The following is a 142,112-nucleotide window of genomic DNA, read 5'->3' on the forward strand; positions in this document are numbered from 1 at the left end:
TGAGGCTATGACTCCATGACAGGCAGAACAAGAAGAGCATTTGCTGTGGGTACTGTAGGGTGATGGCTACAGGGGAGGTGGGGCCCAATGAAGACCAGCAAATGAGGCAGGATGATACTATGGAGCCCCAAAGATGATCTCTATCTCTGAACGATTGTAGATGTCATGACAGAGGACTTCCCCAAGATCCAACCTGAATCGAAAGCCTCAGAGTACTCCAGTGGAAGATGATTCCTCTTTGAGCGCTTCCCCGTCCAGCTGAGTGGATTCTGTGGAGGAGCAAAGCTGCTAAAGAAGGAAATACAAGAGCGGAAGCGAGGGCAAGAAAAACTGCAGCCTCAGCTGGACAAGCCAAAACTGACCACAGGTCCAGGGCAAGTGAGAGAGAGAAAAAGAAAGGGGGGAGAGGGAGGGAAGGAGGGAGGGACGGAGGGACGGAGGGACGGAGGGACGGAGGGAGGGAGGAAGAAGGAGAGGTTGGAAATCAGAGACATTTCATCTCAGTCACCAGAAGACCAGGTGTGGGCTCAGGAGTCGCTGCTTTTCTCAAGGGAACCATCTCTTTGTTATCTTTGATTCCTGCTCCTGTCTGCCTTTTCCTGCTGCCTTTGCCCCTGGAGGTCAGGGCATTTCAGCTGATGGGCTGGGGTAGTGAATAGGGGTGTATAAATAGGGAGATCTGAGTTGCAGTCCTTCAACCTTGATTTGGGTGTTTTCAGGTTTCTACTGAAAAAGGCCCCCAGCTCTTAGAAAGCCACCATACCTCAGCACAACTGATTCCATGATGGGAGCACCATTCAGGCTGTAAAACTCAGCACGTAGACAGAACCACAAAACGGAAACAAAGACTTAACCCATCAAAGTCCATGCTTCTGAGAAAGCCCCTAAGTGTACTAACCTTGCTTTTTACTTCTGTTCTGCTCCTGGCTAACTGTTCTTGTTAACTGAAGCGTGTCAGCCTAGGATAAGGATTTTGTGCTTAAAAACTCCCCCTGAGAAAGGCTCAGCGCTATACTGGGATTCTGAACACCCTTGTAGTCACTGGCCAGCTAATAAAGACTTTATTGGCTTAAACCTGTGTCTGAGTTATCTTCTCTGGTGAGTACCCTACCACATACAAGTTTCCTTTACTGGAATCCCAAGCTGGTGCTCGGGTCTATCATGTGACCTACAGTGTGTGGCTTCCTGTTATGAGGGTGGATTCTTGACTTCCTTTGAGAGTAGAGAACAATAGGAAAAACAGCTGAAAGGCTTGGTTTCACTGGCAACACGGCAGCTTGACCTGTGTGCTTTGACGTGCACCCCTGTGGGCATCAGCTCCAGAGATGGCATGTTTTTCTGTTGGAGGAAGTCAGGGTACCTGCAGGCAAAAGACACCTCGGTCTCTCATGTGAGCCCTAAGTTTAGTGTGCTATGCAGTGGGCATAGCAAACACTTATCCAGTGGAGTATCTTCTAGAGGGATACCCATGAGGAATGTGGTTGTGGACAATGAAAGACAGTTTGTCCTCTTTGTCTCTTTGCCTTCAGACATTTGCACCCAAGAGAAAGTGGTTCCGACCCACTCTCCTACTTTGTGCCCCTGTTAGAGTAAAACGGGTTGACTTAGGCTCCTGAATACATGTAACATTTGTACAAAGCTATCTTCTGTGAAAACGATTTTTCAGTCTGTAGATATTACTAAGGAGATGCCTTGAGGTGTAAAATCCTGTCCTTTGGTTGAGAGATTTTTGGCTTTCTCCAAATAAATTTAATCTTTAAAGATAAAAAATACAGATCACAATTGGGACGTGCTGACACTTTCTGCAAGTCACCTTCTCTTGTGCTGTTGGTTGTTTATAGTATAGTTTTCCCCATCTATCAGCAATAGTTATTCTTCCATAGTTTATAGATATCATGTGGGCAGAGCCAGTGGACCTAAAACATCATCTTGCCTACCTCCCTTTCCTCAGTCAAGAGGGGCCGAGGCTCACAGACTGAGTCTCCTGATCACAAACTAGCCGATATATCCACCCCACAACTTGTTTGATCTCTTACTCAGACATGGCTTCCCCTCTCTCTCCAAATCACCTACTGACCCAGCTTGACACATGGAGATTGGTTTTAATTTCACCGGTCCTTCCTGCCACCCTGTCCCCTTTATGGGCTGGCCCCTCGTCAAGAGTTCTATTCCCTGTGCTGTCACCGCCACCATCCTCAGCACCTCTGTCATCATATGGAAGGTGCCCGATGGACAGAGGGGGAGTTGGTACAGCTGATGCTGGACAGAAAGGGCTGTGGTTCACAACACATTGTCCTGTGGGAGGGAGGCTTGGAGCCTCCTACTCCCAGCTCTTCCGTTTCCCTGACCTTCCCATTACTTGCCCCTGCACACCCCTCTCTGTTCATACCCACAAACCACTATGTGTCGTTAGACCCATTCCCACAATCTCTTGTCCTCTCTGGTCCCTCAGTTCAGGATGCTGTCACATCTTTCCTTGACCCTCTAGCCGTCCGTATTAACCATACAGTGAGCCACAGAAACACAAACTCCTCAACACTCAGTTCTATAGACTCACTCCCACACTCTCTGCCTTCCCAACTTTCATTGCTCATGCTGTGATGAGCACCTGACAGAAAAGCAACTGAGAGGAGAAAGCTTTATTTCGATCTACAGTTCCAGGCTATAGTCCATCACTGAGGAAGTCAAGGCTAGAAGTCAAAGCAGCTAGTCACAATGTGTCCACAGTCCAGTGCAGTGCGAAATGAATTCATGCATGCATGCTTACCGGTGCACGGCCTTCTTTTCCTTATACAGTTCAGAACCCATACCCAGAGAACAGTGCCCCCACAGTGAAGGAATTTACCCACCTCAATTAGAGTCATGAAGAAAAATCTCTCCCAAGTATGCTTACAGGACAACTTGAGGTAGACAGTCCCTCACAAAGACTCTCTTCTCACAAGATGCTAGGTTGTGTCGAGATGACAGTTAACGCTAGCTACCTCATTCCTCCTCCAACAAAATGCCTCAGTGCCCCTAATCTGTCCAGGTCTTCTCCTCTGACTGACCTCTGTGTTGTTGGGGGAGGCTGTCACTAAGGAACCTAGAAAGTCTTGTAGAACTTATCAAACTCTTTCAACTTCTCCTCTAGCTCCTGAGCGAGCGCCCGCAATTCTTTGGCTGACTCTGACTTTGCTCCGTCATATAAATGCATAGATTCTCTTACAAGGTAATACACATCTACTGCGAGGAAGACACCTGCAATGGCTGCCCCTCTGATTCGGGCCTTTTTGGTCATTGCCAGAGCAGTGCCTTCAAAGACATTCTTCACCTGACTAGCTTGTTGGGCAGAGATTCTTCCAGAAGTCATGAGGAGCTTGGCATCTGCCACTAAGTGAGGGTTGGCTCTGGCTACCCTAATGGCACGGATGTTTTGTCCCAAGGTTTTCAAATTACTGAAGAGACCATAGGACTTTACAGAAAGTTTACACACGATCTTTCCCAGGTCAAGAAGTTTCTTCATAGTGTCCATGGTGTCTGACAACAGGCGCTTGGCTTCGGCTTCATCTGACCACCTGCTTGTTTCTTCCACAACTACAGTGGCAGCACCAGTCACAGTAGCCACTGTCCCCAGCCCCACCCCAGTGGCTGAGAGCAGCAAACTGCCCCCTGCTGTCACAGGTGCCAGAGCTAGACCCAGGATGCCCAGGACTCCAGAGGCAGCGCTAGTGGTGTTGGTCACCACGTTGGAGATGGTGCAGCCCTTGTGCACCTGGTCGAGATGGTCAGCCAGAGCTCGGAGCTTCCTGATGATTTTCTCCAGCTTCCTTTTCAACTGAGGAAAATGTTCCGCAAACCTCTTCCTGTCCTGCAGTTCTTTTTGAAGCCGTTCTTTGTCCTCCACGACCGGGAGCTCTAGGAGCTGCCTCAGAGCCTTACGCAGTGCAGCTTCCTCATCTCTGTAACAGAAGAGGTCAGAGCATCAGAAAGACGGCTTGTTCGCTGTAAGATGGGTTCCCCAAGATCTATCTCATTCAAATCACAGAATTACGTTGTAGAACCAATGGGAAAGAGTTTGACTATGTGCAGGACTCTGCATTCTACAGGGTGACCACAGACACTCAATGGTTCTTAGTCTGTAGGTGTCAGTGTGTGAAGTCATGTTAAGACACACATTAGTGACGGGCACATGATAAAGACGGCTCAACTCCAGGTCTGTGCCATGACTACCAAATATTTGCTCATGGGGAACTCTGTGGGTGAGCACTGGGGTGTGGGATCAGAGTAAAATGGGGGACATTCTGAGGGATCCTGTGGAGATGACCTGGACAATTCAGCCTCTGCCACCAACACCTTCCAGGCTTCTTCTTTGGCCAACAGGAACTGCAGATCTCTTCTGCTTGCTGAGTCCTGCAGACACTCAGTGACTTCCTGGATGAAGGGTTTCCTCAATACTTGGGAAGAAAAAGAATGAGGTTAGAGGTCAGCATGGAAGAGCCTAACTGGCAAAGAGAGTATGGTACTTGATAGCCAGAGTATTCAGCATCTGCCATTGGGGCATGAATGGAGTCAGCAATGCTAGGGAATGTGTTGTGCCTTCAATTCACATATAAAAAGCCTTCTGGATGCAAACAGTTTTAGAGGTGGGCCTTTAAGAAAGAGAAGAAATGAGGATTAGATGATGTCATAAATATATGTCCCTAATCCATGGGAGTGTGGCACTGATAACAAAAAAAATAGACATCATGTGTATAATGTCATGCATGTGTGTGTGTGTCTGTGTGTGTGTGTGTGTGTGTATCCATCTATCTATCTGTCTTAGTGATTCTGAATCTCTCTAATGCTGCAAGCCTTTACTACATGTTCTCACGCTGTGGTGACCCCTAATCATAAAATTACCTTTGTTGCTAATTCATAACTGTAAGTTTGCTACTGTTGTGAACCATAATGTAAATATCTGTGTTTTCTGATGGTCTTAGATGACCTCTGTGAAAGGGTCTTTCATCACCCAAAGTGGCTTAAAGCCACAGGTTGAGAACCGCTGACCTATCTTCTTACCTATCATCTTTGATCCCTGTGTCTATGTGTCCCTTCCTCTACTTGGTCCCTTCCGGCCTCTCTGTCACCATGCACAGAGGGAAGACTATGTGCAGACTCTCAGGTAGCAAGCTCCTACTACATACCAGGAAGAGTGCCCTCACCCACACCAACCCGCTGTTTCTTTGTTGTGGACTTTGATGTTCAGACCTGAGAGAAACAGGGGTCTTTGGTCCCCCTCAGCCTGTGGGATCAAGTGATATCCCGTGTGCTGGAGAGTTTGGGGTTTCCTCAGACTTTGGGAGTTGTCCCTAAACCACGTGATTTCCTCCACTTCACCAGGCTTTCCTAACCCCCGTTAAGAGGCACAGGAGAGAGGAGGGGATCCCTGAGCATGCTCCCTAAGACAGAGTCAAAAAGGAGAACGCTTTATACCCAGGTAGCTGATACTCTGTTAGTTCATTTTGGGGACTCTCTTTCTATCCTCAACTCTACAAGTTCTCGATGCCCACACTCAGATCACACTCAGGAAAGAGCCAGAGAAGAGGAATCTATACCTTTGGAGGCCATGAGGGCTGCAGGGTCCTTGGTGCCAGGAGTGGGGTCTCTCACAGGTTTTCCTCACAACTATCTGGGAGTCTGGGCTAAAAGGAAGAGAAAAAAATTATAGGATGGAGTGGGGACAGCTTCATTGGAGGCTGGTGTCTCTGGGTTAGCAGGGCAACTAAGGTCGAATAGCACCTGGCCCTGGTCCCACCCCTGAAGGACTCAGTCCTAGGCCTCCTCTCACTCTTCCAATACCCAAGCCAGAGCAGAGGCCTCCTGTCCTGTTAGGGCCACGGAACATGGACGATCAGCTGGGTGGCCATGGGAAGGGACCTAGCCTCTTCAGAGAGATGAGGAGAAACATTCTGGTACTCGGGGTGGGAACTGTGTGCAGCAATGGTGACAATCCGTATTACATGAAGGGGTGTGATGCGTGGGTCTGGGCTGCCACGCTAAGGCTCATGGCGCTATGAAGAGAGGAAGAAACCCTGAATCTGCCCACTTGGACTGTCCTGCTGCATGCTGGCACCTAATGGTGCATCAAGAAGGTCCTGCCAGAAGCAAAGCCTTCTGATGCCTTCCCAATCTGCCAATGGGTGCTATATAAATATCAATATCTATCTTGGTAAGTCATGTCTGCACAGTTAGCTTCTTATAGTCCCAAATGTTCTGAGGTCCCTCTTGCTGGAGAGGAAGAATGAGTGTTAGTCTTTGCCAAGTAGGGCTTTACCTCCTGTTCTTCGTCCACAGACAAGGTTTCCACGGATACTCTGGACACAACTGGCCCTCACTTCCTGCAGCACACATCTAGACTCTCCTTCAAGCTTCCCCTGCCAAGCCCTGGTCCTGACAGGTTCTCTCTGCCAGCCTGGTGCAGCCGTGGATCTCCATGGTGAGCTTTAGTCATCACCGAGAATAACCACCACAGGCAGGCTCACTGGATGACGGGAGTGTCCTTAGCCTTCGGGCAGAAGACACTGACTACTCAGACACCTGCTGCTTCTGCCATGTGGGGAGGGAGGAAGGAGGCCAGGCTGTAACAAGGCCTCCCTGCCAGGACACCCACAGCTTCCTTTTGCTCCCTTACCCACAGCTGCCCTGGCCATTCCCAGGATAGTCCATATGTAACTGCGGGTCTTCATTTACCTCAGTAGCCAGACATAAGGAGGCTGATGGCAGAGGTTCTCGCTAGAGGCACCCGTATGACAGGAGAGCTCAGGTCCCTACCTCATGTGCCCTGTTTTACAGGCTACAGGACCCCAGAGGCTGTCAGGAAGAAAGACTGGCATTTGGGGTGATCTTATACTCGGGTGAAATGTCTGCCCTCTGAGTTTCCTGTCTCTGGTCACTCTGTGCTGGTGGCCTAGCCCAGTGGTCAAGCCCTTGTCCAGTGCATAGGTCCTGGGACTGGCACCTAGTGCCACAAAAGAAATGAAAGGAAAAGAGAAAGGAAAGGCCAGCTGTCCTTCATGCTTCCTTTAAGCCCCTCTTCCCACTTAATCAGCTACACACAGAGCCTCTTAGCACTGGCATCCTGTGGATGTGAGTCAGGAGGGAGGATAAGTGACCCCCAGACCTTCCATTCTGATGGCCAGCTGAAGCCCAGGCTGGGAGTGTCCTCTCCCTAGTTGTACAGAAGCTCTTCAGTGGGGCAGATAGAGGCTTTCAGTAAGTCTCGATTCCCAGTGTGTGTGGAGAATCTTCCTAGGGCAAGGAGACAGGGCTCAGGACAGCACGAACCTTGGGGATCGTTAATTAGCTCCTGGGTTCACATTCAAGCTGATTTACCCTGGACAGAGGGTCTCCTGCCTACTATAGCCCCGTCCTCTTTCCATCCCTTCTGCTATTTCCTCTTTTCTCCCCCACTGCACCCACAAGCAACTTACAGGGATCCAGGACTCTGATAAGTCTCTTCCCTCACAAGAAATGTCTCCAGTCCCATGAGGTGCCAGGACCAAGCAGGACCGTCTCATTCCATGTGCCCAGCGTGCCACTGTCTGGAGACATTCTTTGGCTATTGAGGCACTAACTTCTGAGGACATAGCCCCATTTGAGGAAAAAGTGTGGATTAAAATTTTAATAATAAAATCATTGTCGTCATCATCATCTTAAAGCTCTGGTTTTACAGGCACAGAGATAATCTCCTCTACCCCTACCTGTGGTCCGGCCTTTGACCTTGTGATAACAGGACTCAAAGAGCTAAATATGGGGTTGTACAACTTGTCCCTCCATGCCCCACACTGTGCCCTGCCCACCCAAACACACAGGACAGTCTGTCTTCCTTCTCCACCCTTCACAGGCTGGGCAGAGGCTGGGGAGGCCCAGGGGAGGCGGGCCTGTCTCCCACCTGCTCAGCCTGCTTCACTGAATCCTCAACAAGGCACCTCCATTCCCACAGGGCCTTGGCACGGACACATGGTCAGAGACACAGTGTGCGGCACAACTCCTGGGCACCTTGAAGCCCCCAAGTGGAATCTGGTCTTGGCAGCAGTAACTACCCAGGGCCAACCACAGTACACATGAACCAGTGAGCTCTGGATTGTCTGCCTGCCTTTCTCGACACCCTTCATTTCCTCCATTTCCAAAGGAGTGAGGAAGCCCCACAACAGCCACCTGCCCTGGGAGCCTGCTGGCCAGGTCTCAGGCAGACTGGCACTTCAGCAGAGCCTTGAGGACCTTGGTGATCTCCCCTGATCATCTATCTCTGCAAGAGCAGCTGGGAGTTGGAGCAGGTAGGTGGGGTTAAGAGGCCTCCAGCTTACCGAAAAATCTTCCCGTGGCTGAACTGGAATCTTCCCTGTGCATCAGCTCAGTAGCTGTACTTTAGCGTCCCAGTAAGCAGCAGCTTCCTGCTGGTTAATACCCGAAAATTGAAAGTGAAAGCCCTAACTTGCTGAGCAAAGTACAGCCCACACAATAGAATGCCCACGTCTAGGGTAACACCCAAAGTCCCACCCTCCTGACTGACCTACAGAAAGGAAAAACCTAGCTCCACATCCCAACCCCCCTCAATGCATGACACCTTGGTTGTGAATTCTCTGTGGAATTCAGGAAGGAAGACCCGACTTGACAGATTGTGGGACCTTCCATAGATCACCCTCTAAATGACCCTGCCCTGTCCACTTACTCTCTCCAGCAGAACATTTCCTCCTCCTCTTCCTCCATGTCTGCACAGCCCTCATCCTGGAGTCTGTATATGCAGACAGCCGTGCTGCTGCATTCACCAAGTCTGGCATCTGGGTATCTACCTGCATGGGTTTCTTATGCCTCCAGCTCCTGTGATGCAACCTAGAACCATCATTATTGCTTTCTCTCAGAAGCACCCGCATTCTCCACAGCAGACTCCCCTGTTCTCTTCTTGGCTCCCACAGTACTTGGGGTCAAAGTCCACTGCCTGGACAAATCTCTTGTCTCTAAGCCCAATGACTGTCGAATAGTTCTCCTTTTCTTCTAACAGAAAGAACAGCAAGCAAGGCTGGACTCCAGGGACCAACAGAGATGGAATCCTACATGTATATCCTTGGGACGTGGCCACCCCAGTCCAGCTTCTCAGAGAAAGATAGCAGGTGACACCAGCTCTTCATATGACTGCTGGGAACTCAAAATTTACTATATATTTGGAGTTTTAAAATCATCTCTAAAAAACTAAACATCTCAGTGTCTTATCAATGAACACATCATCGTTGTCGGTAATGGGGGCAGGTGTGATATTTTTACTGGTGGGAACGGGTATGTTCAGAGGTAATGGCTTCCGTACCACAGTTCAGGAACCAATCAGGACTCAAGTCAAGATCCACATTCAGAGAGTTGACACTTGGGAGCACACTTTCCTTTTTAAAGTTATTTTTTTTTCTGTAGCCTTTCTTGTTCTCATTCTTCCCTCTTTCATCTGTATGACTTTACTCAACAGCCAGAGGACACCACAGTGAGATGCAGAACCATGAAAATGTCCACGAAAGCTGTGGGCCTGCCATGATGGAGACCCACTGATCAGGGCCCAGAGAGAACTGGAGCATTAATACACAACTGAACAGAGTCAGGGTGGGGCCACAGAACCCGGCTGCAGGTTCAGCTGAAAGAGACAAAAAGGGTTTCAACCCCCAGCTATATAAGCATAGCCCATCCTGAAGATTAACTAAAGAACAATTCAATTGACCAGTAATATGGCAAGAAATGTCACCCAGGGTAGCTGCCACATCAGGGATTGGGATGTTGAAAAGATCTTTGGTTCAGAGGCAATTGCAGCTAATGGAGATGTGACTATTATTATTATTCCTTTCTTTTTTCATAGATGTAAACTGTCCACTGTTGTGTGATGTTTTACTTTTGGCTTTTTGGGGGTGCACACCACCCACCTCCCAAATAAATCACGCACAGATGTTTATTCTTAGTTATGACCGTGCGGCCTTAGCTTGACTTATTTCTTGCCCACTTTTCTTAACTTAATTTACCCCATCTGCTTTTGCCTCTGGGCTTTTTATCTTTCTCTATATCTGATACCTTTCTTTCCTTCTTACTCTGTAGCTGGTTGGGTGGCTGGGCGCCAGGGTGGCTGGGCCCTGGTGTCCTCCTCTCCTTGTTCTCTCTTCATCCTTGGTCCCTCTTGGTTCTGCTTTTACACATTCTGCCTGCCAGCCCCGCCTATCCTTGCTCCTGCCTCGCTATTGGCCTTTCATCTCTCTATGGATAATCAAGTGTTTTCGATAGGCACAGTAACACAGCTTCACTGAGTTAAACAAATGCAACGTAAACAAAAGTCACACACCTGAAAATAATCTTCTCCAACAGGCATCCATCTCCATCCATACCCCACTGTCTAGTAGTCACTTAGACTACTAGAATTACTGCACCCGTTTCTTGTACCTTTCTGAGCCTTAATGCCTAGTTATTTCATTCTATTTCTCTTTCACTGCCTGAATTCTGTGGCCATAGCACCAGTATCCTATTATCTTGCAGGAATTATACTTATTTTTTTCATATATGCTATTGTGTAGCTTCGTCCTCTTATGGGACTCCTAACAGCTGGAATAGGAGCTGTCTCCAACCCCTTTACTGGATTTTGGGACCCCATTTCTAATACTGGGTCACCTTGTTTTATTGATACTCATAGAAGACCCACCGTTTCCTGGTTATTGATGGAAGAACAGGGGAAAGGAGAGTGGAAGGGGAATATGGGAGAGAGGGACTGGGAGGGGAGGGTGAAGGGGAGGCTGTGGTCAGAATGTAAAATAAGTAGATGAATAATAACTTTAAAAGGGGTTATGTGACTTAACGCAATGGGAAGTAACCCTGCAATGACTTTGGGAGGCAAAAGGTAAACACCAGCACCACCTAGTGGAGCTCAGAGGGGTCACCAGCCAACGTACAGGACCATTGTGGTCACCACTGCACAGCTCACATTCTGAAAATGACAGACCTCAGACAAGGTGGATATTGCACTGGCTGGCTCAAAACAGAGCCCACCTCTGTGCTGACCTCACTTTCTCTAGGGACCATGGAGGGGACAAGGATTTCCCAACTGAGCATGTGTCATGGAACTTCTGGAGTCACACACAGGCATCGACACAGACAAACCTGCCAGGACCGCAAAGCACAGAGAAGGAAACTGGACCCCACGCTGACGTCCCTGGGTGACTGCCTGGGAGGGGAAGGGTCCCGCCACTCAGCCTGGCTTCCACACTCATCCTCAGGACAACAGTGTCTTTGCTCTGAACAATGTGGGAACTGCACAACAAATTTGAGCCAAGTGTAAGACAACAGAATTGAACCCATGACCGTAGTGTTTCCATGTTGGAGTGAAGATAGCTCTGCCCTCCGTGTGATGTACACCGTGCTCACAATGGTCAGGAGCAACAGACACATTGCTGAGTGGACTCAGCAGCCTTGTGATTCCCGTTTAAACAGGGTTAGAAACTTACTCAGAGGTTGGTGTTTAATTGAAGACTCTACCGATTACTGAGGCAGTTGCCAGTGGGCTTTAGACAGAGAGGATGAGACCTCAAGTTCAGGAGATTCCCACATAGATGGAGAAGAAGGGCTGGTGTTCAGGGAGGAGCCTGGGGAGCCACAACAGGCATCTCTGCAGCAAGGGCCAAGGGCACCACAGTCCTCAGCCACCAGGAAGGGGTAGCTGATGTCACTGACATGCCACAGAACGGCCTTAAAACCCTTGGCACTTGACTCTGGTAACCAAGGAGAGGACAAAGTACAGAGTTGCCATGTAGTCCAGTCTCCCATTTCTGAGCAAACCGGAAAAGAGCAGTCAGACATTTGACACCCACACCGTATGTGATTCAGATGGACCAACTTGCGTGTCCACTTTTGCAGGAACGGGCATGAAAATACAACAGTACACATATGAATGTTCTTCCCCATTACAGAAGCAGAAGAGTCTGACGTACGCTAGAGCATGGATGAGGCCCCAGGACATCAGAGTAAGTGAAAGGCACATCTCATGTGAGGACCTTCAGCAGCGAGGTCCTGCCGAGGACCTGTGGCCAACAAGCATGTCATTTCTGAGGACACACATGACACGTAGTCCTCTGTGTCTCTTTATGTGTGGGGTCTTTGACTGCACTTAAAGGACCTGGCAGGACCTGACTTCTAATCCTCATTGGAGGGGGTTAGCTGTAGGCAGGGATCCTTTGGAGGACCCGATACCTAGAGGGGTAGGAAGAATGTTGGCTGTAGGGGAGGATTTACCTAGAAAGATCTGAAACCTTGCCCTGTGTCCTTGGCATTCGCTAAAGAAGAGGGTGTTTCTGGCAAGACCTGATGCCTACCTAGCCATGTATGTGTGCGTGTCTTTGGCTATAACAGAGGGATACCTTGCTGAAGTCCTGTATGCACTGATATAATTCTGATCCTTCCGTGTCCTCCATCTAAATCCTTATGTATGTCTGTAGTACGGGTGACCGCGTCTGCACAGGAGGGGCACCAGGACCCGATACCTAGAAGCTTGTATACGGTGGTGACATGGTTTCTATCAGGGCATGAAATATCGCCGTGTTTGTTGGCCAGCAGTGTATAAGCAGTGTGTGATGAGGTGGTCTGACACCTAGCGTATCGTACGGGAGGGCAGGCTGGTGTTCAGGTGGACGTGATCCACACCACTCTCTATGCCGTTACAGTGGGGACAGCATGGCACAGTAACTAGTAGTAGGGCCTCATGCACAGCACTGTGTGGTTGGGGAAGAGTCCGGCAGAACTCAGTGCCTAGCTCCGTGGGTGTGACAGGCTCAGAGGAAGGGTGTCCAGCAAGGCAAATACTTGGCAGGCAATTTCGAGTGACAGGGGGAGAAGCTTCCAGCACAATCTGATAGCTTGTGGTTTATGTGGGGTAGGAGGTCAAACGAGACCACCTGGTACCTAGAAGTAGATGTGTGGTCACAGGAGTGTAGGGGTGAATACCAGTGGGGAGCAGTAGGAGGGGGTGTCCATCAGGGCCTCACACCTGATAAATACGTGTTAGCTGATGGGGTGAATTAGTGCCTGCGCAGGCCTGTTCAGAGGAGAGCAGGATGGCGGTGTTGGTCTGATATCCAGGGGCACCTGACACTTCAGAGTGTGTGGGAAGCATTAGGGAGTGTCACCAGAGCCTGATACCTAGCAATGGATTTGAGACTGCTGTAGGGTGAGATGTGTGTGTGTGTTTAAAGGGTCTTAAGCTGACATAATAGGAGTTATCATGGTTAGAGTGTTTGGATATCAAGAAGGTGTGATACCCTTAGATTATATATGAGTTCAGGTCATGAGGTGTGCCTCAGGGCCTGAGAATTAACACTGGAGAACGCGGCTTGTGTGGTGGGATGCAGAAGAGGGTCTGATACCTTCCACTGTATATGGACCTCCTGCAGTGTGATGGGATCCTGTGGAGCCCAAATAAAAGCAGCGTGTTTAGGGAAGAGCGGCAATGATCCAGCAGGACCAGATAACAGGCATTTAGTGGGGTTAAGGGAGTCTCATTCAGGGCCCAATGCCTGGGTATTCATATAAGGTGTGGGGATTGGTTTGCTCAGCAGGGCCTGGTACCTAGAGCGAATATGTGGTCAGGTGGGGGCTCTTTCATGGCCCAATATTTAGGAATGTATTTGAGGTTTTATGTGTTGTGTGAGGGGATTTGTTCAGCAGGGTCTGACAGCAGGCAGAGCAGGTGAGGTGGGACGGGTGTGGTGTCCAGCAGTGAATTATACCTAGTCAGGGGAGGAGTCATATGTGTCACGACAGGAGGCATCCACACAGGCCCGAACCTAGCAGTAGGTATGTGTCGTGGACAGGAGGTAAAGTGTCCAACAACGCCAGATACCTGCCATCAGATCTCAGTTGTCACTGCAGTCGGAGGGATTTCTTAGCAGGGCCTGTTACTTAGCATTGTGTTTTGACAGCAGAAGGGGGTGAAAATCTAGGCCTGATCCCTAGAAAAGTATGTGGTGAGTGTGGGTGAGGGGTGTCCTTCATGTCCTTAAACTGACGATGTATGTAAGGTGTTGACAGGGAGGAGCATGCCTAGCACATGTAAGGATCTAAGTATCGGGCTCAGCTGCTTCCCCACCTGACTGTGCTCTTATCAGATCCACTGGACAGCCTGTCCCCATCGCACACAATGGGAGAGGTTCAGCCCTCATCACACCACACAGCACACAACACATGTCCACCTCCTCATAACCACACGATGAGCCGGGAGATGGTGGCGCACGCCTCTAATCCCAGCACTCGGGAGGCAGAGGCAGGTGGATCTCTGTGAGGTTCCAGGACAGGCTCCAAAGCCACAGAGAAACCCTGTCTCAAAAAACCAAAAACAAAAAAACCCACGATGTACACTGACAGGGGTCTATGGTCTCCTGGGGTGTGTCAGGGGCCAGGCTCCCTCTAGATGACCTAGGGAAGTGTCTGCTCCAGCCATGCTCCAGCTCTGTTTCTTGGCTGGAGGCCTCAGGGCTTCCATGTCCACAGTTCCGTCTTCTCCATTTTATTTCTGCTCTTTCTCCTGTAGGGCAGGAACATACAAATGCCTCTTTGATTACGTTTATGTGAACATTATAGTGTTTTATTTGGGGTCAGCTGAAATGGTGACTGTGTTTAGTTTTCCAGTGGATTCCCTATTCTTTGTTTTTCACACTTCTGCAGGCTTTCGTGTACAGACCGTTTTCTCTTCCTTGACTTTCATGGGTGACCAAGACAAAATCAGATGACGAGATGTAGCTGGGTCCTTTGCTGAGCTTTCTGTACCATGTGTCCAGTCTTCATACTTCCCTGTAGCCCTTTCTGGATCTCTGGGGCTTTCTGGGATGTACTAGAACCACAGTGCAGGTTCTGGAGGAATCTCTTCTGCCCTCTTCCATCTCTTCTAGGTTTAGGTACAGTTGGTTGTTCCGTTTGGTGTTTGAGCATCAGACTGGATTTTGCTGAGTCTGTAGATGAAGGGCAAAGGTCTGTCACCTTGGAAAGAGCAACTGGTAGACCCTGAGAGCTATCAATTTGGATTTCTGTGAATTGCGTGTTCTGAGGCCAAGTACTTCAAGAATTGTTTGTCTGTAAAATGTCTCTATCTAATATCAGTGAGTCTGGCCTAACTCTATGACCTCAAGTCTCCCTATTCATGTTATTGGTACCTTGGGACAGGGGGTCCATGGACACTTCTCGGATGATCCTTCTCAGATGATCCAGTCAGAAAGAGAAGCACATTCATTTCCCAAGGCTCTTTTCCGATAATTTCTTAGCCTGCTCACACAGGGTTTCTGGGTTATCTGTGAGCACAAAGAGGCACAGGTCATGTTCTGCACTGTCAAAATGCAGAGGGGTCTAAGTTGGGCAGGGATATAACAACATCTACCCACTGGGAGACTTTCCCAAGGGGGCCCCGTGGATCCCACAGATCTTGCTGGTAATTTGGGTGGTTGTCTGTAGTTGGAAGGTGGAAGAGCAACCACTTCATTGTCCTCCACAGAGTGTCCTCATGACGCCCTGTGGAGCCTCAGAGCTACTCAAGAGCTCAGGCAATGGCATGCTAGTTGTCCATGAGAAGTGACAGTGAGGGCCGACTCCTCCCTCAAGGTCACTAATGCTCAGTGTGCACAGCCTCAGATCCTCAGGTCAGGAATTTCGGGGTCCATGATTCAGTTTGTGGCCCGGCAGCTACAAGAGAAGCCTTATTTTAGATTAATAACAAGGCTGGCAGAGAGATTCACTCACCAGTCCTTCTGCTGTGGTCTTACACAAAACAGCAGGGTTCTTTCTGGTGGGATCCGAGACCTAATGAGGACAGGTCAGTGTCCACTTTCTTGTGTGACCTTTCTGAGGGAGCACTCAGCGTGGTCTCCTCAGGAAGCTATGATTGCAGGGATTGGTTTGTCCTGACTTCCCTGCTCCTGTCCTGTGAAAGGGCTCTAGGGTCAGGGAGGAAAAGCAGGTTCCCAGCAACATGTCTATATCTGGGCACTGTGCTTCCTGTACCCCATCTCATTCAACACTTGCCTAGACGACACAGGATGCACATACGGTGACAATGAGCTTTGTCCCAGAGCATGTCCAACAGATCCTAGAGATCTGAGGAGAGAAGGGCGGTCAATGAGAGGTCTGGGGTTGACCTCTGAGGCTGCAAGGGACCCAGGCTGCTACCACAATGGTCATCGTATCTGGGGCCAAGGAATTAAAACAGGGATCCAACCAGTCACACACTGTCCAAAGAGCAAGCCAATGAGCATCTCTGGAACTCAGTTATCTCCACTGGGAGGTGCATAGTACTGAGCAACATTGGGGTAGTGTGTGCAGAGATAAGGGTACAAATAGCTGGTGTTGACTGCACCTCCTCCTGTTGCCTCCATCAGGGAGACAGTGAGGAAGGAGGCTGTTAAGTGTGTGAGCCTGATCATAAGCTGACTGATCTCAGGTAACAGTCTAAAGACCACAACGGGCTCCCTCTAGTGGCCAGCGATATAAAAAATATACATTGCACTCATCAGGCCTCTTGGGCATCATGTCTGCATTCTGAGATTCATGTGCTTAGAGATAATCAGATGGGCTTGGAGCCCAGGTTCGACTTGTGCTGTCTCTTCTGAGATTTCATGACCTGGCCACAGTCCCCAAGTCTCCCTTGCCCAGGCTCTGGTGACAGTAAATTATATCAGGACTGACTTGCCCTAGTGGTCACTCACTGATCAACAGATCAGACAACTGCCAAAGAGCAAGCAGCCAATTTCTCTGGGCCCATTTCCTGCTGGGATGTGTGAACCTTCATGCTCCTGGCTGTGGAACCCAACGAAGACTAAGTCACTGGGGAATAGCAGAGTGAATGCCATCTGTATCGTGTGCTGTGGTTATTATAATCCCCTGTGTGAGAAGATGTTCACCTTGTTTGTTTCAAACTGTTCCTCCCCAGTGGTTAGAGGATCAGAGGGCAGAGATGTGCTACCTACACCAAGTTTTCTCAACATCCCTCTGAAGCCATGACTTGAGTGTTGTTTCTCATTCTCTTTCTCGTCCTCTGTAGCACAAGCTCAATGACCACTTTCCCTTGGGATTGAGGGAAGCCTGCCTGGCCAGCCTCATGCTTCCTAAACTATAAGCAGAGCCAAGTTTAGAGCAGAAAACAAACACATCTCAACCACCACAGGCTGGTATGTAGTGGTCTCAGTGATGTCTTCAGCCATGTGCTGCCCACAGATGAGCCCTGGCATTCAATCCCATCAGAGTGGCCTTCCTTCACTGCATGGAGCAGCGAGCTGCCTGTCAGGTGCACCTGACAAACTTTAGACAATTAGCCCAGCAGGACAACCAAGCAGACAGCTGAGCTGAAAGTCCTAGCTCTACGATCAACAAGACTGCCTAGGCCTGACCCCTGTGACCAGTGGGACCTGGGTATTAAGTAGGTGTGAGAGTGCTGGCCTCTGTGTCCTAGTCTAGGTAAGCCCAACTCACTTCCAAAATGGAGCAAAGTCCCGGCATTCCAAAGTGATGCCCATTTTCCTCCAGCCGATAGTCACTTTTCTGTCAGGAGAAAAGTACAGTTCTGATAAAACTCCCCTTCAGGAACACAGTAACCAGAGCTGCACAGTGTGACTGTGTCTTTTCTGATGGGCAGAATCCGGGATAAATGAAGGTGGCAAACCACAGGGAGCAGAGGTAACATTCACAAGGACCAGAAACCTGAAGGAATGGACAGATTAATGAGGCATTTCCCTGCAGACTGGTGCACAGGGTATTCATGGGCAGCTTGGACATGGTATTGGCTCAAGACCACCTCTGACGAGGACACTGTGAAAGGCCAGCCCTGGACATTTTCCCTTGAAAACTATTGTTTCCTGGGGGAGAAACCTGTGGTAGAAGGCTTACCTCCTCTTCTGCTGGACAGAGACCCTTTATGCTGGGCACGTGGGCACCCGGCCATCTGGAATTCCTCCAATGCTCCTACTTCTGAGTCTCAGGCCACACCTGCAATCTCCACCCGTGTCTCTTGATGTCCAGAGCTCATCACTTTAAACAGGAAGGACCCGTGAGAGGGGCTCTAAGGGAACTGAAACATGCAGCTCAGTCTCCACTCTCCTTACCCACTGAGCTTCCCTCTCCCCATGGCTCCTCCGCTCTGTCTCTTCCATCCCATCCACATTCCTCCCTCTGCAAACTCTTTCCTGCTGCCTCTGCAGCCTCTGTCTCTCACCCTCTGGTTCCATCTCCAGCTCAACTATGTCACTTTACTTAGAAGCAGGGAGAACTGTGAGACTGGAGATTCTGATGTCAGATTTGTAAATTTACACCCATACAGGGAAACAAGTTAATGGGACAATTGCAAAAGACAGATGACAGTTTCAAGTACGAAAAATTGATGAAATAAAAAATTGATGAAATAACTATCTGAAGATATGGGGAAAGAGCACACGCTCCGCATCAAGAGTGTAATTTTCCAGAATACATGTGCGTCTTAAGATGCTGTGTTATGTGTGGCAAGCAAGTCCCAAAAGCCAAACAGGTTTCTCTTCTCTCATATGGAAAATCTGGAGGTCTGTAGGAGCTGGAACATGAATGACAGAACACTGAGGACATGGGTAGGACAGTGGTCCCCCAGGGATCGCACACAATGGGGAGGGGAATGATCACCTCTGCCCTCACAGAGTCCAGTGTGTGCTGCAGAGTCCGAGTTGTTCAGTATCAGGATTCCTGTAGCTCTGGGATCCCCACTAGATAGCAAGGATGAAGAAGGTTCAATGACCAATCCAAACCAAGTAAAGAAATCACTGGGGTATCCATGAGTAAGTCTAGCCATGGAAGCCAGCAGCCAAGTGGATTCTATGTGTGTTGGATGAGGAGGACTGGAAGCTTCTATCTAGGATTTGTGGCTTCATGTGCTGTCTCTAGACCTGGTGTCCTTAGAGTGAAAGCTCTGACTTCAAAATCCCAAGACAGGAGCCCAGTGTCTCAGTGACAAACCTTGAGTCCTCAGCCTTGTTCTCATGGCCCAAATGGAAAGAACTCAATCAATCACACCAGGAAACCAATCTGGACTCTGCTGATTGGTCAGTTTGAAGTCATATGACCAGAATCTTCAGGTGGAGATTCTGTGAAAACATGGTTAGTGCATAGACTTAATACTCTGTGCCTTGTTCCCAAGGATGTATCAGCAATGGCACGTGTCCCCAGCCTACTGCCTTGTGTCCACAGAAGAACTCCTGATGGCACTTCTTACCTCCAGTGTCTGTTCATGCTGGACATAGACTTCTATTCCGAAGGTTATGTTAGATCTATGCCCCCTGTTCCTAGTCCATCGTGGATGAAAGAACCTTCAGTCCAGTCCTGACCCTGTCAAGACGAAAAAGCACAGAACTGGTACAATTCTGCATCACCTGTTTGGAGGAACTTACCATTGACGCCATACAGCTGTTTGGAGGAACTTACCATTGACACCATACAGCTGTTTGGAGGAACTTACCATTGATGCCATACAGCTGTTTGGAGGAACTTACCATAGACGCCATACAGCTGTTTGGAGGAACTTACCATTGACACCATACAGCTGTTTGGAGGAACTTACCATTGACACCATACAGCTGTTTGGAGGAACTTACCATTGACGCCATACAGCTGTTTGGAGGAACTTACCATTGACACCATACAGCTGTTTGGAGGAACTTACCATAGACGCCATACAGCTGTTTGGAGGAACTTACCATAGACGCCATACAGCTGTTTGGAGGAACTTACCATAGACGCCATACAGCTGTTTGGAGGAACTTACCATTGATGCCATACAAATGTTTGGAGGAACTTACCATTGACACCATACAGCTGTTTGGAGGAACTTACCATTGATGCCATACAGCTGTTTGGAGGAACTTACCATAGACGCCATACAGCTGTTTGGAGGAACTTACCATTGACACCATACAGCTGTTGAAGCCAGGCATGGCAGTGTGCATCTGTAGTGCAGCCCTCAGGAGGCAGGGGTACATGGTCGATCTCTATGAGTTTGAGATCTGCGTGCTCTACATAGAGAGTCTCAGGACATCCAGGACTATATTGTGAGATCCAGTCTCAAAACATAAAATATAAAATGTGGATTCAGGAAATTTCCCTATCTCATTTCCAGAATTCAACAGAACCCTCAACCATTTCACAGCCCTGGCTTCACTAATATGCAAAAGAAACAAGACCTGACCCCAGCTGGTGCCCATAAATTAAAGTTGCTCTCACCCCCTAAGCCTCTGCTTCTTGTTCCGTGTACGTGGGACTCACCAGATGGTCAGGGTTCTAGAACGTACGTGACATCACAAGCTGGCTGCTGTCCTGCTGGGCTAAAGATCAGGCCAAGTCTTCACTATGCACCAGTGTTAGCTAAAAGGTCAGATGGTCAGGATGGAAGCCGGATGCCAAGGACAACAGAGAGGTGGTTCCTCCCTTGCCACACCTCCACAGTCTCTCCGCCTCCCATTGCTCTTCAGTCAAGCGAGTCAATGGTAAGTTTCCCTCTGTGTTAGGGGTGCTGGCAGAGGCCACCTCATGGGATCCTTTTCTTCACGACATCAGGACCAGGCTTCAGAAACTCATCTTCTACCACAAACAGATACTTACTGTACTCAATCTTACCTTCAGGGGATGATGTGCATAGATATGGCCCTGGATTACCCGTTGAGTTCAGTTCCCCTTGGCAGCTCAGCGAGCTGCTCCCTACCTGGAAGTTGTCCTGGAAAACAGTTGAGACCCCACACTCACCAGTGTTCACACTGCACCACCGGCTGTCATCAGGGGCTCCATGATGACTAAGGTCTCCTTGTGCACATGACCCTATGGCGGGCATTAGTCATAGAGACGTCCCCTGGGTGCTGGCCTTGTGAAGACAGAACTCACGTCAGACCTGGCATGACGTACTTACGTTCCCACGATGGAGCTGAACAATGGTAATGTGAGGTCTAATGTAGGTTATAAATCCCCCATGAGAAGGGAAAATGATGCCAGATTCCTGGATCAGGCAATGGGAGGCAACATGGAAAGCCTGGATGAAGGAGCCTGTGAGAACAAAGACACAGATGTCACCAGACCTGCCATAGGCCATGTCAGACAGGACCAGGGGAGGACTCCAATTATGATGGAGCACCGTTCTGTCCTGAGAAACCCTTCAGTAGCCCCGGTCAAGAAGGCCTTTCCAAGACTGCCTCACACTTTTCTACCATTACACATGCTATAAACCTTCAGAGCAGGGACTTTCCTCCTCATGGCTGGCAAGAAACCAGAGTTCCACTGGGTGGTGGTGGCACACGCCTTTAATCCCAGCACTCGGGAGACAGAGGCAGGCAGATCTCTGTGAGTTTGAGGCAAGCCTGGTCTACAAAAGCTAGTTCCAGGACAGGCTCCAAAGCCACAGAGAAACCATGTCTCAGGACAGACTTCCTCTCTCTGCAGGTCCTCTCATTCCTCTTGATCCTCTCCACCTCCCGTCCCCCTGGTCCGCCCCCATTATTTCTCTTCTCTCACCTCCCTCTGCTTTTACACTTCCTGCAGTTCTTCCTAAAGACAGTCAGAAAGCAGTTTGGAGGTGATGGAGAGATCACAGAGGACTGAGCCTGAATCCTGTGTGCAAGCCTGTCCTATCGACAGAGGCCGGCTATTAGATGCTGGAGAAGCCTGGTCCGACAGGATCCATGAGACAAGGGAGGGAGGCCTTCAGTGTTGATGCTGCATGTGACTACGCAGAGATGCCCAACAACAGTGCAGGGCAGCAGGGATGCCCACCAACAATGCAGGGCAGCAGGGATGCTCACCAACAGTGCAGGGCAGCAGGGATGCCCAACAACAGTGCAGGGCAGCAGGGATGCCCACAAACAGTGCAGGGCAGCAGGGATGCTCACCAACAGTGCAGGGCAGCAGGGATGCCCAACAACAGTGCAGGGCAGCAGGGATGCCCACCAACAGTGCAGGGCAGCAGGGATGCCCACCAACAGTGCAGGGCAGCAGGGATGCCCACCAACAGTGCAGGGCAGCAGGGATGCCCACCAACAATGCAGGGCAGCAGGGATGCCCACCAACAATGCAGGGCAGCAGGAAGGTGGAACTGAGACTCTATAGCGGGAAGATGGACACCAGAACCTGTAGCCCTGACATATCATCACAGGACACAGCATCTGACCTGATCCTTCAGTTACACACCAAGACAGTGTTTCAAACAGGTCGTCGCACTCTCCCTCAGTAAAAACCAAGGGAACGTCCCTCTCTAGTGACTTTGACAGACAGGAGATTCTCAGCACTGAGGAAGATGGGAATCCACTGACCAATAGGCCTCCCTTTTCTCCTGTCACACTCTAGCTCAGTAGGAAAGATCAGGATGAAATTTCCAAGGCAGCATCCTACTTGTGTGCCTTGACAATGCTGGAAGCATCAGAGGAGGCCTCTCATGCTCATTGCTGGCTGTTCCTAGGTCCTCCCTATATGCTCTTCAGGGGAGGTTTCTTCCTGCTCTAGCTTGTCCAGGGCCCCTGTCACAGGTCAGCACACCCATCTCTTTCATGTCATTTGTTGATAGAAGTTCCTCAGGACAGACTGTATTCCTTACTCTACACCACCTCTCATTTCCCCTTTTCCTGTCTCCCTCCTGTTTCCCAGTTCGTCCCCTTTATCTCCTTTCACCCATCTCCCTCCTCCAGAGACTCACACAGGTCTCGCTGTCCTTTCCAGAACACAGTCACAGAGTAAGGTGGAGAGGTTAGAGTTATCGAGATGAGAGCAGCCCAGATTGGTATAAAGGCATGCCTGGTTATAGAGTCAGCTGTTTTACATGCAATGTGAGTGGCCTCACAAGCACAACCAAAGCTAGGGAGGTAGAGGGTCATCGGGAAGCTGTGCCTATGACCAGCTCTTTGTACAGCAGCAGTGCTGGAGCTGGAAGAAGCTGAAGGAGAAGCAAACTCGCAGCTGATTCCCAGTAGCTGGAGGATGGATGCAGGAGTCTGTGGCCCTGGGTTGGAGGGACTGGCACTCTGGAGATCTGTCCTGACTTCCTTCATTAGCAGTCACTCCTCACCAGGGCTGGAATTCTATTAGACCATTTCAATTTCCACACTGCAAAGCAGAAAGAGACAAGAAAGCACCCCTGTTAGTAACTGTGACAGAGAAATGTTGGGTGCCATAGTTCCCCTTCCAATTCCTCCATTCTGAAGCTTTGTCCTCTTTACCCAAAACCCCCTCCCTTCCTTCCTACCCTGTGGTCCACATGCTATGCTATCTGCTTCAGGCTCAGCATTGCAGGTATTTACATGAACAGGAAGACATCTTAAATTCTGTGCCTTCTATGTGGGTTCAACTTGTCATTTATAAATGATATTGAAACAACACTGTGAAAATACAAGGGAGGAATCCTTCTGGGTGACCAAACAACCTGCACTCCACGTAGGTCTCCACTGTCCTCTCTTTTCTGTGAAGCCCCTGACACAAAGATCCAGGACTCACCGTGGTGTGGTCAGGCAGCAGCAGCAGCAGCAGCAGCAGCACAGTGCTCTCAGTGCCTGGGAAATTCGCTTCCTCACCAGTTTCCAGCCCCGGAATGGCCTGGATCCAGATGTTGTGGGTGCCACCTGGAACTGGTCACTGGGAATGCCTTGCCCCGTGGATGGTTCCTCTGTGAAGCCCATGTTCACAAACCCAGTGAATGTTCCATCCAGAGTTGATTCTGGGTAGCAGAGATTGCCAGGCAGACTGTCAACTGAATTCCTGTTGACTGCAGTGTTCTCTTGAGTAGAGTTGATGACATCAGCTATAAAGGCATCTTTTTCTGGGACTGTGTTACCTGAACACAGCATCACCTCCAGGCTGCAGGATCTCTTGAGCATGGTACAGCTTCTGCATCCTTTGCTACTTTCTTCCAACCCCTCTTTCTGAAAGTGACTCTTCCCAGTAGGAAGAGCTGGTTCGCTAGCTCTCCTCCTCAAGGCGACAGGAGGGCTAAGGGGAGCTGCATGGGTCACATGTAACCAAGTCTTATTTTGCATAAGGCTATCTCCACAGCTCAGTTTGTATTTGATGATATTCATGGTGGCTGTTAAGTTACTTGGCTGCCTGTGTTTTAGGGATGAAACAATCTCTTCACAGGTGTAGCCGATAGTACACATAGTCTCCACGACCCTGGGAAGGAGTTCCTTAGTGGCAAGTGGTACATGCTCTTGAATGGGGCCCAGCCATGGTCGTTCCACAAGCTGGCATATTGTTATTCTGTACCAGGTGGGGACCATGAGTAATCTCGCAATTATAATATGGCAGGGTTTTGATAAATGGTAAGGAATGGGACACATTGTGGTGGTGATGAGCCTGTGCATAGCTTCCATGGTGGTTTCTACGTATGGAAAATGCCCTGTGACCAGGGTGTATAAGACAATGCCCAGGCTCCACATGTCACCTGCCAGTCCATCGTACGGTTTCCTTGCCAAGATCTCTGGGGCCCAATAGTGCAAGGAGCCACAGATCTCCTCCAACATCTGCCCCTCTGTGACTTCAATTGCCATACCAAAGTCACAGAGCTTTGCATTTCCTGCTGCATCGACTAGGATGTTTTCTAACTTAATGTCTCGATGTGCGATGCGTCTCTGGTGGAGGAAGTGCACTGCTGACACAACCTGCCGGAAAATCGCTCTAGCCTCCTCCTCCTTTAGACAGCCCAGCGCCCTGAGGCAGCTTGTCAGATCTTCTCCTGCCACATACTCCATGATCAGGTAAGTGGTTGTCAGTGTGTCGATCATGTGGAAAAATCGAACAATGTTCCTGTGTTCTACAGACTGAAGGATGTTCACTTCAGTGCTGATGTCAGCCACACTGTTGGTGTTTTTCTCGAGGACCTTGACAGCCACTCGTGTTTGAGTGGGCAGGTGGCAGGCCAGCTTCACCTCCCCGAACGCACCACAACCTAGGGATAGTAAGATCTTGAAATCCTCTTCAAGAGTGTCCTCTTCCATGTTGCTGGCTATGGTGTTGTGCTCAATTTCAACCACTTTATCTTGTGGGAAATTTCAGAGTCACACAATGCTAAAAAAAAAAAATCAATGCAGTTTTAGGCGCGAAGTTTATAACTTTCAGTTCTCTGTCATGAAATCTAGATATCACCAACGACCTACCGATACTCTTCAGGAATACAAACACACTAGAGGAACCCAAATCCACAGCAGTTGATGAGGAGTCAGGAAAGTTCAGAGTAGGAATCAGTGAAGCGGGCACGCAAGGGAAAACCCTGAGATCCTTGAAGGGAAGAGCGAGTTATTTTCATAGATGTATCACAAGGCAATCTCCTCAGGGGAGAGCAGATACAGATTACATTATAGAAAATTCAATGTTGTAACTGACGGAACTACAGTCCTGATGGTCTTTCAGGGATGTTACAGTTTTATACTCCAGGATATTAGAAAATATAAAAGGAATTCCTAGACATGTGTGAATATTGAATGAAGATAAAATAAAAACACAAACACATGAGTCATAAACAACAAATTTGAACTGGTAACAGAAACAGCTCCAGATAAGGCAGAGCCAAGAGCTCATGGATCCCCTGAATTATTCAAAACTTTGCAGAAGAATAAAGACCAGGGTCATAGAATATACTTCAAGAAAGAGAAAGCAAAGGAAGACATGGAACTCATCCCTGTGCCAGTGTTATGCTGATCTTACCACCACATACGCTCAATGAACAGAGCAAGTGGAGGCTCCTCTCCTTGATGAACACAGATGTGGACTCTTTAATGAGACTCCTTGATACTGCACATCCATCTCAGCAACACACTAAAGGGTCAGAATGGCCTCACCCAGGAGCTGAAGTAACATTTGTAACAAACTAATTGATCAACAGCACAGCATAGACGGAGACTCTGGGGTCCATATAGTGAACAGTTGGGTTGTAAGGAAAGAGCTAACACTAGATAGAGTTTTCCCTGAAACAAAGCTGGTTCACAAACAGAAAAGGATCTCTTTTGTCTCTTCTGGGTCATGAGGAAAGTAGGGACTGAGCTTTTGTAAAGTCATAGTATACATCATAAAGATGTGGTGGGGACACTGAAATAGTGCAGGGAAATATGATCAAAGTACAGTAGAGTCATGCATATCATGCACATGCTTATTTGTGATGTACATACATTATGTTTGTAATGTTTTATATTTGTAATATATATTATATTATATTTAGTATAATGTAATAAATATATTATATAACTGATTATTATAAGTATATAAGATAGTATAATAAATTCTTATAATAAACTAGCACAATTACACATTATACTATCATAATTAACATGTATTATAATATACACAATTTTATAGTATTATATATATATAATACACATAATTATTTACTCTTATAAATAAGAAAATGTGTTTTATATGAGAAAAAAGAAACCAACGGGAAATATAGACTGAATTTTAAAAAATAAAAATTGGGTAATATACCACTTGAACAAATACAAAAATTTCAGTATATTCTTTGTGTACCTTGTTATGCCGCAATCAGTTGCTATCCCTAGGGAGCCTGCTCTTTTCTTAAGGGAAACAGAGGAACAGTGAATCAGGTGGAGAGAGGAGGTGGGGGGCAACTGGGAGGAGTGGAGCGAGGGGAAGATGCAGTCAGAAGGCACTATAGGAAAGAAGAATAAATAAAAAGCAGAAGGGAACAGCATGTATATAAATATGAAACAGCAAACCTAAAGCCCAGGATGTAAATCAACAAACTGGAAATCATCTTCTACAATCTCAACAACAGCAATGATCTGCATGTAGTTCCATAGTCCAGAAAACCAAGGGAAAATACACTTTCTTTTTTTTTTTTTGCCATAAAACATTTATTGAGGGAGAGAAAGTTTATTGAGGGAGAGAGGGAGAGAGAGAGAGAGAGAGAGAGAGAGAGAGAGAGAGAGAGAGAGAGAGAGAGAGAGGAGATAAAAAGAGAGAGACAGAGAGACACGTGCGCACGCCAAAGAAACAGAAAGGAAAGAAGCTACACTTTCAAACTCTTTCCATAAAGGAAGTACCACCCTGATTCTCAAACCATATAAGACATTTTAGAAAGATCCCAGTATCAGGCAATATCCTTGACTGACAGACTGGAAAATCCTGAATGAGAGTGATAGAGAGCTCACATCAGTTCAACACCGTATTAATAAGACCGTACTTCATGGTCAAGATGTCTCTAACCAGGAACACTAAGGGTTAGTCCACAGGTACAAATTGTCAAAGAGCATAGCACACTAAGTCCTGTCAATGGAATGGAATGCCTCCTTCAGGACAAAGCTTGGAACTAGAGAAAGTTACTGCAAATGCGCCAGTTCCACAGACACAAGGGTCACAATTTGTTTCCCACAGATCTTGTGCAGTCAGGAGGGGAGCCTTTGTATAATGGGGAGTACTTGTCAAATTCAATGGGTAGGGAAGTGAAATACAGCAGATAAACGTGATTAAAATAGAGCACAGACAGATATCAAAGTCATGACAAAATTCCTCATCCTATACAGTTATGGATACCACTAAATTTATTTAAAAAAAAAAAAACAGAAGAACACAGCAAAAAAAAATGACAAAGAAAGGAAGCTGAGAAAAGGAAAATAAGTTCAAAATGAAGAAAAAGGACTTACAGGAAAAAATTAAAACCCAAACCAATAATGTAAATAAATAAATATATGCCAAATGTCAAAAGCCCAAACTGAAAACTTGAGATCCAACAGTTTACGGAAAAGGCCAAGTATATGAGAAAAAAATGGAACCCAACTGCTCTCCCACCAACCCAGTCTCAGGCAGCACCTTTTTGTTGGCTAGTATCTAACATACCTCACAAGGATTCCATATGATGTCACATGCAATGGACCAATCAAGGCTCAGGAAAAAAAATCAGTGATTTTTAAAATTTTTTACATTTTTTTTTGCCCCAAAGGACAAATGCCCTTAGCAGAGAGGGTGGTATCCAGCCCCAACCCACCCGTTACTTTCCCAGGAGTCAAGATAGAGTCATTGCTGTCACAGTCACACATTGACCATATCTCTTCCACCCACCCCTGAATATTATAAATAAGCTCTAAGTAGCCTAAATTCCAGATCCCATTCTATGCTGTGTAGCTTAGGTCTCATATTAACCAAGCCTACTTCCTGGTACTGCAGAAACCCCCTTTCTCGCCGGGCGATGGTGGCGCACGCCTTTAATCCCAGCACTCGGGAGGCAGAGGCAGGTGGATCTCTGTGAGTTCGAGACCAGCCTAGTCTACAGAGCTAGTTCCAGGACAGGCTCCAAAGCCACAGAGAAACCCTGTCTCGAAAAACCAAAAAAAAGAAGAAAAAAAAAAACCTTTCTCACAGAAACCTTGAAATTCATGGAGACATACATTATCAGGGTGGGAATAAACTTCAGGCACACACTGAGTGTCAATCATTACTAACGACCTTTAGTCTCAAGGGAAGATCTGTCCTAGCAACTCTTTCCTTCTATAACCTCTGGCCATTCCCTCTCTGCCTACTAAAAAAACAAAAATACATCCAAGAGGGAAGAAAATGATAAATTAAAGAAAATATAAAAGTCTAGGAAATAAAACTAGACAAAACACTATGAAATTATTGAGTATCAAGAAGGACTTTATGGTGACTAAGACAAATAGCCTATGGATTCTATAATCTCAACATCTAATAGCAATGTTCTCCAAATATTTCAGTAGTCTATCAATATGACGGAAGGAATATTTTCAAATTTGTTCGTAAACGATGCATTGCCCTTATTCTCAAAGCAATTAAATAAAACTTAAAAAGAGCCCAGTATCAGACAATGTCCTTGAATAGCACAGATTAGAAAATCCTTGATGAGATATAATCCTTAATAAGAGGTAGCTCACACCAAATTCAACACCACATTAAGGAGATCGTACTTTATGTTCAAGATGCCTTCACCAGGAACATTAGGATTCATCCACACACACAAACTGACTCACGGCATAGCCTACATACAACATTGTAGGTAATTCCTATAATCAGACATCAAAGAAATGAAATAAAACTTGAAACTAGAGAAAGTGTTACCTCAAATATTCCAATTCCACAAACACAAGGGTCACATTTTGTTTCCTAGGGGTCATGAAGAAGCAGGGGGAACAACCTTTCTCCATTTGGAAGTTCTTGTCACATTCAAAGGGTGGGTAAGTGAAATAGAGCAGGTAAATATGATCAAAATGCAATACAGGCAGATACAGGAAGTCATGGTCAAATTCTTCATCTTGTACAGTTAATACGTATCACTAAATATGTAAATCGCACAAGAACAAAGGCAAAAATGACAAAAAAAGTTTATAAAAGGAAAATGGGGTGAAATGAGGAAAAAGAACTTAATGACAAAAATCAAAACCCAAACCAATGAATAAATAGCTACCAAATGACAAAAGCCCAGACTGAAACCTGGGAAATAAACTCACTCTATCGGAATCCTCCGGGTTTTGAAAAGTCCAAATCTAAGAGAAACAACTGAATCCAACTGCTCGCCCCGCAGCACCCAACTGCTTCTCTGAAGGACAGGGACAAATCCCAGTCCTAGGTGGCACCCTGCTATTGGCTGATACCTAGCTTACCTCACATGGAATCCATGTGATGTCACAGGCAACAGTCCAATCAAAGCTTAGTAAAATCCATAGTGATTTTTGAATTTTTTTCTCTTACATTCTTGTCTCCAGCCACTATACTAGTAATTTTTTCTCACAACTGTGGTCTAGTAGTTGGGAGAGTTCTACTTACAAGAGGTAGGGTTTATTTAACATCAGATTTATAGAAACATGTGTCAACGTAATGGGAGCACTAATGGCATGGACATGAGCAGGGAAGTACAGTTAGTTCTATGGCGTTGTCATCTCAATGTCCTCCTGACATGTCCCTGTCCTCTCCAAGGAGCATCAGTGCAATCTTAAGCGTGTTTCTCTGGTCAGACTGTGTCAACTTACATTTCAGGTACCATGATCCATACAGTCAATCAGTGGTTCCTTCTCTCTGCCAGCCCTCTCTCATTTAACTTGAAAAAGCATGGGATGGGATACATGACTTTAAACTGACCATGTTTAAACTGACCATCTTAAAATGTGAATGCTCCCTGAATCAAATCCCTATAGTTTCTATGTTCCAGGAAGACACTGCCTTCCCCAAAATGCTCCTGCTCTTCTTACCTGCTACAGTTAGTAAAAGTTCTCCATCTATGTCTCATCTCTGCTTACTTCGGCTCTGAAGTCACCATCATGAGAGCCCTTGGTGTTCCAGCATAGTGTCATCAGTGTTTTTGATCTTGGCCATTCTTACAGGTGTAAGATGGAATCTCAGAGTTCTTTTGATTTGCATTTTTTTTGATGACTAAGGATATTGAACATTTCCTTAAGTGTCTTTTAGCCATTTTAGATTCCTCTGTTGAGAGTTCTCTGTTTCGGTCTATATTGAATTAGTTTTTCTTTTAGTGACCAATTTCTTGAGTTCTTTGTATATTTTGGAGATCAGACCTCTGTCTGATGTGGGATTAGTGAAGATATTTTCCTATTATGTGGGCTGCCATTTTGTCTTATTGAACATGTCCTTTGCTTTAGAGAAGCTTTTCGGTTTCAGGAGATTCCATTTATTAATTGTTTCTCTCAGTGTCTGTGCTGCTGGAGTTATATTTAGGAAGTGGTTCCCTGTGTCAATGCGTTCAAGTGTACTTCCCACTTTCTCTTCTATGAGGTTCAGTGTGGCTGGCTTTATGTTGAGGTTTTTGATCCATTTGGACGAGTTTTGTGCATGGTGATAGATATGAGTCTATTTTCATTCTTCTACATGTTGATATCCAGTTATGCCAGCACCACTTGTTAAATATGCTTTGTTTTTTCCATTTGATATATTTTTGCTTCCTTATCAAATATCAGGTGTTTGAAGATGTGTGGATTGATATCCAGGTCTTCTATTTGGTTCCATTGATCCTCCTGTCTGTTCTTATGCCAATACCAGGCTGTTTTCAGTACTGTAGCTCTGTAGCAGAGTTTGAAGTCAGGGACTGTGATGCCTCCAGAAGCTCTTTTATTGTACAGGATTGTTTTGGCTATTCTGGGTTTTTCTTTTCTGTATGAATACCATTCTTTCGAGGTCTGTGAAGAATTTTGCTGGGATTTTGATGGGAATTGCGCTGAAGGTTGGGAGACTTTTGATGACTGTTTCTATTTCTTCGGCAGTTATAGGTCTGTTTAATTTGCTTATCTGGTCTTGATTTAATTTTGGTAAGTGATATTTATCCAGAAAGTTGTCCATTTCAAGTGTTCCAATTTTGTGGAGTACAGGTTTTCAAAATATGACCTGGGGGCTGGAGAGATGGCTCAGTGGTTAAGAGCACTGCCTGCTCTTCCAGAGGTCCTGAGTTCAATTCCCAGCAACCACATGGTGGCTCACAACCATCTGTAATGAGGTCTGGCGCCCTCCTCTGGCGTGGGAGCATACACAGAGGCAGAATGTTGTATACATAATAAATAAATCTTTAAAAAAATATATGACCTGATGATTCTCTGTATTTCCTCCATGTCTGTTGTTATGTCCTCTTTTCATTTCTGATTTTGTTAATTTGGATATCCTCTCTCTGCCTTTTGGTTAGTTTGGATAAAGGCTTATCTGTATTGCTGATTTTCTCGAAGAACCAACTCTTTGTTTCATTGATTCTTTGTATTGTTTCTGTTTTGTTGATTTCAGCTCTCACTTGATTATTTCCTGCTATCTAGTTCTCTTAGGTGAGTTTGTTTCTTTTTGTTCTAAGGTTTTCAAATGTCCTGTTAATTCACTAGTGTGGGATTTTCCCAGCTTTTTTATGTAGGCATTTAGTGCTATGAACTTTCCTCTTAATACTACTTTCACTGTGTCCCATAATTTTGGGTATGTTGTGTGGTCGTTTTCATTGATTTTTAGGAAGTCTTTAATTTCTCCCTTTATTTCTTCCTTGACCCATTGATGATTCAGGTGAGCATTGTTTAATTTCCACGTGTTTATGGGTTTTCTGGAATTAGTATTGCTGTTGACTTCTAGTTTTATACCATGGTGATCTGATAAGGTACATTGGGTTATTCCAATTTTTTTTTTGTATTTGTTGAGGTTTGTTTTGTTAACGAGTATGTGGTCACTTATTTAGAAGGTTCCATGAGGTGCTGAGAAGAAGGTTTTCTGTTTTCTGTTTAGATGGAATATTCTATAGATGTCTGTTAGGTCCATTTGAATCCTAACATCTGTTAGTTCTCTTATTTCTTATTCATTTTTTGTCTGACTGACCTGTCCAGAGGTGAGAGTGGAGTGTTGAAGTCTCCCACTATTAGTGTGTGGGGTTTAATGTATGATTTAAACTTTAGAAGTGTTTCTTTTCCATATGAGGGTGCCCTTGCATTTAGGGCATAGATGTTCAATATTGATATTTCCTCTTGATGGGTTTTTTTTCCTGTGACTAATATGAAATGACCTTCTTTGTCTCTTTTGACTTAGATCCATCTGATTGGTATATTTTTTTCCAACCATTTACTCTGAGAAGATGACTGTCTTTGAGGTTGTTTCTTGTATGCACAAGAAGAATGGATTCTGTTTTCGTATCCAATCTGTTAGCCTGTGCCTTTTTATAGGTGAGTTGAGACCATTTACATTAAGGGATATTAATGACCAGTGATTGCTATCTCCTGTTGATTTAGTTTTCCCGTTGGTGATGTTTTCCCTTCTTTGGGATTTGCTGCTATGAGACCATCAATTGTCTTGTGTTTTTGTTGGTGTAGCCAAATTCCTTGGGTTGGAGTTTTCCTTCTAATATTTTGTGTAGGGCTGTTTGTAGCTAGGTATTGGTGAAGTCTAGATTTGTCATGGAATATCTTGTTTTGTCCTTCTATGGGGATTGACAGTTTGCTGGGTATAGTAGTCTGGGCTGGCATCCAGTCTCTTAATGTTTGCATAACTCTTGACCACAACCTTCTTTGTCTCCAAGGAGAAATCAGGTGTAATTCTGATAGGTCTACCTCTATATGTTACTTGGCCTTTATCCTTTGCAGCTCTAAATATTCTTTCTTTACTCTGTATGTCTAGTGTCTTATTATGTGGCGAGAGGACTTTTTATTTGATTCCAGTCTATTTGGTGTTCTGTAAGCTTCTTGTATCTTCGTAGGCATATTTTTCCTTAGGTTAGGAAAGTTTTCTTCTATGATTTTGTTAAATATATTTTCTGTGCTTTTGAGTTGAACAACTTCTCCTTCTTCTATATCTATTATTCTTAGATTTGTCCTTTTCATGTTGTCCCATATTTCCTGAATATTTTGGATTAAGTTCTTGTTAGATTTAATGTTTTCTTTAACTGATGGGTTTATTTCCTCTATAGTATCTTCAATGCCTTAGATTTTTCTCTTCCACCTCTTGTATTCTGCTGTTCTTGCTTGCTTTTTTGGTTCCGGATAATTTCTCATAGTTTTTGTGGTTCTCATAATTTCTGTTTCTATAATTCCTTCGGTTGTGGTTTGTGTTTTCTTTATTATCTCTATTTCAGTTTTCAAGTCTCGAATAGTTTCTTTCATATGTTTGATTTCTTTTTCTTGGTTTTAAGTGATTTGCTGATGTCTTCCAATTTTTTGTCTTTTCCTCCATTTCTTTAAGGGAATTTCTCATTTCCTCTTTTAGGGTTTCAAACATTCTCTTGCAGTTATTTTTTAGATCATTTTCTTCTGCTTCATCCATATTTGGTTGTTGTAGGATCGTTAGGTTTTACTGGGGTTGTGTTGCTCTTTGTGATGTTGCATGTGTTCTTACCTTTTCTACTCATCTTTTTTTTCTAATAGGTGTGGTTGGGGCTGTCTGAGATTCTGTTGAATAATCTTCTAGGTACCAATTAATCCAAAGCTCAGATGGTTGTTTCCCATGGTACAGTCAGTGTCACAGTTCTTATTACCCCGTGTTCCTGGAGATAGCTCAGCAATTATGTGCTTTGCTGTGCACCCTTGGAGTTTGCTGTCTCAGGCCTACTTTGACATAGGTTGCTGGCTTTGCCCTGTTTCTGTAAATCCTGGTCTGGAACACCTCCTGCAGAAGTCCCTAGGTTGGATTTGGACCTGGAAAGGTTTCTTGTTCCAGTCTACTGCCTCGGATGTCCCAGATTCTGGTGCAACCGGACCCGCAGAGGACCTGCTTACTCCCTCAGAGGTCTCAGACTTAACACTGGGACCGCAGAGGTTCCAGGTTCCTGCCTATCCCCTTTGATGTCCCAGACTAATACCTGGACCCACAGAGGTCCTGGCCCAGGCCTACTCCCTCTGAGGTCCCAGACTCACGCCTGGCCCCATCCAGATCTCTGGTTCCTGCCTTTTTCCTCATAAGTCCCAGGTTCACTCACGCCCAGACTGGCAGAGGTCCTGGCTCAGGCTAACTCCTGGCAGGTCTTAGACTCAGTCCAGACCTACCAGGGCCTGCTTAGGTCTACTCCCTTGAAGGTCCAAGATTCATGTCCGGACCCTCAGCAGTCTCTGGCTCTGGCTCACTCACTCAGCCATTACTCCCCTGTACCTGTTCCGGTAGAGATAGGTGACTCTGAATCTGGTTGCTGACTCAATTCTGATCAGCCAGTGGGTTGGATCCTGGGACTGAAATTTGCTCCTGGCTTCTGATCCTGGTGGAACTTGTTCCCTCTCTGTCCTAAGTGGAGACTGCTGATTCTGGATAGGGTTGTTGGCTCGATCCTGGTCTGCTAGTGTCCTGGGACTGGATTTGCTCCTGGCTTGCTCCCAGTGGAGCTTGTTTCCTCAGGCCCTATCTGTTCTAGGTCATTGCTTGACTTCTAATCCCAGCCCTTGAGAGGAGGATCTGTATGAGTTTCAGCCTTTCAGCCTGGTTTACACACCAAGTTCCTGACCAGCAAGAGCTACTAAGTTGACATACTGCCTCAATAATAATATTAACAATAATAAATAATAAACCTTTATAAGAAAAATTAGAAGGGCTGAAAATATGTCTAAATAGATAAATGCATTTTCAGAACAAGTCAGATGACTTGAGTTTGATCTTTGTAACCCCAAAAGTTGTTCTCTGACCTCCAGATGTACAGTGTGGCATGTATGTGACTGAATGCTATCCACATGCACACATACATATGTACACAATATGTATGTACATACATACATACAAAAGTTAATAGCTGAAATGTAGCTCAGTTGGTAGGAGTGCTTACCCAGCCTTGGGTCTGACTATGGTGGCACAAACCTCTGAACTTGACAGGAAGATGCTAGAGGATGAGATGGATCAGGGCTAGCCACAGACAACAAATTCAAGGCCAACCTGGGTTACAAGAGACCCTGTCTAAAAATATCATCATCAACAACAGAAAGAATTGGGCTTAGTTTGAGATGCCTGTGACACGGTAGAGCGAAGACAGGAAGGGAGCTAGGACAGAGAACCCAGTTCTGGACAGGGAAGTCTTGTAGCTTGGAACATTTTCCCATCAGGTTTGAATGAGTCAGAAAATCCATCATCTTTTTGTTGTGTTGTCTGTGTGTGAGGGGGCGTTGTTGTTTTTTTTTCTCAAGACAGGGCTCTGTAAACCAGCCTGGCCTTGAACTCACAAGAGATCCACCTGCTTCTGCCTCCTGAGTGCTGTGATTAAAGGTGTGTGCCCCCATCACTGTACAACCAACCATTCTCTTTTAGTATCTTTTGAATCTTAATGCATATCATCCCCCACTGCATGGAACCAGAAGCTCAAGCTTTCCAGGTTCATAGTTGGGAAGACAAACTGGGTCCCGCATGACAGACGCCCTTACCCAAGATTAATTAGGAATTCAGTTGAGCCATCTTAATCTGCCCTGAGACATGTAATATGCCCTGCTCAGTAAACCTGTCTCAGCCTGCAGCCAAAGTATGAGTTTGAGCTGGCCCCTTACACAGAGTCTGTTTTTTCTCTAAGACTTCTCTCTGGACCTTTGACCTGTCATTTTTTCCTGGATCATTTAAAAAGTAACACAAATAATGACTTGTCTCATGTAGGACATAAATCCTTTGAGCTCTGGACAGGATAGTGCATCTGTTAAAGAGGGCCCGGGATTGATTCCCCGCATTGTAGTGTTCCTCAAAGATGAAAACATTCTATCCTGCAGGAGTTATATTGGTCTGGACTCCAAATCCCAGCATGCCAGGCCCTGACCCCTCCCACAGGGTATTTAAGTGAGCTCCCAGAGGAGAAACTAGTGGTCTCTCAGAGTTTAAGAGCACTCCCCAGTAATCACATGGTGGCTCACTGCTTTCTGTAATGAGATCTGGTGCCCTATTCTGGTGTGCAGGTATACATGCAGATAGAACACTGTATACATAATAATTAAATCTTAAAAAAAAAAGTTTGCCACAAATGGCTGCTTTTGAAGGGGGAACATGAGATGGGGTAAGAAACAGGGACTTTATCTCCTGACCTTTGAAAAAACTTGTCAAAATTTAGCTATTACATATAAGTTTGTAGGCATGCCAATCTTTCCTTTTACCTCTTGACCCTAATCAGTCTTGCTAATTAGCTAAAAGGTTCAAACAGCTTCAGTTTCTATTATGCTGAGACCCATGAAACTTTTTAATTCTGATACAGAGCCTCAGATAGCCTAGACTGTCCACCAATTTGTTGCAAAACTAAAAATTACTTTCAGCTTTTGATCTTTCTGTCTCTACCCTCTGAGGACTGGGTTTGCAGGCCCATGAGCACTGGGGTGCTGGCTGGGGACTGATTAGCTCATACTAGGCAATCAGTCTACCAGCTTCATCTCCAGTCCTGACCTGGTGTTCGCTAATACTAAGATGAGCCTTAAAGAAGTGAAACAAGCCAAGGTAGGTGTCTGTCTCACACAGTTTATTTAACAATAGGTAATAAGAAATCAAATTTAACAGTCTATACAGTGATCCAAAGTTTATATTTATAAGTAATCAACTTTAATTGCATGATTTACAACAGTTGAGGGTTTTGCTTTCTATTTTCAAGTTTTAGAGAAAATGTATGTGTGGGGGCAGAGTAAGGAAGAAAGCAAGCGAAGAAACCTCGGACATTTCCCTGTTAAAATCACCCCACTGGAGTCGTTTCTTACCCTCTTTTTAAATTTTTTCCTTTGTTAGATGTAAAAATAACAAAAAAAAAATCTCTCAAGAAACAGAACCACAATATTATAATACATCAATTTGGCAGCTGCCCCTGTATATTTTGAAAAAAAGTCATTTTTCTCTACATGTACAAATTATCTTAATACTTGAAGTTTTACGCTCAGACTTATGGAATAGAAAATCTTCCGGAGCACAAAAGTTGACTTGAGGGGTGGAAGGAGGGTTTTTTTTTTTCTTAAATGTTTTTAAAAGAATGAACATCTTTGCACCCAGAGAAAAAAATTGGTATTTTAATATATTTATATATATTTTATATATATATATATATAATGTAATTTTAAGTAACATTAACCCCTTTTGTCCTCTGGTTTTAGAAATGTTCTTTTTTTTTTTTTTAAATTCTTCCATAAAGTGAGGAAAATAGGGAAAAATGTCAACCATCTGCACCAGTAAATAATAACTATTAATATTACATATTTTCATTAATTTAAAAAAAATAATAAAACCTATTGGAGGTGCAAGGCAGGAGCATATGGTTGGCTTCAGGCCTCAGTCGCCTCCCAGTGCACACTTGAACCACACACACAAGGGGAGAAAAACGGCTGGATTGACCAGCCATAACAAAAATATATTCTTTGTAATCTATCATCCCTCAGGCTCATCTGGCATGTTTGCTTAAACCACACACGGCTACTGCACAGTTTTTACATGTTCCAAGGAAAATTGTCTTTTAGGCTAAGAAAGATTCAAAAAAATTGTTTTCAGTACAAAAAGTCTTGTTAAGAGAAAATAATTTTTTTGCTCCCAAAATACTACAAGGTGTCTCTAGTGTATGTCTAGTGTACTCTGTGAGAGGTTTGAATTCAAGTCTGCATTATCGGTGCTCAGTCCCAGGTCCGTGGCGCTTGCACCGTGGAGGTTTGCCATGCCTGGATTGGTAGCGAGCTGTGAAAGCATTGAATTCTGGTCTGGGCTGGCAAAATGCCCTTGTTCCATGGGGTTGGCAGCCTGGGCAGCTACCAGCCCAGGATGTGGGGAACTGGTCTGTGGAGAAACATGGTGTGGAGAGGGCTGAGGCTGCATCCTCGGAGATGGGCTGGAATGGGGGGGCTGAGACTGTGGTCGCGGAGAAGGGACAGGCTGGGGAGAACGCACTTGATTGGAGAGAGAATTAGGGATCTGCTGACCTTGCAGGTGTGGGGACTGTGCCTGATTTGGGAGCATATGCTGCTGTGGACTCATTGGGTTGGGCTGAGCAGGAGATCCCATCTGTTGCTGAAGAAGTCTCTGCTGATACGCCTGCAGACTGGCTCCTGCCTCTGCCCCCAAAGCCTGGGGAAGCTGGCCCATCTGTCCTATATTCCCTTGCTGCATCTGTTGCATGTGATGCTGCATTCGCTGCTGCTGTTGCTGCTGTTGCTGCTGAGGTGGGTAGCCAATTCCTTGGGACTGCTGGAACTGGTTGTGGTTGGCCATTCCAGGGCCAATTCCGGGCCCTGCTCCCTGCTGTTGCATCATCTGACGTCTTAAGATGTCTCGGAACTGTGAAGGCATGGTGTTGTGATTCATGTTCATTTGCTGAGCTTGAGGACTCATTCCTCCCATGGGTGGCTGGAGCTGCTGCTGGGGCTGCTGCTGAGGCAAGCCAGCTCTCTGGACACCTACCTGCATAGGATTCATACTCTGCAAGGCTGGGTTGGAGTGAACACCTTGCTGACCAGGCATGGTAGGTGGTTGCAGTCCTGGCTGTCCCTGAGGCATGCCAGGCTGTCCAGGGAGAGGTTGTGAATTAGAGTTGGCATACTTGGCAGCCCGCTGCTTGATAAATGCAGCCAACAGTTGGGGACTGGAGTGAAGGATACTAAGCACCTGTTGCTGCTGTAAGGGAGAACTGGGAGACCTGAGAGTCCGCAAAAGGTTTTGTAAGGCTTGTTGAGACACAGTGCCTGGTTTGAGAGGGCTCACACCTACTTGCCCCAATCCTGGCTGTTGAGGCATGTTCAACGGCTGACCATGCTGGGCCACTGACATCATTGCAGGCCTCGGCATCCCTGAAGGCATCTGCTGTGGCTGAGAAATTCCTCCTTGGGCCCAAGGTGACTGCTGTTGCATTCCTGTGGGACCCATTCCTGGATCCAAATGCCCACCAGGACCTCTGGCCATAGGAGGCGGGTTCATACCCATAGGAGTCATGGGCGTCATCTGGGGCATCTGGTGCTGGATCGGCCTTTGGAAAATTTGTACATGAGCCATCTGTCGTTGTGTCTCTGCTGCCCTCTGAATCTGCATTGCCATTTCTACTGCTGCAGGTGGAGGTCCTGGAAGGGGGGGTTGGGCAGTCTGAGGTGGGGTTGGTGGGGTCACCTGGCCTGCTGCCTTACCCTGGGACACAGGGCCAGTAGTTTGAGTCCTGGGCAAGTAGGGTGGCATGTTGTTGGGAGGCGTGGGCTGAGGTTGAGAAGTAGGTTGGGGCTGGGGTGTCTGTGGGGTGGCTGGCTGTTGGCCAGTAGGGGTGGTTGGAGTAGCAGGAGTTGGGGACGGCAGACCCTGCTGCTGCCCCGCCACACCAGTCCGTTGCATGCTGGCCATCCTCCTGCGGAGCATCTGAGCCTGCTGGAGCCGGTGCTGCAGCTGTTGCTGCCGGAGCTTTTGCTTGATGTTGAGGCAGAATGGCACCGGACATTTGTTCTCCTGGCAGTGCTTGGCATGGTAGCAGCAGAGGGCAATAAGCTGTTTGCAGATGGGGCATCCACCATTGGTTTTCCGTTTGCAGCCTTTGGTGTGCTGCACGACCCTCTTCATCTTCTGGCAGGAAGGCAGAGAACAGTTGGCATTGCGGCACTGGCATGCATGTACCAGAGACTGTATGCAGCGTTGGATGCTCAGGCGGCGAGAATCTCCTGGGCTCTGTGTGGCTGCTGCTTGCTGGTTGTTGCTCTCATCATCCAAGCCAAGACCTAGTTTCTCCATTTTGTGGTCATGATTTTTAGTGTTATAACAGGTGATACACAGGTCATAATCCTGGAAGAGAAAACAAGATGAAGGTCAACTCTGCAAGACTGAAATAATTCGAAATCATTATATATATTTTGCTTCAGCTAGAAAAGCTCCTTTTATAAAAAGATAAAATCACTGGGTGGTGGCAGCACACGCCTTTAATCCCAACACTTGGGAGGCAGTTCTCTGTGAGTTAGAGGCCAGCCTGGTCTACAAGAGCTAGTTCCAGGACAGGCTCCAACGCTACAGAGAAATTCTGTCTCAGAAAACCAAAAAAGGTAAAATCATTCTCTTCAGCTCTGTCACTTCCCACAAGAGCACGTGTTTGTTTGTTTTTTTAAACCACGTGTCTATATCACAACTCAGACAATGGGGACCAATGTGTCCTGTCCTGTCCTTCCCACAAAATAGCACCTACCTCACACACAGTGCAATGCCAGCGAGTCTCCACATGGTGCTTGCACTCGTTGCAGGTGTAGACAAATCGATCTTGACTCTGTGTATGGAGTTCCACCAGCATGCACATGGTAGACCACTGGGCTCTTCGGAGTGAAGAGAATTCCAGGTGTTTATCCCTTGCTAGAGTGAGGAATGCATCTCTACCATCCATCAAGTCACAAGGGATGAGAGGGTCAGGATCAACAATGGGAGGCAGAGAGTTGGGTGCAGGACAAGCGATGAGGCGGATTACAAAGAAGACCTGCCAAGAGACAAGCTCATTGTGACTCTGGAACTACAATACCACTGCAGCAAAAAGGCACCAGAGAGGGCCATAACAGAAGAGTGGGTTCAGGGGTTAAATGACAGTCATACTTCCCCTATCCCTGTTCACTGAGACTTGAGTATAGTAAAGAACCTAAAACTCAAGCCAGACGGTGAAGGCACATACCTTTACTCCCAGCACTCAGGAGGCAGAGGCAGGTGGATCTGAGTTTAGAGGTCAGCTTGGTCTACAAAGAGTTACAGGATAGCCTGGACTGTTACACAGAGAAACCATATCTCAAAATACAAACAAAAACCAAACCAAAAGAACCCTTAAAGCTAATATTCTGTTACTTCATTTCAGTATTATCTTCAAAATAGGAACAGTCAGCCGGGCGATGGTGGCGCACGCCTTTAATCCCAGCACTCGGGAGGCAGAGGCAGGCGGATCTCTGTGAGTTCGAGACCAGCCTGGTCTACAGAGCTAGTTCCAGGACAGGCTCCAAAGCCACAGAGAAACCCTGTCTCGAAAAACAAAAAAAAAATAGGAACAGTCTAGGGCTGGGTGTGGTTGACACAGATAGACCTTTAATCCCAGCACTCTGAAGTCAGAATCAGGTGCTTTCTATGAGTTTGACACATATCTGGTCTACAAAATTAGAACAAAATTAAAGGCTAGGCTCACAACCAAAAATAACAAACCAAACCAAACAACAGACTAGCTCAAGGACAGCACACATACAGTGAATAGTATACCTTAAGATGGGGTCTGTGGTTTAACCTGAATCTAACTACAGAAAAGCATCAACTCAAATCTTAATGGAGATATTCTGCAAGACCCTGCCCTGAACTAACTAACAAAAACGCCCATGGCATGAAAAAAGGCCGAGACCACTGCGAAGACGTGGCAACTCAACACAATTAAGATCAATTTGGACGTTTTTCTTAGAAGGTACTTGCTAAAGTACAGAGAACAAATAAAAAGAAAATGGCACAGAAAGTCTACAAAGCTTTTTAAGTAACCAATTTAAAATATTTATGTGCATCAGTACTTTGCCTGAATGTATGTCAGATGAATCACTGGTGTGCCTTATATCCAGGGTCAGAAGGTTGAGGCCATGCCTCAACCTCTACTATAGGCTAGTTCTGGAGAGACTGAAAAGTCTGTATAAGTTAGCATAAAGACCTACACTATACTACAACAGGCATTTTTGCTTCTGCTATCCCATTGCAAAGGCCAAGTCATGAACTTGTAATATACACCCATAGCCTGAGATTCTAGCTTCTAAGATTAGACAGTGTACGTCAAATCAATTACCATTAGTTTAGCTTTCTCAGATAGTACTTTACCCTCAAAATTGGTTCAGGCTATTGGTAGTATATTCTGACAGTGGCATCCACTAGAATGCAGTGGCATGGCTGAAGGGATGGATATCACTCAAGCAGTTAAAACATTTTCTGTTTTACAACCAAAGTCTATACACATACTCTTTTCATCCCAGTCACCCCTCAAGCCATTTCTGCCCTCCTCATTTTCAGCAACCTAGAGTTCTCATTACAGTGTCAGTTGGGGTGGGCACTCGCCTGCCACACACACACACCTTTACCCTGAAGGCTGACTCTCACCTCTTTATGCTTTTCCATGGTGGCATACAGTTTCTGAGACAGGTCATTAGACACATTGGGCATACCAGGTTTCTTCTTATTGCCCCTACTCAGGCTGCTTTTGTTTTTGCTGGTTTTCTTGTTATTCTTCTTCTTAGCATTTTTGCTGTCTCCTTTTGTTACCTGTAAGGCAGCACAAAGAACAAATGAAAATATGAGGTTGCTGGGATGGATCTGGAAATAAGACTGAAGGTATAATAGACTTTCCTTTCAAATAGGATATTACACTCTTAGCTAATACTTTTATTTCTCTAGAAGCTTATCGTCCACTCCTTTTTAATCGGGTTCTTTTTAACTCACAAGCTACTTGATGCTTAAATATTCTTTTATTTATTTAGCTGTATGAGTACTTATGTCACGTGTGTGCGTAGGCACTTTCAGAGGCTCTTTGAATCCAAAACTGGAGTTTAAGACAGTTATGAGCTTCCTGGGTTCGATGCAAGGAACAGAACAGAACTGGGATCCTCTGTAAGAGCATCAAGTGCTCTTGAACAGAGTCACTTCTCCCAATTACCTCCTTCCTAGTAAAAACCCCAAGCTCCATTAAAGAAATGAAAACTTGTAAACTTTATCTAGAAAACTCCTATTTTGATGGCCAGTATTGACACATGCCCTTAATCCCAGGACTTGGGAGGCAGAGGCAGGCAGTTCTGAGTTTAGTGAACCATGAAAGCCATGAAGCATGGAAGAGGGAATCAGCAAGCAGGCTTTGGTTTCCCCTTTCACCCACAATCTATCAATGAAATGAACCAAAGGTTAAAGCATTTTGGAGAGTGGGACAGTGATGTCGTGGTCTTTTAATACTAGCACTTGGGGGGGGGGGCAAAATCTGGTAGACTGAAAGAAATTAAAAAAGGAAACAGATTTGTGTCATGAAGTTCAGCTCAGTCTTAAACTGACCCTTCCTGTCTCTACCTCCCAAATACTGAGATTACTGCCGTGCTTGGCTTAAGAGTCTTTTGTTTTGATTTTTGATGCTAGAGACTGAACTTTATCTAGGGCCCTTGCATGTATCTGTGTTTATGTGTGGGGACCACAGCATACAGGTGTGGAGGTAAGAGCAATATATGGGAGCCAGATCTCTGTTTCTGTTTCAACCATGTGGGTCCAAGGAGTGAACTCAGGGCTAAGTGGCTAAAGGCCTTTACTCAGAGCCATCTTACCTGTCCAAGCATTTTTTTGGACATGGTTTTGATACGTAGAACTCAGAAATATCTTTCTGTCTCTGCCTCTTGAATGTAAAAAAGTTGTGTATCACCACGCCAGTCAGCCCTGACTTAAGTTAAAACCCAGAACACTGTGTAAGTGATCAATAACTGAAGAAGGTACTAAGCCAGGTTCTACAAACAGACAAGTTAAATGAGAATCTTATACTTTAAAAGGTTTCTTTAAAAAAAAAAAAAAAAGCAGGGAAAGGCTGTGTTGATACAATATCTCAGTGACAAAGAACCTGCTTAGTAGCAACATGGTAGCCTGGATGTGATCCTTAGCACTTCTAGAAAAATACAACAGAGAGGATATGCAGTCTACAAAGCTTATACCAGTCATAATTTGGCCAGTAAAAGTATTTTTGCTATATACTTTTTCAGGAGCTTCAGCGCCCAGGATACTACTAGTTAGAATTACAATGACCCTTTGTTCTAAGATAGGGTCAACTATTTATTCAGCCAAGGTAGGCCTTGAACTATGCTGCCAAGGCCGACTTTGCATTCCCTGAGAGCTGAGAGTAAGATGTGTGCAGAAAACTAAGTTGAAAGTATAAACCCCTAGACAGGCAGTAGTAGCACATGCCTTTCATCACAACACTCTAGAGGCAGGGAAGTCTCCTGAGTTCAAGGCCAGCAAGGTCTACAAAGGACAGCCAGGGCTACTTGCTTACAGGGTCTTGAACACAAACAAAAACAGTGTAAACTCCTTTCTGTATTATCAGATTATCAAGGTAGACACTGCAGAGAGAAAAGGCCCTTACATCAGTACTCTCATTGCTGGTGTTCTCTTCCCTTTTTCTCTCTTCCTCTTCCTGTTCAAGTTCTTTAATGCTTTCTTCCAGAACATTGGGCCAGAAATCACCTTCAAAATAGGGTAACTCTTTTGCACTTGTTAATCGATCTTCAGTAGCTTGTTTTAAAATATCCTGTTTAAAACAAAAACAAAAAACCCAAGTAATTACAATCAGGAATTTCTAAGCTTTTTGTTTTTTCTTTCTTATAAATTATTCATTACATATATACAGTGTTCTGTTTACACGTATGCTTGTACACTAGAAGAGGAAACCAGACCTCATTTTAGATGGTTGCTAGCCACCATGTGGTTGCTGGAAATTGAACTCAGGACCTCTGGAAGAACAGCTTTCATTGTACGACAAAAATGGCAAAGTTCTCTAGGGAACATGCCAGACAAACAATGAGAACGCGTTTTAAATTATACCAATATACTTCCTTCTTTGAGACAGGGTCTCACTATGTACCAGTGGCTGGCCTGGACCCCATTATGTAGAACAGACTGGCCTCAGAACTCACAGAGATCCACCTACTTCAGTCTCTTAAGTGCTAGGATTAAGGGCGTGCATCACCATGCTGGGTTCTTTGCTTTTTTTTTCCCCCAGTTCTTTTAGAGACAAGGTGTCATTACATAGTCCAGGATGGCTGGAATTCCCTACATAGATGAGCCTGGCACATGCCTTTAATCCCAGCACTCGGGAGGCAGAGAAAGGCAGATCTCTGTGAGTTCGAGCCTAGCCTGGTCTACAAGAGTTGGTTTCATGACAGGCTCCAAAGTTACATAGAAATCCTATCTCAAAGGAAAAAAAAAAGGAGATATACACACACACACACACTTCAATGAAATAAAAATAAATTAATAAATTAGCATACTTATAGCAATCACATGTTATAAGTCAGAACAGAAGACTTGTCAGAGAGGACAGAAAATAGCAAGAATATTATTTCCAAGTTCAAACTGACCTTATAGTCGTGGACAATACGTTCTGATACAGCCTTGTCAAGCATCTTTTTGTACCATTCCTGTAGGCGCTTTGGCTTTGGGATCTTCTGATCAGGAGGGTGACAATGGAAGATATAGTCGTCCCCTTCACTTGGTGGACATGCCCAAATATGCCCTGTTGTATATCTAAAAACATGAAGATATGGAATATCATGATAAATGATATCAAGAAGATATCATTTGTGCTAGAGAAAGTTATAAGTAGTCAAAGCCATAGGTGCATACCACTGCACACAAGCAGTGATACATTTTAAACCACAGGGTGAAACACAGACAGAAATGCTTATTTTCTCAAGAAGACCAAAGCCCAGATCCAAATTCTTAGGCCAGAAGTAGGTCTAAACTATGCACTAACAGTTCATGTACTACCTACTTGTTTTGAAAGGCCAAGGAGTGCTGTGAATTTCATTTAAAAAGGCTGACTTAGTTCTTGATCCTAAAATCTGTACTTTAAGATCAAAAGACAACTATATTGCAAAGGAATAGGAACCCATCATAACAGAAATTACATGCAAGGTAAACTGCTAGGAGTAATCTCCTATGAGTAAGATGGTAGTCTCTAGAATATATGTACCTTCAGATCTTAACTTATGAATGAACTTGAACTTCCAAGCTCCAAGCCTCCCTCCCATGTGCTAAAACTGTAAGTGCAAACCATCACATTCAACTTGTTTCCAATCTTTACACCGAAGTACAAAAGGATCAGGGGAAATGTTCATTTTCATAAGTAATGAACAGCTTTTTCCCCCACAATTTTATTTATGTACATTGGTGTGAGAGTGTCAGATCTTCTAGAACTGTTGTGAGTTACTACATGGGTGCTGAAAAATGAACCCAAGTCCTCTGGAAGAGCAGCCAATGCTCTTAAACTGTTGAGCCAGCTCTCAAGTCAATATCAATAACTTTTAATGCAAACTGTAAACACAATGGTTTGACTCAACAGAATGGAACTAAAGGATTAGTGAAGTAGGAAACAGGTAACATCAGATTCATATCAGAGATCTAACAAGTCATGGCTTCACTATATCACAACAAACATGAGAAAGCCAAATACATACTTACACATTTCCACATTATTTTTAAAAGATAGTAATTATTAATATGCTTACCCCAATTTCTTGACATATTCTAAATATCCAATTAGAATTTCATGATAGACTGCGGTCCTCAAGCATTTAGGACGGAAGAAATGAACACTATCGAGGTAAGATATGTATACTCTCCTATATCAAAAACAGGGAGAGAAAAATCTCTATCACTTATTAAGTTATTATTTACATGGCTAAAAACATCTACTTCCTTTCCTGTGCTGACTTTTATAAATTATCATAGGAAAATTAGAGATTGTGGCTCTGTGGGGACCAGACTTGGCAATGGCTTCCATGTAATTTTTACCTGGTACATGCTATACATATCAAGTTTCATTCAGTGTGCTTTTGTATTAGTTATAGTATGAACCCAATCTCCCTGCCATTCCCTGCCCAACAAAAAGAGAGGTCAAAAAGTCAGTCCTACCTTTGGTTGGGTGGGGGGCAGTCAGAGCCATACTCTTGAACATGCATGCCAAAGAAACATAAGTCAACACCATCGATTTCTTCAAAGGCAAAAAGGGCCTTAGTTCGGTATGGAAAAGATTCTGCCATCTCTCCACTATCTACAAACCTACACATATCAGATAAAGAAAACCACAAATTATTCAGGTGGAAATTATCGACAGTAACTGAGAATGCACAACTGTAGCTCTTCAAGAGTAGAAATAAAAATTATTAAACACCTTGCTTTCATGCCTGGTTTCACCTCTACAGTTTTGTCAGAAGCATGAACAACCCTAACAGTGACCTCTCCTGATTCAGGATGATTTTGTCGCCTTAGGAAGTCATTCACTCGATTCTCCAGAAAGGTACCAAGTCTGGTAGGCGGCAATCCTAGGAATATAAAAGTTAAAAGTTACCAAGGTGTAGCCTTGGGCTCAATTCCAAGTATTAAAGATTAGAAAGAAAGTTACCATGGTTTAAATTTTTACTGTCAATTTTGAGGTGCATGTACAAACCTGAAGCATTGATTTGTTTTTCTAGACAGGATTCATTTTTGTAGCCCTAACTGTCCTGGACTCACTCTGTAGACCAGGCTGGACTCGAACTCAGATTATCTGCCTGCCTCTGCCTCAGGAGTGTGGGGTTAAAGGCATGTACCACCACTACATAGACTGTATTTGATTTTTTTTTAATATTTATTTATTTTTATTATGTATACAATATTCTATCTGTGTATATGCCTGGAGGCCAGAAGAGGGCGTCAGACCTCTTTACAGATGGTTGTGAGGCACCATGTGGTTGCTGGGAATTGAACTCAGGACCTTTGGAAGAGCAGGCAATGCTCTTAACCCCTGAGCCATCTCTCCAGCCCTGTATTTGATTTTTAATACAGTAAGGTAACTCTGATATCCCATCCCTCGGCACACAGGCTTATATAGCAAATTACCTCTACAGTGCCAAAGGGGGGAAACCGAATACTCCTGCGACAATAACTCTAGTCAATCACTTTACACTTGGCCCACATTGTGACATGTGCCAGGACAAGAATAAATACAGGGGAAGGGCGGAGGGTGATTATTAACCAAAGTCCCTTCTAAAGGGTTTTTGTACTTCAAAACAGGGTTTCTCTATGTAACAGCCCAGGGTGTCCTAGAACTTGCTCTATAGACCAGGCTGGCCTCGAACTCAAAGAGATCTGCCTGCCTCTGTCTCCCAGTGCTGGGATTAAAGGTGCTGGGCCACCACCGCCTCATTGAAAGGTTCATTTTTATACTTCGTTATGCTATAATGTGATTTTGGCTTAAAAAAAATATTTTTCTTTTTTGAAAGAGGGTCTCACTACTTAGCCAAGATTTGCCTCAAACTCAGAGATCCGCTTGCTTCTAGAATACAGGTATTAACAAATATGTGCTGTAACACTTGGAACATTTAAAACTAATTCATTTTGACTGGTTTCAATTTCACTAGTATTTAGGCAGCTGGAATTAAAGGCATGAACCACCACCACTTGGCTATATAATTTTTTTAAACCAGGGTTTACCTCAAATAATAATACTTGGGGCTGGAGTTGTAGCAGGAGGGGGCTGTATCCCACTACCCGGCTAGCTTACTCCAGAAATAACCACACAGAAATTGTATTGATTTAATTATTGCCTGGCCCATGAGATCTAGCCTCTTTTTGGCCTACTCTCACATCCTGATCTAACCCATTTTTGTTAATCTGTCACCACGAGGTGGTGGCTTACTGGAAAAGATTTAGCATATTTGACTTGGCAACTTTATGGTGGCTCTCTGTGTGTCTTTTTTCTCCCAGCATTTAGTTTCATTTTCGCAACTATCTAAGTTCTGCCCTATCAAAAGGCAAAGGCAGTTTCTTTATTTAACCAGTAAAAATAACGCAAATACAAAAGGACCTCCTACACCAGGCTGGAGATATGGCTCAGCAGTTAAGAGCCCTGGCTGCTCTTCCAGAAGAACCGGGTTCAATACCTAGCACCCACACAGCAGCTAACAACTGTCTGTTAACTCCAGTTCCAAGGGATGTGACACCTGCACACAAAAGCACATAAAATAAAATTAAATAATTTAAAGTAATAATACTTACTTTTAGCAGAAAACTTGTTTTCTTTCCTAGCACGTGCAGTTTTCTTTAAACAGCCATCACAGACAAACCTAAAATGTAAAGTAGAAAATTACTTATATAACATAAAATTCAAGTACCATGCAACAAAAATCTATCAGTAAGCTTAAAACAACAACAAGAACAAAAGCAACACCACCAACGTGCCACAAAAAATTCCTATACATAACAGTTAATGTAACCAGTATACAAACTGGGTTTTTTCTAGAAAGCAGGCTTTGCGTTCTAGTGGACAGAAGAGTTTATCTCAACTGGGAACGGGAGACAGGAAGACCAGGAGCAGCTCCTGGCCAGCCTGGGCTACAATGAAACAATCTCAAAAAAACCACCACTAACAAAAAAAATGTGTGTGGGTTACTTGGGGACACCAGAAAAAGACTTTGGATTCCTTGGAACAAAAGTTACTTGTAGTTGTGAGTTGCTGACTTGGGCGCAGAGAACTGAACTATGTTCTTCTCTAAGAGTTATATACTTTAAGCCCCATTAATATATTATCAATGATTGTCTTTTTTTTTTCCCGTTAACTTTATGTTTCGTTAACTTTATGAACATTGAAAATGTTCAATCCTCTAGAACTAGAGTTACGATGGTTGTAAGCTGTCATGTGGGTGCTGGGATTTGAACTCAGGTCCTCTGTAAGAGCAGCCAATACTCTTAACCATTAAGGCATCTCTCAGACCCCTCAGTGATTGTCTTTAACAAGTTGGTTGACCTTAAATTCTAATCGCAATCTTATCAAGCATGTCTCTCTGTCTGTCTCTGTCTCTCTCACTCTCATATTAGTATTTTGTCTGTATATATGTCCGCGTGAGGGTGTCAGATCTTTGGACTTAGGGACAGTAGCTGCCATGAGGGGTGTTGGGAATTGAACCTGGGTCCTCTGGAAGAACAGTCAGTGATCTTAACCACTGAGCCATCTCTCTAGCCTCTCAGGCATGTCTCTTAAACATGAATATTTAAGGACAAGTGACAGAAAATTGGGGTTTTTTTTTTATGTGTGTATGACAGAAAATTAAAAGGTTACCACTGACAATCACTTATTGGCAATTTCAGATAAATTAGATTATCCTTTCCTTTCCTTTCATCCTCTTAGCTGTTATCAACAATTACTCTAATTGTTACACAGTGAGGAGATCCCATCCCCTACAATACAAACTTGACGCTTGAACTTGTTTTTCATGGGAAATAAACATCAGCTCCTCTCTCACAAATTAAGAGGCATCCTTTCTAAATGTCATTGGACATCCTATGAGTCTATACCATAGTACAGCTATGTAACTTACTGGTCCCCCATTCCTACCAAAAGAGTCATTTAATATACCATTACTAGTAGATGTTTCAAGAAGGAAGCATTCCTTGGCTTTTTAGCAACACCTGTATCCTTTTAAAATTAGTAGTATTTTAAAAATAATTTTCAAGTCTGGCAAATTTAGTTATAACCAACAGTGGCTTTAGTTTAGCATTCTTTTATGGAGACAGGTTTATTGTGTTGTTCAGATTATATATAAAATACACACAAACACACACAAAATGTGTATAGATTATCTGCTACCAAAGGCTGTCTAGGTGTTTTGGATGTGCTTTATCCAGTCAGGCAGTGTCAGGACAGAACCCAGAGCCCAACTCTGTGGCAGAAATCCGCTATAACAGTAAGTCAGATTCTGATCCCAAAGAAAATACTTAGAAGACTGTAACTTTGTCCAGGTATGGTGAGGCACAGCTTTGATCCTGTAAGACTTTAAGACAATCCTGAAGCCATTTTTGACAATTCTGAATCCTCTCAGCCTCTGTGCCATAGTGCTTCCCCTCCTCCCCTGGGAACCAAGGACCTAACAGCTACACTCGCATGTACTCAATTCTTGAACAATTACCCATATATGTATGTTTTGATTCAGTCCCCTGGGAAACGGGGTCAAAATGACCTCTTACCTCATCTGATCTGGCAACAGCTCTCCAGTCAATTATTGGTAATAGCCCTTACAAATAAGCCAATCAGAATAGTCAAAGAACAACCCCCTTGCTTCTGTGGCCCCTTTAAAAGTAGACTGCAGGGGCTGTAGAGATGGCTCAGCAGTTAAGAGCACTGACTGCTCTTCCCGAGGACCCAGGTTCAATTCCCAGTACCCACATGGCAGCTCACAACTGTCTGAAAATCCAGTTCCAGGGGATTTGATACCTTCACACCAATGCACATAAAATAAGGTTAAATAAACCATAAAAATATTTAAAAAAAAAAAAAGTAGACTGTACCAGCTATTCGAGGTCCCTCAGCTTCCCGAATGCTGGGGGACCCTGTCATGACAGAATTAATAAAATCCTCGTGCTTTTGCATCGGCTGTGGTGTGTAAGGGGGTCTCTGAGGGAGACTCCTTCTCGGTGTTTGGACGCTAGAGTCCAACAATCCCAGCACTCGGGCCAGAAAAAAAGGCGGGAAAAGCCTGGTCTACATAGCATGTTCCGAGTTACTAAGAGCCACACAAGTGAGACCCTAACTAGAACAAAAATCAGCCAATAATTTTGAACATCAATACAAACATGGATAAGAATGTTCATGGAAAGTAAACAAAATACTTCTGGCCCATGTCCTAGGACTCACCCAGTTGGCCAGATGGTCTCATGGTGAAGGACACAGATCTGATGCATCTTTCTTCCACATTCTGTACACTCAACAAACCTAGAAAAGAAAACAACTAATTCTCAGACTGATCTTGAATCATCTTCACCAAATGAAATCTTCAGTATCTCCCATCAATTCTAACAATTCAGACAACCAACCAACTGTCATGCCAAAGAATTAAATTAGTTTAGTGGAGATTTTTGGCTTTAATGTTATAGGTAAAGCAAATTTCAAAATCATTAAAGCAATCATGTGTTAAACAATCTAAACTTCCAATCCAGAAGGAGAGTGAGAGAAGGTAACTGCTGAGAGTATAGAGTCATCCTACCTCATTATCAGAGAAAACAGAAGGACCTGTGCTTTTTAAATTTTTCTTGCCCTAGATCTGAGGACGGAATACAGGGTCTTGTGTTTGGTAGCAAGCACTCTACCACTGAGCTAAATTCCCAACTCCAGGATCATTCTCTGTATGCACTGGAAATGCAGAGGTGAAGAGTACAGCCCTGGGCAGAAGTAGTTTGATGCTTGAAAGGGAACAATGAGGGGCTGGAGAGATGGCTCAGTGGTTAAGAGCACTAACTGCTCTTCCCGAGGACCCAGGTTCAATTCCCAGCACCCACATGGCAGCTCACAACTGTCTGTAATTCCAGTTCCAGGGGATCTGACACCTTTACACCAATGCACATAAAATGAAGTTAAACAAACCATTAAAAAAGGGGGGCGGAACAATGAGTAACACTCACCGTAAGACTAATTAGCTTTAGCCCCTGAATGTTTCTTAAGTTCTTACTATTAACATTTATGGGTTGTAAATATTAGCATAAGAATATAAAGTTATTTTGGAAAAAGGGTGCAGAGTATACTGACAATTCATGAGAAACTACTTACAGTTCAGGATCCAGTGTGTCATTTTTTCTCTTGGAAAACTGTTCTTTATTTATTGTACTAAGGAGAGAAAATGGACATAATAAGAAAAAATACACACAAAATTACTACTTGAACATATAGCACTCTGAATTATGTTGTATTTATTGGGTTATATAAATTCAGTTGTATATAAGGAACATTCTACAATACTTCATAACACCCCACCCTTGGGAAACAGGATCCTCCTATGTAGCACTGTCTGGCCTTGAGCTCACAAAGCTCCACAGGCCTCTGTGCCCCTCCTGTTGTCATATCTTGCTCTTCTCTTTTAAAGTCTGGTTCACTATACTATATACAGGATGCACTTTTTATGAACTGTTGATTCCAGATTGTGAACAAGGTTATAAACTATTTAAGAATAGTTTTAGTCAGGCACAGGGCTGCACATCTTTAATCCCAACACTCAGGAGGCAGAAGCTGGTGGATTTGTGAGTTTGAGGCCATCCTGGTCTATATAGTGAGTTCCAAGACAGCCAAAGGCATGTAGTTGAGAACCTGTCTTAAAAAACAAACAATAAAAACAAGAACAGTTCTATTTGGGAGGCTGAAGATGGAGAACTGCCTGGAGTTTGAGGCTAGTCTAGAATACAGAGTAAGATCATACACTCATCGCCACTGCAAAAAGAACACAGAACTAAACCAGTTGACAGGTACTGTCAACACCAGTGGTATGTACATCTAATCCCATGTTCATGGTTCAGAAGCAAGAGAGTCTCAAATTAGAAACCGACCTGGAATACATAGTGAGATAAAATAGGGGTGGAAGGGGGTAAAAAAAGGCACTTCTCACTATTTGAGGTAGGTTTGGTTTTAGGGCCCAGACAGTCAAGTCCTGTATTTTTAGGCAATGGTGAAAACAGAGGCTAAGTGCATACTTCAGGTTCCTACAGATATCTCATACTCAATATGAAGGACAAAAATCATTTAATTTCATAGTATTTATTTTCCATGTGTTCCCATATTGCCCTGGACATTTTGATACTATGGTTCTTTTTTCTTACTAACAATATCCATATTTAAGTACATCTTGCTGAAAAAAAGGGCTCAAGGTTCATTTGCCTTCCTAATGTCTTTAAGACCTTGATAGAAGACTCTAATACCAACAGCACCCAGAATGACATGGGAACTTTTTTAAAACTTCAATCTCATAGGCCCATTATAGACGTGAAGAACCAGGAAAGAAATTCAAAACTTTCTAACCTTAGAGCCTTACTGATTTAAAGTCACTCTGGTTCCAGGGGTAAAGTGTGCACTCCCCTGCCCATGGCAGGGAAATCCCACCCTAGTGTAAACTTCTCTGGTTCTGGTAAAAGTCAGAATGTGGTGGCGCACGCCTTTAATCCCAGCACTCCGGAGGCAGAGGCAGGCGGATCTCTGTGAGTTCGAGACCAGCCTGGTCTACAGAGCTAGTTCCAGGACAGGCTCCAAAGCCACAGAGAAACCCTGTCTCGAAAAAAAAAAAAAAAAAAAAAAAGAATGTCTCTAGGTTCTCAGTATCTGTTCTTTTACATTGGAACCTAGAACCTACTACACTGTGTTTCAATAGTAACTGAAAGGAAAAGTTATTGTACAACATAAACTACAAAATTTAACAAAATCGTCTCAGAGGCTTTTTCGCTAATACATTATCTGTTTTGCCCTGTAAGACACTATTTTTGTAGAATGCTTTCAACAGCTTATTTATCACAGGTAAATATGAATGCTTGAAAATTTTTAACAATTTTACCTCTTTGAAATATAACATTATGTTACAGACTAACAAATACTAGTTTAGTTGGCCAGTCAAGCCATGAGTTGAAAATTTTTCTTGGCACTTATCAAACACTAAAAGCTCAGAAAACTACAAAGCCTCAGGAAGGTTTAGTTTAAAGCTTTAAAGTTTGGCCGGGCGGTGGTGGCGCACGCCTTTAATCCCAGCACTTGGGAGGCAGAGGCAGGCGGATCTCTGTGAGTTCGAGACCAGCCTGGTCTACAAGAGCTAGTTCCAGGACAGGCTCCAAAACCACAGAGAAACCCTGTCTCGAAAAACCAAAAAAAAAAAAAAAAAAAAAAAAAAAAAAAAAAAAAAGCTTTAAAGTTTGTATTAACTGGGCATTATGTTATCTGCAAGAGAAGGCATAAAAAACAGTATGAGTCCAAACTCCTTCAAATTCAATATACTTAATAAAAAAAATGCTTTTGCACAAAGCCTTTCCATTTTTAGAAGCCATATTTTTACAGAAAAAGTACTTATTATTAAGATGACCATCCAGTGCTCAGATATTTCTAAGCTTAGCAACAGGTAATAGAACTTTGTTATGCCAACAGAATCTAGACTAATAAGCCAAGTATCCAGAAATAAGTATAGGAACCTCTATGTGAGAATGCAACTGAAAACCAATAATTTAAATTACCTTAAACTTATTTGTATTTAAATAGTTGGCTATGACTGGTGGGATACAATGATGAAGGGACAACAGTCTAAGATCACTTAGAAATGCCCAAGAACAACCACCTGAGAATAGAGAATCAAAAGAGCATTTTCAAAATAATGTTACTTACGTTTGAGGCTGGGAAGGGTCATCCCCCAAAGAAACGCTCTCCCCTTGGATTTCATTGAAACACTTCTCACAGAAATGATACCTGTCGGCAAGAAGGCCATACTGGGGTGAACTGCTCAGTTCACACAACACAGCCCAAGCCAAGCAACGAAGCCACCAATCACAGCAGGCCAAGGAGGGGAACGGGAGCAGAGAGCAGGTCATCAACGGCGACAAGGACATTCAATGATGCGGATTTATGGGCCCCACAGTTTGGGTTTTTTGTTTGTTTGGTTTTTTGTTTTTGTTTTTTTGTATTTTTTTTTTTTGCAATCAAAGCCAAGTGCAGACAACGACAAGCATGAGGGAGAAAAAAAAACAAAACAAACGAAGAAATGAGGGATTGCAAGACAACAAAAAAAACAAAAGCAAGACAGGACAACACAAAGCAGAAAGCCAAGGCAAAGCACATATTAGCAATAAATATCTTAATGGGATCACAAATAGCAATGATTATAAGCAAATAAAAAATAAATAAACACCTTTCACTTAGACCCATACTGCTTGATTTTACTACCCAGTGCCACTCAATACTTCTTTAAAAAAGCAATTAAACACCAAGGTGTCAGCACTCAGGAGGCAGAGGCAGGTGGATTTCAGATAATTCCAGGTCAGCATAAGCTATAAAGTGAGACCCTGTCTAAAAATGAACATGAGAGAGAGAAAACTAAGAAAGAAACAATTATAACCAGTGGTGACATGTTTCAAAAGAAGTCTATTAAGGCATTATTTTTTAAACATCTCCTGATATAAGATGAACACTGTAGACTGCTATTAAAAATCCAAAAGTGAGTACGGTATGGTGGAGCAAGTCTTTAGTACAAGCACTCTGGAGGTGGACATAGGCTGGTCTGAATTCCAAACAAACTAAAAAACATGGAAAAAAAATTCCAAAAGAGGTCTGTGTGTCAAGATTTGAACACGGGAAAATTTCTTATCAGCTGTTATCTTGCATCTTTAATAAAAGGTGATTGTATTACAACATTTGACCATCCTTAGGTTTCAAGAAGTAAAAGGAACAAATCTAGATTCTGTATCTAGAAAGCACCATTAAATAAAAACTAGGAGAATTGTCAAACCTAGAAATGAATCTGTACCTCACAAGTTCAACCAAACAGGACACCAGTGTTGGCAGCATTAAACAAGCACAGAGCAGTCACTGACCACCCTTGCTGATCTGCTGCTGAGGGCCAGGAACAATCACTAGATGAGCTCTAATGCAGGCCAATTACTACCAACAGACTCATGTTCAAGAGATGATGAATGAATACAACTTAGGCAAGAGAAAAGGCAGAGACGCTTTCTCATAGTTTTTCTCATAGTTCTGTTCTTTTTTCAGACAGGGTCTCATGTAATCTAGGTTCTGTTTATTTTTACTAATGTAGAAAGTCAAGGACAACTCGGAAGTGATCCCCCTAGCCCTGCCTCCTGCGTGCTTAGATTATAGGCATGAACTATTGTACCCTGTTTATGAAGTGCTAGAGTCAAAACCAGGGTTTATTGCATGCTATGCATGTGCTCTACTAATTAGCCACACCTCAATTCTGGGAGATTTCTTTCCTTCTTTTTAAATTTGCCTGATATAAACAAAATAAAGTAAATATTTTGGAATACTTTTTATAAACAATCCAAAAATAAGAAATTAAGTACAAAAAGGTACACATAACTTGCAAAGCTTTTTTTCTTTTTCTTTTTTTAAATTTGGTATACTTGCATATATACCTGCATGCCAGAAGACACCAGATCCCATTATAAATGGTTGTGAACAACCATGCAGTTGCTGGGAATTGAACTCAGGACCTCTGTAACAGCCAGTACTCTTTATCACTGAGCCATCTCTCCAGCCCTAAAACTTTACTAGAACAGAATTTGTGCTATACAGATGTTTTCAAGCACATTATATATAAACCACAACGTGTGTGTGTGTGTGTGTGTGTGTGTGTGTGTGTGTGTGTGTGTGTGCGCGTGCGCGCGCGCGCGCCAGTACATCTGGATTGCATTCACTTCATACACAAGAACACACGGACCATGGTCTACACAATCGTTGACCTTACCTGTTCTGGTAACTATAATACGTAGCATCACGTGGGATTGTACACAACTGTTTGCCATAGCAGCACAGTGTCTGTGGAGAGAACTCCAACTGAAAAAAAAAGTATACGTATATGTATATGTGTATACATATAAAGTACAAGTCAAAATAGTCGCAAAGCCCAATCAGAACAAGCCAATGTACGGCACATCTCTACTCGCAGTTAGGTAAATCACACTTAGCCTCTTTAGCTTATAAAAACCATCACAAATTTACTACACAATTTCACCAGGCTGATCAGGTGTATCTGCCTAGCACTATTTTCAGATACCTACAAGCAACATGTGGTGTGAAACTGAGAACTTTAACATGCAGAAAACATATCACATGTGGAACAAAGTGCTCCTATAGGTGAACACAATAAAGCACCAACTCAATAAGCTTAATCTGATGATTATTAAATATTTTAGATGGGAACCTCTACCACATAATTTTCATCTATGCAAAAAATGCCTTCACAAAAAGCACATTCCACATAAGCAGCCATTATTGTGTGTGCAATAAACAAACACGTTAAGAGAAAGAGCCTTGTTGGGATAGTAGGTAAAATGATCCAATAATGTGTTTTAAAATCTCTAGCAACATGAGAAAAAGAAAAGAGGGACAGGGAAATGAGAAGAGATGGAGAGACAGTATCAAAGTCAGAAACAGGATTTTTTTGTTGTTGTTTAAAAAACAGGGTTTCTTTATGTAGCCCTGGCTGTTCTGGAACTCGCTCAGTAGACCAATTTGGCGAACTCACAGAGATCTGCCTACCTTTGTCTTCAGAGTGCCAGGATTAAAAGTATGTATCACTATCACCAAGCAATAAACAGGATATTTTTAATCCACGTTACCACTAGATTCTAAGCACTCTGGAAGATAAATGCAGGTCTGAAAGCTACTTCTTACCTTTCTGCCACAACAATATCCAAGGCTTTGCATGACTGGGTCGATTTCTTGTTCAAACACCTCAGACAGTTTGGAGCAATATTTGTATACCCTTGAAGTTTTGCGATTATATAACCAGGCATTGTTGAACATAAGCCAAATGTCATCTATATATTGCCAGGGCTCTTGGTACTGTCCAGTATCTAACTTCCTCTTGATGGTAGAAAGATCCATGGGGCTCTTCACAATATCAAAGTAATCCTAGAAGTATAAGCAACACCACATCACACACTCATAAGCAGAACATTTAGGGAAGTATCTTCCTATTTTCATCATCAATTTTCCATTATATTATATGTCTAATTCCAAAAAGTTGACTGAAGTCTGTCACTTCTTTAAAATATTCATCTATACATAAATGAAGAGGCTATGAGAAGATTCTCCAAACATAATATGTCAGGTCCAGATAGTTTGCCACATACATACAGTAAAACCAAGCATCTTTAAATTTTGAGTACTAAAAGGGGCCTACAAATCTCAGAGAATTAGTGTTCAAAAATGGAAATAACCAAATGCCTGTCAACTATACACACAGAAAATACAGTAGCAGCAACATAAGTGAATTAGATGATTAAAAGAAGTACTAAATGGCCTAATTCTAAATCTCAACACCATAAAATCCAACCAATGCACCATCCCATAATGTTACATGAAAAGAATTTCAACTTAAGGAACTAACCATAATAGAAGAATCCAGAGGAATTAGGTAGTCCTAAAATTAGAAAATTCAGACTGCTGTGACTAGTGATTTTAATGGATGTGGGATTTGGGTGGGAGGTAATAAAAAAAGAATTAACACTGTTGTGAAAATGCTAACTAAAACTTGTGTACTTTAAGCAGGGTATATTCTGTAGCATGTGAATCATATGTCAAATAAAGTTATTTCTTCATTTGAAAGGAAACACAAAAATGCCAAATACTTACAGGGATTCCTAGATGCTTTGGGTCTACAGGCTGACGAAAGGGAAGGGACTCTGGGTCCTGCCGGTAAAGTGCTTCCAATGTTGGCATCAGAGCCTGGCGTAATTCTTCTGGTTTGAAAACTTTAAGAACCATTTGAAATCAGTTATCAATTAAGCAAAGGGATTTTAAAAATATGTTCAAGTTATATTTCTAAAAGTACCTTAAAAATCACAAAACACAAAATTGACGCTGTCCTCAGAGAAATTTCACTAAAGGGCTCACTTTCTGATTTTAATTCCTACTCTGCTTTAAAGCAATACTGTCAAAACAGAGCTGCCATTACCCTCACTACTTATGATACTTTTCCAGCTGCAGATTTATTTTTTTTAATATTTATTTATTTATTAATGTATACAATATTCTGTCTGTGTGTATGCCTGCAGACCAGAAGAGGGTACCAGACCTCATTACAGATGGTTGTGAGCCACCATGTGGTTGCTGTTAATTGAACTCAGGACCTTTGGAAGAGCAGGCAATGCTTTTAACCGCTGAGCCATCTCTCCAGCCCCCTCCAGCTGCAGATTTATTGAAAACAAACTTTTCCAAACAGAAATAGAAGCAAAGACTCCTAAAAACACAGAAGAGACTTCTTAAAGTAATAGCCAAAAAATGTCAGTGTAAGAGAAGGAAGGTGCTCTGTCTAGCAGAACTGAAAATGTCCTCTCTCAGAGTGGTTAGCGAGCACATGGCTGCACTGTTAGCACTGGGCAAAGCAGGAAGGTCTTTGAGGTAAGGCATCATGGACAGTTTAAATTACATAGCAAGTCCTTGTTGAGAAGTAAGATTGTAGGCCAGAAGCCGGGCGATGGTGGTGCACGCCTTTAATCCCAGCACTTGGGAGGCAGAGACCAGCCTGGTCTACAGAGCTAGTTCTAGGATAGGAACCAAAAGCTACGGAAAAACCCTGTCTCAAAAATCCAAAAAAAAAAAAAAAAAAAAAAATTGTAGGCCAGAGTAGAACCATACAATGAAATCTAAACCAATCACGGAAGGGGGCACACTTTTTATGGCACCAATATTCAATAATTCAGAACTGAGATCAGGTTTCTTACATTAGAAGGCACTGAGAAGTGGGTTTTTTTTCCCTTTAAAATGGATGATACTTTATAGAACTGAGGGGAAAGACATGTTATTAGATGATGCACATTTGACTTGAATCTTTATTTGCATGACCTACAAGGAATCCAAGTCGCAAAGAGGTTAAGAAACAAATGAAGTTCAATTTTTTTTTAAATATTTAAAGTTTTATTTATCTTATGTGCATTTGTGTACCTGTGCATATATGCCAAGGAATTTTGTGAAAAACAAGAACAATTTGTAGGAGTCATTATTCTCTTTCCAGTAAGGCTGCTGCACACAAGTGCCCATGAACATGTGTGTGCCTGTGTTTGGAGACCGAGGGTCAAACCTGGGTGGTTCAGAGGTCAATAACCTTGTTTTTGTTTTCATATTTTCTTTTTTCTTTCTTTCGTCTTATGTGTTATTATGTTTGCCTATGGTTCTGTGAACTATGAGTGTGCATGTGCATGCTGGAGCACTGGTGTTTTGCTTACAACTATGTTTGTGTGACGGAGTTGGATCCCTTCAAACTAGAGTTACAGTCAGTTTTGAACTACTGTGTGGTTGCTGGGAATTGAACCCAGGTCCTCTGGAAAAGCAGCCAGTGCTCTTAACCACTGAGCCATCTCTCCAGTCCCAGAACTCTGATCTCTCTCCACTCTCTACCCTCACCCTCTTCTGAAATAGTATGTCCTACTAAGACCTGAACTCACTAGCCAGAAAGCTCCAGGTATTTCCCCACATCAACTTGTCCAGTGATCTGATTAAAAGTGTGTAACAACACTCAGCTATGAGACAAGGTTTCACTGCTGACTCAGTCTTGCCTGGAATTTGCTATGTAGTAAACAAGGCTGTGCTTGAATTCAGAGATTCATGTCCCTTTCCCTCCTAAGCACGGGGATCTACAGAGGTGATAGGGAAAAAGTACAGATTATCGTTTGTGGGGAAATCATTTTACCAAATGAGTGATCTCCCCATCTTTAACTTACTCTTCTTCTTTGACTGTCCAGGAGCTGGGGAGGACTGTGTAGCAGAGGTACCTGGCTGGTCTTCCTCCTCTTTTATTTCACTTTTTAACTCAGTGCCTCTCTCCTCTGTTTCTGTAGGTTCCATTTTACCATCTTCAGTTTTAGCCTAAAATATAAGGTAGGTTTTCAGGATTTCAAAGACATCTGGTAACAAGACCATTACTCTCCATTATGAACATACATGAATTCTTTTTATAGCAGAACCTAATTGCTCTAGTCTCACCTCCTGAGTATCTTCAGGTTGAGCATCTACTGGTTCAGGTTGATCCACCTCCATTTTAACCTCCATTTTTACTTCCTGTGAAGGTTGCTTCTCCTGAATAGTCTGAGAATTCACTTCTGTGCTACTAGTAGATGGAGGGTTTGATACCTGGCCTTCAATGCTTACAGCTGGCTGAGAAAGCTGGAGAGGAAAAAAGGTAAAGTATACACACATAAAAAGCTTGCCAATGATGCAATCAGAATTTAAATTACACAGAACCTCTCCGAGGAGAGGATGAGAGGTAGAGGGAAGTTAGAGGGATGGAACGAGAGGAAGGGGAAAGTGGGATTGGTGAAGGAAAAATGAATGAATGAGTAGGCAGATAGACAGATGATAGAGATAGACAGATAAAATTACACAAGGCTAACCACTGGATCCATTACTATGCTTCCTCTTACTTGGATCATTTTAAACAGGACTTGCCAGCGCTAGCTGGTTGGTTTTACTTGAAACAACTACGTTGTTTTGAGCTTTGTTTTGTTAGTGTTTAGGGGTGGAAGTTCCAAAAATGATTATTTCAGAGAAGCTCACGGTTTTAAAAATGCCATTAGGGCCAGCTGGTGCTGTTACACGCCTTTAACCCCAGTACTCGGTAGGCAGGGGCAAGCGGGTCTCTGTGAGTTCGAGGCCAGTTTGGTCTACAAGAGCTAGTTCTAGGACAGCTAGGACTATTACACAGAGACATTCTGGGGGGGGGGGGGGGGGGGAGCACGATGGGACACAGATAGAAACAACACATTTTGGACAATGTGATGTGGTGGCTGCGGTGGCAGTGTGTGTTATGTGTGTGAGTGAAGTCAACGGAATTACTCATAGATTTTTAGTTTTATTCATCAGCCGTGTGTGTGTGTGTGTGTGTGTGTGTGTGAGAGAGAGAGAGAGAGAGAGAGAGAGAGAGAGAGAGAGAGAGAGAGAGAGAGAGAGAGAGAGAAGTCAATGGAATTACTCATAGGTTTTTAGTTTCATTTATCAGCCCTGCAACTTAAACTTAAGCTGTTTTTTTCTCCCCTTCTTTTCCTTTTGCAAATTACATGTATTAAATTAAGCAATGATAAATATCTACCCTCAGAGTCTTCAGGCCTCAGAACATCATATGGAACATAATGATCAGTTCAAAATTAACCAAAATCTTCTAGTTTTCTCTATGCTAAGTACTATCAAATGAAGGAAAAACAGGAAGTAAACACTCAATTCTATCTATGGACAAAACGACAAGGCATGACGTAAAAGAGCAAGAAATGGTGCAGAAACACCACTGGAGCTTAACTTGTTCCACGGACACTCCAAGATACATCTGCTTACCGGAGTTGAAGGCTGAGGAGGCAGCAATGGTGCTGTTGGGGTAGGAACAGATGCTGCTGTGCTCTGCTGGGAGCGAGGCTGTTGCTGGGACTGGTCAGCAGAAGGAACAGAAGGAAGTGAAGGCTGAACTGGAGGGGGAAGATGAGTTGGTGGTGTAGGTGTCTGTCTAGATGGGGGATGTAGAGCTTGGGGCTGTGGCCCAGGTGGTATAGCAGGAGGTGTAGGAACAGGAGCTGGAATTGCTGTTGCTGGTGGTTGCTGAGGTCCCAGGCTTGGGGGAGTATGATGAGGAGTAGGGGTACGACTAGGAACAGGAGAAGGCGAATTCTGATGAGCTGGTTGAGGCAGAGTTGAACAGTGAACATGGCTCCCTTGAGACCCTGGAGGCATTATAGGAGAGTTCACAGGGCAGGAAGAACTGGACATTTGTGCCTGTTAAATTGAAAAAAATATATTTACAAACTCAGGGCATATGTTATTTAGAAAACAGTGTTTATTAACAAAGAATAATACCAAACTTCTTTATTTCTGAGATGTGGTCTCACTACGTAGATCTGGCTAGCCTTGCCTCAAAAAAAGAGGGAAAAGGGGGCCTCTCAAAACCATACAGGGATAGAAATTAACGGTTTCTAAACCTCAGTGGATGTCACACTTATAAAAACTGGTATCAGCAGTATTTGCTATTTTAACCTGGAAACTTGAAGACCCCATTTAAGAGTAGGAGAGCCAGGTGGTGGTGGCGTATGCATTTATTCCCAGCACTCTGGAGGCAGAGGCAGACAGATCTTTGTGAGTTCGAGGCCAGCCTGGTCTACAAGAGCTAGTTCCAGGATAGGATCCAAAGCTACAGAAAAAAAATCTGTCTCGAAACCCTCCCCCTCAAAAAAGGAGAGGGGGGGGGGGAGTAGAAGGAGAGAACAGACTATATGCTGTTAATCCTGTATGTGTGCCCTGTGGCATGCGTGCCTATACCTGCAAACATGCACACCAAAATAAATTAAATAGTAAAAACATACTTGAGACACTGGTGCTTGACCACTGGACGGAGTCAATGACATATTTGTTACATTCATTCCTTGAGATGGAAACTGCGTCTGGGAGAGGAACTGGTTCTGGCTGGAAGCCTGCTGCATTCGAGGTCCATAGCCCATAGGCTGAAGAAAAAAAACAAAAACAAAAAAATAAAATAATCCATAGAGTACCAAATGTTTCATTATAATTATCCTACTACTATAATTAGCAATTATTCTTGTTCTGCTATATAGATGTTTGAGTAGAGAAGGGGAAAAGGCAATAGTTTTGGGGAGGAGAAACTGAGAAGTGGAAGAACTAACCACTTAATTAGTCAAGAATAATAGGCTCATAACTACCAACAAATCCCTTAAGAAACAAGAGTAAAGGGCCAGACATTCTCTTGATCTTAAACACTGACAACAAAGAAGTAACTTCCTGCTGGAGAGTGAATTATAACAAATTTGTAAGCTCTTTGCTTTTACTACTGGTGCTGTAACAGCAGAAACTTAAGGCTACTAAAGGCTAAAAGCAGGCAATAATCATCATCATATCACTGGCGAATATGGTGCTCATGACCTGTAGAGGTGCTAAAAACTGTTATACGTCTTTTCTATAACTGTTGCACATGAATCCAAACCTTTAGAAGAAATATGGAGAACAAAAGAAAAATGTAATTTAAAACACACATCTATCTATTAAAAAGGATAAGATTCCTGGTAAAATGAGGCAGATCCATGAGCTCTAGCACATGCTAAAAAACTCAAAAAAAGATTTAAGAAACAGATGCATCCCCATACACTTGTAGGTCAAGAAGAACAGGATAAAGCTGATATTGAAAGCTGGTTGAATGATAAAGAGTTTGCAGTTGGGGGTGGAGGTGCATGCCTTTAATCCAAGAACTTGGGGCAGCAGAGGAGGATGATATATGAGTTCAAGACCAGTCTATTCTACAGAGCAAGTTACAGACAGCCAGAGCAGTTACACAGAGATATCCTGTCTCAAAAAGCCAAAAAGCAAAAGCAAACAAAAGATTACAAAAGGAGCAATAAGAAGACACTAGAAAGCAGCTGTTCCTTGCAAATCAAGTTCTCTGCTTAGAGGAGCAAAGGCCTGCAGCAAAGTGTAAGAGCTACTGCCAAATGCTGGGCAGTGGTGATACACACCTTTAAGAGCAGCACTCACTAGGCAGAAGCAGGCAGATCTCTGTGAGTTCAAGGCCAGCCTGGTCTACAAAGTGAGTTCCAGAACAGCCATGGCTACACAGAGCATCCCCGTCCCGAAAACCAAAAAGCTGTTAAACACTGAAATGCCAAATATGGGATACTACCTGATTCTGTCAACATTTTAGTATTTGTCTTGTAAAAAAAAAAAAAAAAACTCTCTCATCTCCCTTAGGTAGCATAGAATCAAGAAAATGTATCAACTGGGCTGTTGCATATTTATGTGTAGCCCTGGCTGCCCTGGAAGTCACTCTTTAGACCATGCTGGCCTTGAACTTAAAATCTGCCAGCTTCTGCCTACTGAGTGCTGGGATTAAACATAAACTCCACCACCAGCTACAGGATTATCTCCACAACTGAAATTTCCATTTTAATGCTGTGGGATAATGCTCTTGTACGCTTTAAAGATTTGTAACTCATATTTACTAAAATGCTGACTGTCCAGTAGCCAAGCAGGAATTATAAGTGGGGCGACCAGACGCAGAGGAAACAAGATGAGAATGTTGCACTGACAAATACTAAGCCATGTGGCTAAACATAGACAAGAATTATGGGTTAAGTTGTAAGAGCTAGTTAATAACAAGCCTCAACTAAAAGGCAAAACTGTTTATAATTAATATAAGCTTCTGTATTTGGGGGGGGGGGGGGCAACAGCGTGGGACTGGATGGGCCAGAAACTTCCATGTATACCTTTGCTTTGTTTTTAAAATGAGGTATGTGTAAATCTGCATGTAGATGGATACTGGGTAGGTGCTCTGTTAATATCAGTGAGAAACTTCTCCCATATGCTTGGGCATTTGAACACTTTGGTCTCCAGCTAGTGACGCTATTTGGGGAAGATTATAAAATCTTCAGCACATACAGCATTGCTGAACAAAGTGTGTCAATATGCGTGGGCTGAGTTTATAGTCTTATTGGTCCCTTTTCAGTTTGACCACTCTGCTCCTTGTTGTTGCTGAAACGTGATCTCTCAGATTCCTACTCTTATTACCAATTCTGGCTTGCCAATATGGCTATCTGGGCCCTGGAGTCATAAGCCAAAATAAAACTATTCCTTAAGCTGCTTTTCCTCATCAAATTCTACCATAGGAACAGGATGGTACCTTCCGTACTTTCTTTCCACATCATTTTCTTTTTTTTAAAAAAAAATCATCATATTAAAAAAATATCATATGGATGTTTTCTCTTCATGTATATATGTGCACCTCAGGCTGCCTAGAAGTCAGAAGAGGGTAACATTTCCCTTAGAACTGCAGTTATGGATGGTTATAAACCACCATATACAATGCTGACACAACTAAACCTGAATGTCATGTAAGAAAAGAAAAAGAAAGCTCTTATTAGCTAAGCAATGTCCCAGGCCCTCCATTTCATTTTAAAGACAGGGTCTCACATTGGATCCAGAGTTCACATTTTGGGCTCAGATAGGTAGCAACTGAGCTAGACGCAATCTCCAGTTGTAGCACTGAAGTTTTAAGTGTATGCCACCATAGCCTGGCTTTTATGTATGGGCTGCTAGGAATCTGGATGCAGTTTCTCATGCTTTCACATCATCTCCCCAGACTTTTCTGTGTGATTTTCAGGCAAAACAGAAAAACAAAAATAAATTGTGTTGTATCCTAATTTCTGCACTTTCAGATTTTGTGCTTAGCCCAGTGTGATAGCGCACATACCTTTAATCCCAGCACCCTGGAAATGGAAAGAAACAAGAGGATCTCTGAGTTTGAAGTCAGGCTGGTCTACGAACAGAGATCTAGGACAGTTGGGGCTACATAGTAAAATTCTGTGTCGAAATAAATTTTAAAAAAATTTATTCACAGATAAAAGTGTTCTGCTTAGACAGATATGAACATTTTGGTTGTTTTGTTTTGTTTTTGAGGCGTAGCTTCTATGTGAACAGACCTGGCTGTCCTAGAATTCACTTTGAAGGCCAGGCGGGCCTTGAACTCAGAGATTCGCCTGCCTCTGTGTTACACTGATGAACATTAGTGCTTTTAAAGTAGTAACAAACAAAAAGATTATCTTTCCCTAAAGGTGTATAGGTAAAACTAACCGGATTTAATGCCCCAGACTGCGCCAGCTGTCCATGGTGCTGAAGAGGAGAGGGTTGCCGAGGTCCAATAGGGGGCTGTGGCATATTCATCTGACCAAACTGATTCAAACCTGTGAATACATGCAAAATATTACTTTCAGTACTCTTGCTGAATTTATTAACAAGACATAAATTTTAATATGATTCTTCTCATTTGATGAGGAACAACAAAATAATACTGAAACACAACAGTCAAGCAAGGCCATTATTTGCCTGCAAGTATGTCTATGAGGATGCAAGGTCCCCTGGAAGTGAAATTACAGTGTGAGGTATCATATGGGTCCTGGGAATTGAACCAGTGTCCTCTGAACCAGCAGTCAGTATCTGAGATAGCCACTGTGCTCTCTCTCTCTCTAGCCTGGAGGAAAGGTTTTTCTGTTGTTTTTCTTTTTGGTTTGTTATCGTGTCCCACCCCCCCACCCCCCCCACCCCCCACCCCCCGACACAGTTTCTCTGTAATCTTTTGGAGCCTGTACTGGAACTAGCTCTTATAGTCCAGACTGGCCTCAAACTCAGAGATCCACCTGCCTCTGCCTCCCGAATGCTGGGATGCTGGGATTAAAGGTGTGTGCCGCCACCACCACCCAGAAAGCAAGGGTATTATTACTAATAGTTACTGAACTAAATTTTATACCATGTAGTAAATTACTACATTGTTTATCATTTTAAAATTTTGAAATAGTCTCACTCTATAGTGCTGGCTAGGCTGGAACTCAAGTTTGAACTAAATGTTCACATGCAGCCAAAAAATTGATGATGAGTATATTGGGTATTTTTTTGAGACAGGGTTTCAGTATGAAGGTCTACCTAGCCTGAAATTCACCATCAAGCCACTTACTCTATAGAGTGCTGGGATTAAAGGTGAAAACTAATGCCTGGCAATGAGTTGGTTTTAAATGGATGCTTGCTTATTTACTATGAACTACTTCCTGGAACTGTCAGCCAATCTGCTCCTCATTTTCCCCTCCTTGGTGGATTTCCAATACAAGGGATTTTCAAATTTCCAAAGCAGTTAATTATGGGACTTGCTGATGAATTAAAAGGAAGGTGGAAGTGTCATTCTGTTTTACATCAGGGACTTTTACAATCAACTCTGTATAAATTTACCAGGTTGCGGAGTTATCCGAGGCATCATCTGGTTTGGCACGCTGCCACGGATCATAGCTGGATCAGGTAGAGGACCATCTGGAGGGGAAGGTAGAAAAAGTTAGATATCCCTTTGTTTCTTGAAAGCAACAAAATCCCATCAAGTATTAATAATAGCTTAGAGAATCTCTAACCTCAATCTCAAAGATCAATGGTTTTAAATAGACAAATATTTTAATTAGACAAGAATATGAGCAAAGAGGCTCCATTAGGCCATTCATTTTGTGCCTCTTAAAATAAAATTTAAAATAAGAATAAAATATATTAATTTTGGTTATTTCCTTAGATTGTCGTCCAAGTTTCAACAAGGTACACAGAGAGAAGAAGAGTGTCACTGGGCAAGTAAGATGGCTTTGTGAACAAAGGTTCTTACTTTTGTACCTGGCAACCTGAGTCTGACAGCCAGGATCTACAAGGTGGAAGTACACACAGATAGTCCCAGCACCTGAGAGGCAGAGGCAAGAAGATCTCTGAGCTCAAGGCCAGCCCAGTCTACATGGCGAAAACCCTGTGTGGTGGTTTGAATGAGAATAGCCCTACAGGCTCATATGTGAATGCTTTGGCATTCAAAGAGTAGAACTATTTGGAAAGGAGTAGGAAGTAGGACCTTGTTGTGATGTGCATGGTCTTGTTGAAGAACATAGGGGTAAACTTTAAGACTTCTCAAAAGTACATACATGCCCCTCTCCCTCTCCCGCTCACTCCAGTACCACAGGTTTGTTTCCCACCATGATGATCATGAACTAACCCTCTAAAACTGGTCATAGTGTACATCACAGCAATAGAACACTAAGACAACCTTTACCAAAAAACAAACAAACAAAAAAAAAAACCAAAATCCTTAAAAAACAGCAGCAACAAAAACCAACTAGCCAGGTGGTGGTGGCGCACGCCTTTAATCCCAGCACTCGGGAGGCAGAGGCAGGCAGATCTCTGTGAGTTCAAGACCAGCCTGGTCTACAAGAGCTAGTTCCAGGACAGGAACCAAAAACTACGGAGAAACCTTGTCTCAAAAATAAAAAAATAAAAAAAAAACCAACTAGAATGTAGGTTTCTATTGAAACATGAATCTACCTGGTCTATCAATGTGTACTGGGTACTTGTCATATGTAAGACAGGTGGATGATGAAGAAAGCCAGTGAAAACATGCAAGCAGCCATTTCGAGTGTTACAATTTCAAAGGCTCTCTTGGGCAGTGAAAATAATTGTAGATTATCAAGTTATGTCAATTATCATACCTAGAAACCTAATAGTCCTCCCTCCAAGTTTTAAAAAGCAGATGTATTATTTTCTTTATATTAAGTATATTAAGTACTTACTAGTAGTCATTCCTGGCTGTTGCTGTCCCATGTTAGTCCCAGTATTCATAGAAACTGAAACCATGCCAGGAGCACTTGGTAGCATGTTTTGTTTCTGTAGCCTAGTCCTCCGTTTCTCTTCTAGTTCTTTCTGGATCTTATAGATCTTCTCAGCTAGGAGATGGTAGTATTCCGCCTAGAAATAAAATTTGAGTAAAGATGAGAAAACAGAAATGGAATTAACAGAAAAACTGAACCATTTAAAGAGCAGACAAGAACTAAATTTGGCTGTAGAAGGAGAGACTGCCCTACTAAGTGAGTTGCAGGACAATCAGGGATACAGAGAAATCATTCTCCAAAAAAAAAAAGACAAGAAATTATGAAGACTATAATGTTTAAGTCATTAATAAATGAACTCAACTTGCAATAACATGTGATTAGCAATTTTACTATGAAGTTAAAAATTAAAGAGTAACTTCCATAAATTTTTTATTTACAAAACACAAACTGGCAATTTATATAGGGTACAGAAAGAATGACATACATTTACTGCCTTCTTTGGTGTTTTGCTTGCATGTATGTTTGTGTGAGGTTGTCGGAAGCCCAGAAACTGGAGTTACAAACAGGTGTGAGCTGCCATGTGGGTGCTAGAAATTGAACCCGGGTCCTCTGGATGAGCAGCCAGTGCTCTTAACCCCTGCATTAAACATTAAATTTAATGCAGAGAAAACACTACTTGACAAAATACATTCTATATAACCCAGCCCAGAACTATTAACAATAAGCTCCTTTTCAAATTAATGTATTAGTAAAACACCTTATAAGAAAATGTAGGCCAGGTGGTGGTGGCACACACCTTTAATCCCAGCACAGGCAAAGGCAGAGGGCAAGTGGATCTCTGTGAGTTCAAGGCTAGCCTGGTCTAAAAGACCTAGTTCCAGGACAGGCTCCAAAGCTACAGAGGGAAAGAAAAAATAAATAAAATATAAACTGAGCATGGTAGCACACACCTTTAATGCCAGAGCTAAGGAGGCAGAGGCAGTTGGATCTGAGTTTGAGGCCAGACCTACAGTTATTTCCAGGATAGTCAGGAAACTCAAAGAAACTCTGTCATTCGTGTGTGTGTGTGTGTGTGTGTGTGTGTGTGTGTGTGTGTGTGTGTGTGTGTGTGTGTGTGTGTGTGTGTACATTAATGATTGAGAGACAGAGTCTAGAGGCTAAGATAGATGGAATAATTTAAGAAAAGATGGCTAGAAATTAGACAACCTAAGGCTGGATTTATAAGAAAAAAGTCTTCAAATGTGATTTATTGAGGAGCTGGGTGGCAAAGAGCCAAAGAACAAAGAGCAAAAAGCAACCAACTACAATCAACCAGCCCACTTCAGAAAAGGAAGAAAGCTTCATGCTCACTCTATTGTTTGCAGATTCATACATGTCCCCTTCTACTTTACGAGCATATGCAACAAGGTTTTCCATCCGTCGGTCTTTTAAAGCAGCAGGATCCGGAGTGGGGAATATGGCTTGAACACTGGAACATAAAATGGTACCACTATAATGGCATGTCAGCTTTATATACATTCACCACAGAAATACACAATATTGTGAATACTGTGACGTTTTCCCTTATCAATACTGACATGGTTCATTCACAAAATATAAAATTATTTTAAGTTGTTAATTCCATTAAGTCTCAACGCTATTTTATTTAGGGCTTTTTTACCTGTATGTCTGCATGAGTGTGCAGTGCCCACAGAGGCCAGAAAATGGGATCATATACAGTAGGACTGGAGTTACAGACAGCTGTGAACTGCCATGTGGGTGAGCTGGTTTGGGTACTTGACATAGCAACCAGTGCTCTTAAGTCACCTCTCCAGACCCTAAATTACTATATTTTTCAAAATTTACCAACAGAACAATGTGTGCCTAATTTTGATCATGTTTTCCTTTTTTTTTCTTTTTTTTCCGGGGGGACGAGGGGGAAACCAGGGTTTCTCTGTATAGCACTGGCTGTCCTGGACCTCTGTAGACTAGGCAAGTCTTGTAATCTCAGAGATCCGCCTGCCTCTTACTCCCAAGTGCTGGAATTAAAAGCCTGTGCCACCATACCTATCGAACAATTTTATTAAAGAAAGACTGGTGTTACAATATAAAACAATATTAACTTTAAAAAATTAAGAATTTTTTAAAAAGATTTATTATGTATATACAGTGTTCTGCCTGCATGTCAGAAGAGGGCACCAGATCTCATTATAGATGGTTGTGGGACACCATTTAATTCCTGGGAATTGAACTCAGTAACCCTTGAGGAACAGCCAGTGTTCTTAACCTCTGAGCCATAGCCATCTCTCCAGCCCTAACTTAAAAGAGGTTTGGTAATCACAAAAAGCCACCCCATAAAAATACTTTCTGGAGGGCTAGAGAGCCCACTTAGTGATTAAGAGCAGTTCCTGTTCTCTCATCAGCAGTATCAGGCAGTTCTAGTGGATCTCCCCATGCACTCATAACCACATAGAATAAAACTCACACAAAGACATGCACATGAATAAAACTAAATACACTCTGGTTTTTGTGATTCTACATAAAAGTTGTACTGTGCCACATAAACAGAGAAAACCTGACTTTTCTTCCAATATCGTTTGTCTTTAAACATTTCTGTTCTTTTAAATTAACTTATCAAAACAAAACCAACAATTATTCAAAACTTTGTTACAACTTATAGAGAAGCAAGGAGATAGCTATTTTGTCATTATGGTTTCTCGCTCTAAACTTGGATGTGGTAGTCACAGCCTTTAATTTCAGTACTCAACAGGCAGAGGTAGGAGGATCTCCAAGTTCAAGACCATCCTAGTTTGTATTGCCAGTTCCAAGACAGCTGGGATTACAAAAAACCCTAACTCAGTACAAATAAAGAGATTCCCACTGAACTATTTCTCAGTAAGGTATGTGGCAACCTCTAAAAATGTATGTGATACTAGCATAAGCTTGTACACGCATGTGTATAATTTCTGATACCCTTCTGCCACACTATCACACCTACTTCATATCGTGGTGGCACTCACCCTAATCAAATACTCTGGCAGTAATATTTTATTCAAATTGTTTAATTTATTGTTTGTGGTTTCAAAACACATCTTCAGGAGTCAGTTTTCCCCTTTCTACCATTTAAGTCCAAGGACGAACTTGAGAGCAAGAGTCTTTAGTCACTGAACCATCTAATGATCTCCAAGTAAACAAAAATTATTTAATATTTCTTAACACTAGGCAGGATAATTTATATGTTAATGATAAGACTTGTGAAATAACATGAAGAAAGATGGAGAGGAAAGCAGAGAAAGATTAGATTTTGGAAACACTATTAACACCACAACACTTGAGACTGACATGCCATCACTTTACTTACAGTTTATGAACAAGGTGGTTTCGAAGATCCTGAGTAATATCTTCATGCCACTGTTTCCGAATTCCAGTACTAGATGGCTGGGCTGCTGTTGGCAAAGGACCCAAGGAGGCCACACTGGCATTTTCACTCATCATTGGGCTTTAAAAATGAGTGGCAAATAGTTTTAGTATTGGAAACAGGCTTCACTTAACTAGAGACAACAGTAATTACTGCCATGAATGGTGACTGAGTATTTAAAAGGCATATGTATGAGACTACATGTTGTTTTGTGTGTGTGACGCAGTGTTACATTTCCTTATGAAGGACAAGGAGGAAGGAACTCGTGTATTTGAAAATCCAACTCACGTCACCAGGCTGTTTTGCCATATGGACACACACTATCTCACACCAAGAACCTTGAACACTGGCTTAAAATAACATTAAAAAGAAACATATTCTTTGAAAACGTTACACACTTGCACATATATTCTGATAGTGTCCATCATTGAAGAATGGGATGGAGGGGTATAGTTTAACTCATTTAAATGCCAAATTAGGGCATTTTCCTTCCTAAAAGTTATTTGTAAAAAAAAAATAAAATAAAATAAAAAACTCAAGGAATTTTCAAGTATTTGAAGGGACTAAGGCATAAACTTACTTTTGAGAATTTATGGCCGAATGCAACATGGGATCAGAAAGAAGATTCGGCGTCTGAACCCCTACACCTCCATTTACACCCATGGGACTAGCACCTAAAGCAAAACAAAGCAAAGGAGGGAAAGAAAAAAAATAGTCACCATACAATGAATGCCTTAAACCAAGTGAAAAAAATGTCAAATTAGAAAAAGAATAGCACATACATTTAGCAATGCAATTAACAACACAGAAAAATTAGCACATGGGGCAACCATACGAACCAGTGAGAAAAAAAGAGGCAGAGGAGCTGGGGAAAAAAGGCTCAATTGGCAGTGTTGCTACACTAGCATGAGGCCCAGAATCCAGATCTCATGCACATACATAAAACACAGATTTGACAGTACTCAAATGTAACCCTAGTACCAAAAGGGGTGGTCTCCAGACCTTACTGCTCAGCCAATCTAGTCAATGAGTGAGCTCCAGGCTAATCAAGAAAAGAGTCTCGCCAGGTGGTGGTGGCACGTGCCTTTAATCCCAGGGAGGCAGAGGCAAGCGGATCTCTGTGAGTCTGAATCCAGCTTAGCCTAGTGAGTGAGTTCCCGAACAGTCAAGAGATACAGAGAGAAGCCCTATGCTGAAAAACCAAAGACAATAAACTTACACAAAGCAGGGCTAGAGGACTCAATGTTAAGACCCCTAATGCTAAAAGAAACTCGCCAGTCTGGTTCCTAGTAGCCATGTAAGATAGATAGCTCACAAGAACCTGTAATGTAACTCAAGATTCAACAGTTCTGACCACATTCACATGCACACATGGACGGACGGACACACATATACATATAATTAAAAATATTAAAAGAAAAAAAAAACAGATTGAAGACTGTAAGAACACCCATATGGAAACTATAATCCAGAATACTGCCACCCCACTTCTGGCCTCTATGTGCATGTGATAAAGTAATATAAAAGCAAACAAAATTTACTCATACATAAAGTGTAAGGAAAAGGGTAGGACTGAGAAAAGACTCAGGAGTTAAGAACACTCGCTTGGATGTTAGCATGATGGTATAAGTCTTTAATAATAGCATTACAGGCTGAAGCAGGTAGATCTCTGAATTTAAGGCTGGATTGGTATAGTGAGTTCCACAACAGCCAGGGCTATGTAGATACCCTATCTCAAAGAAACAAAAACCAAACAACAAACAAAAACAACACTTGATCGTACTCTATCTAGGAGACTCAAGTTTAGTTCCCAGCATCCCTGTCAGAAGCCTCAAAACTTCAATTCCATGGGAGACTCAACACCCCCTCCTGTACTCCCTCCAGTCAGTACAAGTACATGTGCGTACAGACACACACCAATACACATAAATTTTTTGTTTTGTTTGCAATGGGGTTTCTTTGTGTAACCTTGGTTGTACTGGATTGCTCTCTGTAGACCAGGATGGCCTCAAACTCAGAGATCCACCTGCCTCTGCCTCAAGTGCTGGGATTAAAGGTGTACAACATTGCTACCAAGGGGAAAAAAATTAACTTTCTAAAAACAAGGTTGGCTAATCCAGGTGTGATGGTGCATGCCTTTAATGCCAGCACTTGGGAAGCAGAGGTAGGAGAATCTCTGAGCTTGAGGCCAGCCTGGTCTATATAACAAACTCCAAGACAGCTAGATCCCTTTCTCAAAAAGCAAACAACAGCAACAAAATCAACCAATGGGGGAAAAAAAAAAAACAAGAACGTATAGGGTTGATCAATGAGATGGACTCAGTGGGTAAAGGTCCATGAGACACAAAGGATGTTATTTCTGGAAATTTAATCTCAAGTGTGAAAAGGAGAAACGTAACCAAAGTATCAAGTATTGATTGTAATTTCTTTCAACATATCGATTTTAAAGAAGTCCTTCTGCTATAATTTAAAATTATCTTAATTCCAAAATTCATTTAGTAAAAAACACAAAACAAAGGGAGACAACAGAGGTAGGGAGGCAGAGGGGAGAGGGAGCATGCCTGTATTAATCTTCATTTATACACGATATTACATACTTAACCACATCACCTCTGAACTAGACAAGGAACTTACTCATGTTGTTCATGGGTCGCATTCCTTGGGGAGACTGCCCAGACTGCTGACTTTGTTGATTCTTTGCTTGTACCTGGGGTTGTGGTGGAATCTGGTTTACTTGATAGGGTAGTCCAAGTGCAGCATAGGCACGCTCTATAGAGCTGGGATCAATCTGACTAACAGTGCTTAGGCTAGGGGTAGACTGTTGACCCACTCCTAGAGAGCTAGGGTTTCCAAGCCCAACTGGTGCTCCAGAAAGAATTGCTAGAAAAGACAAAAGACACAGTATCAGAATACTATCATTGGTAAGAAAAAGAGACTAGAATGCTTAATGAATTTTTTTAAAGTTTCAATTACTGAAGGATCTTAGTATCATAGACCATGTCTCCAACTGGTCTTTTGAAAAATTTTCTAGATACATGCTTTATATGTGCTAAATGCTTAGAATGGTGTGGTAGCTGTACTTTTTAAATGTAGTATGTTTACTTATTACTTTTCTCTGAGAACGATCTCATCTTCATCTCATAATTTTTTATTTTATAAAATAAAAATCCACACATGCACACAAAGAACATAGCTTTAAAAAGGTCAGGGAGAGGTGGTGCATGCCTTTAATCCCAGCACGTAGGAGGCTGAGGCAAGCAGATCTCTGTGAGTTCCAAGCCAGCCTGGTATACAAGAGCTAGTTCCAGAATAACCAGAGCTATTACACAGAAAACGAAACCTGTCTTAAAAAAACAAAAAAGTTCAGCCTTTTTTGTTATTTAAATTCAAATGATCTACTTGGCCGCAAGTATGTAAGAATAGGCTGTTCAATGCCAAAACTATGATAATTCAATTTCGAAGATTTTAAAGTCAAGACTAAGTTGTACATGATGTACAATTGTAATCCCAGCACTCAGAAAGCTAAGGCAAAAGGACAGCAAGTTCAAGGCAGCGTAGGCTACCATAGTTAATAAGACTCTCTCAAAGAGAGGCAAGAAAATACACATTCACCTACTGATGTTTTTAAAGACAAGGTGCACTGAGTTCTGTTTTTACTAATTTATAGAGGGGAAAACCTTTTATTCAGTATGGCATTAAAGGACCAGTTTGGTCACTAGTCTCACATATCAAGCAGTATCTTAACTCTATCAAACGGTGCTAGTGTACTTCTCAAGCTTGGTTATAAATCAGCAAGATTCAAAACAAACACTTACACTGTTGATTTCGCTTATCCCCAGCATTTTTGAGAGGAAGACACACAGGACAATCATGCCTTGTACAATTCTTCCAGTGTGAAATGATTTGTCGAGAAGATGCACAATGTGCCACTAAAACCAAAAAAAGAGAGAGAGAATTTCACGTTTTCTTTACAGGAATAAGTCAACTAATTAAAAGTTGCTCCAGATGTGGTACCTCTCCTAAATAAAAGCTATAGCACACACACACAAAAAAAAAAAAAAACATACCCATAAAAGTGCTGCTACACATAAAACTATTGGGTAATGTTACACATAAAACTATTAGGTAAAACTGTATTGTGTTAGGTATTTGCCCACACAAAGCCTTCAACAGTACTACCCGAGCAGTGCTATGCTAGAACAAATCAACTACCAAATATCACAGAATAGAAACTTTTACGAAAACAAGCTTCACAGGGAACACTTCTGCATTACTAGTGGGAATGCAAGCTGGTAGAACCCCTTTGGATGTCAGTGTGGTGATTTCTCAGAAAATTAGGAAACAACCTTCCTCAAGACCCAGTAACACCACTTTGGGGTATATATCCAAAGGACGCTCAATCGTGCCACAAGGATATGTGCTCACAGCAGTTCATAGCAGCTTTGTTTGTCATAGCTAGAACCTGGAAACAACATAAATGCCCCTCGATCGAAGAATGGATAAGAAAAATGTGGTACATTTACACAATGAAGTGCTACACAGCAGAAAAAAAAAAAACGACAGCTTGAATTTTGCAGGAAAATGGATGGAACTAGAAAACATTATTTTGAGTAAGGTAACCCAGACACAGAAAGACAATTATCACATGTACTCACTCATAGGTGGTGTTTAAACATAAAGCAAAGAAAGCCAGCCTACAAACCACAATCCCAGAGAACTTAGACAACAATGAGGACACTAAGAGAGACTTACATAGATCTAATCTACATGGGAAATAGAAAGTATAAAAAGACAAGATCTCCAGAGTAAATTGGGAGCATTGGGACCTTGGGGGAGGTTTGATTGAAGGAGGGGAGAGGCAGGGAGGGGAGCAGAGAAAAATGTAGAGCTCAATAAATATCGATAAAAATAAAAAATTGCCGGGCGGCGATGGCGCATGCCTTTAATCCCAGCACTCAGGAGGCAGAGGCAGGCGGATCTCTGTGAGTTCGAGACCAGCCTGGTCTACAGAGCTAGTTCCAGGACAGGCTCCAAAGCCACAGAGAAACCCTGCCTCGAAAAACAAAAAAAAAAAAAAACAATAAATAAATAAATAATTGAGACCACCTAGAAAATAAGGAGAACAATATTTCAAGAGACAGGAAAAAAACTATAAACAATGATGTCATTCACATAAAATACTAAAAATAGAACGTGACAAAGTATTCGGTCAGTAAGTTATCCCTAAAACTGCTAGTTCTGTCTTTGCCTAAGGACAATTATATCTCTTAAATATTAACCTTAAGAAATATGTCTTGCCTTGGTTTATTGTGTAATTAGAAACAATATCCTTGACGCTGAATTTTAGACATGTTGTGCTACTTTAAAAAAGTAATGTGAGACTTTGTAAATAAACATTTAATTGGAAAAAAAACTTTTACAATTTCCCATCCTATCATATCCTACTCACTTAAAATCTTTTTGTTGTTACACACCAATTATCTTCATCATTTCCACAAGAGAATACAATCAAGATTCTTTCACCAAACTGGGTTAATTGTATTTCATCCAGACAATAGCTTTTTAAAGGTATTATGACAGGCAAATGTTCAAATTGTAAAGTGAATCAATGGCTTTCTGTGCAAGCATGAAGACCAGAGTTCAGACCTCTAGTGTTCAAATTGTCAATCATATTAACCCTAATGTTTGAGAGCTGATGACAATGAATCCCCAGAACAACCTAGCTGATACCTAGATCAGCCTAATCAGCAACTTCTGGCAAATTCAGGGGTAGAAACATGGCTCAGCAATAGAGTGCTTGTCTAACATGCTTATGGTCCAGGGTTTAATCGCCAGGAAGAGCATAAATATGCAAATGTACACCAAGAAGCTGTGATTTTATTGGTCTGGGATGCACCTGGAATATGAAGTTGATTTGTTTATGAAGGAAGGGAAGCAAATTCATGTATTTGATGAAAGAATATATGTATGACCATAATGACATCACCCTAAGGCTACTCACCTTGACACGACTTGCCTGACTGACAGTGTGTCATGTGGTTTAAAACATTTTTCATGGTTCGACAGTGGGGAAGGTTGCACTGCCTCACTTCCCCATTGGCCTGCTCCCGGCGCTGGCACTTGTGAGCGTGTAAAAGGAGAACAAGCTGCTGCTGGATGAGCTTGCGCTTCTCTGGATCAGCTGTGTGTGCGCCAGAACCCATCCCAGGCGCAACTGAAGTCACCAGGCCTGGCTGCTGGACCGATGAGGGTGGCTGCTGACCCTAAAAGAAATGACAAAGATTTGTGTGCTATCTTTTAATAAGGACTAGATATTTTCAAATTAAACCCTTCTCAGTTATGCCAGGCTTCATTTTTTAATTTGGATGGAAACAATTCAATAAATACATGATAACCCCTATTATCAGAATGCTTAATGCAGTAAAAATAATTACAACAACTCTCAGTAATAGTCAAAGTATGTATAAGAAACAGAGAACTAAACAAATATGAAGAACAGGTAAACTACACATTCTTGGTACTGGAAACCCACAGGGTGAGATCCAGAATTCAAGGCCAGTCTTTGCTACACAGCAAGTTTGAAGCCAGCCTATAACCAGACCCTGCCTCAAAAAACACATAGGGGCTTGCGAGATGCTTTAAAGCTTGCTCTTCCAGAGACCCGAATTCAATTCATAGTCACACGTCCAGAACTCACTAACACCTTTAACTCCAGTTCTAAAAAATTAAGACCCTCTTCAAGATTACTTGGGGACTCCCATGAAAACAGGACACATCCATATACACATAAAAAAAATCCTGAAAAAAAAAAAAAACAAGAACTGGAATTAAAGACATGTGCCACCATGTCCAGAAAAAATTGTTTTTATACTTCCAATGGAAAGAAGCTTTTCCAAAAAAAAAAAAAAGTTATCAAAAGGTAAAAACAAATTTCTTTATTAAATTCAAATTCACAACTAGAAATTGTTGGAACCAAATCACAAGAGATTCATCTGTCTGCCTCTGCCTTCAGAGATTAACAGTGTGCTGTACCACACCTTACACGTCCCCTAAGAGACCTTAGCCCTGGCTTGCCTGGAACTTGCTGGGTAGACACGGCTGGCTTAAACTTACAGAAAGCTTCCTTAGTAGATATTTTAAGACAGGTGAAAATTGTCCATTATAATGCTGCTCAATGAATTTAACAGTAGCCAAATGTGCAATGGGTTTCATCCCAACAGAGGATTAATTTGAGAGAAATTACTTTATTATACTAAAGCAAATAAAATTAGTATACTTGATCCTTAAGAGTAGAAGCCTTTGCAAGAGTCTTTCTCCAAGGCAGAAAGATTCTAGTTTCCTACCCTTCAGTAATCAGTAAGGCCTGCTGAAGGGATACACACATTTTATCAATACGCACAGGAAATAAAACTCCATGTGGAAATTTTGCAAAGCAAAATTCTATTCTAAGGCATGAGGCGCTCCCTCATATAATTCACCCCATCATGTATCTCAGACTCCAAGTATGTATAATACCACTGTGTTAAATGCCACTCTAATGTTCACGAAAGGGCTCCAGGTAATAACCTGATTACAGTTCAAGATGCATGTTAAGAGAAAACCAACTCCTGTAAACTAACTTCTAACATTCACATGTTCATCATGGCATGTGTGTACATACCCAACCTGCACACAAATAAATGTTAAAAACAAAGAGCCAGGGAGATGGCACACAAATTTAATCCCAGTACTTGAGAGGCAGGGGCAGGCAATCTCTTTGAGTTCAATGTCAGCCTGGTCTACAGAGCTACGTAAAGAAACTTTGTCTCAAAAACAAAAACAAAAAAGAAACAAAGGAAGAAACAGTCTAAAAGAAAATTAGTACTCACCATGTTGGGCATTCCCCCACCAGGAACTGCCTTTTTGTCCATTGCAAATGGAGATGGTAAGCTATTTGGTAGTACAGTCTTTGTCTGAATTGGGAGACCAAGGCCACTCGCTCCAATCTGCTGTCCAGAATTCTGAGCATATGGTGAACCATAAGGACTAGGATTGTTCATCATTCCCATCTACGTAAAATTAAAAACATTCTCCATATTACTAAGACATCGCCATTTCCATACTTCATGTTCTATATTACAAAATAATTTTAAAACAAATCCTCTGATTATATAAAACACACTGAAGGGCCCAGCAAGATGGCTTAGCAGGTAAAGATGATTACTGCAAAAGTCTACCAACCTGAATTTGATCCCCTGCACTTGTAAAAGAGAAAGGAGATCCAAGCACTCGGGAGGCAGACAGATCTCTGAGTTGGAGGCCAACCTGGTCTACAGAGTGAGTTCCAGGACAGGCTCCAAAGCCACACAGAGAAACTATCTTGAAAAACCAAAAAAAAAAAAAAAAAAAGTAAAAGGAGAAAACTGACTTTACAAATTTAAAAATGAATAAAAAAGTATATTTTTATCAAAGTACATTTCACTGACCTAGGTATAAAAAAAAATAATTAATTAAAAAAAATAAAAACTGAGTACTAGCTAGAGGCTGGAGGATCAGAAACTGCAAGGTCATCCTTAGCACAGAGAGCCCAGGCTCTGAAAATAAGATATCTTCCATGTGTTCAGTTTACCTGGAGCCATCCTACTACTACACAATGATTAACTGAAAATGTTAAGTAGTTTTTAAAATTATGTTTACTTATTTGTATATTAACGTTTGCACATGCACACACACTTGCATGCACATAATTACCACAGGGCACGTGTAGAAGTTAGAAACTACCTGAATAGGTAAAGGAAAGTTTCTTTGCCTACTAAGACATCTCAAAGGCAACTTTCTCCCTAAACTTGTATCTCGCTGATTAGGCCAAGGAGCCTGGTCATCACCTCTTCATAGTTGAGATTAAAAGCCCATGCCATCATAGTCAGCTTTTTACATGTGTGTTGGTGACTAGTAAGTCCCTATATTTGTGTGGCAAGCATTTTACCAAATAATCTTTCTCAAAGACCTACCCCCAAAACTACATTTTCATAACGGGCTTATTTCTGTGAGGCCTGTAATTCCAGTCCTTAGGAAGAAGCAGAATTACTAGTTCCATGTCAGGCCAACTATCTGATATTAACTTACAAACAACAAAAAAAAAAATCAAAAAGATGCAATTTTTAGCTTTTTTCCTTTAAGTTGTACCACTTACACCCTTTTCGACACATTCTCACTATGCAGACAAGCTGGCCTTAGAAGAGTAATCCTCCTGCTTCAACCTTCCCGCAAGGGCTGAATCATAAACATCATGTACCACCACAGGTGTTTATTTTATGTGTGTGAGTGTTCTGACTGCATATACGTCTTTGCACCACTTGCATGTAGTGCCTCTCAAGGCCAGAAGAGGGCATCAGATCCCTGCAACTAGAGAGATGGTTGGCCAACATATAGGTGTTTCAAATGTGTCTGGGTTTTCTGGAAGAGTCGTTCCTTCAGTCCTTAGCTTATAAATTTTAAAGTACTAATATTTATTCTAAAATAATTTTAATGATGTCCATGCCTATAATGAGATACAATTCATTCACAATTGAGTCCCTAATTAAATTGGATATTCATTGAGACATGGAAAGCTATTTTACCACAGAACTTTAAATGAACAATAAAAGAACAAGAAACAAAATGTTTATAAAAGTCCACCAAAAAACACAGAAATCTGTAGCCTACCTTAGTATCTTTAAGTAATTATAATATGCTTATTCATATATCTCAATACAATCTGGTGGGTTTTTTTTTTTTTTTTTTCAGAATTCTACCTTCCCATCATTATACCTTCTGGCCCTTTGAAGTTTTCTTTCTCCCCCACCAAATAGTATAAGATGGGGCTATACTTGTAACTGCTACACTGCTATCCCATCTTGTCCAATTATTCACTGTTATACAGGTATACCTAACCTGAAAAGACAGAGAAAGGACTAATGTTGTGCTCCCAGACAAACATTCTATACTGCAGGGAGGTTCTCAAATAAAAAGCTATAAACTCGAAAATAGCTTCAAGAAGTCCCTGAAACTGACCAGATTCACTAGATCCCTATTTGCCAGAGTAAGCAATAAATGGTAAGAGTTCCCAGCCCCCCAACACAAGCTGAGCTGCAAAGACAACTCTCAGGAGAAAAAGCTACAAAGACTAGGATGACAGACCAGCTGCAGAAACCAACCAAGTTGCCTGGAAGTTTAGACCAACTGAGCCAATTGGAAAGAACACTCTCCAACCTGTTGAACTCCCCTCAGGCAGTACAGGTTCACAGCTTTGTGAACTGTTGTTACCCACCCTGGGGTGAGCTTTGATGATGCAGTGGTCTTTGAGTCATTTCTTCTGTAAGCAACCCTTCACCCACATTCCTATAAGCAATCCCAACAAAGCTTATTGGTTCACACCAAATTGGCCTCTGGTGATATCTATACTTTGGTCAGTGATTACCTACCTGGTTAAGCAGACCTCCTGTGGGTTTCATCTCCCCAGGGAAAGTTATGCCATACAACAACCAGAAAGTTACAAGCAAAAGAAACCCCACCCCACAAAAGCCTCTGGAGCATCATTATTCCTTTGCTAAAAAACAGCCTTACACATATTAAATACCTATTAATACTTAAGTTGCTGCAGAAAGTTAGGAATGTAGTAATATGAATACTCACATATATTACAAAACAAAACAAGGGGGCTGTAAAGATGGCTTAAGCAGTTAAGAGCATTTGTTCTTACAAATGATCCATATCCCAAGAAGAATCTACATAGTAGTTCACAACTTTATATAACTCCAGTTCCAGGGAATATACTTCTGGTTTCTAATGGCACCAAGCACACATGCACACGAAAACAACAAAAGCACTCTACCAGGCAAGCTCAAGCTTGTAATCTCAGGAGGCTGGAACAAGGGGACTGAATTTGATAAACTCTTGAGTTTGACACTCATCCATCACAGGTGCTGGAAACCAAGTTCAGGTCTTCTGTAAGAGCAGTACAAGTTCTTAACTGGTGAGCCATCATCTCTCTACTCTAAAACACTCTCTTAACCTAAAATCTTAAACATCAAGAACTCTTGGTGCTAGAGATACTCATTTGATATAGTTCTTGCTTGCCATGCATAAATCCCTGGGTTTGACCTCTCTGGACCCCATAAACCACATGTGGGGTACATGCCTATAATCTCAGCATTCAGGAAGTGGTGACAGGAAAATCAGTATTAAACAGGGAGCTGGAGGTTAACCTGCTATATTGAGAGCCTATCTTAAACAGCAAAACTCTTCTAACATTACATACAAAAAAAAGCTATCCAGGCCGGGCGATGGTGGCGCACGCCTTTAATCCCAGCACTCGGGAGGCAGAGGCAGGTGGATCTCTGTGAGTTCGAGACCAGCCTGGTCTACAGAGTTAGTTAGTTCCAGGACAGGCTCCAAAGCCACGGAGAAACCCTGTCTCAAAAAACCAAAAAAACCAAAAAAAAAAAAAAAACCTATCCACCAATTGATGCATAGAGTAAACTCCAAAAGTATATTATCACTCCTGTTTTGGGAAACTGAATTATATCCCTAAAACACACACTCACTTGAATGGTTAAAACTCAGAAGTATTTGTGGGGTGCTGTGATCAATCCCAGGGTCTTGTTCATACTAAGCACACATTCTACACTAAACTCTGAAACTACATCCTAAATTTGGCAAGATTCATCCCACTACAACCCCATATTTTGAGATAGCATCTCACTATGTAGCTCTGACTGTCCTTGAACTCTCTATGGTAGACCAGGCTAGATTTTAATTCAGAGATTGATCCATCTGGTTGTGCCCTGGGATCAAAAGTGTGCAACACCATGCTCAGCTTAAGATTTATTTCTTGCCAGGCAATTATGCAAGCCTTTAATCACAGCATTAAAGAGGCAGAGGCATGTGGATCTGTGAGTTTGAGGCCAGCCTGGTCTACAGAGGAGAGTTCCAGGACAGCTAAAGCTACACAGAGATACCTTGTCGGGGGGGGGGGGGTAGGAGGGCGGGGGCTCCATGAGAGAGCAGTGATTTGTGTTTTGTTCACTGCCATGTATTCAATTCCTGAATCAAGGAGGATATAATCTGTAAATGTAAAGGGGAAACGTCTCAGTATTTAGAGGACCTAAGTTTGGTTCCTATCAGGAGGCTCACAACTGCCTAAAATCTGCCTAAAATGCCAGCTGCAAGGGGGAATCCAATGCCTCTGACTTCCAGCCTTCACTAATAAAAAGTATATATATAGCTTAAAATTGGGCAGTGGTGATGCACAACTTTAATCCCAGCACTTGGGAGGTGTGCGGGGGGGGGGGGGGGTGGATGGGTCTAGAGCTCTAGGACAGCCAGAGATACTCAGAGAAATCATGTCTCAAAAAATAATAAAAATATTCGACAGTGAGGTGCACACTTTTGATCCCAGCACTTGAGAGGTAGAGGCAGGGGGATCTCTGTGAGTTCAAGGCCAGCCTGGTCTACAGAGGGAGTTCCAAGACAGACTCCAAAGCTACATAGAGAAATCTTGTCTCAAAAACCCTAAATAAATAGTCAAACAAAATATGTGTGTGTGTGTGTGTGTGTGTGTGTGTGTGTGTGTGTGTGTGTGTGTGTGTGTGTGTGTGTAATATCACTTAGGACTAAAGAGAAGGTCCAGTGAGTAAAAACGATTGACATGCAAATCTCATAACCTGTGTTCAGCTCTACAGAACTCCTATAAAAGCCTGATGCAGTGATACAACCGTCTATATTCCCAGCACACCTATGGGAAAAGGGAGGCAGAAACAGAATCCACAAAAACTTGAAATCCAAGCAGAATGGGAGAAAAAAAAAATCCCTCTTCTCAAAGAAAGTGAAATAGTAAGGGAAACTTGAACACTGTCCTCCACACATAAATGTGCCCAACCTTACACACAAACATGAAAACACATAAAAATAAAAACATTAAAAATACAGTTGTTAAGTGTGAAGAAGGAAAAGAATGATTTCATTTTTTGGAGTCATGGTTTCACAGTACATTCCCAGCTGACTTGGAACTCACAGAAATCCAACTGCCTCTGCCTCTCCCAAGTGATGGGATTAAAGCTGTCTACCACCTCTCTGCCAAGAAAAAATTTTAAAACAGAAGTAGTCAGTCTGCCTAAATCAACAATGCTGCTCCCAAAGCCATAGGTTACTAAATGAAAGTCTCAGTGCCAGATAAGAACTATCTCCCCATGAGCTGCTGGTCAAAGATGCTTCAGAAGCCACCAATACAGACTTTTTCCAATGCTCTTGATTGCCCACCTTAACTAGATGGTAGGGCACTACTAGTGAAAACCACATTTTGGTTGCAGAACATGGAGAAATCAAACTGGAAGTTTCCTCCCTGCTGACTAGCTTTCATAATGCCTGATGGTTAATGCAGGGAGCTGCTAGTAAGGAAAGTCATCAACGATTTTACCAAGCTATGCACCTTGCAAGTTACAACACAAACCTTCCAGGTAAGACAGTCCCAATGCTACAACAGTATCCTTACTATTTAGGAAGGTAAACCACAGATTTCTGGCTGGATTTCAGGTCTCCTGCAGAGGAGGAAATTCATGCCTCATACTGTAGAAACCTATAGCAGCCCATAGCTATTTGCTAACTAAATGAATATGGTATCAAAGAACCTTCTTAGTATTTTTGTTTATACCTATACACTAGTGCTACTGTAAGCCTTGATTTTTGGTCAGAGAAGTTTCTTTCTGCACTGAACAATGGTTAATGCAGAGTCACATTAATCTCAACAGGTCAAGGTGCTTAGAATAAGTCATTGTTGAGTGTTCAGTAGTGACAAATGCGATAATTAATATCACCCCCAGACTCAAGGAACATGAAGGAGGACCACTGCAAAATGCCAGACACAATAGGACTGTCAGAATAAAGAACTCACAACAAATGTGATTACTTGAATAAGATCTGCACAAGAATCAGTAAAAATGGTTCAGTGTATGCCCGCACTTCTGAGGACCAGAGTTCAATTAGAATCCATTAAAAGTGAAAAGAAGAGAATAAAATTCCAGTTATTGGGATCTCCATACACTTGCTGTAACATACAATGCATACCCACATTATTTTTAAAAGAGGTGGGAAGGACCTGTACAAGATAGAGTCCATTAGCATTTCATCATGGATGGGGAGAAATTTATTAATGGTAGTTAATGATTGCTAGGGAAGGAAAATTCATTTACTACAGTGTTATAAGCATGGGACAGCTGCCCAGGCTCCAGTAAGCAATACCATGCTCATGCATGCAATTCTAACTAAACTCAATGGGTCACAAGCAACAATAAAAAGGCACAAAACAGCTGGGTACAGTGACCTATGCTCTTAACTACAGTATTACAGAGGCAGGGAGATCTCAGTTCAAGACCTGTCTGGTCTATGTAGTGAATTCTAGGTCAGTCAAAGATGCACTATCTCAAAACAACAAAAAACCCACACAAGACCAACATCTGGTTACTAAACTACCTAGAATGCTAGTTACACTTCCATAGGTTTTCTCCCCCCACCCTTTATTTAAATCCTCAATATCATCAGCTATGAATAATGTTTAAAGTGAAAGATATCTACCCTCACTCACCCTTCCCATCCTCCTAAATGTTAGGCTAGAGTGAATAAAAATTTTAAGATGGGAAACAGGGGAGCTGATTAAATCATAGATGGTGGGTCATAAGAGGCAGAGAGCCACTGAGGTCAGCCTGGTCTACATTGTGAGTTCCAGCCAACCAAAGTGTATAACAAGACCTCATATTCTACTTTTTCTTTTGGATTCCAAAAAAAACAAAAAACAAAAAAAAAAAAAAAAAAAAACAACTGGAGTTACAGGCAGTTGTGAGCCTGCTAGGAACTGTTTTGTTGTTGTTGTTGTTGTTGTTGTTGTTTTTCGAGACAGGGTTTCTCTGTGGTTTTGGTGCCCGTCCTGGAACTAGCTCTTGTAGACCAGGCTGGTCTCAAACTCACAGAGATCCGCCTGCCTCTGCCTCCCAAGTGCTGGGATTAAAGGCGTGCGCCACCACCGCCCGGCTGTGTGCTAGGAACTGAACACCAGAGTTCACACAATAATAGCCCAAGATCTATTCTTAATAAACACGTGCAGACATACACAGGCATACATGGGCTTCTAAAAAGTAGAACAAATAATTTTTCTACCTAAACAGTGTTAATATCTACTATCTTAAAATTATACTTTTACAAGGATAATATGAATCCTAAAATGAGTTGAAAATACTATAATATTTAATAGGTAATTATTTTGGAATAATCATGAAGATACAGGATACCAATCAAATGTAAAACAAAGTATTTTCTATAAATTTAGTAAAAGAACTTAAGACTTATACCAACACATTAGATCTTTGGCACATAAACACAAGAATAAATGAATAACTTCAAGCACTTCCTGCATCACTGAAACAGCCAAATGGGTACTTCTTAAATAAACAAAAACAGAACTCACCTTAAGAGGCTGGGGGCCTCTCAATCCTGCTTGTCCTCCCATTTGAGGAGAGCCCTGCTGTAGTGGTTCAGTCAATAAACTGCCAGCATTGCCCATGCCTGGGTTGGGGTATTGCATATTCGGCCGTCCCCGTCCTGCTCCAATTGAACCATTCATGACTTGATTGGGTATTATCCCTTGTCCATTTCCTGCAGCCAACATTCCAGGATTCATGCCAGCATTCATCCCTGTGCTCATTCCCATGGCAGGCTGATTCACCGGACTGTTCATCATACCTGTGGTAGACTGTGTAGGACCCTGATTTGGTCCACTACTGCCCATCCCCATGTTAGGAGAAGTCAAGCCTGTCTGTGCCATCGGACTTTTGACCATGCTATTTATCAAACCTAATCCAGGGCTGTTCTGTTGGGCCTGGCTGGCCATAACTTGGGCTGGCCCACCAACCCCCATATTGAGGTTAGGGGAACTACCAGACCGTAGCAATTCTGACAACTGTTTATGTTTAGAGGCTGCATCTTGTACTATGCCAAGACTTGTCTGGAGCTGACTAATATCGCCACCATTGGTGAGTCCCAATTCCGTCGAGTTGATTAATTCATCTGGTAAATCATGTTCCAGGTCAAACAGCGAACCAAAATCTAAAAGCAAATAGAAAAGATAAAGGTTAAGTTTTACACAACCCAAATCAGAAGTACATAAGACAGTCTGATTTTTGCTAAGTATAAATTAATCTTATCGGGGTCTAGAGAGATGGCTCAGAGGTTAAAAGCACTGACTGGTCTTCCAAAGGTCCTGAGTTCAATTCCCAGCAACCACATGGTGGCTCACAGCCATTTATAATGAGATCTGGTGCCCTCTTCTGGCATGAAAGCATACATGGAAGGAATGTTGTATACATAATAAATAAATCTTTAAAAAAATTAATCTACACTCTCCATAGAAAACTACATGTTTAATTTTTGTACTGTGGTTTTTTAATATACTAATTATGCATTTTCTTAAAAAGAACTAATTTTGGTTAAACAAACAGGTTAAAAAACTTAAGAGCTATGCCAAAAATAAGACCAAGTGAAAGGGGGGTGAATGTTGGTACAATATCTACCAAATGAGTTGCTGAAAAGTTAGCATTAATAATCATTAAAAGGTGTCCTACACCAGATGGACAGCTTATTGAAGAATGGCAATCTAAGCTCATGCCCCAGAACCCACATAAACAGAACTGAGTCCTTTAAGCTGTCCTCTGACCTTCAAACACACACACACACTGCACACCAACACACAAACTAATAAAAATATTTTGTAAAAACTTTATTTTTTTTAATTTATTTATTTTTTGTTTTTGTTTTTCGAGACAATGTTTCTCTATAGTTTTGGAGCCTGTCCTGGAACTAGCTCTAGAAGACAAGACTGGCCTCAAACGCCAGATCTAACATAGCCTCCCGAGTGCCAGGATTAAAGGCGTGCACCACCACCACCAGCCAAAAACTTCATTTTCTAAATTTTACATTATTTATATGTGTTCCCTCAGAGACCAAAAGAGAGCATCAGATTTCCTGGAGATAAAATTACAAGTGGCTGTGCGTTGCCTAACTTGGGTGCTAGGAACTGAATGTAGTCCCGTGGAAGGGCAGGAAGGAGGTGCTCTTAACCACTCTTTCTAGTCCTTAAAAAAAAAAAAAAAGAGCCGGGTGGAGGTTGTGTACACCTTTAATCACAGAAGACAGGAGGCAGATGCAGGTGGATCTCTGTGAGCTCAAGGCCAGCCAGCCTGGTCTACAGAGCTAGTTTTAGGACAGGTTCCAAAGCTACACAGAGAAACCCTGTCTCAAAAAAGAAAAGAAAAAACCTAAATTCAGTATCATGTCTCAATGCCTATAATCCTAGCACTCAGGAGGCTAAGATAGAACATTACATATGCCAGGCGTGCTTGGCTACACAGTCAATTTCAGGCCGGCCTAGGCTACAGAGTGAAACCTTGTCTCAAAAACCTGAAACTGGTTAAGGCTCCATCACCTCATATGGCCAGGACAGAATCGGGAGACTTTATGAGAGTCCCAACCCTGCTGCAGAGTCTAACAACAATGGGCCTAACTTTATTCCCAGGTGAAGTGACACTGAGGACAAAAGGATAAAAAGCACATAAAGAAGGTAACACCTCCCCATCATACTGAGGAAAGGCTGCTGCTGATGCTACGGTTATCACTGTGGCTATGGGTTCTGCTATATGCTGTTAAGTTATAACATTCTTATATTCATATTCATTCATGCGTATACACATACACACTTACTTCTCTTCCTATATGGTCTTAGTAAATTACCTACCTGCCTTCCCTAACTTAAAATTTGGGAATAATCTTAGATTTCTCCCTCTGGCTACTTATACTGGAAACAAAACCAAGTTATGCCTCAGCCACTGAACTTCCAAACCTTCCCACTTTTTTCCATCTTCTGTAATAAAGACCACCCTTACTAGAGCTAGAATCCTTTAAATCTCACTTCTCTTACTGTTTTCTTCACGAGTTTTTTCATTTTAATATCTTGCACCTATTTAAATGACTATACTGTAAAAATTAAACTTCTATAGGCAATGTTAGTCCCAAATAGTGGGTGGCTATAAAGCAGAAGAGAAGAAATACCAGAGTTCACTATCAATCCAGGTAAGGAAGGAGATGGCTCAGTCAGTGAAGTGCTTGCCACTCAAGCGTAGTTTGGGCCCTCAAGAGCCCTGTAAAAGCCAAGCAGTGACACTGTAATCCCCCAATTCTGAGGGAAGTAGAAAGAGGAGAATCTCTGAGCCTGTTGCTCAGATGTCTACCTTAAACAATGAATGAGCTTCCGATTCAGTGAGATCCTGTCTCAAAATATAAGGTGGGGAGTAACTACAACAGACACCTCAAACCCACCTATACAGGAACATGCAAGCACATAAACAATGATAATTTTGCACTGTGACCAAGGTTTCTGGTTTTAGGTATAAACATAGTTCTTAATCCTTAAACTAGGTGTTAATGGCTCAGATCTGTAATCCCAGTACACAGAAAGTTCAGGTAGGACTGTCAGTTTGAAGCCAACTGAGTTATAGTATAAGACTCTCATTCATTAATGTATGTATACCTCAGAACACCAAGCAGGTAGGAGATTCGGAAAAAATTTGAAGGGAACCTGACCTACTGGACTATTACAGAAAGAAAGAAAGAAAGAAAGAAAGAAAGAAAGAAAGAAAGAAAGAAAGAAAGAAAGAAAGAAAGAAAGAAAGAAAGAGAGAGAGAGAAGGAAAGAAAGGTAGAGGGAACGAGCGGGGTTTGCTTTTTGGGACAGGGTTTAGAGAGATAGTGATCAAGTAAGTCCTTGTCTTTGCCCATTTTATCTGGATGTCCATTAAAATAAAAACCTACCACTAGCTGTGAGGTAGTGACACCTGCCTTTGATCCCAGCACTTGAGAGGTAGAAACTGGATAGAGAAAACCTGTGTGTGTTGAGGGGGAAAGACCTACCATTAATTTCCTATAGGAGTTGACACAACTAGTTAACATAATGTGCACATTTGTGCAACATCAAGTGCTGTCTTGTTTAGTTTTATTTTGTCCCAGAGTCATTTTATATAGCCCTAGATAGCCAGAAACTTTATTACTTTGTAGCTTAGGCTAATCTCTTTTTGTTTTGCTTTGGTTTTTTTTGTTGTTGGTTTTTTGTTTTTTGTTTTTTTTTTTTTGTTTTTTTTTTGTTTTTGGAGACAGGGTTTCTCTGTGGTTTTGGAGGCTGTCCTGGAACTAGCTCTTGTAGACCAGGCTGGTCTCAAACTCACAGAGATCCGCCTGCGTCTGCCTCTGCTGGGATTAAAGGCGTGCGCCACCACCGCCCAGCCTAGGCTAAACTCTTAACTGGAAATAATTAGTCTCATCCTCCTGGAGTTCTGGGATTATAGGTAAACACTCCACACATACAGCTTTCCTAAACCATTTTACAGTGAATTCTCACTTATTTCTCACTACAAATTATAATAGTAGGTGCTATGGGTAAAAAAAAGATGATCCATAAGTCAGGTCATTGGCCCAAGGTTATTTAACAAAACCATGGGATTCTCAACTTCTAGTCTAACTCCATTTAATCAATTCTCCTTTTCCCTCTCAGAGACAGGGTCTCACTATGTAGCTCTGGCTGTCTTGGAACTAGCTCTATACAGCAGGATGGTCTCAAATTCAGAGTCACCTTTCTCTATCTGCCAGTGCTAGGATTTTTTGTTCATTATGTTTTTGTTGGTGATGGCTTTTTTCTTTTTTGAGACAGGCTCTCTCTACAAAAGCAGCCTTGGGTAGCTTAGAACTAGTTATGGAGACCATGTTAATCTCAGATTTTTCTCTCAACAAAATTGCAAACTGTTTTTTGAGGCATTTATCTTAAAAAGAATCTAAATTTAAACACAAATTTTATCTGTAGGGCTGGAGAAATGGCTCAATGGTTAAGAGTAATGGCTAAGAGTACTTACTGCTTTACAGAAAACCTGGGTTCAGGTCCCAGTACCCATATGACAGCTCCAATCTCAAGGGATCCACACCCTCTTCTAATCTCTGAAGGCACCAGGCACATACATACATAACATGCATTCAAGTTAAATATTCAGACAAAACAAATCTAAAATTAAAAAAATTCCAAATTGCTAAGAGGCTTAATTAATCAATTAATATTTATTCTCTTGGCTCCCATTGTGCATTTATGTTCATACTTATTGTATCATGCATGTGGTGGTCAGAGAACAACTTTATAGAGATGGTTCTCCTTTTTAGCCTTTACATGGATTCTGATTGAATGCTGGTCTACAGGATTGCAAAAGCAAGTACTTTTACCCACTCAGCTATCTTGAAAGCCCCATTTTAAACTCTTCAAGAAATGAGCAGCAATAAATCTGTATCAAAATTTCAAAAAGAAACTAACTATAATATGAAAACATATTGATTTGCAATATTTGCAAAAAAATCAATATTGTTATTTTGATTTTTTTGGCTTTATTTCTTCAATTTTGTTTTAAAACAGGGCCTTCCTACATCATAGACCAGGCTGGTCTCAAATTCTCAATTGTCCCTGCCATCGCCTCCTCAGCGCTATAATCATGGATGTGGACAAATGAAGACACCCAACTCAAAATTTATTTATTTTCTAAAATATGTAAGACCACAAATTTTCATGCCATCCTTTGTGGAGGGGCCATGCTGGTCTTTTCTGTATTGTTCCAATTTTAGTATATGTGCTGCCAAAGTGAGCACAAAATTTAATGTTTTAATTTGTCTTAATCTTTAGCATAAGTTATTTCACTTATTCATTAATTTCACTAATGTTTATCACAGTCAAAATTAACTTCAAGTTAGGTATAACGCAGCATACCTGCAGCCCTAGCTACTAAGGAGGATGAACTCCAGAGTCAGGTGAATACTAGAGTTTCCAGACCACCTAGGAAGCACGGCAAGACCCCTTCTCAAGAGAAAAGAATCTGAAAACCACAAAATAATTATTTTCTGTTTTCCATAAATTAATTGTTGGGTATTATAAACTGGCAGAATGACTTTTTTTTTTTTTGGTTTTTCGAAACAGGGTTTCTCTGTCTAACAGCTCTAGCTGTCCTCGAACAGACTGGCCTTGAACTCACAGAGATCCACCTGCCTCTGCCTCTGCCTCCCAAGTGCTGGGATTAAAGGCCTGCGCCACCACATCCTGACTCAACTTCTGAACTGTTTTGGAAATGTATACTCCCACTTGTATCAGGCAACATTCTTCCTACACTTCTTCCCTTTCTTTAACCACTTAATGTCTACAAATATCATTATGCATTGATTTTTTCTTTATTTCTTTTTTTTTGGGGGGGGGTTTCGAGACAGGGTTTCACTATGTAGCCCTGGCAGTCCTGGAAGTCACTCTGTAGACCAGCTGACCTAGACTGAGATGCTCTTGCCTGAGTGCTGAGATTAAAAGTGTGTCCCAACTGTCATGCTGCATTGTTTTTCAAGTGTTTCTAATTACTTTCTTCAATGAATAGACTAAAGAAGGTATAAAATAAAATGTCCAAAAGCATCAAAGGGAGAAATCCTCTTCACCCTCCCTAGTATCAATTTACTGGGCATACTAATACAGTCTCTACTTAAGCAATAAAACACAAGCTCCTACTGGGAAAAGGTACCCATATTATAACACACAGGACTTACAACTTTAAAAAAATGTTATTTACTATCTTACTGTCAACCAAACAACCTTCTTGAGGTCTTATCAGTAAATTTACATGGGCTTGAGAAATTTAAGGTACAGGACACAGTATTCTACTATACTGCACCACAATCAGCAATACCTCATTAAACCAAGGAGCTGTTTAACCTATCTGATTCCAAAACAACTCTAATACATACATTTCCTAACTAAAAAACAAAATTAAAATATAATCCCAAGGTCTGAGCTAGGAAAAAAATTTTTATTCCATACAAGTATTCTAAATAGGATGGTAAGTAACTTACACAATGCCACCCTAGAAAAATAAAACAGACATTTAAAAAAAAATGTGACTTGCTTCTGTAATCCCAACACTGGGGAGACAGAGGCAGGAAAACTAGCAAAATAATCATCCTTACCAGTTCTCTACATTAACCTAGTGGTCAACATAAGTATACTTTATATCTCCTTGGTGCCTTTGAAGCAACTGGGTTGGGGCGTAACCCAAAGTCAATCCAGTTACTCATACAGCAGGGCTACAGGAGGAATCTTTACCCTACTTAATTGTGATAGGTCTTAAAACTATCACCCATCTTTACAGAGTGAGTTCTTAACTCAAGTGCTCACCTTTGCGGGTTTTTTTGTTGTTGTTTTTGTTTTTTCCAAGAACGGGTTTCTCTGTATAACAGTCCAGCCTGTCCTGGAACTTGCTCTGTAGACTAGGCTGGTCTCGAGCTCACAGCTGGGATTAAAGGAGTGCACCACTGCCTCCTTAAGTGCTCTTAAGTGATTTCCAAGCAGTGACAAAATGTTCAATGAGCAATAAAGGAAAAGGAGGAGAAAAAAAAGTCAACCCTCATCAGGTGAATCTGAGTAAAAAGCCAACCTGGCCAGCCTGGTCTACAGAGCAAGTTCCAGGATAGCCAGAGTTACACAGAGAAGCCCTGTCTCAAAAATGAAGGGGGATGGGGATGGAAATTACCTTCATCATTGCTCGAAAAAAATCAGCAGAAATCAGTTCTTCAATTACTCAAAAATTTACCTATTGCTGGGCAGTGGTGGCGCACGCCTTTAATCCCAGCACTCGGGAGGCAGAGGCAGGCGGATCTCTGTGAGTTCGAGGCCAGCCTGGTCTACAAGAGCTAGTTCCAGGACAGGAACCAAAAGCTATAGAGAAACCCTGTCTCGAAAAATCCAAAAAATAAAAAATAAAAATAATATTAATAAAATTTACCTATTAACTTCTGTGGCCAATTTGTCTCGAAAAACTAAAAAAAAAAAAAGTTTACAAATAGCTTTCATTATCTTTTAGAGGAGAAAGGGTAGAACAAAATGATGTTTCAAATGGCACAAAGCACAGAAAAGATCTCTTTGAAACCAGCCTGTTCTACATAGGACTGCCACAGCTACGTAGTGAGATCTCAAAATAATAATAAAAATAACTAAACATTATATTTCAAAGTTTTGCACAACTTATACCAAACTCAATTGGAGGGGAGTAAAGACATGGTTTCTCTGTGTAACAGCCCTGGCTGTCCTGGAACTCACTTTGTAGACCAGGGTGGCCGCAAACTTTCTGACTGCTTCTGCCTCCCAATGCAGGGATTAAAAGAATGGGCCACCTTGAATGGCCTGAATACAATTTTTAATGGATCAAATGCAAATACTGAAATACAAACATAAAAGTATGAAAACAAAAATATAAAAAGGTTTTTATTCCTTCCCATTTCATGACAAAACATAAAACTACACCAAGCCACTGGAATGAAGCAACCTGCCAGTTTCACAATGTACCTAGGGGTCCTCTTAATTCTGCATTAGTGCCTAAACTTAGAAATTCCCAGCAATCCCAGCACTCAGAAGGCAGAAGAAGATGAATCTTGTTGAGTTTGAGGTCAACCTAGTCTACACAGACAGTCCCAGAACAGCTTGTGCTATTACACAGAGAACCCTGTCTTGAAAACAAAACCAAAAACAAAACAAACAAAAAAATTTGGGTTTAAATACTTATCTATTCTATAATACTTCAGTTTACAGTTTACCAATTCACTGGATCTAATTGCCTTTTGTTCTTTTTGGTTTTTTCTAGACAGGGTTTCTCTGTAGCTTTGGGCTTTGGAATCTGTCCTGGAACTAACTCTTGTAGACCAGGCTGGCCTAGAACTCACAGAGAGCCACCTGCCTCTGCCTCCTGAGTGCTGGGTTCAAAGGTGTGCACCATCACTGCCGGGCCTAATTTGTTTTTTTGTCTGTTTGTCTTCCCAAAGACAGTTTCCCTGTGTAGCCCTGGCTGTCCTGGAACTTGCTCTGTAGACCAGGCTAGCAAATTTACTTTTTTTTTTTTACTTTATTGATATTTTGCATACATGCATGTCTGTGTGAGGGTCAGAACCCCTTGGAGGTAGTTACAGGCAGTTTGTAAGCTGCCATGTGGGTGCTAAGAATTGAACCCAGGTCCTCTGAAAGACCAGCCAGTGCTCTTAACCACTGAAACATCTCTCCAGGCCCATGCTAATTTACTTTTTTAAAGTTTGTGGAGTCTAGAATTTCAACCAGTTCTAGATTAAACAAAAATCAGTCACAGTAAACAACTTTTACATTCTTAAAAATCAAAATATAGACACTCCAAGTTTTACTATCATACCTGTTTCTGTATGTAAAGAACTATTAAAAATGTAAATGGTACCCTCCATAAGTTCAGAAGGGTACCATTTTCTTTGTACTCACTTCTTTAGTCAGAAACAAAACCAGAAACAGAGGCTTATACAATTTAAATTGTACATTGTCTGTGTTTGGTGGTGTAAACCCTTAATCCCACCAATGAGGAGGCAGATGCAGGCAGCTTTCTAAATTCCAGAAAAGCCAGGGCTAGATAGTGATACCCTGTATCCAATTAAAAAAAAAAAGCGGCTGAAGAGATGATTTAGCGGTTAAGAGCTCTGGCTGCTTTTCCATAGGACCCAGGTTCAATTCACAGTATCCAATGGCAGCTCACAACCGTCCATAACTCCAATTCCAGGGTACCTGACAGCCATGGCAAAACAAGTCTGGCACTGTGGCACAGGCCTTTAATCCCAGCACTCAAGAGGCAGAGGCAAGAAGTTTGAGACCAGTCTGGTCTACATTGAGAGTTGCAGTATATTAAGAGAGGTATATATTCAAAAAGAGCAAAATATTAACTCGTTACAACTTTTAGAAAAAAGTTACTATTTACATAAAATTTTAGTACCAAGAATAAATCAATTTCAGTGTTGAATTTTTTTTATATTTGAGACTCTAGTAATTGGCGACAGGCAGTGGTGGCACACACCTTTAATCCCAGAACTTGGGAGGCAGAGAAAGTTCTAGGACAGCCAGGTCTACACAGAGAAACAAAACAAAACAAGAAATTATGAAAAAAAGAAAAGACTCCAGTAACTGTATCCAAGGATATGCAAAGCAAGTTTCGCTTTTTAACCACGAAAGTTAGTCAAAGCTATACAAGTTAGCTAAATACATAGATTAAACACATAGAGAATACAGTAGTCCACCTGAACAGAAATGTTTGAATAGAACTTCAAGACTAAGCCACAAACTAGGACTTTTCAAAGTAATTCATTTAAAAAGTTTTCCATACAGTATTTTAAGTTACTGGCTAGGTCAAATACGGTAACTTGTGAACAGATTACAGAACTACATTATTGCATGGGGGGGGGGACGACAAAGGGGCATAGGAGAATGTCTGTAGACATTCTCTATACCTACAAGTGAATACTGTCTATACGGAGAATTCTGATGACATAATATTTTAAAACTTCTCTGAGACTACACAAACTTCACCGCTAAATACTCCTGTACAACTAAAGTTAGAGCCTTTAAGAACACTGCAAGATTTGCCCTTCGCAATCGTTGCAGCTTAACAGACTCATGGTTCAAAGAATACAGCCTCTAGAAGCAAAGGAAAGCACCTGTTCTATCTTATGTTCATACTTTAATAGAGTCTTACTCAGAAACATGGTCAACAGTTCTTTACAAACTTACAGGGTACATTTAACCCCATTATGCACTCTCACTGGCAGATGGAGGGATGACGTTGAGCCTGTTCTCTGAGTTAGAGAGATGTTTGTAGTAAGGGGGAACATCTTGTGGACTGTCAGACACCAGCCATTATTCTTTTTCATTATCGTGGCCTCTCAAACAACTCAGCAAAAGAGAACCAGGCTGGTGACTATCATAATAACACTACTAAACTAATAATAACACTAAACTAAGTAAGCAGAAAAAAGAACAGAATGACAGAGTCTCCCTGCATTTCTCCTAACAAAGGGGCAGAGTGGAGAAAAGAAACTCCTTGATCTTGTTAACTGAAACAGCAAAATTCCAAAAACTAAAACATACACAAAATTTACTATATATTTTCAAACTTATACAATCACTTTAGTTGGAAGTCCATGACTGGGGTTCTTTCAATTTCTAATCTCCATTTCTAATTACCTAATTCCAAAAAAGCTTTATCTTTTTCTCTTTCCTCCTAAATAAATAACAGTAAGGTGCAAAGAAAATGCCTCAGGTCTCCTCACCTGATGACTGAGTCTGAGACATTTTGGTTTCACACCAAACAGATGCAAAATGAACTTATTCCATCCTGATTCTTTAAGCAAGAATGGGAAATGGGAACCAAAGAATAGTATTTTGTTATACTTCATGTTACACTTCAATTCCTGGATCACACACACACTCCTAAGATTTTTCTTCCAACCCATTTCTCAACAGAAAGTCTGCTCAGACCAAAAAATTTTGAAAGTGGGAAAGCAAAGGAAAAGAATAAAGTGCAATAGGAGAGAAAGATTTGAAATACCTCACTCACCAGTAGCAAAAAAAAAAAAAAAAACAACTAAAAGTGCAGGAAAGTGCTTACACACTAGTGTACCGGCATTCCCCAAATTAATTTGCATGTGGCCAACAATAAAGGTCCATGCACCACCAACTCCAAGCACTTAATTCCAGAACACACAACGATGTGGAATGACAGTGTTGCAATGACTGTATCAGAAGGCAAAGAAAATGGTTGGGCTGCTGGACGTCCTCAACCAGCCCATTCAAACACCTTCAAAATTAAACCCTGGCGGAGGCACAGGAAAGACATACACAGAAACACCGAAAAATAAGGGTGCAACGACCAGAAAAAAACGAAGGGAAAGGTGGAAGGTCGGGAGTCCCGAGACTAACCTGTGCCGTCGCTGGCCGACGCCGAGAGGGCCGGAGACGAGAGTTTAGGCCGCTTGGCTGAAGGCGGCCCCGGTTCCACCACATTCTCGGCCATTTTTAATTCTTTCGGAGATACAGCCGAGGAAAAACGAGAATCCTGAGGAAATCTCTTCTTCGGCCCGGGGTCCCCGCCCCGCTCCTAAGGGTGGGCTCGGGAGCTCCGCCGCCACCCAAGGGGGGTGGGGGAAGTTCCTTTTTCTCTTCGCCCGGTTGCGGCGGCCGGAGAGGGATGCGGACTCAACAGAAATGGTAGGGGCAAGTGCGAGGGACCGGGCCTGAGGAGGGCACAGCAACACTGATCCGACGGGCACGTCCGCTGCAGCGAATTCTCGGGAACTCACAGCTCTACAAACGCAGTCCCCAGCCCGCCACGGCGGGCCCGTACCCAGCCGAGGTCTCTCGGAGCTCCGCCGCCGCCATCAGCCTCTTCCTCCTCGGCGCTGTCCTCCTCCTTCTCATCGCCACAAGGAGGCGGGGGCGAAAAAGGGGGAGAGGAGGAGGCGACCAGAGACACTCACCTCCTCCCGGTGCCCCCTCCCGGGCCTGCGCCCCCCTCCTCCTTCTCCTCCTCCTCCTCCTGCTGCCGCTGCGCTCCGCGCCGCCGCTGCCGCACCGGCCCCTAATGGCCGCACTGAGCTCAGCCGAGCCGAGAGCCAGACTGGCGCCGCCGCTGCTGCCGCCGCCTCACATAGCGCAGCGGACGGCGGAGGCGCGGCGACAACGCCGAGCGTGGAGCTCGCCGGCCCGGAGGGCCAGGGGGGCCGGGCCGAGTAGGGCCGCCCGCCCGCAAGCCCGCGCTGACGCCGAGCCCACCGACGCGGCCTCCCCGCGCGCGGCGCTCTCCGCCTCCGCCCGCAAGCCCGCGGCGGAGAAATACGTAGGGGCCGCCTCTCCGGCCCTCACCCCGGCAGCCAGGTGCCGGGAGCTCCCGCCCCCCACCCCGGGGCTCGGCTCGGGGCCGCCCTGGACGGCGGGCAAAGGCGCCGCGGGGCGCGGGCTTATGTAATGGTCTCCCCCTTAGGCGTCGACGCCGGCCCGGGCCGCGGTGGGGGTGTGTGCGGGCAGGAGGGGGCTGGGGGTCGCCTCAGCCTGTGCGCCCCGGGCCCCCTGCCAATGTCTCGACCGAGGCCGCTGCTCTCCGGCCCGGTCCCCTCCGCGCTCCCTGCTCCCGCAGTTCGCACTCAGCCGGGCGTCCCGCTTGTACGCTCGGTCCCTCTCGCTCTCTCTTCCCCCCCAGCCTAGCACACAAACAAGATGGCGGCTGTTGTTTCTTGCCTCTGCCGAATCCTCCTTACAGGATAGCGGTAGCGGCGGCGGCCGGAAATGAGCCAAGATGGGGGGGGGCGGGTGAGGCAAAGAGGGGCGGGGCCGGGCCTCCGGGGGCGGGGCGGGGGCGGGGCCTCGGTCTAGGAGCTCACACAATGGGGGAAGCGGCGCCGGGGGCGGTGCCGACTCCAATCACGGGATCCGCCCAAGGGCCCAACGCGGTAGGCGCTTCCGCAAACTCCCCCGGCGTCACTCGGTGGCTCCCTTTAAAGGGGAGGTCGTGAAGGAGGGGGGTCGGGAGGGTGGACTTAGATCGTATTTTCAGTCGGTGGACATTTACTGGAGAAGGTGCCTGGGCTGGGTCTCTGCGTAGAAGGCGGTGGGAGCTCAGGCGCTGCTCCGCGAACGGGCAAAGACGCGATCGGAGCGCCCGAGTTTTGCCCTCGCAGGTTGATCGTTAGAACCCCATTAAGTCCACCAGGCACCTGCTATGTTTCGGGTTAGAGACACTTTGCATCCCCTTCATTACCTTTTCGAAAGGAGCGGTTGTATATTTCCCAAAGTCACACTGCGAGTTCTTTCCATTTTGTGTGAAATATCTGATTCCACGGGGGGGGGGGGGGGATCTGGACTAGGAAAATGTTGATAATTACAAAAACGGGGGGAAAACCACAGCAGGGTAAAGCAATCCAGAACTAGATTCCGTGTGATTTTGCCCTTCACGTGTCTACACATCTTTACCAGGTACCACTCTCAAAAAAGACTTGAGAACTATATTTCTGAATCTGCCTGAAACTTCCAAGATCCTTTGGGGGTATTTCCAACCTTCTCTAACAGATGAGCTTAATAAAAGACCATGTTCTATAGTGCCTTAAATATATAAATATGGAAAAAGGCAAAAAAAAATAAGTGCTAAAGATAATGTGACCCTCGTGTAAGTGGAGACTGCTCGCTCGCTCGTTTCCGGCCGCCCAGAAAACAAGTGAGGAAATGCTCCCGTGGAGTCCAGTGTGCAGGGCAGCCGAATTTCGCAGCTGAAAGCAGGGTTCCTCCGATTAGGATTTCTCTGTTGAGCATCCTGGAAGCAAGGGAGCATGCCGAGGTGCTAAGTGACTCTGAGGGAAACCTTCAAGCCCTTACCAACTGGATGGGTAGTGAGTTTCCCTGCTATTCCTGGGGCCTTAAATTCAATCACAAGTACTACCAGGAAAAAAAATTTTTTTTTCCTCCGATTTTTTTTTAACTCCATTTATTTGATGTGTCTCTGTAAGTGTGTGAATGTCCATGGCCTAGGTTGTGGCAATCAGGACCATCTGGGGAGTTCAGTTCTCTCCTTCTGTAGTGTAGGTTCTGAGGATCCAATCCGGAGCTCAGACTTAGCAGTTTGTTTCCACACATCAGGCCATATTTTCTCATATTTCACATTTTATCCTGTCTTGCCATTTATCTGGGTTTCCTTAGTTTTTGCTGTTTGACTTCTAAGAGAATAAATAGTTTGAGAAACTAGAATTAGCTGGGGGGTGGGGCAGGCATACTTTTAATCCCAAAGGAGGTGGAGGCAGGCAGATGGATCTCTGCATTCCAGACCAGCTTGGTCTACAGAGCAAGTTCCAGGTCAGCCAGGGCTACACAGAAGAACACTTTCTGGAAGAAAAAGAGAGGAGTGAGAGAAAGACTAGAATTAAAGCTGCTGAGGTAGCTCAGCTGTATAGGGTGGCTGCCACCAAGTCCAAAGACCAGATGTCCTTCCCAGGAGCCATGCGGTAGACCAAGAGAAACAACCAACGCTGGAAAATGACCTGCCGATGCTGTGAGATGACAATGGATTCTGGCTTGTGATCTTCAGACCTCGTTCAAGCAAACAGTGGGGAGACAAACACAAAACCTAGGAACTGAAGCCAGGGCTTGGCTCGACTAGGGGAGTATTCTGCTGCTGAGCTACTTCCCAATCCAGTCAAGTGTTTTTGATTTTCACTTTGAGACAGCTATCTCGTTAGATGCCCAGGCTAGCTTTGAACATGCAGTCCTCCTATTGCAGCCCCCGAGTGCTATAATGATAATGGGTAGGTTACCACAAGTGGCTCCTGAAGTGGTTCCTTCAAACTGTTATGGCGCAGAGGCTTGGGATGTGGCTCAGAGGGCAGAGTGCTCTCCTAACCTGTGAGACCCTCAGTTCGGTTTCCAGCATCACAAAAACTGGACTTCATTTCTACACACCTGTCACCCCAGCACTTGGAGAATGGGGGCACAGAGATGGACATGAAGGCAGGACAAGAATAAGACCTTAAGGTTAACCTCTACCACATCAAAAGTGGGACAAGTGTGGTGGCTCACGCCTTTAGCTCCAGCACTTGGGAGGAGGAGGCAAGAGGATCTCTGAGTTTGAGGCCAGCCTGCTCCACATAGTGATTTCCAGGATAGCCTGGGCTACATAGAAAGACCTGGTCTCAAGAAAAAAAGAGAAAGTGGGAGAGCTGGAGAGATCACTGAGTGGTTAAGAGCATTGATTGCTCTCCCAGCAGACCCAGGTTTGATTCCCAGCATCCACATGGCAACTTACAACCATCTATATAACTCCAGTTTGAAAGGACACTATGCCCTCTGACCTCTAAGGGCACCAGGCATGCATGTTGTCCACATAACACATTTAGACAAAATACTCATCATGCATCTTTTTAAAAGTGGGATTATATCTAACGTAATTGAGGGAAATTTAATCAACTATGGGGTTTCATGTGTAGATTAAGATTGTGATAGCCAGGCATGATTGATGCAACATGCCTTTATCCCAGCACTGGGAAGATGGAGGAAGGTATATATCTGGGAGTTAAAGGTTAGCCTGGTCTCTACACAGTTCCAGGAAAGCCAGGGCTACATAGAGGCACTGGAAAGAAAGGAAGGTGTGGTCATTGGGTTGGGAATATAACCTTGTGGTAGAGCAGTTGTCCAATAGGTGTGAATCTTGGGATCTGCCCCAGCAACAATAAAAGAGAAAAATATTTATGACAAAGTAGTTGTCTACTGTCAGTTGGGGGACCCAGGATACCACAGCGATTAGCAGATAAAGAGTAGGGACAATGAATTCAGAAAGAATTGGACTGAAAGTCTGGCATTACAATTTAGAAACTATATAACGTAGACAAATTAATCATCTGTAAGGGAGTTCTGTAATCAGGCCTGCTTTATTCTGCGCCGAAGCGGTAGAGCGTGAAGTTAGCCTTGGGCTGTCCCCATCACAGGATGAGAGAATGGTAGGAATATTCGCTGATACATAGCGACCACTTGATATACCATCACCAGTTCACCATCTATCCATGACCCAGAAGGAATGGAGGCCGGGGAGATCTCAAGCTTCAGATCAACTTGAGTGATAGAGATTCAAAAACTATGATGAACGGGAAAGAATTGTGAATAACTCAAAGGAGTTACTAAAGACCAAGGGAGATGGACCAGTTGGAAAAATGGTTGTCACCACACAAGCATGAGGCCCAAGCTGATTCCAAGTGTCGCCCCCCCCAAAAAAAACATGTTAGCACACGTGACTCAAACACTGAAGAGTACAAAGATACAAAACCCCTGGAGCTTGCTAGCCAGGTAGTCCTGCCAAACTGGTGAACTCTGGGTTCAGTGAGAGACCCTGTCTCAAAAAATAAGGTGGCGAGGTATAAAGAAAGACATCCAACCTTGAACTCTGGCTTCTACGTGCATGGACAAACACATAACCACATACTCATGCATGAATACATGACAGAAGCTGTTAGAAAAATAAAAATGGAATTTCAGCATGAACATGTTTAACACTGAAATCCCCTCATGAATTCACGTTCCCAGGTGCCCTGATGATCACCACAGATGGGAACCCTAGACTGTGGATATGAGGACAGGAGGGAATGCATTATCTTAGTGTATGTCCATCAGTTATATTTTGTGGAGAGCAAGATACCCTCCAAATGATCCAAATGATCCACGGGCATGGGGCACATAGTTCATTTCTGTATCCAGACCCTTTTGGGGTGAAACAGGGTTTCTCTGTGCCGTCTTATAGCCTTGCTTGTCCTGGAACTAAATCTGTAGCCCAGGCTCTAGCCTCGAAACTCACAGAGATCCTCCTTCCTCTTCCTCTGCTGAGATTGTGTGTGCCACCAAGCAGCTTTACTTCCACAGTCTTAATAAGCCTCCTCCAGAAAGAAAAGTTTCATTTCAGAAGAAATTGCGACATAATGGTATCTGGATTGGTATAATTCCTGGAAGCATGAGACAGAACTGTCCTTGCTAGGGCATACGGAAAGGAATGATGGAGAGTTAGTTCTTGTTGGATATAGAATTTCAGTTTGGGAAAATAAGAGCACTGGCTGCTCTTCTAGAGAACCCAGGTTTTGCCAGGCGGTGACGGCACACGCCTTTAATCCCATCACTGGGAGGCAGAGGAACACGATCTCTGTGAGTTCAAGGCCAACCTGTTCTTCAGAGTTAGTTTTAGGTCGGGCTCCAAATAGAGAAACCCTGTCTTGAAAAACCAAAAAAAGAAAAAAAGAAGGAAAACAAAGAGAACCAGATTTGATTCCCAGTGCCCACAATGGTCTCTAACTTCTGTCCCAAGGTCTTCAAAGCCTTCTTCTAGCCTCATCCATCACCAGTCATGTATATAGTACACAGACATACATGCAGATAACACACATACACTCACCTATAATTTTTTTTCATGGCTTCTTTGCATAGCCCTGGTTATTCTGGAACTAGCTCTGGAAACCTGGTTGGCCTCATCTTCAATGATCCACCTGCCTCAGCCTACAGAATGCTGGTATTAAAGGCATGTGCCACCACCACTACCCAGCTATAGATAGATAGATAGATAGATAGATAGATAGATAGATAGATAGATAGATAGATATTTAAGTTTTTAAAAAAGAGATTTAGGCTGTGTGTGGTAGCGCACACATTTAGTTCCAGCACTTGGGAGGCAGAGACAGACAGATCTCTGTGAGTTCAAGGCTAGCCTAGCCCATAAATCGAGTTCCAGAACAGCCAGAGCTGTTCTGTTACACAGAGAAACCCTGTCTAGACAAAGCAAAAAAAAAACAACAACAACAAAAAGGGAAATTTAGTCAGGTATAATGGCACTTGACTTTAATGACCTTTAATGACAGCACTCAAGAGGCAGAAGCAGACCTGTGGAACTGTGAGTTCTAGTCCAGCCTGGTTTACATGGTGAGTTTCAAGACAGACATAGTGAGACTCGGTCTCATAGAAATAGAGAGAGGCCGGGTGGTGGTGGCGCATGCCTTTAATCCCAGCACTCGGGAGGCAGAGGCAGGCAGATCTCTGTGAGTTCAAGACCAGCCTGGTCTACAAGAGCTAGTTCCAGGACAGGCTCCAAAACCACAGAGAAACCCTGTCTCAAAAAACCAAAAAAAAAAAGAAAGAAAGAAAGAAAGAAAGAAAAGAAATGGGGGGGGGAGAAATGAGAAAATGTATTAGGTTGCACTGCAGTTCAACAATGTCCGCCTTCATTTTGGAGAGGCTGAGAAACAGTAGCTGCTTAGTGCACGAGGTTGGCTGTCTGAGCAATCTCAAGCTGCCAAGACCCAAATGATTCCTGAAGAACCACTGGTCTTCGGTCCATGCTGGAAGACTAAAGAAACTAGGTTCTTGTGTAAGCAAAGAACAGAAGCAGCAGCAGTAACAGGGTAGACATGAAGTCAAAAAGACAAAAATTCTTCCCAGTGATTCCTGGGCAATCATGGAAAGACATCTTTCACATCACAGGGGTAGCTTTTCCCACTTCAGTTTATCTAAAAACAAAACAAACAAAAAAATTCCCTTCCAGGTATCCCCAGGGACTAGTCTCTTAGTTGATTCCTGATTCAGTAACATTGACGACCTAAGATTAACCATTACAGGTAACAGATATTTTTTACTTATTTATGTATTTATTTATATTGAAGTATGGTGTCGTAATGTAGCCATTTCTGGACTGGAGCCCACAGAAATCTGCCTACCTCTCCTTCCTGACTGCTGAGGTTAAAGGAATGCCAGTGTATTTGAGTTTTTACACAGGGTTTCAATGTATTGCTGGCTGGCTTCAAATTTGTAGCAATCCTCTTGCCTCAGCCTCCTGATGGTGGATTTACAGGAATGAGTCACCATGCCCGGTGTCTCAGTTACTTTTCAATTGTTATGACCAAAAAAAAAAAAAGATAACCAATGCAATTTATAAAAGAGTTTATTAGGGGCTTCCAGTTTCAGAAGGTGACTGCTTGGCCATCATAGCAGGGAGCATGGCTGCAGGCAGCCAGGCATGTTGATGGCACAGGAGCTCAGAGTTTGCATCCTAATCTACAAGCGGGAAGAAGAGAGAGAACTGACTGAGAAAATGAAGACTTTGGAAACCTCAGAAACACATCCTCCACTTAGGCTACACCTCGCAATCCTTCTCAAATACTGGGGACCAAGTATTTAAGTATATGACCTATGGGGGTCATTTTCATTCAAACCACCTAGCTCAGCTATATTCGCCCCTTTTTAAGATTTATTTATTTATTTATATATGTATATGAGCTGCATGTTTGCCTGCATGCCAAAATCAGGCACCAGATTTCATTATAGATGGTTGTGAGCTATCATGTGGTTGCTGGTAATTGAACTCAGGACCTCTAAAGAGCAGCCAGTGCCCTTAACCACTGGGCCATCTCTTCAGCCACACATATTCCCTTCCCTATAAAGCTCCCTCTATCAAGTACTGAGGCAAAGCCTGTAGTCTCGACACTTGAGAGACTGAGACAGAAGGATGGTGAATTGAAGGGGATCCCAAGAACCCTCTAAAAAAAATAAGGTAAACAGAGGATCGCATACATTTTTGGATCACTCTGCACCTTACACAGTGAGGCAGGGTCTGTCACTTGAACATAGAGGTGCCTGATCTGGGTAGTCGAGGTAGCCAGCCTGCTTTGGGGAATCATTTGTCTCTGTCTCCTAGGCACTGAGGTTACAGACAGGCTCTGATGCCTGCTCAGGATTTTTCTGTTGCTGGGACTCTGGTCCTTAAGCTTGTAAAGCAAGAATATTTCCTGTTGGATACAGACATCCTTTTACTGAACTATTGCACTGTACAGCAAGAGTCCTCTGCTTCCTCAGCACTCACCCAGTATGAAGACTGGCACAGAATCCTATGGCCATAAGCATCTATTGAACGGGATGGAAGGAAGGATGAAACGTAAAAAGGTAGCAAGGGAGGAAAAGAAGGACGAAATGTTTTGTGCACAAACACACGCACATACCTAAAACCTTTTCTGTAAAATTAAAGGGCTAAAGAGATGGCTCAGCAGTTAGAAACACTGGCTAGCCGGGCAGTGGTGGCACATGCCTTTAATCCCAGCACTTAGGAGGCAGAGGCAGGCAGATTTCTGTGAGTTCGAGACCAGCCTGGTCTACAAGAGCTAGTTCCAGGACAGGCTTCAAAACCACAGAGAAACCCCGTCTCAAAAAAAAAAAAAAAAAAAAAAAAAAAAAAAAAAAAAAAAAAAGGCCTGTACCAAAGCTACAGAGAAACCTTGTCTTGAAAATCAAAACAAAACAAACAAACAAAAAACCACTGGCTGGCTGCTCTGCCAGAGGTCCTGGGTTTGACCTCCAGCCCTTACAAGGCCCCTCAAAACCATCTCTAACTCCAGTTCTAAGGAATTTAAAAGTTTATTTTGGCCTCCAGCCTCTGAAGGTATCAGGGACAAGTTTGGTGGTGCACGACCTTGCAGGTGACCAAACACCCAAACACACAAATTTCAAAAAAAGGAAGGAAAAATAGCCAAAAATGTTGGTGCACACCTTTAATCCCAGTGCCTTGGAGGCGGAGGCAGGCAGATCTCTGAGAGTTCAAGGCCAGCCAGGTTTACATCCTGAGAACCTGTTTCACAAAATAAAAGAAAAGGGTTTAACAACAAACTGGGCGGTGGTGACACGTGCCTTTGATCCCCGAACTCTAGACTAGACTGGGGCAGGCAGATCTCTGTGTGGGTTCAAGGCCATCCTGGTCCACAGAGCAAGTGCTAGGACAGGCTCCAAAGCTAAAGAGAAACCCTGTCTCAAAAAAAAAAAAAAAGAAGTTTATTAACAGTGGATCCAGAGGGATGGCTCAGTGGGTGAAATGGATGCTCTGCAAGTATGCTGAGGTGAGCTCGGACCCCTAGTACCTGTATTCCCTGTGCTAGAAGGTAGAGAAGGAGAAATCCATGGATTCCAGTTCAGCCAATTTGTGAACTCAGTATCGAGTGAGACCATGTTTCTTTTTTTTGTTTTGTTTTGTTTTTTCAAGACAGGGTTTCTCTGTGGTTTTGGAGCCTGTTCTGGAACTAGCCCTTGTAGACCAGGCTCGTCTCGAACTCACAGAGATCCGCCTGCCTCTGCCTCCCAAGTGCCGGGATTAAAGGCGTGCGCCACCACCACCCGGCGAGACCATGTTTCAAAAATAATAGATGGAAAGTGGAGTGGAAGACAATGAATACCAGCTTTGGCGTACACATATACCCCACATACGGGCACTGTCTCAGTAGCGGTTTCTAATGCTATGATAAATATCATGATGAAAAGCCGCTTGGAGAGGGAAGTGTTTATCCAATCTTACAATTTATAGTCTCTCACCCAAAGAAGTCAGGGCAGGAGCAAGGCTGTGGAAAAGTGCTGCTTACTGCCTTGATCTTGACTTGCTCAGCCTGCTTTGTTGTTGTTGCTGTTTTTCCATTTTTTGAGACAATGTTTCTCAGTGCAACAGTCCTAGCGGTCCTGGAACTAGCTGGGTCGACCAGGCAGGCCTCGAACTCACAGAAATCCGCCCACCTCTGCCCTGGAGTATGCTGGGATTCAAGGCAGCACTGCCACCACCGCCCACTTGGATCTCAGCCTGCTTTCTTTTATCAGCCATGAACAGTATCTCACCTGCAAGGAGCTGAACCCTCCCACATGGATCATCAATCAAGAAATGTACAATCGACTTGACTTGCCCACAGGTCAATATAGTGGGGGCATTTTCTCAATTGAGGTTCCCCCTTCCCAAACAAATCTAGCTTAGGTCAAACTGACATAAAACTAGTCAGTATAGGCATATGCACCCACACTTCCTAATACACACGCACACACACATACATGTTCCACACAACACATATGTGATATGCTTACTGTATTGAAAATACATTCTGATCGATTCAAAATAAGCAAAATGATGACTCTAAATCATTCGTTTGCATTCAAAAAGGGAGCTCTAAGGGATGGTAAAAGAAAAATAAATAAATAAAATGTCTTTTCAGTGTCTTATAGTCCTTGAGCTCAGGCCATGCATGGTAACTATGGCTGCCATGTGTGGACCTATCAGACTGGATGCTACCTAAAGGATCTCAAAATAGCTCTGCTCCGCTTGCTGTGGCAGGCACGCTTCTGCTCCAATCGGCAGCAGCTCATTCTTAACTATTGTTGCTATGTGACAAACTATTGGCTCTCAGCCTTAATCCCAGCCTCCAGAGAGGAAGGGTGGGCAGAGTGCCTTGGGAGAGCATCTTTCTAGAATCTAAAGTAGTGGGCACATCCTCTACAGGAGATACAACCAATGCTTCTAGTGTTCGGCCTCAGGAGGATCCTGTGGGATGCGACCCTGAAGATAAACATGCCAAAAAAAAAAAACCAAGCAAACAAAAACAAAACAAATACCCTAGCTCAATGTGGTGGTGGTGCCGGTGGCGGTGCAAGCCTTTAATCCCAACACTCGGGAGGCAGAAACAGGCAGATCTCTATGAGTTTGAGGCCAGTCTGGTCTACCAAAGTAACCTTGTCTCAAAAAAACAAACAAGCAAATCAAATCAAATCATATTAATGGCTAAAGATGTATCTTAGAAGTTAACAGTACTTTTTGATCTTGCAGAAACCTAAGTTTAGGTCCCAAAAGCCACAACAGGCAGCTCACGACCACCTTTAACTCTTTAATTCCAGGACTGGGCAGTGGTGGTGCACGCCTTTAATCCTAGCACTGGGGAGGCAGAGGCAAGTGGATCTCTATAATTTCAAGGCCAGCCTGGTACACAAGAGCTAGTTGCAGGACGGCCTTCAAAGCTACAAAGAAACCCTGTCTTGAAAAAAAAAAACTCTTTAACTCCAGGGGGATCCTCTGAACTCCACAAGCACCTACAATTATGTGCACATACCCACACCAAGACACACATAAACATGCATGCAATTTAAAATAAGAATAAATAGTTTTGCTGGGCGGTGAATCTCAGCGAGTTCAAGGCCAGCCTGTTTTCTGTTATGCAGAGAATCCCTGTCTCAAAAAACCAAAAATAAGAAGAAAAAAAAAAGGTGCGTACCTGTTGTGGGATATTTGTATATGATGTGAAGATATATTACTGGGATTGGTTTAATGAAGAGCTGAATAGCCAATAGCTAGGCAGGAGGTATAGGCAGGACTTGTAGGCAGAAAAGAAGGAAGCGGGAAATAAATCTTGGCTCCTCTCAGGTGGCTATGAGACACTGAGGGAGCCAGGCATACAGAATGAAAGAAGGGTAAAAAGCCATGAGGCAAACGTAGATTAATAGAAATGTGTTAATTTAAGATATAAGACCTAGTGGGACAAGCTTAAGCTAAGGCCAAGCTTTCATAATTATTAATTCTCCCTTTTTTGGGATTTTTTCAGACATGGTTTACAGAGAAACCTGTATACCAGTCCTGGCTGTCCTGGAACTCACTCTGTAGACAAGGCTGGCCTCGAACGCACTGCCTCTACCTCTGGAGTGCTAGATTTAAAGGCTGTGCCGCCACGCCAGAAGAGAACTTTTAAAAATTTGTTTTCCTCACCAGGCAGTGGTGGCACACACCTATAATCCCAGCCTTGGGAAGGAGAGGCAGGTGCATCTCTGAGTTTAAGGCCAGCCTGGTCTACAGAGCTAGTTCCAGAACAGTCTGAACTACACAGAGAACCACAGGGGTCTATGGGGCTTGAACTCAGGTAATCGGGCCTGTTGGCAAGTGCTCTCATTTGCTGAGGCATCTCACAGCCATTTAAAACAATATGTTTTGTGCCAGGCATGATCGTGGTGATGTACATCTGTAATCTTGGCACTTGTGGGGCTGACGTAGGAGGATCTTGAGTTCAAGACAGGTTATATGGCTTTTGTCAAACAAGGGGCTGGCTGGGCAGTGGTGGCGCACGCCTTTAATCCCAGCACTCGGGAGGCAGTGGCAGGCGGATCTCTGGGAGTTCGAGGCCAGCTTGGTCTACAAGAACTAATTCCAGGACAGGCACCAAAGCTACAGAGAAACCCTGTCTCGAAAAACCAAAAAAAAAACAAAAAAAAACCAAAAAAACAAGGTGCTGGAGAGACGTCTCAGCATTTAAGAGCACTAGCTACTCTTGCAGAGAATTCAGGATCCATTCCCGGCACCTACATGATGGTCTTATTATTGTCTACAACTGTAGTTTCAGGGGATCTGATGCCTTCTTCTGACCTCCATGACCACCAGGCATGCATGTGATACAAAAACATACACACCGGCAAAACACCCAGACACATAAAAAAAATCTGCCAGGCAGTGGTGGTATATGCCATTAATCCCAGCACAGGGGAGGCAGAGTTCAATGCCAGCTTGGTCTACAGAGCTATTTCTAAGACACCCAGGGCTACACAATAACCCTGTCTTGAAAAAAAATATTTAAAAAAATCCAACAAATTAGTTTTGTTTTGTGTGGGTCTCGCTCAAATCCCTTTCCTTGAGGAGATGTAAGCAATGACACAACAGGCACCCTTCTCCTAAGGTCCCAATGACAAACTGAGGCACAGTCCCACCAAAGTTCATTCTGGAAAACCAATGGGGTTATCAGAATTCCTACAGAGTGTAGGGGAGGGGTTACACGCAGGGGTATGCCTAACCTAATAGGCAAGCACCTGGAAAGCCTTTATCCAGCAGGGATGAGGGCTTCCTCTTAGCTGCATAGATGGAGCTCCCACCCCCGCCAGTAGGCTTTCTGATACAACTTAGCTTTCCCTGTGGTCATGTGCAGTTAAGGCAGTGTTGCCAACAACACATGGTAGGGAGGCTAAACACTCAGGAAAGGGTCTCATAACCATCCTCCCACCATCAGGGTGCAGACAGTCAACAAGCCTAACTGGGAGGAACTTTCTCAAGGGTAACTCTCTTTGTCTTTTTTGTTTGTTTGTTTGGTTGGTTGGTTGGTTGGTTGGGTTTTTTGTTTGTTTTCTTGTTTTTTTGGGTTTTTTTTGTTTTTGTTTTTTCATGACGGGGTTTCTCTGTGGTTTTGAAGCCTGTCCTGGAACTAGCCCTTGTAGACCAGGCTGGTCTCGAACTCACAGAGATCCGCCTGCCTCTGCCTCCCAAGCTCTGGGATTAAAGGCGTGTGCCACCACCGCCCGGCACAAGATTAACTCTCCAACGCGGTAGTTGCGTAGCTGGAAGGACAGTCTCTCAAAACAGTGAGCATGTTGTGCGTGTATACAGGTATGCTTGCTTATATTTGTACATGCGTAAGGCAGAGAGGACAATCAAGTATCTCTCCCGTGCTCGCTTCGGCAGCACATATACTAAAATTGGAACGATACAGAGAAGATTAGCATGGCCCCTGCGCAAGGATGACACGCAAGAAAAAAAAAGTATCTCTCCCTTTACCTTCTTTTGAGGGTTTTTCACTGATCAGGAACTCACTAATTAGCCAGACTGATTGGCTAGCAAGCTCCAAGGTCCAGCTACCCCCCCCTACTCTCCCCTTGCATTATGGTTACATATAAATTATTTATATAAGAAAAGAAATATCCCTGGGTAGTGGTGGTTCACACTTTTACTACAGCACTTGGGAGACAAAGACAGATGGATCTCAGTGATTTCAAGACCAACCTGGTCTACAGAGCAAGTTCTATGACAGCAAGGACTGTTACACAGAGAAGCCCTGCCTCAAAACAAGAAAAAAAAAAGGAAGGAAGGAAGGAAGGAAGTTCTTTATTATAATAAAGATATATACAAGTAGAATACTGGAGTTGGGGAAATGGCTCAGTGGCTAAACACACTGGCTGCTCTTGCAGAGTGCCCAGGTTCAGTTTCCAGCACCCACACAGCAGCTCACAATCATTGCTACTTTGGAGGGTGTGTGGTGGGGATGGGGCCTATCAAACACCTTCTTCTGTCCCCCTCAGGCATCAAGTACATGTATGACACACAGTCACACACACAGGCCAAACACTCACATACAGAAAATAAAATAAATGAATCTAAAATAAATGTATTAATCCTAACGGTGGTGGCACATGCCTTTAATCCCAGCACTTGGAGAGCAGAGGCAGGCAGATCTCTGTGCGTTCAAGTCCATCCTGGGCTACAGATCGAGTTCCAGAACAGCTGAGGCTACAGAGAGAAACCCTGTCTAAAACAAAACAAAATGAATGTATTGAATTCTTATTGTAGGCCAGGTTGATGCTCAGATTTGAAGGTGCAGTGCTGCACAAAATAGAAACCATGTCCATAAGGAGACACCACTGAATCTAGCAAAATGGGCTGGTAAAGACTACACATGCACCCGGGCAGTGTTGGTGCACACCTTTCATCCCAGCATGAGTGTGATGCCAGCCTGGTCTACAAGAGCTAGTTCCAGGACAGGCTCCAAGGCTACAGAGAAACCCTGTCTCGAAAAACCAAAGAAAAAAGAATAAAAAAAAGAAAGAAAGAAAGAAAAGAAACAGGTAGCAGGGACATCCAGCAGTCTTGGAGGAAGGCAAGAGTACCCAGGTTCAGTTCCCAGCACTCACACAGTGGCTCACAAAGATTTACAAGAGTGGTGTTGGAGGCAGAAAGGAACAGAAGGAAGGACCAGTCAGTGGGAGTGGTTTTAAATGAAGAGAAGCCCCACTGGAAGAAATAACATTTGTGGAAGCAGCAGAGCAAAGTCCATTTGAGGAACTGAAAGAAACTCTGAGCAGCCGGAAGTAGACGTGAGCCGAGCTGTAGAAGAAACCCTGAGAGAGGCCAGTTAGAATGTGGAGAAAGGGTTGAAAGGGACCAGACCGGCTGGGCGTGGTGCTTCATGCCTGTAATACCATCCTTGGGAGGCAGACACAGGATTGTCACAAGTCTAGGAGAAGCCTGTGCTACATGGGGAATTCTAGGCCAGTGTGAGCTACAGAGTGAGACCCTGACTCAAGGGGAAAAAAATCATTATGAAGCCTCTGCATAGTGGGTGTGGTGGAACTCTATTTAATCCCAGCACTCTGGAGGCAGAGGCAGGCAGAGCTCTGTAAATTCAAGTGCTGGTCTACAAAGAGTCCCAGGACAGTCAAGGCTACACAGACAAACCCAGTCTCTCAAAAAACCACCATCAACAACAAAAGAGACAAGAAAGAAAAAAAAACACGTCTATCACAAATTTTAAAAAACAAAACAAAAAACCAGTGAGGAACATTCCCAGCAAGCCCAGTCTTCTGATTCAATATTGGAAATGCACGTGGTAGAGAGAATGGACCCTCACTGTCCTCGGGTTTCTACAGACCCATCCTGGCATGGCTGCTCTCCCCCCAATAAATAAATGTAAAAATATTTCTAAGAACAAAACCTAGGCCTGGCGTAGTGGCACACAGCTTTAATCCCAGCACTCCAGAGGCAGAGGCAGGCGGATCTCTGTGAGTCTGAGGCTACACTGGTCTACAAAGTGAGTTCTAGGACAGCTAAAGATACACAGAGAAATCCTGTCTCAAAAATCCTAAAAAAAAAAAAAAAAGAAAGAAAGAAAGAAACCAAAAGAAAAAAGGAGGGACTGGTGAAATAGTTCAGTGGGTGAAGGTGCCTGACAATAAGTCTCAGGACCCAGTGGGGTACCCTTCCTCTGGGCACTTGTACATACACATACATATACAGAATAAATAAAGGCTTTTTACAAGATTATTTTCTGTATATAAATGTTTCACCTACAAGTGAAACATTCGCAATACCTGAGAGTCTAAGGCCCTCATGGCCAGAAGAAAGCAACAGATCCTCTAGAACTGGAGTTACAGATAGTTGTGAGTTGCCATATTAGTGCTGGGAACTTCTAGGTCTTCTGTGTAGTGTGATGTTTTACTCTTTTGACTTTTGGGGGGAACCCACAACCCAGCTCCCAAAGAAATCGCACATGGAGGCTTAGTTATGCATGCCCAGTCTTGGCGCGTTTCTTTCCAGCTTTTCTTAAACTATCCCGTCTACTTTTGCCCTGGGCTTTCTTCTTTTCTTCCTTCTGTGTTTCTTTCTTTCACTCTTACTTGGTGACCCTAGTTGTCTCCTTGTTCCTCCTTCTCTTCGCTTCTATTTATGCTCTGCCTGGCAGCCCCGCCTATCTTTGCTCCTGCCTCACTATTGGCCGTTCAGCTCTTTTTTTTAGACCATCAGGTGTTTTAGACTGGCAAAGAATCACAACTTCACAGAGTTAAACAAATGCAACATAAACAAAAGTCACACGCCTGAAAATAATATTCTTCAACGCTTCTGCAAAAGCAGCAAGTGTTGTCCACCTCTATGGTGGTGTGAATGGGAATCTTCTGAACACATTCATATATTTGAATGCTTGGTCATGACAGAGCTGTGTTGCTAGGACAGGGATTAGGAGCTGTGGCCTTGTTGCAGGAAGAGTGTCACTGGAAGTGGGCTTTGAAGTTTCGGTGCTCAAGCTAGGCCCATATCTCTTTCTGCTGCCTGTGGATCCAGCTGTGGGACTCTCAGATTCCTTCTCAGCACCATGTCTGCCTGCATGCTGCTATGCCTCTGGCCAGGATGGCAATGAACTAAATCTCTGAAACTGTAAGCCAGCCCCAATTAAATGTCTTTTTAGAAAGATTGCCATGGTTATGGAATTTCTTCACAGCAACAGGACATGGATTAAGACAATCTCTGAGTCATCTTTTACCAATTTTTAAAAAATATTTAAAAATTAATACATTGGTCAGGCAGTGGTGGCACTCACTCCCCATTCCTTTCAGCATTAGGGAGGCAGCAGCGGGCAGACCTCTGAGTGGGAAGCCAACCTGGTCTACAGAGTGAGTTCCAGGAGAGCCAGGGCTATACAGAGAAATCCTGTTTGAAAACCAAACCAAGCCAAGCAGTGGTGGCACACGCCTTTAATCCCAGCACTTGGGAGGCAAAGGCAGGCGGATCTCTGCAAGTTCAAGGCCAGCCTGGTCTACAAGAGCCAGTTCCAGGACAAGCTCCAAGGCAGAGAAACCCTGTCTCGAAAAACCAAAAAGAAAAAAAAAGAATGTACGGAACATAAAAATTTATGTCTTTTAGGAGCCTGAGAGATGGCTCATTGGTTAAAAGCACGGACTGCTCTTTCAGAGTACCTGGGTTCAATTCCCAGCACTTACATGGCAACTCCAGGATCCAACATTCTCATACAGACAAAACATCAATAAAATAAAAATAATTTTTTAAGCCAGGCGGTGGTGGCACATGCCTTTAATCCCAGCACTCAGGAGGCAGAGGCAGGTGGATCTCTTTGAGTTCAAGTCCAGCCTAGTCTACAACAGCTAGTTCCAGGACAGGCTCCAAAAGCTACAAAGAAACTCCATCTCAAAATACAAAACAAAACAACAACAACAACAACAACAACAAAAGAGCTAGTTCCAGGACAGGCTCCAAAGCTACAGAGAAACCCTATTTTGAAAAACCTAGAAAGAAAGAAAGAAAGAAAGAAAGAAAGAAAGAAAGAAAGAAAGAAAGAAAGAAAGAAAGAAAGAAAGAAAAGAAAGAAAGACCAAAACAAAATTTTCCAGGCATGATTTTACATTTTAACCACAGCACTTGGGGAGGCAGAGGCAGGTGGATTTTTTTGAGTTTGAAGCCAGTCTGTTTCTACATAGTGAGTGCCAGGCTAGCCAGGGCTACATGGTAAGACCCTATCTCTAAATAAATAAATAAACAAACAAACCCTGCATTCAAAAGTGACCACAGAAGCTGGGGGTGGTGGCGCACGCCTTTAATCCCAGCACTTGGGAGGCAGAAGCAGGCGGATCTCTGTGAGTTCGAGGCCAGCCTGGTCTACAAGAGCTAGTTCCAGGACAGGCTCCAAAGCCACAGAGAAACCCTGTCTCGAAAATCTAAAAAAAAAAAAAAAAAAAAAAAGTGACCACAGGCTGCCTACTACAGGGAAAGGGTGACGAAGAATGTGTGGCCCATGATTGGAGGGTTCTCCTGACCACTCAGACTCTGGGATTCCCCCATGTTCCTCCTCTCCTTCTCGGTCTTGTAGCGATGTGGTGCTTTCTGGAAGCTGTAGCTCGGTGTTGGTTCCAGAGACTGAGGCGTTTCTCTGTGATGTGTGCTACGCAGCCCCATGGTTTTCAATTAGAGTTTGGAATAGGGTTCTCCTAAGTAGGAAACTGCTGAAGTAACAGTGCACCTTGGTGATTCATGAACCACGCCCTGCCGGCATCACCTGGGAGCTTGTAAGAGATTCTAAGATGTTTGTGGACACCAGAGGGCCGTGGACTGGATGGTGAGGCTACCACATCATTAGAGCTGCTGTCCACTCTGAGCATCATGGTACAGCATTTTACTCTATTCACGACCTGGGGCCCAGGCCTGGGAGACTCCAGCATGCTAAGCTTGACACCAACAACTCAGAGGGCTATGTCAAGGCCCATGTCCATAGAAAGACTTTGCAGTAACGAGAGCTTTGGTCTTGAATTTGCAGCTAACTTTTCTGCCACCTCACCAGCCGCTATGAAATAAACATTATAGACTTTAGAAAATAAATTCATAGCTGGATATAATCCCAGTACTTGGAAGGCACAGACAGGAGTATCTCTGTGAGTTTGGGGCCAGCCTGTCTACATAGCCATTACAGGACAGCCAGTACTACATAGAGAGACCCTGTCACAAAACAAAGAAAAAGCAATTTTGTGTTTAATTCCAGCACTGAGAAAGTAGAAGCAGGTGGATCCCTATGAGTTCAAGGCCAATTTGCTACAAAAGGAGTTCCAAGGAGTTCCAGGCCAGCTAGGGCTATACTCAAAGACCCTGTCTATAAACAAACAAACAAACAAACAGACAGACAGACAGACAGACAGACAGACAGACAGATAGATAGATAGATAAATGATAGTGAAATAAAACATAACAAAGCTAAAGAGGTTAAGGAATTTCCTTATGATATGTAGCAGATAGTATTTATTTATTTAGAATAGTGTTTAAAGCCCAGTGTCTAGCTGCCAAATTCCTGCTCATAACCTATTGCCTAAGGTATTCAAGGGTGACATCCAAGTGTCAAGTCTGAGTAACTTAGGAGTTGATGATCATATTTAGTTTTCATGTGTTTGTGTCTGTAGTATGTGTGTGTTGTATGTATGTTCATAATTGTGTGGGCATACGTGTATTCTGAATCATGTAGTGGTGCCCCCCAAAAAGCTGACATTAGATGTTTTAATTGAATATTCTCCACTTTATTCATTGAGGCATGGTTTCTTCTTCTTCTTTTTTTTTTTTTGGTTTTTCAAGACAGGGTTTCTCTGTGGCTTTGGAGCCTGTCCTGGAACTAGCTCTGTAGACCAGGCTGGTCTCGAACTCACAGAGATCCGCCTGCCTCTGCCTCCTGAGTGCTGGGATTAAAGGCGTGCGCCACCACCACCCGGCGAGGCATGGTTTCTCCATTGCGTCCAGATCCTCTGGATGTAGCCACTCAAGCTAAGCAGCTTACTCTAGGGGTCTCAGCTCTGCCTTCCAAGAGCTAGGATTACAAACAGTCATGCCTTTGGCATTTTCATGGGTTCTAGGAATCTGAATTCTGGGCCTCATGCTTTGAGGGCAAGCCCTTTACCTGCTGAGCCATCCCTATCCAATGTTATTTATCAAGAGAAAATTCAAAGAGGAAAAGGTTTGAGAGGGTGAAATGAGCATTTGAATATATGAAGTTTCTGTATGATGTCCTAATGATTAAGTACTGTAAAATATGGCTGGGTGCATGAGAGAGAGAGCAAGCTGGAGAGTATTCTGAGTTCAAAGCTGTGACTTGGACCTCATAGCAAATCAGCTGTGTATGGTTTCAAATGCTTGGATGTGAACTCTGAGTGAAGAAAGTTTTTTAAGTAAGAAGCTTACAGGATGAACTACTTACAGAATGAACTACTGTGTTGTGGAATAAGCTTTCTGTACAATGTGAAGATGTGTCGTTCTGACTGGTTTAATAAAAAAATCTGAATGAACAATATCTAAGCAGAATTTTCAGGCACACAAGACATTGAGAAGAAGAAAGATGTTGCCAGCTGGAAGAAGAGGAAGCAGCATGAACAGAATAAAGGTAATAAAGCCACAAGACAAAAAAATAGATTGATGAAAATGGGCTAATTCAAGTTGTAAGAGCTAGTTAGTAATAAGCCTAAGCTATTAGCCGAGATTTTTATAATTGATAGTAAGTCTCCCTATCATTATTGGGAAGCCATCAATCCTGATGAAAATGTCTGCCTACAAATGATGCTCTACGTGGGCCACGTATATCCACATCAGACAAAATCGGACCCAAAGGCATCTTTCTAGTCTTATGTCTCTAATGCCAACCACAGTGCAGACACATTTCCTGGCAGCTGCCTGTATGCTTGAGCTGCCAGTGTGCCATGAACTAAGCTGCGTGGCGGGTTTAAGGTTTTGCTCATGCAAACAGAAAATGTTACAGATGCAAGGAATATACGTTTAGACAGAAAAGACTTCTCAACAGGTTCCAGTGTAGCCGGGCGATGGTGGCGCACGCCTTTAATACCAGCACTCGGGAGGCAGAGGCAGGTGGATCTCAGTGAGTTCAAGCCCAGCCTGGTCTACAGAGCTAGTTCCAGGACAGGCTCCAAAGCCACAGAGAAACCCTGTCTCGAAAAACCAAAAAATAAAAAAAAAAAAACCAGGTTCCAGTGTGCACAGGCTTAAGAAAAAAATATGGCTATAGACAATCATTAAAAAAATAAATAGTTTAATAATAATGAAGTAAAGTCTTTAAAGAGGAAATAAAATCATTAAAAATATATGTCACGGCCGGGCAGTGGTGGTGCACGCCTTTAATCCCAGCACTCGGGAGGCAGAGGCAGGCGGATCTCTGTGAGTTCGAGACCAGCCTGGTCTACAAGACCTAGTTCCAGGACAGGCTCCAAAACCACAGAGAAACCCTGTCTCAAAAAACAAAAACAAAAACTATATATATATATATGTCACATAAGAATGAAAAATACGTAGGGAGTCTGTGTTCTATATGGTGTCTTGTTAAGTTTAAATTCTTTTTATTTTTTTAATAAATAGTTTCTTTATTATTTATTATGTGTACAGTGATCTACCTGCATGTATCCCTGCAGGCCAGAAGAGGGCATCAGATCTTATTACAGATGATTGTGAGCTACCATGTGGTTGCTGGGAATTGAACTCAGGACCTCTGGAAGAGCAGTCAGTGCTCTTAACCTCTGAGCCATCTCTCCAGCCCTGAATTTTTTAAACACTAATGTAAAACAAAATAGCTGCTAAGAAACACTGGATTATGGAAACTGCTAAATTAAACCAACCTATACATTTTTAGAATGTATTAACTTCAAAATGGAAGTTGAACAATGTGTTGCATTGAGGGAGAGGTTATGCTTTTGTTTCCACAGGAAATGAAAGGCTGTGGATTCCTTCCAGATTAATAGAGATCAGATTTGATAGGGGGAGACCTCCTGAGTGTCTTGGCTACAGACAAGGTGAAGGAAGCCAAAAAAGACTATAGGATAGGTAATGTGTAAGCTGATCCTTTGACATGGGATGAGACATGGTAAATCTTGTTGGTTACAGAGTCCTCATGACTTGTTATTACATGCCATCCTTTCATGGAAACAGATTTATATTACAGTTGCATTATACAGTCCAAATGGACTTTTAAATTGACAGATGTCTTTTACCTGCTCAAACATAGAACAAAAAAAAAATTATCGGGTTTTTTTTTTCATTTCTCTATAGTTTTGAAGCCTATCCTGGATCTAGCTCTTGTAGACCAGGCTGGCCTCAAACTCACAGAGTTCCATCCCTCTGCCTCCTGAGTGCTGGGATTAAAGGCATGCGCCACCACTGCCTGGCCAAAATATCATCTTTAACTGATTTGTGCACACCACACATTCCATACTTGTGTTAATGCAGATATGTATGTTACTTTTGAAAGTTACGTGTTTTCAAGAAAATGTCCTGGAGGAAAAAAAAAAGAAAGTTATGTGTTTTCAGAGCAAAGGACCAAACACCCAGGTGATCCAGCATCTCAGAATGTCTCTGTTGCAATTTCCTCAGAATTCTGTGTCCAAAACAGCTTCATGACTGCTGGCTGTGATGGTCCAGCCTCACAGTGTACTCCAGCCAGGACTTCAGATAAGCCTTGCAATTTCCCATTACACAGAGACTGGACAACAAATAATACTGCTAACTCTCCCAGGGCTTGATCATTATACCAATTTTCTTAGGATCTCCTAAAGATACCAGTCTCCTAGACTACAAAAAGCAGTCTAGAGAACATGATGCCCACATTCCCAAGAGGTGGGATGGATGGTTTTTAGTCATTCAATGAGTTAAAGATGACTGTCATTGTTTAAGTGGGTTGGTTGCAAATTGTTTTTGGTCATGGGCAGAAAAAAAACTAAACAAAGGAAATTAGATTCAAGGATCTCTTTCTGGCCAGGCTGTGGTGGCGCACGCCTTTAATCCCAGCACTCGGGAGGGAGGCAGAGGCAGGTGGATCTCTGTGAGTTCGAGACCAGCCTGATCTACAGAGCTAGTTCCAGGACAGGCTCCAAAGCCACAGAGAAACCCTGTCTCGAAAAACCAAAAACAACAACAACAAAAAACAACAACAACAACAACAACAACAACAACAACAACAACAACAAAAAACCCACAGAGAAACCCTGTTTCAAAAAAGCAAAAAAAAAAAAAAAAAAAAAAGATCTCTTTCTGAAGGGAAAAGGGGGGCTATAGTGTAGAAATGATGAGATAAAGGGTGGATTGTTGAGTCTTTTTTTTTTTTTTTTTGGTTTTTCGAGACAGGGTTTCTCTGTGGTTTTGGAGCCTGTCCTGGAACTGGCTCTGTAGACCAGGCTGGTCTCGAACTCACAGAGATCCGCCTGCCTCTGCCTCCCGAGTGCTGGGATTAAAGGCGTGCGCCACCACTGCCCGGCGGATTGTTGAGTTTTTTAAACAAACACTAGTCTTAAATATTTTACATTGGTTTGGCTTTTTGTATATTGATACAAATTTAAGATTATTTTTGTTATACTGTACTTATGTTTCTATTCTTGTTTAAGGTATTGTACCTATGCAGCAAATTTTAAAAAGTAATATAAAGTTTTATTATTTAAAAGCTATTTGGGATAATAAATACAGATTTATAGTTATAACTATCAAACTGGTAGTCATGTTAGGTATGTTTTCAAAGTTAAACAGATATATTTTAGATAGATAGGTGATCTTTAAAGGTTTCAGTCCACCACCCCCCACCCCCACCACCAAAAGAAAAAAAATAAAAGAAAAAAATAAAAAAAGAAGGAAAAAAATAAAAAAAGAAGGAAAAAAATAAAAAAAAATAAAGGTTTCAGAGACCTGCAGAATATGGCAATTAAGATGTTTAATAATCTGCCAGGTAATGGTGAATGCCTTTAATCCTAGCACTTGGGAGGCAGAGACAGGTGGATCTCTGTGAGTTTGAGGCCAGCCTGGTCTATAAGAGCTAGTTCCAGGACAGGCTCCAAACTACAGAGAAACCCTGTCTCAAAAAAAAATGTTTATGTTTATAACATAGGTTTTTCATGTCAATGAGACACATCTGCTCTTGGCAGCAATCAAGATGAGTCATTCTGAATGCTTTACGAAAACACTGCTGGCCAATAGTTAAGTAGGATTTTCAGGCATACAGGATGCTGGGAAGAAGGGGGGAATTGTCAGACATGGAGGAAGGAGAAAAGCAACATGGGCTATACAGAGTATAGGCAATAAAGACAGGCGACAGAAAGTAAATTAATAGAAATGGTTTCATTTAAGTTATGAGTTAGTTAAAAACAAGCCTAAGCTATTGTCTGAGCTTTCAAAATTAATATTAGTCTCCATATCATTTTTTTGTGTGTTTGAGCTGGCAGACCAAAGAAAAGTCTGCCTACACTATGGTTTGTAGAAGATATGACTCCAGCAGTAACCTGCAAACCTGGCTTTGTTTTGCTGTTTTGTTTGGTTGGTTTGGTTTTTTGAGACAGGGTTTCTCTGTGAAATAGTCCTGGAACTACTTCTGTAGTCCATGCTGACCTGGAACTCACAGAGATCCACCTTTCTCTGCTTCCTGAGTGCTGGTATTAAAGGCTCAAACCTGGTTTGGAAAGCCAAATTGTAAGAAAACCCCCATGCACTGGCCAGTGGTGGCACACATCTTTAATCCCAGCACTCTGGAGGAAGAACCACGCAGATCTTTGTGAGTTCAAGGCGAGCCTGGGCAACAGAGCTAGTTCCCAGGACAGCCAGGACTGCACAGAGAAACCCTGTCTCAGAAAAAAAGAAAGTAACCCCCATGCTTGGGTGTGGCTTGGAATTTCTTTAATCCCAGTGCTCCAGAGGCCAAGTGTGGAGTGCCTCTGAATCTCTATGTGTCAGAGGCCAGCCTGGTCTACACAGGGAGTTCCAAGCCAGCCAGTTTCACTGGTTGAGTCCTATTTATTTATTTATTTATTTATTTATTTTGGATTTTCGAGACAGGGTTTCTGCGTAGCTTTTTTGGTTCCTGTCCTGGAACTAGCTCTTGCAGACCAGGCTGGCCTCGAACTCACAGAGATCTGCCTGCCTCTGCCTCCCAAGTGCTGGGATTAAAGGCGTGCGCCACCACCTCCCGGCTTTGAGTCCTAGTTATAAAGAAGGAAAGAAAACAGGAAGGGGAGGAGGGAGGAAAGAAGAAGGGAGAGGAAGGAAAAGAGGAGAAGAAGCTGATGCTTGCTTTCAGGCTTGTCAGGAATCAAACATGTGCCAGGATCTGCCTTCCTAGCTAGCTTTCATCCTCAGGTGAGTGGATTGATCATGCCTAAGAAATGAATCGTGAGCACACCTTTGGATGTGTCTCAGGCCAAAGGTCCAGAGAGGATGACATGAGGACTCACCCAGAGTGGAAGCAGCACCATCCGAGGACTGGAAACTCAAATGGAGCAATCATCCTCCTTCCCTGCTCCCTTTCTCCCTCTCCTCCCTTCCTTTACTTCTTCCTTCCTCTGCTCCCCCCACACACATCTCCAGTCCTCACTCCCCTTCTCTCTCCTCTCCTCCCCCTCCTCTGTCATTCCTAGCATTTTGTTCTTTGCCTCCCCTCCCTTCCTCTCCCCTCCCTACCTTCCAGTACCAATCACGTGATCTATTCAGCTTTACCACACCCTCCCAACCATGGTGGAACGGAATGATGAGGCAAAACCAATCTTTGCTTCTCTCAGGGTGCCAGGCATCCCAGTGGCCTAACAGACTTGGGAGAGAGATTGCTGTGCTTGCTGCACCTACAGAAGGACCTTAGCTCAGATCACCAGCACCCATAGAAAAGCCAGGCAAGGCAGCATGCCCGTAATCCCAGCACTGGGGCACAAAGACAGGCAGATCTGGGGCTGTCAGTGTAGCTGAAACCACAAGCTCCAGATTCAGTGAGAAACGCTGTCTCAGCAAATAGAAAACAACAGAAAAAAACCTAAAGTCTACTTCTTGCCTCTACACTTGCATATTCAGGTAAGCAACATTCCCCACCCACACACACAATTAAATAAATAAACAAAAAAGAGCTGGACGTAGAAGCACGTGCCTAGAATCCTAGCAGAGGCTGAGCATCAGGAGTTAATGGTCATGGCCAGCTGGGGCGACATAAAGTCCTGTCTCAAAACCAATAAATAAAAACTGAGCACAGTGGGACACACCTTTAATTTCAAAACTGGGGAGAGGGGGCAGAGGCAGGTGGATTTCTGTGAGTTCAAGGCCAGCCTGGTCTACAACAGCTAGTTCCAGGGTCTGCCTTGAAAAACCAGAAAAAAACCGAAACAAAACTGGTGATGGTGGCTCATACCTCTATCCCGTCACTGGAAGGAGACAGGACAGAGCAGAACTAGACTTAAACCTTTCATCAAAAGACTATATATGCGGGTTGGCTGTCAAGAGCACTGGCTGCTCTTCCAGAGGACCCAGATTTGATGCTCAGCACCCACGTGGCAACTGACAACCAGCTGTAACTCTAGCTCTAGGGGTCTGAATGGCTTCTTCTGGACTCCAAGGATACTAGGCTTGCAAATGGTGCATAGACATGCATAAAGGCAAAACACACACTCATATATATAAAATAAAATAAATCTAAACAGGGGCCAGGCTGGTGGCACACACCTGTAATATCAGTACCTGGAAAGCAGAGGCAGGGTGAATCTCTGTAAGTTCAAAACCAGCCAGGTCTACATAATGAGTTCTAACCCAGTCAGAGCTATGTAGTGATATCTTGCCTCAAAAAACAAACAAACAACAGCAAAAGCTAAACAGGACTGGAGAGATAGCTAAAATTGGTTAAGAGCACTTGCTGCTTTTGCAGCCGACTCAAATCTGGTTCTCAGCACCCTCACTGGGGAGCTCAAAAATGCCTGTAACTCCAGCTCCGGGTGACCTGATGAACTTCCTGTGGGCTTCCAAAGGCACCCACTCCCACCCAAACAAATAACTAAAGTAAATCTTTTTAAAAATCAGACAGTAAGTGTCAGAGGTATACATTCGGGAGGCAGAGGCAGGCAGATCTTTGTGAGCTCAAGGCCAGCCTGGTCTACATAGTGAGTTCCAGGACAGCCAGAGCTTTATAGATAAAGCAGAACAAGTAAAACTGGACCTGGTGGTACAGGTTTGTAAGCAAAGCCACTGGACATGCTGAGGCAAGAAGATGATGAGGTCATGCCCTTTCCAGGGTACAGATGTCTATAGTTGAGCTCCAATGGGAGTGGTGGTTCATGCTTATCATCTCAGCCCTTGGCAGGGAATTGAGGGCAAGAGGGTCAAAATTTCTTTTTTTTAATATTTATTTATCCATTTATTTATTATGTATACAACATTCTGCCTCCATGTATGCCCACATGTCAGAAGAGAGCGACAGATCTCATTACAGATGGTTGTGAGCCACCATGTGGTTGCTGGGAATTGAACTCAGGACCTCTGGAAGAGTAGCCAGTGCTCTTAACCACTGAGCCATCTCTCCAGCCCCAAGAGGGTCAAAATTTCAAGGTCACATTCGGCTACGTGAAGTAACCAGGTCAACCTTGGTTACGTAAAACCTCGTCTCAAAAAGAGTGAGGGGAGAGAAGGGAAAAGGAGAGAAGAGGAGACATGCGCATAAAAAATTCATGGTGGACAATCTTATTCAGAAAGCATGTCCAGAATAGAATAATCTATATAAATAGAAAGCAGATAAGTGATTGTAAAGTCATGCTGAAGTTGGGGGTCATGGGGGGTGATTGCTAATAATTACAAAGTAAAAAGAAGACAAGAAATACTTAAGTGGTCCTTCAAACTCTACAGTTCCTTATTAAGAAACCAGGGTGTGGTTTTCATTTGTTTTGTCATTGAAGACAGGGTTTCTCTGTGGAGCCCTGGCTATCCTGGAACTAGCTCTGTAGACCAGGGCTGGCCTCGAACTCAGAAGTTCGCCTGCCTCTGCATCGCGCCTGAGTGCTGGAATTAAAGACATGTGCCACCTCCTCAGGCTAAGAAAATGTGTTTAAATTAATGGTGGTCAGTTGGTGCTACAGAGTGAGTGGTCAGCCTGGATGGACTGGGTGAGACCCTGTGTCAGAAAAGAAGTTCAGCCGGGCGGTGGTGGCGCACGTGTTTAATCCCAGCACTCGGGAGGCAGAGGCAGGCGGATCTCTGTGAGTTCGAGGCCAGCCTGGTCTAGAAGAGCTATTTCCAGGACAGGAACCAAAAGCCAAGGAGAAACCCTGTCTCGAAAAATCCAAAAAAAAAAAAAAAAAAAAAAAAAAAAGAAAAGAAGTTCATGCAAGTATGTGGCTAAGCTGGGAACCACTGAAACTGCTGGTACCAAGTGGATGGATTTCATAGTGTGAAGCATCTAAAGAATGTGAAAGGGATAGCTGACTGTATGCTCTTAGAGAAGAGACTGGAACAAGAGAAATAACTTGAAAGCTATTGGGCCACGGACAGGAATACAAAATGACATCGAAGGACACATAGATACGAATGTTCAGGATCAAGTCCTGGGGATCATCCACACCACAGAGAAACAGAGGAAGGACTTTAGGAAGCCTCACGGGGTCAGTCAAGACATCTGAGAATCCTGGAAACTCTCGATTTGGGTCTGGCAAGGGCTCAGCGGGTAAAGAAACTTGCTACCAAACCTGAAGACTTGAGTTCAATCCCCGGGACCCACATAGTAACTTCAGCAACTGTCTCTGTCATCCACACACGCGCTACAACACACGCAGTAGAGCATGTGCGTGCGTCCCCACCCTGCAAATTAAATAAATAGAGTTAAGGCAGACAAGCTGGACCCGAGAGACAGCAGGGAAGAACACGCCACCGGTGCAAAGGGAATTGAGCAAGCCGGGGCTATTAGGGTGACACAGGATCCATCAGGCTGGCCAGAACCCTTGACAGAAAATGAATGTGGGTCCCTCTCACGGAAGTGGGGGTAGGTAGGCTAAAGCACAGATGATGTGGGAGTGATTTCTTATTAATAAAGAAACTGCCTAGACCCTTGATAGGCCAACCCTTAGGTGGGTGGAGTAAACAGAACAGAATGCTGGGAGAAAGAAGCTGAATCAGGAGTCGCCATGATTCTCCCACTCCAGACAGACGCAAGTTAAGATCATTCCTGGTAAGCCAGCTCGTGGGCTACACAGATTAATAGAAATGGGCTAGATCGATTTGTAAGAGCTAGCCAATAAGAAACTGAAACTAATGGGTCAGGCAGTGTTTAAAAGAATACAGTTTCCGTGTAATTATTTCGGGACATAAGCCACTCATATTTCAACACACAGAAAAAGAGAATTACCTGCTGTCACCCACACCAGGGACAGTCTCAGCTCTGCTGCTGATGGCCTCGGCGGCCATAGGAATGGCCCTGCGTTGATGCATCAGTGCCTCAACTCGGAGAGCAGTACTGTAGCCCATGCGAGCAGCCTAGAGCAGGGACGGTCGTTGTTAATAGTCTCTGGCTCCTCAGACAGAGAACTAGTGGTGGCACTTGATCAGTTTGTATAATTTCTCTTTACTTCTACTTAAAGGATTTTAAGGAATTTTAGTAGGGATTGGAGAGATGGCTCAGGTTCCAATTCTCAGCACCCACATAGCAGCTCACAACTGTAACTCCAGTTCCTGAGGGATCTGACATCCTTATACAGACAGACGTATAGGTAAAATACCGACGTACATTAAGTAAGTAAATCATCTTTCTTTCGAGAAAAGGACTATTAGTAAAATCTATTCCAGCTCTCCCACAGGCTTATTGACAAGAGTTGGAGGAGAAGCTGCCTGTGAAGCCTTTAGACAGGATCCTGAGCACCTAATGGCCCACAGTTAGATGTTCCTGGGCTAGCAAGTCTGGCTCAGTTGGTAGAGAGCTTTGCTAGCATGCACAAAGCCCTGGGTTTGATCCTCAGCACCCCCATAAAACTGTGTAGCATATGTCCGAATCCCAGCACTTGGAAGGTGGAGGTGTGAGGGTTGGAGGTCCAAGGTCATCGTTTAGATAGTGAATTTGAGGCCCTACCAGGCCGGCACCACTTGAGACCCAATGTAGGGGGCGGGGGGGGGGGGGGGGGGGGCGGGGGGGGGAAGAGTTGGGTGATACCTTTCTATCTGTCTCAGGCCTCCCTCAGACACTCCTCTGCCTATCTCTTTTTGAATGACTATCAATGACTATCCCTAGGGTGTGGAGAGAGGGAACAGGTTTTTCATGTTTTGTTTTGTTTTGGGACTGGGTCTCCTACGCAGCCTAGGCCTTGAACTCCTGTCTCCCCGCCTCTGCCTTCCTGTCCTAGGATTTCATGCCGCGTAGCGGCACTTCCACTAGAGAGCCGCTTTACAACCGAAGTGTTCCAGCCCTGCTGGACCACCGTGACCCTCAGCAATTACAGCCTGATACCACCCGCCAGCGGATCATCAGGGGAATTCAGAGAGAGTGCGGTGCAGAGCTTTAGATCTTTGGGGGCGGGGAGGGGGAAGCTAAATTTCTTAAGATGGCACTGGCAACGTGATTGCCCCTGTCACGCAGGGAGGCAGCAATGACACAGGGGCCAGTCCCTGTCAAGTCCCTCACACAGGACGGGCTTAACCTTGAGCAGCTGTGACCCAAAGCCAACAGCTGGGTCATAAATCACCGATGACAGCAGCAAATCAGCTCAGCGTGATCTGCATTGCTCCTTGGGGTGGGGGTGGGGAACCAGCGAAAGCTCTGGACCCCGGCTCCTGCCCCTGCCAACATTACCCTTTGCGGTCAAGCCAGGGGTGGTTTTGCTTTTTGGCTTTGAATCTTTGCTATGAAAAAACGCTTTCTTCAACAACCAGGTCTTTGTAGAGCAACAGAATGCTAGGACTAGGCTAGACGATGGTGCGCCCGGGTGTGTGGGGGGGGGGGGGCGATTGCGATAGAGTCACTCCTTCACAAACTACGGGGTCAGGGACGCCAGCAAGCCCTCTCCTATGTCCATTTGCCTCGTGCCCTCCTGAGAAAGCTCGTGTGAACCGGAAGCAACTAATCGGACAGAGCCCACTAATGCTCTAAACACATGCTCTGAGCTGAGAGCCCCGAGCCCGGGCCAGCTAACTGGACAGTCACAGACAGCAATCTGCAGCAGCCAGGGAAATTGTAGCCTGAGGGTATATTCCCTTTAGGAAGCCAGGAGGCTGGATTTTTCTTTTATCAGTGGTTTTCAGGTCGTTTACTTTGGTTCTGCTGCTGGTAATGGCGTTTGTATGTTTGTTTCATTTAATAGGGAAAATGGAAGGAGAAGAATATTTATAGTGTCAGTGATTTGGCTTTTGTCAGTAGATTCAAAAAGACGAAGCAGGAAAGGGTGAAAAATCAAGGTATATAGGTGTCTGCACTCCGGCTGTGCGTGCCTGTGATCCCAGCCCTTGAGAGGTGGAGGCAGGAGGATCACAAGTTTAAGGTCACCCTTAGCTATTGGTGAGTTAAGGACAGCCTAAGTTCAAAAAAAGAAAGGTGCAAATTTAAGGTCTGGTCTTAGGATGCTTGAATGACTTGGTTTAGCTTTATAGCCCAGGCTGGTTCCCAACTCAAATGCTCCTTTTTCGTCAGCATCTCTAGTATTAGAATTATAGGCTTTCGATTTTCCTCTAAAGTTAAAAAAAAAAAAAATTTTTTTTTTTTGAAGAGTCCTCTCCACATCTTTTCATCTAGTTTGGTTGTTCGGCAACCAGTCCTTTGTATTATATTTTGCACTTTCAGTTTTAGGAAACTCTGTCTGTACAGATTTACTTAATAGCTGTCAGGTTTCAGACTAGAACTTGCTACTCTCATTAGTAGATTGTTGAATGCTTACAAGTGCCTTCCTATTTCTGGTCGGTTTACTTTCCCCGAATAGGAAGCAGAGGGAAGGTTGTTACTCATTATAGTGCCTGGTGAGGAAGGTTCTCCACCGTCACACATATTCTGGACTTTAAATACTTGAGTGTCTAGTCCTTCCTTCCCCACTGCCAGCCCCAGGTCACACGGCCTGTGGTGCCCATGTCTGTGGAGCAGGTTTTCTGAGCTTCATCTTGCTTTTTTTGCCTGTTTAGCTACTCATAAGAGTTCTGGTATGAGTTGGGACTGAAGGTGTAAAATTAAAAAAAATTTAAGTTGTACTACATTGTAGTTATTTATACTGTGTGTATATACACATGTATGTCTCCATGAAGGCATGCAGAAGTGTTAGTCAGAGGGTGGAGAGAAGGCACAGTGTTTGTTAGCTGCTCTTCCAGAGAACCTGGGTTCAGTTCCCAGCACCCACATGGAAACCATCTATAACTCCAATCTATGTCCTTCACAGAAAACAGGCAAAACTCTCAAACACATAAAAATAATTAAAAATTGATTTTACATAAAATAAGATAGTTTCATAGATTTGTGTGTGTGTGTGTTTTGCTGGTATGTAAGTCTGTGTGTTTTGCAAGTGCCTGGTGCTCATGGAGGCCCAAAGAGAGCATAGGATCACCTGAAAATGGAGTCACAGAGGGTTGCTGTGGGAGTTTGAATGTAACTGGCCTCATAATCTCATAAGAAATGGCACTATTAGGAGGTGTGACTCTTTTGGAGTGAGTATGGCCTTGTTGGAGGAAGTGTGTTCCTATGGAGGTGGGCTTTGAGGTTTCCTATGCTCAGGATACCGCCAAGTGTGTCGGCTGACTTCCTACTCTCAGGTATTCCGGCAGCACCACGTCTGCCTGCACTCTGCCATGCTCCCCACTGTTATGGTAAAAATAAAACGCTGCAGGTCCCTGGGTAGCTGCAGTGGGCAGCGGGCACGAGACCACAGTGGGCCATGAAAGCAGCCAGGTCCCAGGGAGGGAACCACATGGTGGGTGAAAGCCTCTCAGTGGGTGAGAGACAGAGATGTGCCATGCAGAGAAAGTGGATATTTATTTAGTGGGTTATGGACGGGAAAGGGAATGGGGGAAGGGGAGAAGGGAGAAGAGCAGAGAGAGAGGCAGAGAGAGAAAACAGAGAGAGAGAAAACCAAGAGAGAAAGGGGGGAAAGGGAAGAAGGTAGAGAGGCAGAAGCTGCCTCTTCAGGAAAGAGATGGAAAAGGAAGGACTCAGGCTGGAAGCAGAAGGAAGATCTGCTTGCCTCAGGGGACAGGAGAGGGAGTGGGCGGGACTTGTCTCTTAAAGGACGGGACAGACCATTACACCCACCATGATGATAATGGACTGAACCTCTAAATTGTCAGCAAGCCTCCTCAACTGAATGTTTTCCTTATAAGAGTTGTCATGGTCATGGCATCTCTTCACAGCAATAAAAACCCTAACTAAGACAGTTGTGAATTGCCATGTGGGTGCTATGAACTGAACTAGGTCCTCTGGGAGAGACATAAGTACTTTTTAAGTACAGAGCCATCTCTCCAGCACCTATGTAAAAACAAAACAAAACAAAAACTAAACTTTTAACAATTTATTTTTGTCTTATGTGCATTGATGTTTTGTTTGCATGTATGTCTGTGTGAGGGTGTCAGATCCCCTGGAACTGGAGTTACAGATAATTGTAAGCTGCCATGAGGGTACTGGAAATGAACCCAGGTCCTCTGGAAGAGCAGTCGGTGAGGTGTGGTCTTGCTATATGTCCTGGCTAATTTTGTATCAACTTGATGTAAGTTAGAGTCATCAGAGAGGAGGGAGCCTCAGTTGAAAAATGCCTAAATGTCTCGAAAACTCCAAAAAAAAAAAAAAAGAAAAGAAAAATGCCTAAGACTGGGCTGTGGGTAAACATATAGGACATTTTCTTAATTAGTGATTGATTGGGGATGGCCCAGCCCACTGGGGGTGGGGGTAGGCCCATCCCTGGGTAGGTAGTTTGTTTGGTTTTTTTTGTTTTGTTTTGTTTTGTTTTTTTGAGACAGGGTTTCTCTGTGGTTTTTGGAGCCTGTCCTGGAACTAGCTCTGTAGACCAGGCTGGTCTCGAACTCACAGAGATCCGCCTGCCTCTGCCTCCCGAGTGCTGGGATTACCTGGGTAGAAAGCAGGAGGAGCAAGTCAGCAAATATTACTCCTCCATGGCCTCTACATCAGCTTCTGCTGTCAGGTTCCATTTGAGTTCCTGTCCTGAATTGTCTTCAGTGATGGACTAAAATATTAAAGAATAAACCAAATAAACCCTTTCCTCCCCAAGCTGTTTTTGGTCATGGTGTTTCATCATAGCAATAGTAATTAAGATCATATACTATTATGTCCAATATTTTGTTGTAGTTTTTTTTAAATATTTATTTATTTATTTATTATGTATACAACATTCTGTCTGTGTGTATGTCTGCAGGCCAGAAGAGGGCACCAGACCTCATTACAGATGGTTGTGAGCCACCATGTGGTTGCTGGGAATTGAACTCAGGACCTTTGGAAGAGCAGGCAATGCTCTTAACCACTGAGCCCTCTCTCCAGCCCCTGTTTTTTCTTTTTTTTTAAGCAAAATTTCTCTTTTTAACAGTCCCAGCTGTCCTGGAACTAGCCCTTATAGACAAGGCTGGCCTCAAACTCACAGAGATCCACCTGTCTTTGCCTCCCGAGTGCTGGAATTAAAGGCATGTGCCACCACCTGGCTCAACTTTTTTTTTGTTTTTAAAACAGGCTTTCATCTAGCCCAGGCTTGGTGTGTGGGGGGGGGGGTCCTTCTGTGTATGCCTTGCTTTCATTGGTTAATGAATAGAGAAACTGCCTTGGCCTGTTGATACGGCAGAACTTAGGTAGGCAGGGAAGACAGAACTGAGTGCTGGGAGAAGGAAAGAGTCAGATGTGCTGAAATTTTGCTGGTAGGCCATGACCTTGTGGTGATACACAGATTAATGGAGATGGGTTAAATTAAGATGTAAGAGTTAGCCAACAAGAAGTTAGAGTTGATGGGCTAAGCAGTGATTTAATGAATATAGTTTCTGTGTGGTTATTTCGGTTCTGGGCGGTCAAGACAAACAAACAAGTGGCCTCCTACAACACAGGCTAGCCTTGACCCCCTATATATCACCAAAGATGACCTGGAGCTTTTGATTTTACTGCTTTTTACCTCCCAAGTACCATGGGATAATGGCCTAAACCATCAAGTGCTGAGATTTTATTAGGTTTATTTGTTTTATTTTGTGTGTGGTTGCTGTGTGCAGGCCAGAGGACAGCCTGTATTAGCCAGCTCTCACCTTCCACCATGTGGGTCTCAGGGGCTGAATTTGGATGGCCTCCATTGGAGTCAGGTGACTGAGCCAACTAAGACAGGTTTCTGGCCCCGGCTAGCCTAGAAATCACTGTATAGATGAAGCTGGCCTCCATCTTGGGATAATCCTGCCTCAGTGTGCAGTGCTGGGAGTACAGGAAGGCGCTACCTAGACAGGTTTTTCTTTGTTCTTTATTCAAGCACCTCAGGCTGGCCTGAATTCAATAAGTATCTAGGGATGACCTTGAATTACTGGTCCTGCTGCCTCTACTTCCCAAATGCTGGATTTGCGAGCTTGTGTCACCTAAAATTTTGACTGTCTTATCATTTTTATTTCTTTTGGGGCATTGTGGACTGAACCTATAGCTCCATTACCAAAGAAAGTGCTCACCGCTGAGTTATATACCAGCCTCTGCCCTTCTCCAAAGCCAGAACGCGTTCTTTTGTCCAGATTTTTGGAACAAGTACCCTATTAATGATAGTTAGATCGGTTTGTTTGTTTATATTTTAACAGAGTTTCTCTGTTTAGTTCTGGTTATCCTGGAACTCACTCTGTATACCAGGCTGGCCTTGAACTCACGGAGTTTCGCTTGCCTCTGCTGCCATTTATATCATTGTTGATCGTTCGCCATTACAATGCTATATAATATTTAGATGTTCTCGTGTTATTTGACAGATAGTAGATCACAGGATAAGTTCCTAGAATTGGACATCTAGCTCAAACACACAGAATGGTTTGTTGGTTTTGAGACGTACTCTGTAGCCCAGGCTGGCCTCCAACTTGAAGCGACCCTCTTTTAAACGCCTCCATTGTTCTGAGACTACAAACAAACATCATCACATAGCATTGCAATTTTGTTTTCCTTTGTTGGAAACAGGGTCTTTCGATGCAGTCCTAGCTGTCCTAAAACTCACTAAGACCAGGCTGGCTTCAAACTCACAGAGATCTTCCTGCTTTTGCCTCCTGGGTGTTGGGATTAAAGGCTTGAATTACCATGCCTGGTCCATTTTTTTAAAAAAATCTTTTTAATGTGCATTATTGTTTAGCCTGCCTGCATGAGGGTGTCAGATCCACTAGAACTTGAATTACAGACAGTTGTGAGCTGCAGACTGGGTGCTGGGAATTGTACCTTGGTCCTCTGGCAGAGCAGTGTTCTTAAACACGGAGACATATCTCCAGCCTCCGAATTTTTAAATAAAACTTAAATAGGGGCTGAAGAGTTGGGACAGTGGTTATGCACACTTTCTACTCTGGCAAAAGACCATAGTTCGCAGGGCAGTGGTGGCTCACACTTAATGCCAGCACTCAGGAGGCAGAGACATGTGGATCTCTAGTGTTTGAGGCCAGCCTAGTATACAAAAAAATTTCCAAGACAGCCAGGGCTGTTACACAAAGAAGCCCTGTCCTGTCTGGAAAAGCCAAAAAAAAAAAAAAATCCTAGTTCAGATTCCAGCACCCTCATTAAGAACAATACAAACATGTGGTATACAGACAGACAAAACCACACATGAAATGAATACATCTGATTTAAATTTGCTTTTTTGGTTTTTTTGAGGTTTTTTTTTTTTTATTGGTTTTTCTTTTTCTTTTTCTTTTTTTTTTGAGACAGTGTTTCTCTGTGGTTTTGGAACCTGTCCTGGAACTAGCTCTTGTACACCAGGCTGGTCTGGAACTCACAAAGATCCGCCTGCCTCTGCCTCCAGAGTGCTGGGATTAAAGGCATGCGCCACCACCGCCTGGCCATCTTTTTTTTTTTAAAGATTTACTTATTTATTATGTATACAATGTTTTGCCTGCAGATACGCCTGTAGGCCAGAAGGTACCAGATCTCATTACAGATGGTTGTGATCTCATTACATGGTTGCTGGGAATTTAACTCAGGACCTTTGGATGAGCAGGCAGTGCTCTTAACGACTGGGCTATCTCTCCAGCCCTTTTTTTTTTTTTTTTTTTTTTTTTTTTGCTTTTTCGAGACAGGGTTTCTCTGTGGTTGTGGAGCCTGTCCTGGAACTAGCTCTTGTAGACCAGGCTGGTCTCGAACTCACAGAGATCCGCCTGCCTCTGCCTCCAGAGTGCTGGGATTAAAGGCGTGCGCCACCACCGCCCGGCGTCTCCAGCCCTTTTTATTGCTTTTTCAAGACAGGGTTTCTCTGTAACTTTGGAGCCTGTCCTGGAACTCTCTCTGTAGACCAGGCTGGCCTCTAACCCCCCTGCCTTTGCCTCCCGCGTGCTGGGCTTAAAGATGTGGGCCATCACCACCCGACTTGATTTAAAATTTTAATTAAACACACATACACATATTAGAGTCAGGTTTGGTGTATACTTATACTCCTAGCACTCGGCTGACAAAGGCAGGATGGTCTGTGGTAGTTTGAACGTACTTGGCCCCCATAATCTCACAGGGAGTAGTGGCACTGTTAGGAAGAACAGTAGGTATGGTCTTGTTGGAGGAAGTGTGTCACTGTGGGGTAGGCTTTGAGGTCTCCTATACTCAAGATACCGCCCAGTGTGATAGTCTACTCCCTGTTACCTGGATATCAGCATGTAGCAGCTCTTTCTCCAGAACCATGTCTGCATGTATGCCGCCATGCTCCCCACCATGATCATAATGAACTAAACCTCTAAACTGGAAACCACCCCAATTAAATGTTTTCCTTTATAAGAGTGCCCATGGTCACTGGGCAATGGTGGCATACGCCTTTAATCCCGGCACTTGGGAGGCAGTGGCAGGCAGATCTCTGTGAGTTCGAGGTCAGCCTGGTCTACAGAGCGAGTTCCAGGACAGCTAGAGCTGTTACACACAGAAATCTTGTCTCTAACAAGATCTCCTAAGTAAATTTGGAGCATGGGGACCATGGAAGAAGGTTGAAGGGGAGGGGAGAGGCAGGGAAGGGAGCAGAGAAAAATGTATAGCTCAATAAAATCAATTAAAAAAAGAAATCTTGTCTCTAAATGCCCTCCCCCCAAAAGAGGCCATAATCATGATTTTTCTTCACAGCATTAGAAACTCTAACTAAGACACTCAGTAATTCAAGACCAACCTAGGGTATATAAGACCCTCTTTCAGAAAACCAAAAGTAAGAAGTCAAATACATATATGTACAAATAGATATACACAATTTTATACACACACACACAAAATTAACTAAAAAGTGACCTCATCTCTTATCTCCTGGGGACCAGGCATGCGTGGAACAATCACAGGACAGGCTGGACTCTTCAGTTCTGCTCTTTCACATAGCATCCTAGGTGTAGCAATTCTTGTTGCAACATTGTCTTTCTGAGTCTCTTCTGCAATGGCTGCTTAGCATTCTGTGGAGGTAGGAGAAATGCTATCATGTAATTAGCCATTCTGTGGTCAATAGCTTTCATCTACTCCTGTTGATGTATGATTTTGATTAGAAAACCCTTCAGGAGCCGGGTGGTGGTAGTGCATGCCTTTAATTCCAGCACTTGGGAGACAGAGGCAGGCAGATCTCTATGAGTCTGAGGTCAGCCTGGTCTGTACAGTGAGTTCCAGGACAGGCGACAAGGCTACACATAGAGAAACCATGTCCCAAAAAACAAATTAAATTTTTAAAAAAGGAAAAAGAAAAGCCTTCAATTTTTGGGTGTACATGTGGTTCTGGGTTGAGCTTTAGACCTTGCACATGCTGGGCAAATGTTTCATATCCTCCCCCTCTCGACCTTATTTGCTTTATATTCAGCTGAGGTTAGCTTTGAACCTATTTTTTCCTTGCTTCATCCTCCACAGTAGGCATATATCAGTCCTTATTCTTACAATTACTTTGCTATTGTTTTTGTTTTTATTCATTTTATTTTCTGTTTTGTTTTGTTTTGAGAAAGGATCTCCCTATGTAACTCTGACTGTCCTGGAACTCTGTAGACCAGGCTGGCCTCAAAGTCGCCAAGATCTACCTGCATCTGCCTTCCCAACGTTGTGATTAAAGGCAGTGTCGCTATGCCTGCTTTTTGCTCTGATTCTTACTCTGTAGCTCAGGCTGATTCTGAATTTGCTAGTAGACAAAGATGGTCTTCCTTTTCTGAAAGATGGATGTTCTCTCCTTTGACCAAATAGATTCTGGGGAAGAATTCAGGTTGTTAGGCTTGGTGGCAATTGGCTTTACCCACTGAGTCACCATCTCTCTGGCCCAGCCAAAGATGGTTTTCAAGGCCTGATCCTCCTGCCCACACCTCTAAAATGCTGGGATCATAGGTGTGAACCACCTAGCCCAATAAGCCATGGCTATATTAATGTTAAATGTGTCGGGCTTTGTGGCAGGTACCTTTGATTTCAGCACTTGGGAAGCAAAGGAAGGCAGATCTCTGTGAGTTCAAGGCCAGCCTGATCCACAAAACAAGTTCCCGGACAGCCAGGGCTACACAGAGAAACCCTGTCTCAAAACAAAACAAAAATTATCCACATCTGGTCAGGGAGCACAGGAGGGATAGTTGGAGTCTCAGGTGAGGGTCTGCCATTTCCTTCCGTGAAGAAATGTCAGGCAGTCTGCTCTTGTTGGGTGTCTCAAACAGGTCGTCACCAGCATATGGGCTGAGATGGTGAAGGCCATTCTGTACTCTGACAGTTCTCCACAATCACCCACCCGACTTCCTCGCCATTCACCGAGGGTTTAAAATTATGGATGGAAAGTTCTATCACTTTATTTGCTGCAGAGGAAGTACTTTCTTGGGGCTTGGGAACGCAGCTCAATGGCGGAGCATGCTGTCTATAACCACGTTCCATCCCCAGACCTCCCACTGCCCCCCAAACAAAGACAAAACATTGCTAAGCGAACATGCACTCCTTCATGTAATTTACTTCTCAGCATCAATATAAGTCCGCGCAGAGGCTGCTGAGGACATGGTTACATGGATGAAATGCACGCAAGGCCAAGTGTGAAGATGGGGTTCCTACCTGCAATCCTAGCCTTCACGCTGCTGAGACGGAGATGAGGGCAAGCTGACTAACTGAACTGGAGAGCCTCTGGTTCATTGAGAGATCCTGCCAGAGAGAGAGACAAAGACAGACAGACAGACCAAGACCAACCCAGGACTAAGATCCTGCCATCAATTACCACATCAGCCTGGAGTGACCATGTCTATCCATCCCCCGTACACACACTCCTGTGTGAGTGTGTATCTTACTTCTAGATCCCAATAATATGGCTTTGAAGATGCTTGCCAAATACATTCTCCACTGGTAAATAGAAAGCACTCGAGGAAGATACTTAACATCAACTTGTAACCTCCACATACATGTACACCCATAAGCATGCAAGGAGAAACAGGGATGGGGGCTAGGAAAAGAAGGTGTGCTACTAAGAGTGCGGAGCTAAGACTGTATTCCCAAAACTCAGACGGCAGAAGGAAGATGGCCTAAGACCATCCTGGTCTACCTGGCCAGCTTCAGGCTAGCTAATATTATACATGAAGTGGCACAGGCCAGTAGTTCCAGCAATCGAGAGGCTGGGTTCAGGGCCAGCCTGGGTTATATAACAAGACATTCATCTCAGAAACCTTCACGGGAACTTCCTGTGGTATCCCGTTTCAATGCTACTTGAACAGAAAATACATATCCCAGCTGACCGATCGGAACCAACAGACCGTCACCACCTCCTCCCAGCATCCTGGGACTACCCCAACATGGCAACACCCCGGCACCATGCCTCTCATCTTAGTATCTCTTCCTGTTGCTGTGATTTAAAAGAAAAGAAAAAGAAAGAAAGAAAGAAAGAAAGAGAGAAAGAAAGACTTTGACAATAACAAACTGAGGGAGAGGGAGAGAGGGCTTATTGTAGCTCACGATTCAGGGTGCCATCCATCAGGGCAGGGAAGTCAGGCCCCTTAAGCAGCTGGTAGGTATTGCATCATCAGCCAGAAACGAGCAATGTGTGTCGCTGCATTTCTCCTCGCTTTCTCCATTCACGCCGCCCATTAATGTAATCAAGGTAACCCCCACAGGCACACCTAGAGGCCCATCTCCCAGGTGAATCTGGATCCTGCCAAGTTGTCAGCACTAGCCGCATTTCATCAAACTGTTACCATAACAACAGAGTCCTCTTCACTAGTATACCAGAACTGCCCGCAGTACTGAGATGCTGACATCAGTTGCTATATCAACCTGGAGTCACCACGTGTCTCTGCATCTTATTGCTTGAATCCCAGTAATGTGGCTTCGGAGAAGTTTTTGAATATTTCTTCTTTTTCCTCCTCCTCCTCCTCCTCTCCTCTTCCTCTTTTTCTTCTCCTCCTTCTCCTTTTGGTGTTTTTGTTTTGTTTTGTTTTTTGACTTACGGTTCTCTGCGTTAACAGCCCTAGCTATCCTGGAATTTGCTTGGTAGTACAGGATGAGGATGGCCTTGAACTCAGAGATCGGCCTCTGCCTCCCAAGTGCTGGGATTAAAGGCACTTGATACCACCACCTACCTATCAAATATTTTACCAGTCTAAAGTAAAACAAGCATGCAGATGCTTCAGACTGGTGAGATGACAGAACCAGAAACTAAACTGTGACCCACGGGAGACCTGCTGTGTGCAACGAAGTGTGCACCACACAGGGGGAAATATGAGACACTTGCCACCTCTGCAGTGGCAAACTGCCTGCTGAACACCCACTCTGTGACATCATAGAGACTCATCCCCTAAATGAGTAGGTGAAATCCATCACAGAATTGGCTGACCAGTCTTATGAGATGGGAGCACCTGAGTCTGGCAAGGCAGGATATATCATGGACAAGTATACCCTAAGAGACAGTGATCTCTCTGGTCATTTAGTACATGTATGTTGGACTTTTGTGGTAGTTTGAATGCAAATATTGCCCAAAGGCTCTGGCATTTGAAATGCTGGTCCCAGTTGGCGGCACTGCTTGGAAGAGGTTTATTGG

The 142,112-nt window shown here is 43.4% G+C and overlaps 2 protein-coding genes and 2 non-coding genes across 7 annotated transcripts; 1 reads left to right on the forward strand and 3 right to left on the reverse strand.

The window, feature by feature from the left end:
• Nucleotides 1-2,624: 2,624 nt before the first annotated feature.
• LOC142843027 (apolipoprotein L3-like) lies at nucleotides 2,625-8,708 on the reverse strand. 4 transcript variants are annotated; one of them, XM_075959800.1, is made up of 7 exons: nucleotides 8,690-8,707; nucleotides 8,325-8,414; nucleotides 7,449-7,594; nucleotides 7,139-7,262; nucleotides 5,574-5,660; nucleotides 4,304-4,433; nucleotides 2,625-3,938 (listed from the first exon to the last, which is right to left on the reverse strand). In XM_075959800.1, exons 5-7 carry the CDS (start codon nucleotides 5,584-5,586, stop codon nucleotides 3,083-3,085), a joined length of 999 nt encoding a protein of 332 aa, XP_075815915.1. In that variant the 5' UTR covers nucleotides 5,587-5,660; nucleotides 7,139-7,262; nucleotides 7,449-7,594; nucleotides 8,325-8,414; nucleotides 8,690-8,707; the 3' UTR covers nucleotides 2,625-3,082. The 4 variants fall into 4 exon arrangements, with proteins under 4 accessions (XP_075815915.1, XP_075815914.1, XP_075815916.1 ...); XM_075959799.1 differs by having other exon boundaries at nucleotides 7,139-7,266; XM_075959801.1 differs by lacking the exon at nucleotides 7,139-7,262.
• A 29,089-nt stretch (nucleotides 8,709-37,797) lies between these two features.
• On the reverse strand, nucleotides 37,798-100,534 carry LOC142843028 (histone acetyltransferase p300). The gene is made up of 31 exons (XM_075959802.1): nucleotides 100,023-100,534; nucleotides 88,623-89,260; nucleotides 81,016-81,195; nucleotides 79,149-79,410; nucleotides 76,963-77,076; nucleotides 75,782-76,027; nucleotides 73,728-73,821; nucleotides 73,091-73,228; nucleotides 71,101-71,218; nucleotides 69,712-69,886; nucleotides 68,354-68,431; nucleotides 67,208-67,317; nucleotides 63,937-64,074; nucleotides 62,921-63,352; nucleotides 61,580-61,759; nucleotides 61,318-61,462; nucleotides 59,231-59,349; nucleotides 58,268-58,507; nucleotides 57,339-57,427; nucleotides 55,247-55,327; nucleotides 52,667-52,723; nucleotides 51,758-51,835; nucleotides 49,126-49,193; nucleotides 47,261-47,411; nucleotides 47,002-47,148; nucleotides 46,596-46,709; nucleotides 45,447-45,612; nucleotides 44,453-44,617; nucleotides 42,445-42,606; nucleotides 40,535-40,816; nucleotides 37,798-40,140 (listed from the first exon to the last, which is right to left on the reverse strand). Exons 1-31 carry the CDS (start codon nucleotides 100,114-100,116, stop codon nucleotides 37,945-37,947), a joined length of 7,257 nt encoding a protein of 2,418 aa, XP_075815917.1. The 5' UTR covers nucleotides 100,117-100,534; the 3' UTR covers nucleotides 37,798-37,944.
• Nucleotides 93,778-93,883, reverse strand: LOC142845254 (U6 spliceosomal RNA). Its single transcript, XR_012909825.1, has one exon. It is a non-coding gene; the product is annotated as a U6 spliceosomal RNA (small nuclear RNA).
• Nucleotides 100,535-113,879: 13,345 nt separating the features above from the next.
• Nucleotides 113,880-113,986, forward strand: LOC142845361 (U6 spliceosomal RNA). Its single transcript, XR_012909907.1, has one exon. It is a non-coding gene; the product is annotated as a U6 spliceosomal RNA (small nuclear RNA).
• Nucleotides 113,987-142,112: the final 28,126 nt, after the last annotated feature.

Source organism: Microtus pennsylvanicus, chromosome 2, assembly GCF_037038515.1.
Source record: "Microtus pennsylvanicus isolate mMicPen1 chromosome 2, mMicPen1.hap1, whole genome shotgun sequence".
Taxonomy (NCBI): domain Eukaryota; kingdom Metazoa; phylum Chordata; class Mammalia; order Rodentia; family Cricetidae; genus Microtus; species Microtus pennsylvanicus.

Excerpts from the sequence above, each read along its gene's own strand:
- LOC142843027 (XM_075959797.1), bottom strand. Across the intron at positions 3,939-4,303 it reads GCAGAGGCTGAATTGTCCAG|AGATGAGGAAGCTGCACTGC; the intron begins GTCATCTCCACA and ends CTTCTGTTACAG.
- LOC142843028 (XM_075959802.1), bottom strand. The coding sequence starts at position 100,116 with ATGGCCGAGAATGTGGTGGAACCGGGGCCGCCTTCAGCCAAGCGGCCT. Across the intron at positions 89,261-100,022 it reads GTCGGCCAGCGACGGCACAG|ATTTTGGTTCGCTGTTTGAC; the intron begins GTTAGTCTCGGG and ends ATTTGCTTTTAG. Across the intron at positions 81,196-88,622 it reads GAGGCCCCCAGCCTCTTAAG|ATGGGAATGATGAACAATCC; the intron begins GTGAGTTCTGTT and ends AATTTTACGTAG.